The sequence below is a fragment of the Magnolia sinica genome, chromosome 3, assembly GCF_029962835.1.
Source record: "Magnolia sinica isolate HGM2019 chromosome 3, MsV1, whole genome shotgun sequence".
Taxonomy (NCBI): Eukaryota; Viridiplantae; Streptophyta; class Magnoliopsida; order Magnoliales; family Magnoliaceae; genus Magnolia; species Magnolia sinica.
In genome coordinates, this window is record NC_080575.1 from 23,922,534 (window position 1) to 24,056,235 (window position 133,702).

The 133,702-nt window shown below is 40.6% G+C and overlaps 1 protein-coding gene across 2 annotated transcripts; it reads right to left on the reverse strand.

Moving 5' to 3' along the window:
* Positions 1-32,021: 32,021 nt before the first annotated feature.
* Positions 32,022-76,538, reverse strand: LOC131239711 (uncharacterized). 2 transcript variants are annotated; one of them, XR_009168338.1, is made up of 6 exons: positions 76,133-76,538; positions 71,986-72,146; positions 50,281-50,308; positions 34,221-34,323; positions 32,913-33,038; positions 32,022-32,604 (listed from the first exon to the last, which is right to left on the reverse strand). XR_009168338.1 is itself a non-coding variant. In XM_058237548.1 (5 exons), exons 1-5 carry the CDS (start codon positions 76,433-76,435, stop codon positions 32,501-32,503), a joined length of 699 nt encoding a protein of 232 aa, XP_058093531.1. In that variant the 5' UTR covers positions 76,436-76,536; the 3' UTR covers positions 32,022-32,500. The 2 variants fall into 2 exon arrangements, 1 of the variants encoding a protein (XP_058093531.1); XM_058237548.1 differs by lacking the exon at positions 32,913-33,038 and having other exon boundaries at positions 76,133-76,536.
* Positions 76,539-133,702: the final 57,164 nt, after the last annotated feature.

A 133,702-nucleotide genomic window follows, 5' to 3' on the forward strand; every position in this document is an offset into this window, starting at 1 on the left:
AAAGTTCTTTTTCTCTCATAGAAATGAAAAGTGTGTGAACTCGCCTCGTGGAAACGAGGTGCACGTGTGAGATACAAGAGCCACTAATCTGGCGATCTCCCCTAGTGCAGATTCCATGACTCCAAAGTCAAGCCCATGAGATCATCAGCTGTGGGCAAACTGTAAAAGACGAATGAACGGCTAATATAAATTGATCAATGACCCACTGATATTTTCATAGGATCGGCCTTAATTTTGACACGTGGCATCTGGAAAGTGAGGATTCCTTAATGAGATGATTAGATATTAAGTACGTATGTCACATTTCCACGTGTGAGGCGAGGGCACTTACAAGTGCACTCGAGCGATTGCACTTTTGCGTTTCCAAAAGGCGTAGAAGCTAACTTGCGCGGTTTTGTGGACTCAGGTCCAAAACCGGAGCTAGACTTTTTCTGTGGGCCTGAAGTCAATAGTTTCCTGATCCGTCACGTCCCTGTTAAAGGGGCTCATATTTTGGTGATCTAGACCTTCTGATACGATATGCCCACCGTGGATTGTGGGATTTGGAAAACGCTATCTCATTGGAATATTCTAAGTGCCAAACTACTGAAAGAAGAATGAACGGCCAGAAAGTATGAAACAAAAGTCCATGAAAGACTTTAATAATCCCATGGTCAGGTTATAGTCTTTGAAGATTCTTCGTATTCCTAATCGATAATGGGGCCCATCATTTGAACAGTCAGGATAACTCATCTATGAGCTTGATTTGTAGAGACTGGGCACGTTCAGGACACCCTTCACGTCCAGATACGGAACCCTGTAAAATCGTTGTTGACTCAGGTCGAGAACCGTTGCATGTTTTCTACATCCCGCGGATTTAACGGCCCAGATCGTTCGTCTCTGGCAAAGAATCGCTGGGAATTTTGAAATGGGATTGCGTACTGAGTTACTCAGTAGGCTTTTATCGTACTGAGTAAACTCAGTTGGACCTACCATGAATGAGTGTGGGTTATCCACGCCGTGCATCCGTTTTCTAGCTCTTTTTAGTGGTTGGGCTGAAAATTGAAGCATGCACAAAGCTCAAGTGGACCACACCACAGTGGGAATAATGACTTCCACCGTTGAAATCTTAGTAGGGCTCACAGTGATGTTTTTTTGTCATCAAACCTGTTCATAAGATCACACGATGTGGATGAAGGGAAAACACAAATAACAGATTGATTCAGAACTTCTGTGGTCCCCAAGAAAATTTCAACAGTAGAATTTCAATTCACATTGTTTCCGCGGCAAGGTCCATTTGAGATTTGAGATTTGGATATACTTTGATTTTGGAATAGAGCTCTCAAATTATAGGTTAAAACGGATGGACAGAGTGGATAAAATATGTAAAGCATGCTGAGTTACTGAGTACGCAATCTGCGTCCAATAATTTTGAGCTGTCTTAATGCGGATTTCCTACTAAAGCCCCTCCAAAGTTCCTGGACTGAAGACCTATGTGGGCCACCCTAATATTAGTAAGAAATCCACCCTGTTCATCGGTTTTTTGAGCTCATTTTAGCCCATGGCACAAAAATTATCAGGATCCAATACTTAAGTGGGCTGAAAAGGTGAAGATTAAACTTCCACAATTGAAATATTCATGCCATAGAAGTTTTAAATCAGAATAATATTTGTGTTCTCAGTTCATCCCAGTAGGAATGACTTTACGAACAGGGTGGATGGTATGTAAACATCACTGTCGGGCCAGGGAGGTTTCAACGGTAGAAATTTCCCTACCCACCTTTTCCTTTAGTGCGGCCCACTTGAGTATTGGATCCTGCTCCATTTTGATCTCAAGTCATAAAATGATATCAAAAAACGTATGAACGGATAGATTTCTCACAAACATCACGGTGGTCCCACTGCCAAAGGCTTTCACAGAAATCCGGTCCGCTGAAGAAGACTCAACGCGCGCGCGTGTACGGCACGATGAGAGACCCAGGCCATTCATCCGGCAAGGCCCGCTCTCAACTTGAGCCGAACCAAAAAGGATGCAAGTCCGTTGAATGTGCCATCTTATCCACGTGGCACCGCTTTACGAGGGTCCTGCTCTTTGGCCTGCAGTACGTTACCAGAGTTTGATGGTTGATACGCAGGCATCATAAATTGTAGAAATGTCTATAAACTCAATTTAAACCGTTAAAATTGTGGACCACCATTTAGATGGATCATAGGCCAAAACTGTATATTTATTTTATTACTCGATTACGTGATTGATTGACATAAAATATCCACCGGTCCAAATTTAGAAACAAGTGTCTAAGAATCAGAGGCTAGAACTGTTCAACCAATATGATTTTGGTAGCATTGATTAGTTCCACTGTGTCCTGTAATTGGGACGGTGTAATTGGAGCCGATGTATGCCACGTGTATAATTTATCAATGCAAGAGTATCAACCATCATGGTTTACTAGAGCATCAAGTAACTGAGCACGCGTTCAGCCAAGCACGATTAGCTAAACTTGCGCGAGTCATGAGATAGGCAGTGTAATCGCGCGGTGGAAATAGGGTCCGCATCCTTCCTCAAGTGGAAAACGTAGCGGATTAGGTGCGGCTAGGGCCGTACAACGAGCCCAGCCGAGTCGAGTCAAGGTGGGTCAACCTTGAAATGGCTTTTCTGTGCTCTCCTCAAGTTTAAGCTTAAGCTTAGCTTTGAGCTTACCATTAGAACTTGGCTTATTTGTCAAACCTTTCGAGTCAAGCTCAAGGTGAGCTAGTGAATTGAGTCGAAGCGAGCTTACCTTAATTTGAGTCGTGTCTGCTCCCAACCTGATTCAAGCCAGCACCCAAACCACACCTGACTCGACCTAGCAACACGATCCAACTGACTCAACCCCTAAATCAAATATTCAATTAATAATATATATGTTATTAATTGTTGAGACAAGTAATATAAAAGATGCAGGTTGTATGTTGAGACAAGTCAGGCGAGTGGCACAGGGGGGGTGGCGCAACTCGAGCGCGGCGAATTAGGTAAGGAAAAAGGTAAGAATGGGACGGACGGGATGAGTATGATTTAAGTTTTTATTATTATTATTATTATTATTATTATTATTATTTTATATATATATAATATTTGAGTTGAGTTGGGTTCGAGTCGAGTCAAGTAAAGCTCTACTATATTCGAACTTATTTTGTTTTCAAAACGAGTTGGTCATATGAAGTTTGGCTTACCTTGAATCGTTATTCGACTCAAGTTAAGTCGAGCTAGAGCTGAGCGAGCTTTTCGATGTATTGTATATCCACGCTGTCCATCCATTTTTTTGAGATCATTTAGGTCATTATTCTTAATATGAATGGGATCCAAATCTTAGATGTACTACACCATAGGAAAAAGTGATAATTGAATGCTCACCATTAAAAACTTCCTAAGGCTCTTCTTAATGCCCACCGTAATATTTATTTACCATCCAACCTGTTGATAAGGTCACATAGACCTTCACAAAAGAAAAAAAAAAAAAAAGCAAATATGATCCTGATCCAAAACTTTTTTGACACATAATAAGTGTTTAATGGTCAACTATCACTCTTTCCTGTGCTGTTGTCAACCTGATGTTTGTATATGATTAATTTTTCGGCTCCTGTCCTAAAATGATTTTTAAAATAGTATGGACAGCGTGGATATTCAATAAATGCATCAAGCTGGGCCCCATGGTCAGGGCCGCATTGTGTTGGGTGAGGCCCGGGACGCACCGGATCAGCTCCCATGGACAACCATGTCGCACGTGTGAAATCTCAGGCTAGTCCTAAGGAGATCCCGACCCTATAAACGCGTATTGACCAAAATCAGGCCGGTGCACTCATCACATGCATGTGGGCCACACAAATTTTCCAAAATACACGTGGAGACACAACTCATGATTGAGCAGCCCGATCTTTGGGACAAAGCAGCCTAGTCTGTTCAATGGCCCCGCTCATCCAGCATGAGAACATTCCGAGGAAATCTTAGCCAAAATAAAAAATAAAAATGATACAAATATTACATGTGTGAAAAAAGTAATACTATTTGAAGATGTTGGTGGAACTGCCATTGAGATGTGAAAGAACGTGTTGTAGGGTTACATGTACAGTGGATAGTCACCTCTATTTAACGGTCATTTCTTCTTGAGGCAAAAAACAAAAAAACCAAAAAAAAAAAAAAAACAAGGTTATTTCATTGGAAGTGAGGTTATTTCTGCTGTTATTTAACCCAAACACACATACACATGGATAATGAATAGACAGATTTCGATTAAACGTATGAATAAATTAAATGTTGGGCATGCCAAATTTATGTTAGATTTGAATTAAGTAGAATGTTCATGAACTCGTGCATTGAATTAACAGGATTTGGACTAGATTTATGAAGATTGACCTAACTATTTAACCACAAATTGTTAAAAGCAATTTATGAAAAGGAAAGGGATCATGATCTTGACAGTACTTTGGATTTAGAAAATCATGAAACGGTTGTCGTATATGGCCAGTAGGTTGTAATTATAGGATATCGAGTAAGACATAAGTAATATGGGAATCCAACGATGAATGCATAGATATTTATACTAACCCAACGACATATTACAAAGGTGTGCTAGATGGTAGTAGAATTAAGCTAAGAAGCTAAATTAAATGCTTCGATTGGACTTACTGCAGCATTGTGTTAGATAAAAGTGGAGGAAAGTTAGAATTAAACAAATAAGCATCAGTGAAGGATGAAAGAGAAGCAGTGTAAAATTGAAACATATGTGATTGTATCGGTGTGAGGCCTTGAGCTCTTCTCCATATGTTGCTTTTATGGTATTTTAGAGAGACCATGGTCGTGAGTAAGCTTCTGTAGCTTCTACGATTAGGTAGCAGCCTTCCCAGTAATGTGTTCTATTTGGTTCTAAAGTCCTTCAAGCATCATCCTACTGTGAACGATGATCTCTCTATCTTTGAACGGCTTCTTGTTATTTACTCCAATTTTCGTGACTTATAAATGGTTCTCGAATGTTCTTTGGAAGTATCATTCTTCAAATTTGAGTCCTAGAATGGCCATGCCGCGTGCGCGGTAACTAGTTATGCAAGAGTCCAATGACAAACATGTCTTTCGCAAAACTTCCTTTATAGGTCAAGGGTTGCGTGTGCCTTGTATCATGTGTCATGGGATAGACGACTGCCTTTTGAGTTATGGTCGTGCATACGTTTCTAAGTTCCTAGGCTTTGATCAGGCTAGTATTTGTGTTTTCCTTTCGTATTAGTGGAAATCACTTTATTAACAGGTTGGATTGCATATAAATATTATGGTGAGCCCCAATATTATAAGTTGATTCTTAAGATAGAGGGAAAGAGAAATATTAACTTGATCCAAAACCCTCCATGATTTAAAATCTATAATGTCCATCCAGGACCATCCATACATGGCAGAATCAAATTTCAAAATGAATCTAAATAGAGAACGATTTAGATCATATTTGTTTGTGAACAATCGTTATGTAAAGATTTCTAATCCAATGTCAATCCTCCAACTTAATAGGTCTCTCCTCAATCTATCCTGGTGCAAAGAGTTAAAAAAACCCTCGTCAGATTTTCTGCAGGAGTCGAGGTCAATGCCTACCATCCGTAGAAGTGGACTGAAATAATGGAGATGCAATGATCTCTACATTTTTCCCTTTTACAATCTCCTCTCTTTAAAAAAGTCTAAGGCTCTCTCTTTCCTAATGCTCTCCTTTAGGATAGGATCATATATATAAAGAAAGGATTGTTGTCGGTTTTAGGGATACATCTAGCATGATGCTCTGCCACCCTACAATTTTAGTGTAATCTACTCTGAAAGAAGGTTGTCGATATGCTTTATCCATTGATGTTCTTATGATCTAATCCTTTCTTTGCAAAGGCATGTCAAGTGCTAGTCGACCATCAAATCTAGATTATCAAATCATTATCAAGTGTGATTAAAATAGTTTTAATAGTTAAAACAAAACTTCAACAGTTAAAAACCCTTAAAAAGACAAATAAAATATCTTTAAATGTTGGACCCAATGGAAAAATTACTTTGATGAGTCTCTGATGTAATCATAGACAACTTATAAGAACCCATATTAGTGTGAACACCCAAACCTATATCACGTGGAACGTGGTGGACAATTAGATACATCATAGACTATAGAGAAGTGGTAGAATGTAATGACTAAGGATTTTTGTAGCCTATAAATACACACACACACACACATATCACATTCAAGCACATACGCATACATGAATCTATGCAAGATGTGACCATTGATATGTGTGATTGATCTGTTTAGTGTTAACTATTGATTTATGTAATTAGTCATTTATGATTTTGTACATATATATATATATATATATATATATATATATATATATATATATATATGTATGTATGTATGTATGTATGTATGTATGTATGTATGTATGTATGTATGTATGTAATTTATGATTTTGTACATAAATACATACACAATATATGCACACATTCACTCTAAAGACTCATGCATAAAAATTTGATTGTTCACTCATAAATTCAGCTAATCTTAATGGTTGAGCGTTTATTAAACCTACCTAATCTGTACGCATAACCTATGTACCAAAACCACCAAATTATGACATTTTATTTATATTAAAAATATGGCCAAATATGATCACTCACTCGTACACCAAAATCAGCCTATTCTAAATCATCCAATCTCAAACCATACAAACTCATGGTAAACCCGTGAATTTTGATATTAAACCACCTTGATTTGAGTATCATTGATTCCCAACATGTTTTTGCTTTATTTATGGCTATTAAATATATATTTTATATCAACACTTTAGTCTTGTGATAACATGTCCAAATCAGTCTTACCATCTCCATGAACCATTCCCTCGAATTCCACCTCCAATCGACAAGTGCAAACCTTTTAACTTTAACATAAACTCTAGGTCACCCATTCCTTAACCTCAACATCTCAACCACACATTTATATTAGTAAATCGAGCCTTCAATTTGATTAAATAAAATGTCCACATGTTATCCTTGAATCCGAATATATTATGTATGTGTTAGAATGATCGCCGCATATGCCAAAGAGAAAGGAAGAGGCTGAAGTGGGCAACGCCTGGTCATGCTCCAAAATCTAGGGTCAGGTACGACCACAAACCTTCAATTCCCACGTATCACTTATAAATGTGGAAGCATAGTTCGGTAGTTAAATTTCACTTTTCAAGGCATATGTAGAAAGTAAACCAAAGCAGTGTATCTACATGTCTATGGTAAACTGTAGCATACATACAATCATAGGTCGAATCAACACAAAGTCAACACAGAAGGGGACTCAAATATATACATATCCAAAAATATAAGTGTAACCGACTATCCTCTCATCCTTTCAAAAAGAAACACACAAGTACAGGCTTAACGGCCTACAACTGCTCGTCAGTAAACTGGAAGTACGACCCAGTCAAGTGGGTTCACATACACCTCTTCACCATCCATCGCATCTACGGTACCTACAGCACAAGCATATGGTTGGTGTTTTAAAACACCGTCCTAGGAGGGAGTGAGTCATCAACTAAATTTTACCAATTCCTAAGTTATTATCAACACAGTCAAGTATGGGTAATGAAATTATAACACTCAGGATTTTCAGGGGCCGTGTAGAAACTCGGCTTCCAAATTCTCAGGTGCCACGGGTGCCCTATTGAGCCTCAGATTTTAATTACATTTGGATGATCTTATAAACAATAGAAAGTTTAGAAAGGCATGAAGCATAAGTAAGTCATAAAGCAATATCAAGTGCCACTAAATATAAAAATATCCAAACTACAAATCAAAAATCATCTAAATAGGGAACTAGTTTTCAGCGATTCACAATTGGTCGTTAATCAAATAATCAAGGAATACCATACCAAGAAGGAACGCATGAAAGCATATCTACGGAAAGCTAAAGAACTAATCACAGATTCCAAAATTGCAACGTTGGCCTGATCCCTTGAGCAGAGAACTCCAATGTTAATATGTTAGCAAAATTGGCCACCGCAGATGAAGATGATATCCCAAGATCAATTTCGAACGAATTCCTCACCAAACCAAGCATTAGCGAATCTGACCTTCCCATGGCTCTTTCGGTAAGGTCGGAACCAACATGGATGGATCCAATTATCGATTTACTCAAGGAAGATAAGTTACCTAAAGATCGAACGGAAGCGTGTAAGCCGCGGACTAGGGCAGCTCGCTACACCATGGTCAATGACATCTTATAGAAGAAAAAGTTCTATCTCCCTTATCTCAAATACCTCCGACTAGATGAAGCAGAGTACATCCTAAGGGAAACCTATGAAAGTATTTGCGGAAACCACTCCGGAAGCCGAGCCTTATCCCATAAGGTCATTCGACATGGGTACTATTGGGCGATCATCCAGGCTGATGCTCGACAGTATACCTGAAAATGCGATAGATGTCAGTGCTTCGCAAACATACATCGGCAACCTCCCAAAGAACTAACCCTTATGGTCGGGCCATGGCCATTTGTCCAATGGGGCATTGACATCATCGGTCCTCTCCCAACTGACAAAGGTTAGGCCAAGTTCGCAGTAGTTACAGTTGACTACTTTACGAAGTGAGCCGAAGCCGAACCTCTAGCAAAGATTGTCGAGCAAAAGATAACAGATTTCTTCTGGAAAAGGATTATGTGCAGGTTTGGAATTCCCAACGCGATTGTTTCTTATAACGGGAAGCAATTTGACAATAGGCAATTCTGAGGAATGTACAAGAACCTCGAGATCCAAAATGTTTACTCATCACCACGACATTCACAAGCTAATGGGCAGGTCAAAGTAGTCAACAAGATCATTAAACACCATCTCTAGACCAAGCTTGAAAAGGCCAAGGGAGCTTGGGCAGAAGAACTCCCTAATGTTCTTTAGGCATACCGAACTACAATCCGAACAGCCACTAGGGAAACTCCCTTTTCTTTAAGCCTTCGGAGTCGAAGAAGTTACTCCAGTAGAAATCGGGCTACCAACTGCTCAGACTGAATCCTTCGACAAACAACAAAACTCTGAGCTAATGGCTCTGGATCTCGACCTTCTCGAGGAAAGAAGGGAAGAAGATCGGATCCAGACTGCAATCCGACAACAAGTAGCTTGTTTCTACAACACCAAGGGAAAAGTTAGGAGGTTCCGAGCTGGAGAAGGACCTTACGTGGTGACAAGTACTATCCGACCTGGATCGTACCGTCTTGAAGATCTGGAAGGTCAACTCTTACTTCATCCATGGAATGTTGAACACCTTAAGATCTACCATTCCTAAGGAACCGATTCATATCAATTACATAGTTTACTGTGTACCAGTCGCGTCCAAGTTAGTGCAATGAAATCCTACAGTCCGCTTCTTACTTTTGTGCCTGAAAATGACTGTTCGTTGAAACAATCTACAAAGGGCTTCTCAAGATAACTGGGAAGAATAGCCCTTATCAATGTGCCGACCCCCCAAGTGGAAGTCGAGTTCTACACTACTAGCACTTACAAAGTAAGTAGAATACTATTAAGGGTTCTTCCTAGCATAAAGGGGAAAATACCAAGTCAATTGATCGTATCTTGAAACGAGGAGCAAACTTCTAATGGCTACCATAACTAATGTATTCGACGGATCTACCCTCTTCCTAGAATCCAACTTATCTACTTGATCCGATCTATCTATTTGATCCGATCTATCTACTTAGAGAAATTTGTATACGAGCACTATGCCAAAAAGTGAATTGTATTGATAAAGCTCCAAGGAGCGCTTTACATTAAAGTCTGCAAAATTAAAGATACAAAGGGGGCTTGTCTTTAAGCCTTAGGGGGCTGCCCAGTAGGCGCGTCTTCAGCAGGAGCCTCAGATTCAGAGCTAGCATCCTTAAATCCAAAGAGGTCTAATTCCGGATAGGCCTCCTTAACCTCTTCAATGCACTTCATGAATGTCATCCGGTATAAGGCATCCCTGTCTTCCAAATATTCTTCGGAGGACTTGAATTCCTTAACGGCGGCCGCTCGAGCCAAGGAGATAGTTGCTCGTGCCTCTACCTCAGCCTTCTCGAGCTTTGCCTTCAGCTCCGCATTGTCAACCTCCCATCAAGCCGACCTATCAGAAGCCTCGGCGAGAAGCTTCTTTATTGTCTCTAACTCCATCGTTAGATCTAAAGCTCGGGCCTCCGAAGCAAAGCGGGCCTGCTTAGCCACAACGGCCGCAACCTAACATTCAATGTGGAATTGTTCGACTTCAACTCCCTTTTGCAAGAGTTTATTCTCGCTCTCCCACGCTTCCTTTCACAAGCGTACAATATTGCTTTTTACCTTCAGAAAGCAAGGGGCAAACTGCTAAGGGAACAAGAGAAGATGTCAGAACTCGAACAGAGAAATGGAAAACAAGGAGTACTTAAGAGGATCGACTCACCCCAAGAAAACTCTTCATCACGAACGTAAGGATCGTATTTGGTGAAGAGTCCAGCGTGCCAAGGAATTCAGCATTGGGTATATGCCGTTCTGCCCAAGGCATGAGCTCCTCTATGACTCCACGTATCGTCCTAGAAGGATGTTGTCTCTCCTCCCAAGCCTCAAAAGGCCCAGCAGGAGGCCCGCTGGTCTCACCAGCGTTTATGGGCCAAGCCTCGGCAGAAGGGTCAGTAGCTCCCCGGACCTCTGCGGGATGAGCCTCCTCGCGAGCGGTCGCCTAAACTGTCGCATCAACAGCAATAAGGGTAGGCTCAGTGACCGCTACCTCATCTTCGACCTCCACGACAGTGAGAGATGAAGGACCGACTCTCCCTTTACTTTTGAAGGTTGTCTTTGGCTCTTCGCCTTCTTCACCGGCACAGTCTCCTTGGGGAGAGGTGCCTTACACTTCAAGATGGGCTTCAAAAAGGGACGAGCTTCAGGCATTTCTACATCAGTTAGAGAAGAAAGGGATTTAATTATGAATCCATAAATTTTTTAAGTCCTAAAGGTCGACCAAAGCTAAGCTCTTACCTATAAGCTCGGTATCAAGACCCGACTCGACCAGGAGCTCCGGTTGAAGAAGTCTTCTTCAAGATCAGTTTTCCTCTCTTAATGACCTTGCTCCTTAGATCCGAGCAAAAGAGTCGTCTCTTAGGAGGGAAGGGTGTTTGGGAATATCTACATTAAAGAAGGCATGCACAAACTGTTAAGAACACCAGAGATCAACCAATTGAGAAACAACTAAAAAAGAGCTTAGGAAGGTCGACTTAGAGTAGTGAATGCTGTGAGAACCAAGCCACAACTTCAAGTCAAGATTAGTACTTCCCAACTGCCAGAAGCCCAAAACCACTTGTCTTTCCAATTTTTATTGGAGGTCAGGACATCAGTGACCATACCCCCTCCAGTCCCCCTCCAAGTAGAGAGATAGTACTGGCCCTTATGAAAACGGTTGGGCTTCACCTGGTACATGTGGAGGAATTTGTCGATAGTAAGGTCGGGTTGCTTAAGGTCAAACTAAAGGATGGAACAGTCGATCAACGCCCTCCAAGCATTGGGGATCAGCTGTCCCAGAGCCAACTCCAGACAAGCAAGCACCCATCATATTATGTTTTGCAGAGGAAGCCTCAGGCTGCACTAAAGGGCAACATGAAAGATGGCAACTGCTCCCTGTTGAGGATGAGTAGGGAGCTCGTCCGGTGAAGGGACTCAGGTATATGGTACCCTAATCTAATCCGAGCTAAGTTAGCCTCCTTGAGGGACGACCTCACAGGATCTCTCACCTCTTCCTCATCCTTCCCAGGGGATTCGTTTAACTCCCCCTCAACAGGCAGATCGTTCCATGCCCTAACTGGCCGCTTTGCTGGGGATGTCTCCAGCACTCGAGACAATTCAATGTCGCTCATTATCACCAACGGCGACAGTGGGTTCGACATCGGGAAAAGACTACTTGCCCTACTGTTGCTGCCGAAGGCCTCCTCCCACGAGCATAATGAATCCAACATGGTAGTTAGCTCAACAAATGTTGGAAGTCGGTAATGAAGAAGAAAAGAAGAAAGGGAGGGGGTAAGTTGAAGAGCAGGGCTCACCTGAAGGAGGATGTCGCCCTGTCATTGGTAACTTCACAAAACTAAGTCGCTGAAAATCACCTCTGTACGCAGCGGCTAAGGATTCGAATACAAAAGGGGAAGAAGCAAAGGGGAAATGTAAACGGACTCGACCAAGGGTTAGGGTTTTGCTTATATAGGGGAGCCACGTGGCAGCATTTAAACACCCTTATTACTGTGAATCCCGTACGGCGCCCCCTCGACTACCCTGTCTCGACACGTGACACAACCCTACTCATCGCTTAACCCTGTTACTGAAAAATAGCCACGCATTGCTCTCTCATTGATCAGATACCGAAAAGATGGCCTAACAGATCACGTGGCCTCGAGCCACGATACACCACCTCGACTACGCGTACATGATTACTGACATGCCTCGACTCCCGTGCTGGCCGCCATACTCAGCATTTATGGTGGAACAATCCGACCTAGGAGCTTCCGACCTACTTTCCAAGTCTGTGCAACCAACTCGAAAGTAGGGGGGATTACTCTTATGAAAAAAATGGGGTGACCCATGAAAGGAGGTCGAACCAACAAGAAGCACAAACCAATGGGCTAAGCTACTCGAAAGATAACTACTGTTAGAGAAGTGCCGACCATAAGAAAAGACGGTACGACCATGGGTCGGCACAACTACATAGGTCGGCACAACCTCCGACGAGCTTCCTTGAAGAACAGCGTACTAGGGTTGTCAGACCCAGCAAAGGAAGCTAAGAACTAATGGAGTCAATGATCACAAGAACATCACAAGCTTGCTTGGTCGGTATTATCATTGGAATGATACCGACCTACTGATAGCTCGGTATTGTCCATCTCCAAGGCACCGTCTGCCTCTAGCATCTGATCTTATCTATGAGTCGGACGAGTCTATCAACTTTCGATTGACATTTGATCTTATCCAAAGCAAACAACCCGAAGGTCTCTCTTGAGATCTTGGGGGATAGGATTGGAATCCCAAAGATCTCGAACATCGAAGATCTTGGGATGATCTCCGATATATTAAGAGTCCTAAACAGAAAAGATCTCCAACGGTGTGATCTTCCCTCCAACAGAAAAGATCTCCGACGGTGTGATCTTCCCTCTAACGGAAAAGATCTTCTGACTGTGTGATATTCCCTTTATTATAAGTAGGGAAGGCCCCTAAATGGTGAAAGGTACACACTAAAATACAACTCAAAAACTTTTACACACTGATGACTTTTTTTCCTTTAAGATCATTTCTACAAAGACCCAGATCCTCAACTTTGGCATCGGAGGGTCCCCTGCATGAGCCAGGGTCTTCCTTGTTTGTTTTATGTGCAGGTACCCAAGGGTCTAAGAAGCGTCTACCGAAAAACTACATCAACATGCATTTTTCTAAATTTTCAATTATAGGTATTTGTGTTCCCACATACATATACACTAAATTTAATTTTTATGGTAACACTCGGGGACTTTCAATACTCGAGTATTGAAAAGTTCGTGGTGTTATAGTTAAAATCAAGTTACAAACTGTACAAATTGAAACATTGAAATTTTGATTGTTAATTGAAATGTATATTTTCAATCAAGCTTCATCTAGCCATAGCATTTACATAACGCAACACTCATCTCATCATTTAACACACTTTACACTAAATTGACTCGGAAGTATGCCCTGAGGCTTGCTGATTTAATCAGGCCCTGCCCCAACACAAAAGCTACAAATTTCTTCACACTTTGTCACAAGCATTGCACACATTCATACACGAGAAATGAATCATAACACTTAAGAATAATCAGATCCTGTAAAGTAGAGATAATACATCTGTATGGTCAGAGTGGGTGCCTAACACCTTCCCTCTTTGTAATTGCGGTCCCTCGCTCAGAATTTTTTATCGCAAAACTAAATAGTAATCTTAGGGCAAGAAATCTTTAGATCTCTACCCTAACATTTTTATGGGGTCTAGCTGACTATAGAAACGAAGAAATTGGCTAGTAGCGACTCTGGTCAAATATAATCAATCAATCACAATGCAAAGCCTTCGAAAGAGGCAACTCGTAAAGAAAGCGGCCTCCAATCGATTATGGCTCAGGATCCCAGTGTCCACAACAAAACACAAAACTTAAACACCCTAAAAGTAGTCGTAGTTTACCTATAAGTAATACTTATATGTTTGATGAATCCTTTTTGACCTTAGAGCAAGAAGAATTAAATGAGCATACAACAGAGTCAGAATTAGACATATATCTGAAGGATCCAATCTTGAAGGCCTCAAGCATAGATTTAGAAGTTTTAGAATGGTGGAAGATAAGAGCTTATGAAGTAAAATACCGTACACTGTCATTATTGGCATGTGACATTTTATCAATTCTGATTACAACGATGGTATCAAAATCTGCATTTAGTAAGGGGAGTAGGGTCATGAGTAAGTATCAAAGCTCTCTTGTACAAAAAACAATTGAAATGCTCGTTTTTACATAAGATTGGTTGCAAGCGATTTGGGGTAATAGCACTTTTGATGTTGAAGAAGAGGAAAATGACGAGATCGAGAGTCTAGGCAAGACTGCATCTTAAATAGGAGGTTAATTATTCATATTTTGTTGTTATAGGTTATGTTGAATAGATTACACTTTTAAATTACTGGTTTAACATTTGTTATATTTTGTTAAACATATATTTATAAAATATTAATGGTGTTGAATGGATTATACTTTTGGAATTATTGTTCTTTAAATTACATGTATCATTTATATCTTGTTTTTAGGCTTTTAATTGTAACTAAAGACAGCTCAGCTTGACTCACCTTGATTCAACGCTCTCTCACCTCGACTCGATCTAAGCTCGACTCAGCTCGAACCATCGGGTCAAGGCGAGCTAGCATGTCAAGATTGATGGCCGAGTCGAACTGAGCTTAGGCTAGGGTTAGAGTGGGGCCGAGTTTAGCTAAGTTTTGCACAGGTAGGCTCAACTAATCTCGATGTACAACTCTAGTCCTTGTAGTGGATAAAGTAGATGGCTCACTAGAATACGGTTCATGTAATAGACCAATGACTAAAACATAGAGTTCATTTGAGTGTAACCCATACAGGAGTCTGCCCATGAGTGAAACATAAAGTAGAGTTCATTAGGGTACTACCCATATAGTGAACAAACCATATGGCCCAATAGACTGGGGGCCTACTAATGGAGACCATCTCCAAATACCAAGTTGCCACTATATATATATATATATATATATATATATATATATATATATATATATATATATATATATATATATATATATATATCAGCAATACATCATCAAAGGGGAGCCCGACCCCTTTTAAGATTTCTCTTTCTTTTTATACCCATAAGGGACCCAACTAGAACGTGACACCCACCCATCTATCCACATTGGAAAACGTGCAGCATCCGCGCAACTGCTCCTTACGGGCTGCATGTAGAGCCCACTGTTGAGAATCAAATATTGCATATTTAACCCATAAATTACATTAGCTATCCCGGCATTTGAGTGTTAATTCGATTTAATTATATACGTTTTTGTCATGCAAGGTGATTTGGAAGACTATGATGAATATGTGTTTAAAAGAATGTATTTACAGCTTAAAAAAAGATAATGAAGAATTGGAGATTTAGAAGTCATTAATGAATAATTCACACACCAAAGATCCAAGGAAACCAAGTGAGGAATGAAGAAAATCGAAAATTTGAAGTGAAGAAAATGAATCATGAAAATTCGGGGCCAGAAAAATGATATTTTGAAATTTCAGGGCCAAAAAAACATAGTTATAAAAAATTACAGAAATAAACTTCGATACCATCGAAGTAAGTTTCGATAACATCAAAGCCACTTTGATGTCATCGAGAAAATCATGAATTTTCTCAGTTGGTTGCTGGACATATTCATGCACTCTACGATGTCATCGAAGGAACTTCGATGCCATCAAATGTCTCATCGAAGCCGTAGTAACTGCGTAAATTGAAAGTTGGTTTACAAACTTTTCCGAGGCGATACGAAAGATTGAGTTTCAAAACTATTTAATGAAGTTCCTAGGCTATTCAAAATCATCTTCTAGAGTTTGAAAAGGGAGAGAAGGCCTAGGTAGAGCGCCGACAATGTTCTTCTACTTCAATTTCTTCACGAGTTCTAGTAGATCTTTATAATTTTTCTTTTATTTTTCTTCTAAGATATTAGTTATGATTAGCTAATCTCTTAGCTAAGGCTAAGTGATGAAGCTTGTAATTATTCTTAATGTTTATTTGACTTTGATTCAAGTTTATGTTGAACTTCCATTAATTATTAGTTTGAATGAAAAAATATTTTTAGTTTTCTATTATTTATTGTTACTGCAATTATATTAGATGCTCGGGAAACTTTTAATATCTTCTTATCTATTTTGCAATTGTGTGATCTGTAAACTTCGTGATCCACCATCGTCTATGGGCATGATAGATGCATGAATTCCCTACGATTTTTATATTGATATTTCATGATGGAACTACTCTAATGAAAGTTCAGAATCCCATTATGTTTTAACTATTCCATCATCCGATTAGATTGAATAGGACTTCAATTCCAATCGAATTATCGTTGAATCAAGTATATTAATATTGAGATTGCTATAAGTGGATTCTTGGATCCTTAGTCTTTTATCTTTATTAATTAAAATATTTTTTTCAACACTAAATTAAAAACCTGGACAAACCTTTAGACTTAAATTAATTATAGATTATGTTCCCTATTTCTTATGGATTCGTCCTTAGTCTCACTGAGTACGACAACGTGTGGGGCCCACACAGCTATCACAAGTGGGCGGCATGTGGGATCCACACCGTTGTCCATAAGGCTAGTGTTTGGTGCCACATAGGTTGCTTACGTGGCAGCAAAAATTTTGTAAATGAAAAAAAAAAAAAAAAACTTATTAATATCCATGTATGGTCTACTAAATCAACGATGGAGAACAGTCACTCTCTACGAGCGTATAGGGCTCTCTCTCTCTCTCTCTCTCTCTCTCTCTCTCTCTCTCTAAGTGTATGAGGCTTAAAAAGGGTGTGGCCCTCTTTATACAGAGAGGGGCAACCTACTCCCCTCAAAAATGGCTCACCACCCTTGATCATCTCCCATTTCAATTTCAAATGGGATTTTGGGATTGGTTGGTTAGTGGAGTGAATGATGGTACATATGCCATTAATACGTGACCCATTTAGGGATGGTTCACAAGATCTAATAATATATACCAAAATGTCAGGTTTGTCAAGTTATGTAAAAGGGTCTCATCAATTTGGAACACCTGCGCATTTCCTTCATCGATTTTACAAAAATAAATTGGGTTGGGGTGTACTCATGATCATACACTCTCAAGACAAATCGTGGCCACCTAAGTGACCCTATGGTCATCTCAACCATCCATATCAAAGTTTCTAGCATCTACAACATGCTAGAAGGCCTGGATCATGCATCAGGAGTATATCAAAACCAATAACAAGTAATTAATACTTCCAACCATTATATACTAATTGCATGATAACTTATCAAAATAAACAAGGATCAACGGTCGGATCAAAGGATCCAAGACTCATCTTCCATGATATGGAACATTCGTCCACCAGATTTTGATTCTAACAGCTCATTTGATGATGTGATAGTAATTATTGAATTTAAACGGCTTATATTGAAATCCAACAGTCAGATCGTTCTAGATGTAGGATGGATGGTCCCTGATCGAATATCCAATGGTCAGATCATCTCATATTTAGGACGGATGGTCCCGATCATCCATCCGATTGTCGGTCCCACTACATATCTCTAAACAAATGCATGTATTACACTCAAGTGAACCACAGAGCTGGAAACAGTTGGCCCAAGTTGTCCACTGTCCAACCCTTCTCTATCTCTCTTAGCATGTATACGCATCTGAGCATAACCTACCCCTTTCATGCCATTTCTCCTCTCTTCTCTCCCCCTTGAGTGTCCTCTCTTTTTCTCACTCCACATGCATTGCATGTGCCACTCCAAGTTTCAATTAGTGTATGCACTTGTACAATATTTTTAAGTAGTTGCATGTGAAGTGTCACATGTGGCTAGCGGGACCCATAAATTGGACGGTTGAAAGTGCCTACACATAGTCACAATATCAAACTGTTTCTCCACTTGTATTTTCCACTACAAAATAAAATCTGGCGTGCAAGCATTTGCAGCAGGAATTGGTTATGATTGAAGGTAAGGAAAGCGACTTGTGCCGGAAAAGATTCAACAATCGACACTTATTCCCCTTTGAATGATGGTGTATTTTATTGAAGAAAACTACGAGCTGTCCATTAGATAAGGGCCACCATGGCTAAAAATCAGTCACCAATTTACTTTTCAGGTAAGACAGAAAAATGATATATGTTCGGCCATTAAATGGGACCCACTTGATGAGTGGAACGCTATCATACATGAGATAGGACATGTCATGGTGAGGTCTAGCTTATGAGTGGCTTAGATCATGTGCATGTGTTGTGTTGGCACATGACAAAACTATCAAACAGTGCATTTCAAAGGTTCCTTAGGTCCTGCCTCATGCACCCAATGTACACGCAACAACATGTGCCAATTGTTCCACATGGCTGTGAGATCTAAGCCGTCCATTATGTACACTCAATATATATAATACACTATTTAGATTTTATGCCTATGTCATAGGAGATGAGGGAAGTTAGCCACCCCGACTAGAGAATCGATACCAAGACCTAAGTGTTGAAACCAGGTGTCGTCACTAGGTCTACTACTTATCTATGGATCAGGTGTAATCTCCAAGCTAGTTAATTGATGCTAATTGATTCTCTTTTATCTACATATATTATAACATCCATGTATATATAGGACAGTGGGCCTTAGGAGGATTTTAATGGTGTGTATTCAATCACTACTGTTTTCTTGTGGTGTGGTCCACTTAAGATTTATATTCCCCTCATTTTTGGGATCAAGGACTAAAATGATCTGTAAAAATGGATGGATGGCATGGATAAAACACACACTGCATAGTGGGGCCCAGATAGCACCGACCACTAGCCATAAGGGACTCTAGCCAAACTGCATCAGTAAAGATGGTGGGGCTTATCGTTTTGTTTGTGACAAATCCAATCCGTCCATCCTTTTTCCCAGCACATGTTATGACATCAGCCCAAAAATGATTCAATACCCAAGTGGACCTTACTAGAGGAAACAGTGGGGATTATACAACCACCATACCAAGTAGGTTTTGTGATAGGCTAAGATTTTATTTATTTATCTGTTTGTTTGTTTGTTTTCAGTTTATCATAATGGGAAGGACTTTGTAAGTGGTATGGATGACATATGAGCATTAAATTGAACCCAGAAAGGTTTCAACGTTAGCAATTTCTTTGGTGAGTTTTTCCATTATAAGTTGTTTCTAAATAAAGTGGGATGATTAAATAAGTTGTACACGTGTAATACATTGGAGCGATGCGCCACATGTCTGAAAAATATAGTTTGTTAATTAGATTAGGTCCCATGTAAGCATATTAAGGATTTTTATTTTATTTTATTTCGTAATCAATAATATAATATTCATTTACAAGAAAAGTGAGTTGCTAAAAATCCATTCCAACAATATAAATTCCACTTACATGTGTGGTTCCAACGATGAGGATCATTTATTAATTTTTTAGTATATAAAATTTTATTGGTGGGCCATATTTGATGAACGGGCTGAATCTATAACATCTAACTGATATTATACTTATGTAAGACTCGATGTCAAGTATCTTCATATGTAATGCATTACATGTGCAGATAATTATATATATATATATATATATATATATATATATATATATATAGAGAGAGAGAGAGAGAGAGAGAGAGAGAGAGAGAGCAGTGGTCTCCTACAAACAGTACTACACAAGATTTCATGCGCACTAAGGCATTCACATAAGCCGTAGGAGACTTCATGCACATCGAGGAACAACAAGTGAATTAATTTGGATGGTAAGCATCCTTGCACACTATTTCCATTAATGTGCCCTACCTAAATTACGGATCATGCTGATGTTTGATCCCTACTGATAATTTTTTATCACCCACCTCATGGCTGAAGTGGATTTCACATACATATTGAGGTGGGCATCCCCAACACATCCTATTGGCATAGGATGGCAGGACTAACAGGATGTGGATTCCATTATGCATGTGAACGTCTACCATTAAAAATTGTAAAGGGCCATGTAAGTTTTGGATCAAGCTTATAGTTGTTTTTTTCCTTCATCCATGTCTTTAAGATCTTACCATCAGGTTGGATGACAAATAAACATCACTGTGGGATCTAGAAAGGTTTCAACAGTGAAAATCATTATCCCCACCGTTTCCTATGATATGATCCACCTGATCTTTGGATATGCTTCAATTTTGGGCACAACCCCTTATATTAGATGAAAAAATGGATGGACGGCATGGATAGACCACATACATTCAAGGTGGTCCCAAATGAGTTTACTCAGTAAAATAAGAGTGTACTGAGTAATTCAGTACGCAATCCAATTTCACCAATACAAACCTTGTTATTGGTTGTGCTAGCTCGTGGCCTGCACAATGATTCATGTGTTTTATCTAAGTCTATCCACTTTGCTAGCTCATTTTATGACATGGTTCAAAAAATGAGTTAGATCCAATCTAAGGTGGACCACACCACAGAAAACAATGGTGATTAAACGCCGACCATTAAAAACTTCCTAGCGTCCGCTATAACGTTTATTTGATATCCAACTTGTTGATTATGTCATACAGACTTGGATGAAGGGAAACACAAATATCAGCTTATTCTAAAACTCTTGTAGCCCTTAAAATTCTTTTAATGGCGGGCGTTCAATAACTACATTTTCATGTGGTGTGGTCACATCAATAGTACATATGTATAAATTTTTCATTACGATGCATGAATTTTAACAAGCCAGATAATGGTTGGAGTGGATGTCACACAGGAATCACAGTGGGGTCCACCCTCAACCTACTGTCTAAGTAAGCCGGCCTCACTTCTCTGTCTCAAATGATTAGAATGAAGATTTAAGATATATATATATATATATATATATATATATATATATGTGGGAAAAGGTACTATGCGCTCGAGCTGACAAGACCGTCCCATGAGGTCGAGTTATGTGGGCCCCACCGTGATTCTTTTCGAACATCTACCCCATCAGTCAGATGCACTATTCCATCGTGGGCCTAGGTCACAAACATCAAGTCAATCTGTGACTTGTGTGGGCCACACCACATACAGAAGTGGAGAGGGGTCGTGCACCATTAAAACATTCATAACCATTTTTTGGGCCCACCAAGATGTGGTTTGCAAATCCAGCCCATCCATTATGTGTGTCCCACTTGGATGAGGGTTCAGACCAAGTTTCAGACGCATGCAAATTTCAGGTGGGCCCCACCTAGTGCTTTTATATGTTTTAACGGTGTCTTCACATGATTTTAGATGGTATGGCCCACCTGAGTTCCGTATACGGCTGATTTTTAGGATATCTCATAATTTAAAGGGGACCCATCAAATGCACGGTGTTGATGGTCGACACGCATCACGGTGGAGCCCACACAGCTCGACCTCACGGGAGCTTATCGTGAGGTCAAGCGCATAGTACCTTTTCCCATATATATATATATATATATATATATATATATATATATATATATATATATATATATATATATATGGGAAAAGGTACTATGCGCTCAACCTCACGAGTCCGTCCCATGAGGTCGAGCTGTGTGGGCCCCACCGTGATGCGTTTCGAACATCTACCCCATCAATCAGATGCACCATTCCATCATGGGCCTAGGTCTCAAAAATCAAGTCAATCCGTGATTTGTGTGGGCCACACCACATACAGAAGTGGGGAGGGGCCGTGCACCATTAAAACATTCATAATCATTTTTTGGGCCCACCGAGATGTGGTTTGCAAATCCAGCCCATCCATTATGTGTGTCCCACTTGGATGAGGGTTCAGACCAAGTTTCAACAGCATTCAAAACTCAGGTGGGCCCCACCAAGTGCTTTTATATGTTTTAACGGTGTCTTCACAAGATTTTAGATGGTATGGCCCATCTGAGTTCCGTATACGGCTGATTTTTGGGATATCCCATAATTTAGAGGGGACCCATCAAATGCACGGTGTTGATGGTCGACACGCATCACGGTGGGGCCCACATAGCTCAACCTCACGGGAGCTTATCGTGAGGTCAAGCGCATAGTACCTTTTCCCATATATATATATATATATATATATATATAGTCCGCACTTGAAAATTTAAAGAGCCTTATGATGTGCATGTTGGGTGGTTGAAGATGTATGATTGCACATGTGGAAAATGCGGGGTGCTTGATGATGTATGGTAGCACATACAACAAATATGTCACATATACATTTAGCATATGGAGCAAATGCGGGGTGTTTGATGATGTACGGTACCATATACAATACATACTTCACATATACATTTAGCACGTTGGGCTTCTAGAGATGAGGCCTTTTGGTGAAGCTAAGTCAATTTCGGGCCACCAAACGCTGCAACTGATGAGAAGGACCGGGTGGGGGCAAATGTGACACATGAAGATAACTTAAACTAACTTCAACATTGCACGTGATACATTTCTAACACTTTGAGTATAGACGGTGATCCTGTAGCATGTGTTTACCACGAAGGAATAATAGTCCAATATGTATCATAACATAGATAAGTAGGCCTCAAACTTTAAATGTTTTTTTTACCAACCTAAAAGGAGAGTGAACTCTTAATGCTACAAAACATTTAATGTTGCTAAACAATCCCTTAGTTTATACAACTGACTAGTGGGCCTACGATCTTGAAGAAATGTACATCTGAAAATATATATATATATATATATATATATATATATATATATATATATATGATCAAGCTTCCATGAACCATTAATTGGCTTGTTTTATTCTGTGATCCAAATGATAAATAAACAAGCATGATTTAACACAGAATCAGACAATGGGACCACTTAACTCGTATATAACACCTAGAGGCCATGGTTAAGAGACTTGGCTACTTGACCTTATTTATTCTGCCCTCAGTCGCATCATGACTAGATCAAGATGGGGGGTGAGTTGTGTATAAAATTGGACCAGTTCTAACCAAGTCCCGTGGTCTTGTAAGAGTCACATCAGACTCGCCATACATACAGGCCAGGCTGATACATTAAGAGTAATGACTTAGAAAATATTGGTTAAGGACAATGAGATCAGTGAAAGGATAATGTCTCATCTAAGCTGGCATGTAATTTAAGTTATTCGTATAAGTGGTATTGCATGCATTGCAAATAGAGAGAGGAGTAGAAAGAAAGAGATGGTTTTAAGTTGTCACACATTCTCTTTAATGATGCATAGAGGTTTTCTTTGGGGAAATTTGGATGTGCTGATAGATTCATGCGAGAGGAAGTCCAAATCATGGATCATTAAATCTTAGATATGGACTGTCATGTATGTTGAGATTTTATGTTTGGACGTCTATTTAGAAAGTCCATGGTTGTTGAGATTTTGTATGCGGATGATACATATTGCAAGTCCCTTCCTGGAGAGAGCACTCTTACATAGATTGACAAGCCGAGCTAACTAGCACGACACACATGCATAAGATTTGAGACCCTGTAATAAGTGGGTACCAGAATGTGGACAGGGATTTTAGAGTGCCAAGTTTAGCTCAGCTCGGCTCAGTTCAGCCCCACTCTCACGCAGGGAAGGACGTGAGGTTGAGCACCATCTTCCTCAAGAGGATAACTATTCCGAATCCACGGAACCTCTCTGGACTCCTCACAGAGACTTCTCGAATCCACCAGGAAAGAAAGCAGAAAATAGAAATAAATTCTAATAAATTCGAAATTGATTAATGAATGAATAAAAACAAGTTCACAACCCTTTAAATAGAGGTACCAAGCAATGGGAAAGAAATCAGAATCAAACTACAACTAAAACTCCTAGAATTCACGACTTACTATAAATAGTAAACTTACTATTTATAGACGGTTGTGATATCTACTAGTGCGCAAGGTTTTCGGCCAAAAATAGTAAGTGTCCTATTTGGCTTCACCAAACCGTATTATGAGATTGCCCCTTAACGCAGGGAAGGACGTGAGGTCGAGCATCGTCTTCCTCAAGAGCTCGCGTCTTATCCCGCCCAAGGTGTCCACTAAGGTCACATTCATGTAGCTCTTGGATTATCTGTTCCCTTAACGAACTGTTGGAGATGCACAGTCGATTTCCCTTAAAAAGGAACCCGTCTTGCATATGTAAGTTGCCAGGGTGACCTTCTTAGCATCTAACCCATGCGTCCTTGAAGTCATCGTTGTCGGCATATATGTCTTTGAGACACTCAAACTCGACGACCTCATTGCTCATAGTGACTAACAAAGTTGCACGGCGACTCACCGCATCAGCTACTTTGTTCTGTTTCCCTGACTTATGTTTTAGCACGAACATGAATTCTTACAAAAAACAAGATCTATCTAGCATGCACACGGTTAATGTTAGCTTGGCTATTAATGAATTTGAGAGTTTGATGGTCCGTGTAAAGTATGAATTCACTTTGAATCAAATAATGTCGCCAATGTTGCAATACCTGTACCACCGCATACAACTCGATCTCATATATAGACCACTTCTTGCGTGCATCGCTAAGTTTTTCACTGTAGAACGCTACCGGCCTACCTTCTTGAGACAAAACTCCCCCAACCCTAATATATGAGGCATCACATTCGACTTTAAACAATTTGTCGAAGTTGGGAAGTACAAGAACCGGGGTCGTGGATAATCTGCGCTTGATTTCAGCAAAGCTCCTGTCGGCTTCGTCAGTCCACTAAAGCTACCCTTTTTTCATGCAATCTGTGATTGGTGACCCAATGGTACTGAAATTTTTCACGAATCGACGATAGAATATTGTCAGTCTATGAAAACTTCGCACTTCGTGAATATTTGTGGGAACCAGCCATTCTCTGATTGCCTTCACCTTTTTCTCATCCACCCGAATACCCGTGGATGTTATGACAAAACCCAGAAACAATAGGCTATCAGTCATGAAGCTGCACTTTTTTAAATTGAGATACAGTTTATTTTCAGTGAGCACTTGAAGGACCTTCTTAAGGTATTCCATATGGGTGGTTTTGTTTTGACTGTATATCAAAATATCATCAAAATAAACCACAACGAACCGTCCAATGAAAGGTTTCAGAACTTGGTTCATTAATCTCATGAATGTGCTAAGCGCATTCGAAAGACCGAAGGGCATGACCATCCATTTGTACAATCTTTTGATGGTCTTAAAGGCCGTTTTCCACACATTACCCGGCCATATTCGAATCTAATGGTAGCCACTCCTTTGGTCCAATTTAGAGAATATTTTTGCACCTTCTATCTTGTCTAGCATATTGTCCAACCGTGGTATAGGAAACCTGTATTTTATAGTGATTTTATTGATGGCTCGATTGTCGACACACATGCGCCAACTCCCATCTTTCTTTGGAGTTAATAGAGCTGGTACGACACATAGGCTCATGCTTTCTCGAATAAGACCCTTATGGATCAGCTCCTCCACTTGCCCCTGCAGAATCTCGGACTCATTCAAACTCATTCGATAATGAGGACGATTGGGTAAACTGGACCCGGGGATAAAGTCGATATGGTGTTGGATATCCCGCATGGGGGGTAACCCATCGGGAAGGTCATCGGGCTAGATTTCTTTGAATTCATGTAACAAGGGCCTTAGTCTTTTAGAGATGATGGTAGGCTTGACTTCTTCTCCTTTTACAATTAATGTATAAGCCTGTCTAGTTTCTTTGGATTCTTTCACAATGTCTCGTATGGTTAAGAGAAAACGGCCCTCCACTTTAGAAGTTTCAGGTGGTCCCTCTGGATCCATAGGGGCCAATATAGTCTTTCAGACGTCCTCGACGAAGATATATATGTTATCTTGCCCTTTATGAGTGGCGTCACGGTCAGATTGTCAAGGTCAACCGAGTAGTATGTAATATGCTTCCATGTCAACCACATCGCATATTACTTCATCATTATAATGTTTGTCAATTAAAAAGGATATGGTGCACCGTTCAGGTACCTTTGTTTTGCTGACCTTCTTGATTCAACCGATTGTATATGGGGAGGGATGACGCTCCGTTTTCAATTGTAATTTTTCCACCATGACCTTGGAGATGATGTTCTCATTACTTCCACCGTCAATGATCATACCACAAACCTTTTGATTCACCGTATACCTAGTGCAGAAGATGTTATGCCGCTGTGGATGCGCTTCTTTTTTTGGCACATATAATAACCGCCTCACGACAAGCGACTCGCCGCGATCTTGTTAAACCCAACTTGAATCATCTGCCTCATCCTCAGTGGTATGCTCCTGTTCTTCAACATCTGGATTTTCATAGGCGTTATCAGCACTACCATCATTGATGGCGAGGTTCGCCACTTTTCGTTGGGGACAAGTATTTGATAGGTGGCCCGGTTGGCCACAACGATAACAGTTGTCGGGCCTTGGTCGAGCATAAGGGTTCAGGGTTCTACTTGGACCAGCAGCAGTTGATACACCCCTTTGGGGTCTAGCTTGCCCACTTCCCTGATCTGGGCTCTCAGACGTAGGAGGTTGAATGCGTGCTCCTACGAGCTCCTTCTCCTTGGGCTGTAAAGCTCCCTGGGGTGGACCTGCCGCAATTATCCTTGCGGTAGGATAGGTCCGTGTGTTAGGACGTTCAAGTTGTGTTTCTGCCCGAGTAGCCAACTTGATCGCATCATTCATCATTCAGACGGACTGAATCTGGACCCAATCCTGGATCGCCATACGTAATCCACCATTGAATCGGACGACTTACTGCAATTCAGTCTCGACCAAATCGTTACGCGCCGCCAGGCGGTAAAATTCTTCTGCGTATTCTCTCACCAACCGACTACCCTGTCGACAATTTTGGTATTGTTAGAATAACACCTAGTCGTAATCGCTAGGGAGGAATCGGGCACGTAGTAGCTGCTTCATCTATTGCCATATGCGGATTGGTGCTTTCATCTACCTGGTTCATGCGAGTTGCAGTTGTTCCCACCAAGCTGAAGCTCCTCCTTTCAACTTGTAAGTCACAAGCTTGACCTTCTTTGCTTTAGGAATATTTATATAGTCGAAAAATCGCTCAACTTCATAAAGCCAATCGAGGAAATCCTCAATGTGTAGTTGGCAATTGAAGTTAGGAATATCAACCCGCATCTTGAATTCTCGATCTATTCGATCTACTCGATCGCCGCCTTATCCGGGGTGTTGGAAGATTATGTCATCGATCTCCTCCTCACTAGATTCCCCTTCCTCAGGAATGACTCTTGGATGCACTGCCGGTACTATCATGCGATCAGAGCGATTACGAGTTTCAACAATTGGAGGTGGAGGATTACCACCAGGAACACGGAGTTGCCCTAAGGTTTCCACCAAGAGATCCACTATGCGGTCGATAAAAGCCTGCAGCCCTTGCATGGCTAGCCGATTCTTTTACTGCGCTGCTTCAAAATCTGCCGCCATTAAAGGTAAATTCTCTGGAGCACCGCCCATGGGATTGTTGCCCGACCCGTCGTTAGAAGCCATCTATCCGAGGAAAAACCTCGCTTTGGTACCAAATTGACACAGGGAAGGACGTGAGGTCGAGCACCGTCTTCCTCAGGAGGATAAATATTCCAAATCCACGGAACCTCTCTGGACTCCTCACAGAGACTTTTCGAATCCACGAGGAAAGAAAGCAGAAAATAGAAATAAATTCTAATAAATTCGAAATTGATTAATGAATGAATAAAAATGAGTTCACAACCCTTTAAATAGGGATACCAAGCAATGGGGGAAATAAATCATAATCAAACTACAACTAAAACTCCTAGAATTCGCGACTTACTATAAATAGTAAACTTACTATTTATAGACGGTCGTGATGTCTACTAGTGCGCAAGGTTTTCGGCCAAAAATAGTGTCTTATTTGGCTTCACCAAACCGTTCTCCTAATTTTTCTAAGCTCTTTTCACTTTGGATGCAACTTCCAAAGCCCAACAGATGAAGAGTTATACTCAAACTAAAACTTACTATTTATAATAAAAATGAAATTAAAATAGGGAAACGACCGTCGATCTGACGGTATTTCGCAAATCCGGCTTGGGTAACCCGACGTAGCAGGGTTGGTTGGCTAAAGTAGCTCGTTCTACCCCAAAATCATCTATTTTATGTCAGATAACTCATTCCGGATTGTGAGATAAGCCTGATTTAAGGTCTGATGGTCTGGATCACTTCTGTCGTCGACCGGGCCTTTTCTGATCCATCTTGGCCATGTAACTGTCCGCAACCCACTCTACATCACACTCTAACCCCAACTCAAGATCAGCTTGGTCGTTAAGTTCAACACGCTAGCTCATCTCGGCCTGATGGTTCAAGCCGAGCTAAGTCGAGGCGAGTCAAGCTGAGCTATCTTTAGTAACAACTAAAAGCCTAAAAACAGGATATGAATGATACATGTAATTTAAAAAATAATAAATCCAAAAGTGTCATTCATTCAACACCCTTAATATTTTAGAAACACATATTTAACAAAATATAACCAATGTTAAACCAATAATTTAAAAGTGTAATCCATTCAACAATATCAATAAAAACAAAATATGAATATTTAACCTCCAAATAGATGGAGGTGCAATCTCCCCTAAACTCTTGATCTTATCATCTTTTGTATCCTCAACATCAAAAGTGATACCACCTCAAATCAACCGCAACCAATATTGTGTACAAACAAGCACTTAAATTATTTTTGGTGCAAGAGAGCTTCAATACTTGCTCACGACCCTACTTTTCATGCCTACTCGCGGTGAATGCAGATTCTGATGCTATCAGAATTGATAAAATGTCGTGTACCAACAACAAGAGTGTAAGGTATTTTACTTCACGCGCTCCTATTTTACCCCATTCCAAAACTTCAAAATCTGTGCTCGAGGCCTACACGATTGGCTCGTAGAGATATATGTGTAATTCTAACTCGGTTGTATGCTCGTTTAATTTACCCCATGCCATAGACCTCTTCTTCCATTTACCCAAAGCTGAAGCGTTTATATTTTCCATCATATCTCCCTCCACAAGAAGAAGAAATGTGGTTTACATGTTGTTACCGGGGGTAGTTGAGACTTCTTCACAAGTCATCATCTATAAATATACATATAAGAAACACGTGAGATTTTTTTAAATCCATTTCACAATCTAAATGCACAAATCCAATTATCATGGATTTCATCAAATGCCTAATTCAATTCAAATCCCTAATTAGGGATTTGATAAAATCTCTTCACAAAATCAAATCCTTGATTTGGAATTTTTTATTAAAAGATATTAGAAAGAAGGAAGAAGAAGAAGAAGAAGAAGAAAGTGCGGAAGAAGAATCCGTGCGAAGAGGAAGAAGAAGAAGAATTGAGAGAGAGAAAGAGAGAGAGAGAGATAGAGAGAGAGAGAGAGAGGGAGGGAGGGAGAGGGAGGGAGAAAGGGACAACAAGTGTGAGAGAGAAAGAGAGAGCATACCTTGAGAGGGATGGGGATTGAGGTGGCCGCTTGTGTGTGCGGGTCAAGATAGACAAGAGAGGGACGAGGTCACAAGGGAAAGGAAATGGAGGTGGCCGTTTTTTCAGGCGAGTTTCGAGAGTGAGATGAAGAAGAATTTTTTGTACGCAGAGAGAGAGAGAGGGTTTCAAACTTTCAAGAGAGTGGGAGGCGAGCTTTACTCGCGTCTCAAGCGAAAGTGGGAGGTGATCCGAGCCGTCGTTAATCCTTTTAATCTAATGGTTCTTTGCAAACGAGCGCAAATGACACACACGACATACGCAGGTGAAAATTTTACATATTACGTATATATTGAGAGCGAGCTGAGTCGATGTCAAGCCGGGCCACCCACTACTCGACCTCGGCTTGTTTTTTAACGTGCTGAGTCAAACAGACCTCAGCCCTGAATCCGCCTTTCCAGCCGAAGCCATCCAAGCTAAACCAAGACCAGCTGAGAGAGCTTATCGAAGTAGCTCTACTCGTGTACAACTATAGATGTTTTGAAGTTAATCATGGCAAATGGATCTCTATGTACAGCCATTTCTTTCCCTGCAAATGTGTCCCATGTACAGATATCATGTCCCTTCAAAAGGTGGGCCGCACCATGATAATCATCACCTGGTATGACAAATAGGCTAATCCACTCATCGAGCAGATCTCGATATCAAAATTGACGGACAGCCAATGGTATGTTTGTGCAGTGGTGTGGCCCGCCCAATTAGTGGACCGGATCAGCAATCATCATGGTAGAGCCCACCTTCCGCAGCGGTTTGGGTGGACCCCTATCGGGCCTACTGTGATGTATGTTCCTTACATTCACACTATCCCTCCATTTCGACAGCTCATTTTAGGGAATAATCCCAAAAATGAAGCAGATCCAAATCTTAGGTGGACCATACCACAGGAAATAGTCGTGATTGAATCCCCGCCATTAAAAACTTCATGGCGCCTTCAGAGCGTTTATTTGCCATCCAACCTGTTGATAAGGTCACAAAGACCTGGATGAAGAGACTACACAAATATCAGCTTGATCCAAAACTTTAGTGGCCCATGAAAAGTTTTTAATGGTCGATTATCCCTGTTTCCTGTATGGTGGTCCTGCTGCATTTACGGATGGAATGAGTACATATAAAGCACATACATCACGGTTGGCCCCACGGACTGGGATCCGACCCGGTATTCTGCACATGCGACATGTTGGCTGGAAAGAAATGGTTGTGTGCGCCGTTGTTGATTGTTTGGCGTCTCCCACATATTAGCTCCAAGTATAGTAAAGATCAGGAAGTGCCATGATAAGAACCACAAGATCTTCAAGGCCAGGACACATATAGCATCCTCCATATACATAGTTGACGCCTAAGGCTTGATGATCCAAACCGTTGATCTAGTGGACCCAATGCGGAGGGACCATGCCACCAAAACACCCATATTTTAAGACCCAAATAATCCGATTTTCGTCTCTGTTGAATTGAACAAAGGCCACTGCTGTGTGTTAAAAAATAATAATCTTTGCTGAACCTTCTTTGGGTCAGTGGATGACAGGTGAGGATTTCTCACATCAGTAAAATTCCAGGACATTGTTCATTTCAGATAAACAGTCTGGATCAATGAACATCGAGACCACTTGTACAGAAACTGAGGATACAAAATTAGAGCTGTACATAAGTCGAGCTTGGCACAGATAGGCTCGGCCAGAAGCCAACCTCAGCTAGAACTCAGCTTGGTCCTCTAGCCTGACTGTCCAGCTCGGGCAAGTTGAGCGAGTTCAAATTTGTGCTTTCGAGCCAGTTTGAGTCAATCTGGGCAAGGGGAGGAGGCAAATAAAGAGACGAGGAGAGTAAGTGAAAGAGTACCGGGGGGATTGGGCTTGGTGCTCGGATCAGAGGGATAGGCCAGAACTTCAGACAAAGAGAATGAGAGAGAAATGGGTGAGGCAGTGGGTTAGGGTCGGGCCGCCTGCTGGGCACTAGAGAGAGGAGAAATGGGGGGTGGGTTCTGGACGGGCATTGGACAAGAGGAGAAAGGGCCAAGGGAGGGGTTTTGTTTTTTAAAATTAGGGTTCTAGATGGCCGACCGAGTATTTATACCTGGTCAAACCTGATCCGAGTCAGGCTCAAGCCAAGGACCGATCCAAGTCGAGCTTGGTCCAGCTCGGACTCGGCTCGAATTTTTTGAAGCTCCCAAAAATTAGTTCTACTCAGCCCGAACCCAGTTTCGAGCGAGTCGAGTCGAGCTTTATCGAACCGAGCCAAGCGAAATTAATCGAGCTGACTCAGTTCGTGTACAGCCCTAGATACAATACATCCATGGGTGTTACCACGAAAGATCAACAACTCCAATAACAATGAACGGCGACTGAAAATGGAGAAAAAATATACATCGAACATTAGGCCCCACTTCATGACATTAGGGACCACACATCAGGGCCCACCATCATGACATTAGCTATTTCATTTGCATGTAGATGGGGCCTACTGCATGAATGTCAGGTCCTCTACATTGGCTTTTGGTTATATGATTCTAATTATATCTCTACCTTATGACTAAAGATGAGTTTCTTTACATTTACAAATATCCCAAACCAAACATCAATAACAACGGCAACATTCATGTATCAAATACAGCACCTGATATGATCTGAACTCAGTTTGTCCAGAATGGAACCCGTTCATTTGCCTGCTGGAATCTGGATGTCAATGCTACTGCTCACGAGCTTTTTCACGATTTTCCTGGGAAGGTTTATAAATTCTCTCAACATGACGAGAACCCGCCTATCCATAACATTGCAGAATATCACCTTATCTCTTTTCATGTATACTGATGGCAGCCTGCCATTCAGTCCCTTGAAGGATTGGGAAAGAATTTCTGGGTATCGAAGGGCTGAATCCTGGACACTGATTCACGGTCAAAACCAGTCCCCCTGTTCATTGGTGCAAATGCTGCAGCATGGTGTTTGGGAAAGGCATCAGAATGTAACAATGTTGAATTATGGATTATGGAACTTAACGACTGAAGAAACTGAAGAATGCAAGCTCTGAATGTTTAATGACTTAGGCTTTGCAAATGAATAAATAAAGATCTGTGATATAAATGCTCAGGAGGCTTGAACATGCTGTTTGTGCCTTTTGCCCCACCATGTGATTGATCTAGACTGTTCGCCTAGATGTTTGTATGCGGGCCACATGGCAAGAACTCACTGATCAGAGATCCTCACCATCCAAAGGTGATTCAGAAACTGATTACTCACATGAGATCCCATATGATGCCACGTGGCTCATCTACAGTGGGACCCTCTAAATGAACAGACTGGATAATCACGTTGTGGGGATGAAGGGGTGAACAGCTTCGTTGAGCCTCCATAGCATTTCTCCATCTGTAGTACTACAAATGAATTAAAACCATTCACCAGGCAATAAAAAGAAAAGCCGTAACAGGAAATGTTTAAATTCTATTAGTAAATGCAACAGTGCAGAGCAAACCATCTCTATCAGCCTCATTAGTGGTCAACTACAGTTCTGATATGATTAATAGAACAGTAGTGAAGACAGAAGGACTTTGTTCAAGGGAATAGATGCTGTCAGAGAACATGCCACTGGTTTTATATTTTGGTTGTATCAGATTGTTTGAGATGGCAATATGCTCCTAACATATGTACAGATAGAGCATGTAACTTGCTGATGAAAAAAGAAAAGACAGTAGGGCATATAACGTCAGGTAATCCACAGTGGCGGGGGAAGTGAAGGGACATCAATCATAACGGCAATCCCATCCAATTCACCTCCCAATCCATTAACTCCTTCAGCAGCCGCTCTAATTGGGATTAAGACTTCGAAGATGACAATGATGATTCGTGACCAGAAATATTACTAGAAGGGGAAAAAAATTACAGGGCTAGGCATGCTGCCGGATGATGGAACAACACAAAAACAGCGAGAGCGGCAGAGAAATGGTGAAATAGGAATCGAAATGCTAGAAAGAGGGGAAACTAAAAAAACAGAAAAGCAAAGAAAAGTCAGTATCCCGACAGAAACCACTTATCTATTATCTTGTCTACAACAAGAAGGTCAGCGCTAACTGCTCCTCGAGTAGCCAAACCATCCATCACATTGTTGCCAACTTGCCATCCCTGGGAACGACTGAAACAGATACCAGCTTACGAGAAAACAGATACATATCAGCCACCCTTGTGGACAGGGTAGGCGGATTTTCAATTCCTCACGGTATTGTAAAACCAAAATCTAGGAACGAAATAGCCATCTGTGGGGATTTTGGAAGGGGAGGGAATATACCAAGGTCTTATTGAAATCACTACTATTTTTACTATTTTATAGAAGTGAATTCTATCCTGAATAGCATTTGAGGGAAATGTTAATGATGAACCCAGAAATGAACCTCATGGATATATGAACATGAAACATATTGTCTAACACAATAGAAACTCTGAAGCCATCATGAAAGCTAATGAGATACAGTAACAGAAGAAATGATGATAGTATATTCAATTAAATGCTATAAGTATGAACAAAGGAAAGATATCAAATCACATTGAACTCACCCTTCTCCCTCATTCTTTTCTCTCTATCATATTCAAACTTATCCCGGATTTGGCCAATCTTTTCCCAACTGTCACCTTGTCTGTTCCGCACAAAACCTTGGTCCTGAATTCATGATCAAAACTCAGATACGAAACGATACAGCTTCCATAAATCCTTTAACACAATATCCAATCTGCAAGTCTTATTGTGATGTAGGAGGAAATGCAACCCTCTTAATGTTTGGACAGTGCAATGCAAGTGGCTTGTTTTCAATCATGTAGTGTCACTTTGACATTGAAGGCCTTAGGCATGGCTGTTCCTCTTCTACCTCAGGAATGATAGATTCAAATGCATTATATTGTGTGTATGCACATTCCAAAACAGGTTAAACATATATTATTTTAGCATTGATCCCTTATAAAAGTTCCAATATTCGGCACCAGTTTGGCAAGCCCCTTCACGCTTATTCCTTTACCCTTTTTGGCAAAAAGCTTGCAGAACATGGTATCTTTTTTTTAACTTTTCACTTTTTTATTTGTAAGAAACACAATGAAAAATACTCCAGATCTACTCCTGTAAGGCACTAAACATAAAAATATTTTTATGTCAAGGTCAGTTCCCAAATTAGCTGTTGCATGAAATGCTCCAAATAGAGAGATCATGCGCAAGGTTGTCAAAATCTTTATCGTACAGTAAATCGTAATAAGGGTTGGATTGTATTGAATCACAAATCATAATATTTTTTATGTTCTTTAAAAATTGAAGAAAATCTGCAAAATATAAATAAATGAGAAAGAAAAGCACTCATCCATTTCCCATCCATACGCACCATTATACTTTCATATCCATGATAGTGTCAGATGATTCTTGTCTTTTGTTTATTTTTGTCATTCAAGAAATTTACCTTAAAAAACATATAAGAATCCTTTAATAATTTTCCTTTTACCTTTCTTGAGCATAGAATCACAATAGGGAATTGGTATCCAGTTATATAGACCAACGAAAACCATCATTACCACGATATATATTGGTCAACATGATCACGACCATCATAAAAAACACTCTGGATAAGTCATACATCAATTTGGTGTTTCGACACATTCAGAAGCAAGAAATCATAAGAAAATGCACAATAATTTAACGTCGAAGAGAATATCCATCATGTAATCTCTTATAAAATGATTGACCTCTTCTAAACGATTCTTAAAGCCCCCATCAATTTAAAAACATAAAATGAAAGCCAAGTAAAGCTCAAAACAGAATAGAACAAGTAAAATTTGAATCATAAATCAGGATTTGAATTGTAAGTCATAAGATTCAAACCATAGAATCGTAGGATTCATCTAAAAAGGGATTCAGGGTGATTCAAATCATTTTGCTTAAGATTCGACTCAAATCATAAATCATAAATCGTAGGATATGCATCTCCCTCCCTCTCTCCAAGCAACTAGTTGTACGGCCAACTAGTTGGCGTGCGGGGGCCACCATGGAGTTTGTATGGCATCTTGTCCATCCAATAAGGTTGTCCCACCATAAAAGTAGGATGCCCAAAAAATCAGGACGATCCAACCATGAAAATAAGATGCACCACGTGAATGTGAGTTTTTAGGTGTTGTTTCATGGTTTTCTATGGGCTATCCCACCTAATAGTTGGATCAACCTGATTTTTGGGGCATCTTATATTCATGATGGTAAAATCTTAATGGACAAGCAAGATGTTGCACAAACACCATGGTGGGCCTCACATGTGAACTAGTTGGACGTACAATTAATTATGTCAACTAATTATGTGTGAGCATTGCTCATATATATATATATATATATATATATATATATATATATATATATATATGAGAAATGCTCACACACAACTAGATGATCCAACTAGTTCCTTAATTTAGGAAGAAATTAATGGTAATAAATGCTAGTAAGTGATGGAGAGAGAATTCAAGATACTTCGCAAAAAAGGGGTGGCTAGCTTGGGTGGGCCCCACATTAGTATTAATATAAAATCTACCCCGACTATCAGGTGTGTCATCCTATGATAAACCCAGGACCGGAAAATCAGCCCCACGCCTAGTTCAAGTGGACCACATGATTGGAAACGGTGTACATGAAAAGCTTGGCCTCTAAACTGCTTCCCTCAGTGTGACCCCACATAATCCTATATGGACCTGATTTTTAGGCCCCACGCCTAGCTTTTGGTTTGACATCTAATGGTTGGAGTAGATTTTACATACTCATCACGGTAGGCGTTGTAAAAATCAAGGGTGGACATTTCTCTCTCAACTATTCCATTGGTGTGGCCAACCTAAATCACAGGTCACCCTGATTTTTTATTTTTTATTTTTATTTTTGGCTCTGGTCCTAAAATGAAATTACAAATCTAATAGTTGGAGTGGATCTCACATACACATCACGGTGGGCCCATAAAAAATCAAGGTAATGGTGTATTGTAAATTTCTTTTAATGAAAAAGTTTCAAGTCCAACTAGCAAGACTATGCAAGACTATGGGTTTAAGGCCCAACCAACATATAATTTCTAACCTTTCATGTTTATATGACATCCAACCCATCTAATACATCGTCCATCATGAGAATTACATTTTGGAAACACCACAACAACCATCGAGTGGAGAAGACTGTTTCTCTAATCAACAACATATGAATATTGTTTTATATGGTGTGGAACACTTGATATGTGGATACTACTGAGCATTGCATTAGGCGATCCTCTTGGTGGGGCCAACCTATTGAAAGGGTTGGATTTTACATGAAATTAATATTTTCAAAGTTATCATATAGATGGATTGTAGCTAGAGGTGGGCACCAGACGACTCGATCCGGCTAACTTGACTCATCCGACTCGTTTCGATCCGACTCGACCCAAACCGAATGGGTGAGTCGGTCCGAACCGAGTACGCTTCACCCAATCCAAACTCAAACCGAGTCGAGTTCGAGTTACCTAGTAACTCGACTCGATTAGACCCGACTTGATAACCCTTCCCGCCACACCCTACCCCGACCCGATCCCAAAATCTCTCTCTCCCTCCCTCATCCTCCTCATCTTCCAAGCTCGACCTCTCTCTCTCTCCCTCCCTCATCCTCCTCATCTTCCAAGCTCGGCAACCACCCACCACCATCACTCTCCTCCTCCTCCTCCTCCTCCTCCTCTCTCCTCTCCACTCTCTCGGTCTCTTCCTCCCTCATCTCTCAATCCGACTCGATGCCAACTCGACCCAACTCGGTACTTCTGACCGGATTGGACTCGGTTCAGATCTGTCCAGACTCGGGATCGAGTTCAGGTCAGGCCTATTTCAAAACCGGATCGAGTCGAGTCAGCCCTAACTCGGTCTGACTCGACTCAATGCCCCACTCTAATTGTAGCTTGCAGTCCAACCGGTTGGACTAAAGAACTCTTTTTGAGGGAGGGGGGACTAAGGGCGTGTTTGGTAACGCTGAAAATTTTGACTTAATGCGGAATCGAAAAGCACTCAGCATTTAGTTTTGTTTGTTAACAGGGAACGTGGAAAGCGCTCCGTGTATTTTGGCTAAAGTTTTTCAGCAATGAAGGTCTAGCTTAATGGTGAATGGAGAATGCGTGAAATTCCACTAGCGTGAGTGTGTGGGGTGTGTGTGCGTGTAAAAAAAAAAAAATGGAGAATGCGCTCCTTGTGTTCTTTTTAAAATTTTCAAAATTACCTTGCACTTTCTCCTTTGCATAAAACATAACCCAACTTTTAACGTGTGGCATGTCTCTGGGCCCAATATGATTTACATGTTAGATCCACACCACCTATCAACTTTTCTATATCCTCTACGATCATGATCCCAAAGAATGAGGCACATCCAAACCTCAAGTCGACCACACCATAGAAAGCAGTGGGAATGGAATGACTACTGTTAAAACCTTCTTAGGGAACACTGTGAAGTTTATTTGCCATCTAACCTCTTCATAAGGTCACACAAATTTCGATGAAGGGAAAACACAAAACTCGGCTTGATTAGAGGCTTATGTGGCCCCAAGAATTTTTTTTATGATAGGCACCCAACTCCTACTATTTCTTGTAGTGTGGCCCACTTAAGCCTTAGATCTTGCTTGTTTTTTGTCCTTTTCCCTAAAATGATATGGAAAAAATGAATGGACGGTGTGGATAAAGCATATACATCACGGTACGCCCCATAGAGCCCTTTGATAGGACCATCCATCTCTAGCTAGACCAAGTGGGGGTAGTTCGCAATCCCACCCGGATTTGGAGGGAGCGGATCAGGTGAGACCCCGATCCACTAAGGTGGTGGGACCCCTAACTATGGGCCCACTGTGATGTATTTGACTACATCCACACTGTCTATCCATATTGGAAGCTCATTTTAGGACATGATCCAAAAAAATGAAGCAACTCCAAATCCCATATGGACCATGGTACAGGAAACCGTGATGATTGACCATTAAAAACTTCTCGTGGGCCACAAAAGTCATGGATCAAGATGATATTTGTGTGGTCTCTTCATCTATGTGTTTGTGTCTTTATCAACAGGTTGGATGACAAATAAACATTTTGGTGGAATCCATGAAGTTTTTAATGGTGAGGATTAAATCACGATTGTTTCCTATGGTGTGGTCCGCATAAAATTTGTGTCAGCTTCATTTTTGGGATGATGTCCTAATATGAACTTTCAACAAGGAACCTCATTTGAATCTCCTTGGGACGGGTTAAGGTCAATGATATCGGTGTTCTCCATCAGCTTCACGGTCGCAAGTGGAAGAATCTCCAAGCCGTTGAAGTTGTTGCGGAGCCTTGGTTGCTAACCCTTCAAGGAATGGTGGATCCCCTGATCTTCAACCGAATGGATCAACTCTAGGGATTTGGGGACCTAGAGATTGGGAAACCGCATGAGAAGAGAGAGGGGCCCTTCTACGATTATAAGACGGAGGGGAGGAAGAGGAAGATCTCGAATCAGGGCTGGAGATTATCAAAGTAGGGCAAAGTACAGTTATGGAGTAAGTTGGGGCTTGAGGTTATTCGTTGGAAACCTTCCATATTCCTGCAATCATGGAGACCTCCTCCTCATCTTCCAAAGTTATGGGAAGGTGTTAGATATCTACATACCTTGTTTTCCAAAATCCTCAAAGCCAAGAGGATATGCTTTCGTCCAGCTCCAATACGAGAGCGAAGGTAGGGCGGCAATGGGAGTTCTCAACGGGCAGAGAATTGATGGGAGGATCGTGCAAGTTTCAGAAGCCAGACCCAGGTCCATGCATAGCAAAACCAATAAGGAAAGAAAGAGGAGCTCCAGTCCGAGAAGAGGTCACCAATCGCCCCTAATGCCAAATCCCCCACAGTCCTAAAACTATGCAGAGGTTCGCAAGCACAGGGGACCAGCCCACTCCTACGAGCAAATAACTCCTCTGGGAGGGGAGGACAGCGACATCACCACGGTGGCAGATCACGAAGCAATAGCTTACAAACTCAAACAGCTACAGCTCGCATTGGTAGTTAAATCCTCCGGAGCCTCGGTCTCGATTCTGCAACTAATCAACGCCATTAGAAAATCACAATTCGCAACATCTACAATAGATGTAGTGAGATTATCCCCAACACGATTCCTATTAACTCTAAAGACCGAGGAGGAACTCCAGAAAATCAAGGTTGATCTCTCATTCCACAGAGATATGGGAATTCATGAAGTGAACCACTGGACCCCGTGGGAATCCTTCGGAGAGGACGGACTGTGGATTAGGCTATTCGGGATCCCAGCCCACGCTTAGATGGATCTTCTTGATCTCAAAAGCTATTTCGGTAGAGTTATTATAGTGGATACAACCAACAATTTCAGCATTTTTCAAGCATTCGCCCGAATTAAGGTGCATCTGAGGCCAGGAGCTGATATGGGAAAGGTCCTCAAACTGAAGGTCGAAGATAGAGTCTACCCGGTTTTCGCTGAAATGGAAGGCATCTTGCAGGCCAGCACTGGAGATCAAAACCTCGTTAGAGACTCCCAAGGAGTGCAGGAATCAACCAGAAAATGGGTTGAAAGTAGCTTCAGGCCAGGGCAAACAGATATCCATAAAGACATTCCTAGTGTTCGATGAAATGTCTAAGAGGAAGGCCAAGAGAATCACCCTCACTTGTTCGAGGAATTGTCACAATAGGAACATCCCAAGGAGCAACTGATAGAAATCTATCTGAATGACAGGGGAAGGAACAATTCAAACTCCGAGTAGGGAGCAATACCAGGAGAATCGAGAGAAAAGAAGGACAGACACTCCTCCAGCGAAGTCCCCAAATATCTGCAAGGGAGGGCCTATTGAGAATGAAGAAATCTACCCAGGGTTAGTACCACATTAGAGATACACTCCAGAGGAAGATCCAAGGGATCTCCCACAGGCTAACATTTCAGAATTGCATAGCTAGGTAGAACAGATAAAGCAAGAGGACAATGACAGCCACACTCGGATAGCCAAGGAAAACTGGAGGGTGGCAACTTGTCTTGTGAATTTCCAGAGGCGTTCTCTTTCTGCTGGTAACTCCCCAACTTCATCTTCAGATTTGGAAGTAGGTGGTCTCTCCCAAGAATGGGGCATCTCTGTTGTCCCAACCTCTGTGGGGAACAAGACCCCTCCAGATAATATTCCAGGTGTGACGGGAGATGGGCACAGCAGAAGGGGAATTGAAATTGATCTATCCCCGTACTTTGCCACCGAGTCGGCCCGGAATCTCCAAAATCAGGTTCCTGAATCAGTTCATGACCCGGTGGATAGGATAGAGGAACCTGTAGGAGATGAATGCCTGGAAAACATTCCAATCAGTCAGGCCTTCAACATAGCAGATCAGAGGCCTTTCGACAGAAACTTTCAGAAGGAAGATCGGAGGAATCAATTGGAGGCTCTTCCAACCAAGAACAAGAGAAGGAACCGAATCATCCTTAAGGCGAAAGGAAATTCAGAGACGGGGGACTGGTATGGAAGACTAAGAAGGCTTAAGAGGAGGGCTGTGAATACGAGTTGCATCACAGATGGATAGCATTCTTATTTGGAATGCCCGAGGAGTGGGAAATGCCCCCACTTTGAGGACAGCCTCTAGAATCATCAGAAGGCATAACCCCTGGATCGTAGCCATTCTCGAGCCCATGCTCAAAGAGGAGAGGAGAGTGCAGATTGGTCTCAAAGTGGGTTTCCAATCCTCTTTATCCAATGCAGAATCTGGTGGCAAGATTTGGGTATTTTTCAAAAACGCTATTTCCATTTCAGCTATTTCTATTTCAAATCAGATGTTATCAATGTCTATTAGCTTGCAGAACTCTCAATTGCCCATCAGGCTGTCTATGGTCTATGCTCGCTACGACGGGTTCCAAAGGAGATCCCTTTGGCAGGATATAACAACGACCACCAGCTAGTCACAAGGGTCGTGGGCAGTTTGTGGCGACTTCAATGCGGTCACTGAAGTATCTGAGAGGAGGGGTAGCAGAAACTCAGATGCGGCTAGCTCGAGAGAGTTCGTGGAAGCCATAAACTTTGCGGCTCTCCTGGACATAGGTTTTTCAGGGAGTACGTTCACATGGAGCAACAATCAGTAAGGAAATGCTAGAGTTTGGGCGAGGCTAGACAGAGTTCTGATCAGTGTCGATTGGGCCTCCTTTTTCCCCAGGTTCAGGGTGGAGCACCTCCCTAGAGTCAATTCAGACCATGCGCCTCTACTCCTTTCGTTTCCTCATGTGATTCCCACTTCGGCCAGGCCCTTCAAGTTCCAAAGGATGTGGACTCCCCATGATTCCTTTCTCCAGGTGGTAAAGAGTGCCTGCATAGGGGAGGAAGCCAATCAGCCTATGATCAATGTTCTTCTAAAGCTTAAAAAAGTCAAGCGTCTCCTCAAGATATGGAACAAAGAAAGCTTTGGGAACATTCATCTCCAAATCAAAGAAGCTGAAGATTCGCTGGTTAGCATAGAGCAGAGGATGCAGTCTTCCTCAGACAGGGACCTTCAGGACCAATTGTCTCAAGCCAAGCAGCATTTGCAGAATATGGAGCTGAGGGAAGAAATATTCTGGAAACAGAAGTCGAGAAACTCTTGGCTGGAGGAGCGCGACAGGAACACTCGATTTTTCCACGCCTCAGTTTCAGACAAGATTAAGAGAGCAGAAATCAAGTCAGTCCTTACTCAGGGTGGGGAGCTAATTCAGGACCCCACCTTAATCAAAACGAAAGCGGTTAAATATTTCGAGGTAGCATTCAAGGCTGAAGGCTCACCCTCTTCCACTCCCCTCCTGCAGGCCATCCCGTCAATTGTTTCGGAAACCAATAACGAATTCCTTCTTGCCAGCCCCTCCCTTCAAGAGGTGCACCAAGCTGTCAACGCCCTTCCAAAAGACGGGGCTCCAGGCCCTAACAGCTTTTCTAGGTCCTCCCTCTGCTAGAATATTGTGGGAAGCGACATCCATAAAGCAGTGCAATTCCTTTTCCAAGGGGTTGATATGCCCAGGGCATTCTCTGCCTCTAATCTGCCTCATTCCTAAAGTGGCAGCCCTTTCCTCATTCTCAGACTTCCACCCCATCAACCTTTGCAACTGCATCTACAAGATCTTCTCCAAGATTATTGCCTCCAGGTTAAACAATCTGCTCCCCTTGCTAATTTCTCCAGAACAAGGAGCATTTGTTAAAGGTAGATCCATCGCAGAGAACATCGCCCAGGCGCAGGAGATGTTCAGAGATATCAAGAGGAAGGTGAGAGGAGGGAACATGGTGCTGAAGCTAGACTTGGAAAAGGCCTACGATAGAGTCGATTGGAGCTTCCTCAAGTAAGTCCTCAGAAAGTTTGGTTTTAGAGAAAATTGGATAGTTCTGATGGAAAAATGTTGGGCGAATAGCTGGTTTTCCGTCCTGGTGAATGGGGAATCAGCGGGGTTCTTCAAATCCATCAAAGGGCTTCGCCATGGAGATCCGCTCTCTCCTAGTCATTTTATCCTTGTTGCCGAGGTATTAAGCAGGGGCTTCAAATATTTAATGGAGCGTGGCGAATGCCACCCGTTCAAGCTCAAACAAGGCTGCCCAATTATTTCTCATCTTCTTTTTGCAGATGACACCCTGCTTTTCCTTAACGGCAGTATCTCGTCACTCAGAGCGGTGAAGAATTTCCTGGAGGAGTTCCAAACCGCTTTGGGCCAGCTAGTTAACTGCGGCAAAAGCTCTTTCTTTTGCTCTAATAAAATGTCAAATGCCAGGGTTCATTTGGTTGAGCGCTGACTGGGGATCCTCAAATCTGCGACAGGTTCCTCTTATCTTGGTGTTCCAATAGCCAGGGGTAGGGTGAAGAGAGCAGAATTTCAGCCCCTTCTTAGCAAGATTGAGTCCCGAATCAACGGTTGGAAGCCAAAATGCCTCTCTCAGGCAGGTAAAGCCACTCTTATTCGTCATGTGTTGGCGAGCATTCTGGTTCATTCCATGGCAACCTTGCAGTTGTCGTTCCAAGTTGTTGATGAGATGGAAAGCAGTTTTGCCAAGTTTTTCTGGGGTTGGTCAGGCGGCATAAGAAAGATGCATTGGATCAGCTGGAAGCGGATTTCCAAGCCCAAGAGTGAGGGAGCTTTGGGTATTCAATCCTTCAAAGAGATCCTGCTTGGGCGATCAAGTTTAGGCAGGGGAACAGCCCTTGGGCGGCTCTAATGAGATCTAAATATATGTTCGCAACCTCCAAGCTTCAGGCGGAGGCCCAGCGGTCTCGGCTGCCACGTCGCCTATTTAGAAGAGCATCCGTTCGTCCTTTCAATTCCTAGACAGCCAGGTGTAATGCCAGGTGGGGCAGGGAGAGTGTAGCTTGTGGAGAGATAACTAGTCGAGCCTAGGCCAGCTCGTCCAGCACTCTATCAGGCCCATTCCAGAGGAATTGCAGCAGCTGAGAGTTAAAGATTTCCTAGGCCCAAGTGGCCCTCTTCCCCCTTCCTCTGTTTTCTCCTTTCTTCCCCGGGATGTTGTGGACCACATTTTTCAGGGGGGTTTCTGCACATCCGAATCCCAGGATTCCTATTTCTAGCCGTTGGAACCTTCAGGGTTTTTCTCCTTGAAATCAGCGTGGAATGGTGGGCTGAGGAGAAGTTAGATAGATTGGGTCTAGCACTCGAAGCTGCCACCTAAGATTTCCTGCTTTGCTTGGCGAGTCCTGCAAGGTGCGATCCCAACTGAAAGCAGACTACAGTCCAGGGGAATTGGGCTGGCTCCCAAATGCATTTGCTGTAGGCCAGGAGATGATCAGCGTCAGGTAGAGGAGTCCCTGCCGCACCTATTCCTCGATGGTTCCCTCGCTAAAAAGATATGGAATCACTTTGGATCCATCTTTGGGATTGCATTGTTAGAAAATTCAACAGTGGAAGACAGGTTAAGATGTTGGTGGCAAGCCTCCTCTCCTTCAGGTGGTATCGGCTTCCTACGTGGCCTGGCCCCAATCCTCATTCTGTGGGAGATTTGGAAATCTAGGAACGAGATTAGATTTGAAGAAGCCGAGACAAACGAGATACCTAGTGGCTCAAATTTCTAAACCCAGGAGATCCTCATTGGCCTCTGATCTTACATTCCAGGCTCTTGGGATTGAAGCTCATTCTCCTCCTAAGATGGCAACAACTATAGCCAAGTGGCTCCCACAAACTTTTGGTTGTTGCAAGCTGAATGTATATGGTCCGTCCAAAAGTAATCCAGGACTGGCAAGGGGAGGTCGCATCTGTAAAGGTGCGAAGGACCTTTTCTTGTTCGCTTTCACGATTGGATATGGGCTGGGCTCAAACAATATTATTGAAATTAGGGCAATCTGGGATGGTTTAGTCATTTGCTTGGAAAAGGGGCTGAACAGAGTTATAGTCGAATCTGACTCCAAGATGGTAGTGGACCTAATTAATGGGACGATTCAAGGGGATCGCCGCTGGGGATACTGGTAGTCCCGGATCCATAAGATTAAGAGCAGAGGGCATTTTTCCTTCCATCATATTCTCAAGAAAGGCAACGCCCCTGCGGACAGTCTGGCTAAGATTGGGAGTGACCGACAATCGTTTTCCACATTTTCGCATGCAGCAGATCTTCCCCCTCATATTAGGGGCTTAGCCCTGCCAGACAAAGTGGGGTTGGGGTCTATTAGGCAGCACCAGGTGGGCCAATAGGGGTCTCCTGGGCGTTGCGTTGCAGGCTTGGAGTTCGGGTTCCTGTAGTATTTTTTTGTGTTTTTCTTTTTCTCTTTCCTTATGATAGGCCGCCTCTTGGTCCTTTTTTCTGAGAGGAGGCCCGAAGTCAGTTTTGGTGTAAAGTCCGTATCATATATGAAAATCTCATGGGTTTAAAAAATTTATTTAAAAAGAAAAAAAAGAAAAAAAGGTACACACATCATTGTGAGCCACACAGTCGGGGGTCGCACCCACGGTGGTGGATTCGGGATCTCACCTAATCCGCTCCCGGATTATGAGGGTTTAGCGGATTGTGTGGTGTGCCACATGCCACCGACCTTGGCCCTAACCGTGGGGCCCACCTTGATGTAAGTATCCTATATCCACTCTGTCCATCCGTTTTATCAAATCATTCTAGGGCATTATACAAGAAATGAAGCAAATCCAATTATCGAGTGGGCCATACTGTAGGAAATAGTGGTGAATGACCATTAATGGGCCAAGAAAGTTCTAGGCCACATGAGATTTGGATCATCCTCATTTTTGGGATCAATCCCTAAAATGATTTGGAAGAATGGATGGACGGCATGAATAAAACACATACATTATGATGGGGGCCACACAATACCGTCCAATAGCTAGGCCTACTAACGTCGTTAGTATGCAATCTGGATCCACCGAGGTGGGTGGAACCCTGACTGTGAGGCCCACCGTGATGTATGTGACTACATTCATGCTATCCGTTCATATTGAAAGCTCATTTTTAAGCATGATCCGAAAAATGAAGCAGATCCAAATCTCATATGGGCCATAGTACAAGAAAAAATGGTAAATGACCATTAAAAATTTCTTGCAAGCTACAAAAGCTTTGGATTAAGATGATATTTGCGTGGTCTCTTCATCTAGGTGTTTTTTACCTTATGAACATGTTGGAAAATAAACATTTTGATTGAATCCATGAAGATTTTAATGGTAGGGATTCAATCATGATTGTTTCATAATGGCAAATGTGTCAAATTAATATATTCTAAACATTTCAAACGTCAGTTAACAAATGGGTTGTTCTAGATTCAATACTAGGTTTTCAACTTCAGATTTAGATTTTAGATTCAGAATTCGAACTTCAAATTTAACAAACAGGCCCTAAGTGCGGCCTAGCATCACCCAACACAATGCAGCACTGTCCGTGGGACCCACCTTGATGTATGTATTGTATATCCATGCTATCCATCTGTTGTTTCAGCTCATTTTAGGACATGATTCCAAAAATGAAGTAGATAAAAATCTCCAGTGGACCACATCACAGGAAACAGTGGTGATTGACAATTTAAAAAAATAAATAAATAAATAAAAATTGGCTACAAAAGTTTTGGATCAAGCTGATGACCTTATCAACAGGTTGGATGGAAAATAAACATTATGGTGGGCCCAAGGAAATTTTTAATGGTAAGCATTCAATCATCACTGTTTCCAATGTTGTGACCACCTGAGATTTGGATTTGCTTCATTTTTGGGCTCATGCCCTCAAATGAGGTAGAAAACCAGATGGACAGTGTGGATATACAATACATGCATGAAGGTGGCCCCACAGTCAAGGCCATATCGTGTTGGATGAGGCACTCTCGCTAGCGCTAGGCACAGGACGACTCGACTCGGCAAACTTGACTCTTCCGACTCGTTCAGACCCAACTAGATCCGAACCGATTGGGTGAGTCGATCCGAACCGAGTAGACTTCGTCCAATCCGAACTCAAACCGAGTCGAGTTCGGGTCACCCAGTAACTCGACTAGACTTGATCCGAAACTCGACTCACACACACACACACATAACTTAGATTTGACGTTTTAGATTTGAGATGCCGTGTAGTTGATGAAGAGGTTACAATTCTAGCAGGTGCACCTAGGTTTTGAGTTGTGATTTCAGCCCGTGGATACTCGTTGCACCCGACTACTCGGTGCCGACTCGACCCAACTCGGTACTTGTGACGGGCCGGACTCGGTCCGGATTAGTCCAGGCCAAACCCAAACTTGAATCAGGTCAGGCATGCCGGACTCGGTACCGAGTCGGGTTAAGTTTGGGTCAGGTCTATTTTAAAACTGGATTGAGTCAGGTCGGCCCTAACTCGGTCCGACTCGACTCAATGCCCAACTCAAACTGTCACACCAAATCCGCTCCCTTTTTTTCTTAGAAATATGCTCTTTTCTGGGAATAAAATAGTTGGGGAGACGGACCTCTACCTTGATTTTTGAAAGGGCCCACCGTGATGTATGTGTGAGATCCACTCCAACCATCAAATGAATAATCTCATTTTAGAAGCAGAGCAAAAACGATCAGCCCGACTTGTGATTCAGGTGGGCCACACCAATGGAATTGTTAAGAAAGAGACGTCTACCCTTGATTTGTATACGGCTCACTTTGATGAATATGTAAAATCCACTCCAACCATTAGATGTCACACTAAAAGCTAGATGTGGACCTAAAAATAAGGCCCATAAAAGATTCAAGTGGGCCATGCCAAGGGAAACAATGTGGAAGGTGAGCTTTTCTATACATTATTTACAATCCCATAGTCCCTCTTAGCCACGAATCAGGCTAATTTTTGGTCCATGGGTCTAACATGGGGTGATGCACCTGATGGTCGGGGCAAATTTCACATTAACACCACGGTGGGTTCCACCCAAGATGCCGACTCTTTTCAAATACTTTTTCAAATCCTTCAGTAGACACTAATTAGCATTAATTATTCGTAACTAGTTGTACGTACAACTAGTATGTGAGCATCTCTCTCTCTCTCTCTCTCTCTCTCTCTCTCTCTCTCTCTCTCTCTCTCTATATATATATATATATATATATATATATATATGTCGAGTTGTGTGGGGCCCATCGTGATGTGTGCTGGACATCCACACGGTGCATTTGGTGGGTCCCCTCTATTTTATGGGATATTCCAAAAATCAGTTGTATACGAAACTCAAGTGGATCACACCATCTAAAACTATGTGAAAACATGCCTAAAATATCTAAAAGCACTTGGTGGGGCCCACCTGAGTTTTGGATATGGTTGAAACTTGGTCTGAGTCTGACCCTTCAATCCAAGTGGGACACACACAATGGATGAGCTAGATGTCTGAGCCACATCTCAATGGGCCCCATAAATGATTATGATGGTTTCAATGGGCATGTAACTACTCTCAACTGTTGTCTATGGTGTGGCTCACCTAACTTGTGGATTGACCTAACTTTTAGGCCCATGGCCCACCATGGAATGGTGCATCTGATTGATGGGGTGGATGTCCGACACACATCACGGTGGGACCCACACAGGTCGACCTCATGGGAAGCTCAGATAGATATATATATATATATATATATATAGATATATATATATATATAGAGAGAGAGAGAGAGAGGGAGAGATGCACACACCAAGTCTATCACGCCGCAAAAACCGTGCCCGGGCCCCTGACTCCACTCTTGGGGTGCAACAAGAGGAGGATTTCTTTTTCTTCTTTTTTTTAATGTGCTTAAACAATAGTATCCCATTTTCATTTCACGTACAAAACAATGTCCTACAAGATATCATAGCAAGACCCAAAATATGACAATATGCATGTAACATCCAAATTACATCTTATTCTCAAAATACATCCAAGATTGACATCTTTTCATTTCCCAAAAGGAGAGACCCTAAGCTATGCAATGAGGATCTCTCTCACCCACTCGCCTACGCAGTTTACTAGGGTTTCCTGAAATGCATAAACAACTAGCATGAGCTCAAAAAAAAAAAACAGTAGGTCCATCGGTCGGTCCATGTATGATGCCCTACTATCGGGGACGGGTGGAGGTAGATTTAAGGGGCCCACCGAACGGTCCAAGTAGGAGGAATAGGTATTCGACTGATCGCTACCATTGACCCTACCACCGAGGACGGGTGGATCACGCATAGGCCCACCAGCCAATCTAGGTAGGATGCCCTACTGTCAAGGATGGGTGGTGCTATCGGGATTGTTTCATTGCAATATATGTGGACTGTGGAGTATGGGGATTATGTGGAGAGTAGTTCCTTGTATTCGTTTCTGCATTGCATTCATGCCCATCTTATTCCACCATCTTATTTAATAGCTGCATTTAGCTGATGTATATGATGTTATCCTTAGAATCATTGTGGTATAGAGAGGTGTACCTACTGGGCTCTTTTGAGCTCATACCAGTTGTTTATGCATTTCACGAAACCCTAGCAAACTACATAGGTGAGCAGGTGACGAGAGCTCCTCCTTACATAGCTTAGGGTCTCTCTTTTTGGAAATGAAAAGATGTCAATCTAGGATGTATTTTGAGAACAAGATGTAATTTGGATGTTATATGCATATTGTCATATCTTGGGTCTAGCTATGATACCTTGGATGACCTTGTGTTGTACTTGAAATGAAAAGGGGACACTACTGTTTAACCACGTACAAAATAAATAAAATATCCCCTCTTGTCGCACCCCAAGAGAGTCAAGGGCCCGGGCACCATTTTTGAGGCGTGACAGGCCTAGTAGAATGGAATGGCGAAAAAAATTCATGTAGCCAACCCCAATTAGTGAATAAAGCTTAGATGATGATGATGAACTTATGTTGTGAGTCTTGCAACTGCCACATGACATCTATAATGATGTCGAAAAGGAAAACCATCCAAATTTATTCAGTTACCAATAAGATCTTCTAGAAACTATAAAACAGTAACTCCACCTATGAAGTGCTACCTAATCAGTTTAAAGACATTTTCCACCTAAATAAAAATAAAAATTTAGTATATGAGTCAAGGAAATAGAGAGAGAGAGAGAGGGAGGGAAGGGGGGAGAGAGAGAGAGAGAGAGAGAGAGAGAGAGAGAGAGAGAGAGACAGAGAGACAGAGAGAGAGAGGCCTACAGATGTTAATTGATGGTATGGGTACCTTATTTTGTTCAGCATGGGATCTCCTTCTGCAGCAGAAAGATTAGTGACATCAGAAGAATGGTATCTAAAACACTAACTAGCTAGCATCTCTATCAAGACACACACACACACACACACAAAAAAAAAAAAAAAAAAAACCAACAACACCAGTTAACAGAATAATAAGGGGCCAAAAGTGTCATCCAAAAACATCAAACAGATAAAGCTCTGATAAATAACAATTGCTGGTATGAGTATAGGAATAAAAGTCATATTTGGAATGCAAATGGTCTAGATTCCACAGTTTAAGAAGACCAATCGGCAAACTGATCGTGCAATCAGAAGACCAATCGTCAAACTGATCTCGCAATCGCCATATGAAATAATTCATTACAGCAAAACAAAACAACTAATACAGAAGATGCATAGCATCAAGTTATATGATACTCGCCCCGAGTACCATATGCACAATATACTTGGGTTTCCAGTTCCTAGAACTGAGGCACATGGTTCAGTGATCCAGACCCAATGGTCTGACGCAATCAATCACAGGACCTTGGTCCAAAGCCTCTCAAATCAGATGATGCCAGCCACCTATTTGGGCCTTCTTCAGTTTGTTGAGGCTAATAAAAATGGCACCTCATCCACTCGATGTTAAAAAAGCCTTCCTACATGGTGATCTTTAGGAGGAACTGTATATTGCATTACCTCCAGGCATTATCTTGGGGAGAGAGGAAAAGTTTGCTTGTTAAAGAAGGCAATTTACAGTTTAAAGCAATCTCCTCAAGCATGGTTCATGAAGTTCAATATTGTTGTTCTTGAGTTGGGTTCAGGAGGAGAATTTTTTATCATTCGGTATTATTATAAAAAAATGAAAAAAAGTTCTCCACAACCATTGTGCTAGTTTACGTGGATGATATTGTCCTTACTGGTGACAATGAAGAGGATATTTGGGAAGCTAAATCCTATCTGTTAAGCCTACTTGATATTAAAGATATTGGGATCTTCATATCTCAGAGGAGGTACGTGCTCGATCTCCTCACAGATACGGGTAGTATGTTAGAAGCAAGTCATGCAAAATCTCCAATTGAAGTTAATCATCACCTTCATGATCAGCAGTCTAAAGCTCCAGGTGATGCAGGCACTTATCAGCATCTTGTAGGTCAGTTAATTTACTTCACAATTACCCTTGAAATATTGCATTAGTAAGCCAATTCACTAATGCTCCCTGCTCTCATAATCTAGAAGCTATTTAACGTAACAACCACTAATGAATCATTTTACGGCCTACACTCTTTATCTCAAGTTTGGATCGAACTAATCCATTGACACATAATTATTCTCCAATACCTGAAATTTGCTCCAAGATAAGGACTGGTATATTCTTGTTATGGTCGCCTAAACTTGAGTGGGTACAATGATGATGATTGGGCCGGTTGATCCAACGATAGATCTACCCAAAGTGACAAATCTCATTCTCGATAATTTCTTGGCCTAGAATTTTCTCGAGCGATTTTGAGATTTTGAGATTTTTCTTGGGATATTATCGAGAAAACCTCACTAATTTTTTTAAATAAAATATTTATTAAATATTAGTAAATAATCTTAAGATATTAAATATATATTTATATAACGACTTCTTTCAACTTACAGATCTACAATAACTATTGTGGGATTAAACTCATGAAAGAGGGATTAAGCAAGGACTAAGACATGAGACAAATGTATCAGAAAATCAGTTTGGTTTTATGCCAAGTCTACCATCGAAGTTATTTTCCTACTTAAGACAATTGATGGAAAAATATAGAGAGATGAGGAAGGATCTCCATGATGGGGACATCACGTGCACACGCGCACTCACGCCGCCCCCCTACGCACGTACGTACGTAGAAGGAGGACCCCACCATTGATCTGGCTCGATGACGACGTTCAGGGAAGGCCTCCTAGCTAGAAGTCAAGTTTTGGTTCAGAAAAGTGACCCGATAGTCAAGAAAAGCCCACCATGAGATCTCATGATCGTGGCCCACTCGTCGGATTGGTTTTATATCTTAGGTTTTGCTTATTGTTATTATTTATAACATCTTGAACGCTTTAGATTTTCTTATTTAGTTTTTATTTTAGTTTACTTCATCGCCAAGTAATAGGTGTCGCACATGGTGCGAGTTTTGGGGTATAGGGTTCTCCCTATAAATAAGCACCCCTTGTAGTTCTTTTCATTCATCGAAGTTAATAAAAAATTCCTGCTTTATTTTTCTGCTCTCTTCGTGAGTTGTGGAAGAATTCAAAAGTCGGTGCGAAGCCCTCCCTTTTCGAATGGCTAACTACCGTGGTGCGAAGCCACATCGATCCCAATTCATCCCCATCTTCCATCATCTTTTTTCCCATCTTCCCCCACCATCCGTACTTCGAATTTGTCCTTTTGTTGCATCAGATTTCTTCATTACAGCAGGTTTCCAGATTTCGGCCCCCAGGCGAGCTGAAACTTCAGCGGAGCACCACGCACAAACCGTACATCGGATCGAGCTGAGATTTGGGGGTTTTGGAGTCCATCCCTGGCCGACCAGGGCCAAGGTGGCCTTTTTCTGAATAGTGGGCCCCACACACGTGCGGCCGGGATCACACGCACGTCCGTCTAGGCCATTGTTGCTGTCCACACGCGGGATCATCTTTTGGCTCAGGTTTTTATCCTCTCATAGTCGTTTTTCATGAATCCTAACCCTAGATTACATGATCCCTAATTGATTTGCCCATTTTTATCACCTTAGGGTTCCTTGAATTGAAATTAGGGAATCCCTTGGATTAGGGACTGATTTTTATGCATGAGTAGTTGATTTTAATTCCCTTTGACATCGTTTGGTTTATAATTTTTATTGGTCCAGTCCCAGCCTGTGTCAGCTTAGACCCGCAAAGATTCCCCTTTTTAATTGAATGTTTGGATTTTCATGTGGGACGTGGAATTTGTGTGATTGTTTCTGAATTGGTAGGATATAAGCCTGAAATCTTGCATATCATATTTAATTTTCCATGTCCTGCATCAAATTTGGTATCAGAGCCTAGGGTTCTTATAGGGGAATTCATTACATGTTTAGGGTTTGGTTGTTTATGTCCATTACGCATCAATTCTCACCATATATGGTTGTTTAGAGGTCCATAAACCCTGCTGAAATTTTCTGTTATCCCCTTATTTGAATTATTTTAGAAATTAACTTAGTTTTCTATTTCTAAGTTTAGAAACTTTCCTTTTCTGTTTTTTTATAAACTAATTTTTTAGAAACTTTCCTAATCTGGATTGAGTCAGGTCGGCCCTAACTCGGTCCGACTCGACTCAATGCCCAACTCAAACTGTCACACCAAATCCGCTCCCTTTTTTTCTTAGAAATATGCTCTTTTCTGGGAATAAAATAGTTGGGGAGACGGACCTCTACCTTGATTTTTGAAAGGGCCCATCATGATGTATGTGTGAGATCCACTCCAACCATTAAATGAATAATCTCATTTTAGACGCAGAGCAAAAACGATCAACCCGACTTGTGATTCAGGTGGGCCACACCAATGGAATTGTTAAGAAAGAGACGTCTACCCTTGATGTGTATACGGCTCACCTTGATGAATATGTAAAATCCACTCCAACCATTAGATGTCACACTAAAAGCTAGACGTGGACCTAAAAATAAGGCCCATAAAAGATTCAAGTGGGCCATGCCAAGGGAAACAATGTGAAAGGTGAGCTTTTCTATACATTATTTACAATCCTATAGTCCCTCTTAGCCACGAATCAGGCTAATTTTTGGTCCATGGGTCTAACATGGGGTGATGCACCTGATGGTCAGGGCAAATTTCACATTAACACCACGGTGGGTTCCACCCAAGATGCCAACTCTTTTCAAATACTTTTTCAAATCCTTCAGCAGACACTAATTAGCATTAATTATTCGTAACTAGTACGTACAACTAGTATGTGAGCATCTCTCTCTCTCTCTCTCTCTCTCTCTCTCTCTCTCTCTCTCTCTCTCTCTCTCTCTCTCTCTATATATATATATATATATATATATATATATGTCGAGTTGTGTGGGGCCCATCGTGATGTGTGCTAGACATCCACACGGTGCATTTGGTGGGTCCCCTCTATTTTATGGGATATTCCAAAAATCAATTGTATAGGAAACTCGAGTGGATCACACCATCTAAAACTACGTGAAAACATGCCTAAAAATCTAAAAGCACTTGGTGGGGCCCACCTGAGTTTTGGATATGGTTGAAACTCGGTTTGAGTCTGACCCTTCAATCCAAGTGGGACACACACAATGGATGAGCTAGATGTCTGAGCCACATCTCAATGGGCCCCATAAATGATTATGATGGTTTCAATGGGCGTGTAACTACTCTCAATTGTTGTCTATGGTGTGGCTCACCTAACTCGTGGATTGACCTAACTTTTAGGCCCATGGCCCACCATGGAATGGTGCATCTAATTGATGTGGTGGATGTCCGACACACATCACGGTGGGACCCACACAGGTCGACCTCATGGGAAGCTCAGATATATATATATATATATATATATATATAGAGAGAGAGAGAGAGAGAGAGAGAGAGAGAGAGAGAGAGAGATGCACACACACCAAGTCTATCACGCCGCAAAAACCATGCTCGGGCCTTAGACTCCACTCTTGGGGTGCAACAAGAGGAGGATTTATTTTTCTTCTTTTTTTTTAATGTGCTTAAACAATAGTATCCCATTTTCATTTCACGTACAAAACAATGTCCTACAAGGTATCATAGCAAGACCCAAAATATGACAATATGCATTTAACAGCCAAATTACATCTTATTCTCAAAATACATCCTAGATTGACATCTTTTCATTTCCCAAAAGGAGAGACCCTAAGCTATGCAATGAGGATCTCTTGTCACCCACTCGCCTACGCAGTTTACTAGGGTTTCCTGAAATGCATAAACAACTAGCATGAGCTCAAAAAAAAACCAGTAGGTCCATCGGTCGGTCCATGTATGATGCCCTACTATCGGGGACGGGTGGAGGTAGATTTAAGGGGCCCACCGAACGGTCCAAGTAGGAGGAATAGGTATTCGACTGATCGCTACCATTGACCCTACCACTGAGGATGGGTGGATCATGCATAGGCCCACCAGCCGATCTAGGTAGGATGCCCTACTGTCAAGGATGGGTGGTGCTATCGGGATTGTTTCATTGCAATATATGTGGACTGTGGAGTATGGGGATTATGTGGAGAGTAGTTCCTTGTATTCGTTTCTGCATTGCATTCATGCCCATCTTATTTAATAGCTGCATTTACCTGATGTATATGATGTTATCCTTAGAATCATTGTGGTATAGAGAGGTGTACCTACTGGGCTCTTTTGAGCTCATACCAGTTGTTTATGCATTTCACGAAACCCTAGCAAACTGTATAGGCGAGCAGGTGACGAGAGCTCTTCATTGCATAGCTTAGGGTCTCTCTTTTTGGAAATGAAAAGATGTCAATCTAGGATGTATTTTGAGAACAAGATGTAATTTGGATGTCATATGCATATTGCCATATCTTGGGTCTAGCTATGATACCTTGGATGACCTTGTGTTGTACTTGAAATGAAAAGGGGACACTACTGTTTAACCACGTACAAAATAAATAAAATATCCCCTCTTGTCGCACCCCAAGAGAGTCAAGGGCCCGGGCACCATTTTTGAGGTGTGACAGGCCTAGTAGAATGGAATGGCGAAAAAATTTCATGTAGCCAACCCCAATCAGTGAATAAAGCTTAGATGATGAACTTATGTTGTGAGTCTTGCAACTGCCACATGACATCTATAATGATGTCGAAAAGGAAAACCATCCAAATTTATTCAGTTACCAATAAGATCTTCTAGAAACTATAAAACAGTAACTCCACCTATGAAGTGCTACCTAATCAGTTTAAAGACATTTTCCACCTAAATAAAAATAAAAATTTAGTATACGAGTCAAGGAAATAGAGAGAGAGAGGGAGGGAGGGAGGGAGGGAGGAAAGAAGGAGAGAGAGAGAGAGAGAGAGAGAGAGGCCTACAGATGTTAATTGATGGCATGGGTACCTTATTTTGTTCAGCATGGGATCTCCTTCTGCAGCAGAAAGATTCGTGACATCAGAAGAATGGTATCTAAAACACTAACTAGCTAGCATCTCTATCAAGACACACACACACACACACACACACACACACACACACACACACACACACAAAAAAACCCAACAATACCAGTTAACAGAATAATAAGGGGCCAAAAGTGTCATCCAAAAACATCAAACAGATAAAGCTCTGATAAATAACAATTGCTGGTATGAGTATAGGCGTAAAAGTCATATTTGGAATGCAAACGGTCTAGATTCCACAGTTTAAGAAGACCAATCAGCAAACTGATCGTGCAATCAGAAGACCAATCGTCAAACTGATCTCGCAATCGCCATATGAAATAATTCATTACAGCAAAACAAAACAACTAATACAGAAGATGCATAGCATCAAGTTATATGATACTCGCCCCGAGTACCATATGCACAATATACTTGGGTTTCCAATTCCCAGAACTGAGGCACATGGTTCAGTGATCCAGACCCAATGGTCTGACGCAATCAATCACAGGACCTTGGTCCAAAGCCTCTCAAATCAGATGATGCCAGCCACCTATTTGGGCCTTCTTCAGTTTGTTGAGGCTAATAAAAATGGCACCTCATCCACTCGATGTTAAAAAAGCCTTCCTACATGGTGATCTTTAGGAGGAAGTGTATATTGCATTACCTCCAGGCATTATCTTGGGGAGAGAGGAAAAGTTTGCTTGTTAAAGGAGGCAATTTACAGTTTAAAGCAATCTCCTCAAGCATGGTTCATGAAGTTCAATATTGTTGTTCTTGAGTTGGGTTCAGGAGGAGAACTTTTGATCATTCGGTATTATTATAAAAAAATGAAAAAAACGAAAAACAAAAGTCAGGGCACCACAACCATTGTGCTAGTTTACGTGGATGATATTGTCCTTACTGGTGACAATGAAGAGGATATTTGGGAAGCTAATCCTATCTGTTAAGCCTACTTGATATTAAAGATAATGGGATCTTCATATCTCAGAGGAGGTACGTGCTCAATCTCCTCACAGACACGGGTAGTATGTTAGAAGCAAGTCATGCAAAATCTCCAATTGAAGTTAATCATCACCTTCATGATCAGCAGTCTAAAGCTCCAGGTGATGCGGGCATTTATCAGCATCTTGTAGGTCAGTTAATTTACTTCACAATTACCCTTGAAATATTGCATATGCAATTAGTGTGGTAAGCCAATTCACTAATGCTCCCTGCTCTCATAATCTAGAAGCTATTTAACGTAACAACCACTTATGAATCATTTTATGGCCTACACTCTTTATCTCAAGTTTGGATCGAACTAATCCATTGACACATAATTATTCTCCAATACCTGAAATTTGCTCCAAGATAAGGACTGGTATATTCTTGTTATGGTCGCCTAAACTTGAGTAGGTACAATGATGATGATTGGGCCGGTTGATCCAACGATAGATCTACCCAAAGTGACAAATCTCATTCTCAATAATTTCTTGGCCTAGAATTTTCTAGAGTGATTTTCAGATTTTGAGATTTTTCTTGGGATATTATTGAGAAAACCTCACCAATTTTTTTAAATAAAATATTTATTAAATATTAGTAAATAATCTTAAGATATTAAATATATATTTATATAATGACTTCTTTCAACTTACAGATCTACAATAACTATTGTGGGATTAAACTTATGAAAGAGGGATTGAGCAAAGACTAAGGCATGAGACAAATGTATCAGAAAATCAGTTTGGTTTTATGCCAAGTCTACCATCGAAGTTATTTTCCTACTTAAGACAATTGATGGAAAAATATAGAGAGATGAGGAAGGATCTCCGCATGGTCTTTATTGACTTCGAGAAAGCTTATGATAGGGTCCCTAGAGAGTCAATCTCGTGGGTGTTGGGAAAGCAAGGGGTTTCAAGAGAATATATTGGCATGATTAAGGACATGTACGAGGGAGCAGTAACAAATGTGAGGACCTCTAGTGGAGAGAAAAGTTTGTTCCCAATTACTATAGGCTTGCACCATGGATCAGCATCGAGCCCGTACCTTTTTGCATTGGTTATGAATAAGTTAACAAGGCATTTGCAAGAAGAGATCCCATGGTGTATGTAATTTGCAGATGACATAGTTTTGATTGACAAGACAAGGGGAGACGTAAACACAAGCTAGGTTTATGGAGGGGTGGTTTAGAATCTAAACGATTTAAAATTAGTCAAACTAAAACAGAGTATATGAAATGAAATTTCAGTAACAATAGGAGTGGGAGCAAGGAATTAGTTGAGATTGTTGACCAAGAAGTTTCCCAAAATAACCACTTTTGATATCTTGGGCCGATAATTCAACAGAATGGAGAGTTTGAGAAGGATGTTGCCCATTGAATTCAAGCAGGGGTGGTACATATTGATTACACATCAAATAATGTCATCATTGATTTAAACCCTTTATTATGTGGTCCGACCTTGCCCCCCTGTTTGCCTATCTTTTAAAGCAGCTCCAAAGCAGTCAACGGAAGACCAAGCCAACAACTAGCAGCAGTGACTTCCACCATTTTGACAATGTTTGGCTCAAATTTGGTTGTGTGTGTATGTGTTATGCCGAGGATGCTAGAGTTGGATGCGACTCGTGTCAATCGTCAAATGGATTTATAAGGATACGATCGTCGATCTTTTCATATCTACATTAATGCAGATAATGATGCCAGCTAAATTCCCTAGACAAAAGCTGTAGAAAATTATCGTCAATCGATAGGGCATTGCCACCTGGAAGTCGTTGGTACAATTTTCCAAAAAAGTGGCTACATCTCTTCCCATTTAGGTTAAATGTGAAGAGAATGTTTGGGGCATTGTTTACACTTGATCTAACATTGTCAGATCGAAGGATACAGATGATGCCACATGACAGTAATATCTTAGAATAAGACAAATACAAGATCTTCTTGGCTACTTTGACGGTTGAATTCAATCGAAACTAAAGAGTCATAATTAGTTAGAAAAGGCCAAGTCCAGCTAGTTACTGTCACAGGACACATGTCACACGAACGAGATTCACGGTAAAATCTGAAAAGATCACAATAAGCTATATGCCATAACGGTCACAACCGATAAGAGTAAGGTGAGGACAAACCCAAGTTGGCCGATTTAGCTGCCACACGATGCACGTTCGAGCGAGAGAAAAGATAGCTACCATCTACACGTGGCAAAACATGGAAGGCTCCAACCCATGTAGTAGCCTAAAGACATGCGCATGACAGATGGCCAATCAGTAGTCACCGTTTGCTACGCTTGGAGGAATGTGATAGGCCACGACTACCTAATGACCTAGACGGTTATTTACACTTCGGCAAACATGGGAAAGTGGTTACAAAGATGATTCTCCAGCAATCGCCCGAGAAATTCTATAAATAGGAGAAAGATTAAAGAGCTCTGAGCCCTCACCAACACAACTCTACAGCACAACACTGCTTATCTTTGTCCTCAAGGACCCTTTAGTTTAGTTTAGCTCTCCCTCGCTCACCAATGCCACACTACTCTCCCCATGGATCTTAGCTCTTAACTTAGTGTAATTCCCTTCATCCACACCATGCTATCGGATTGCAAGGAAGAGTAGTGATAGTTGTTTGTTTAGTTCTCCACTGCTCATCAATATCGCTGCTCTCAGCGTGGATTAGTTTAGATTCCTTCACCTACGCCGCAGTCGTTGGACCACGCGGAGAATTATGCGTAATTAATTTCTTCATTGACTTCATTGTCGGGGCAATCTTTTGTTCGTAAGTGTTTACTTGTGAACATTTTAATGCAATTCCAATTCTCTTATCTCTTAAATCTTTTATCTCTATTGCATTATTGTTGAATGACCATCGCTATCACGGTTGTAGAAAGTCTTTTTTACCAAAAGGCAAAAAGAACTCAAAGAAGGATGAACCCTCTCTGTCGCAGATCGTCTAGCCTCAATAGACAGCTGAGAAGATATTATATTTGTCTTACTCTAAGATATTGCTATCACGTGGCATCATATGTATCATTTGATTTGACACCATCAAATCAAGTAGAAACAATGTCATCCATGTGTTTTCGCATTCAACTGAAATGAAAAGAAACATAGCCGCTTTTTTAGGAAACCGCACCAACGGCTTCCATGTGGTTGCGCCCTATCGTTTGATGACCCCTCTCTACAACTTGTCTCGAGAATTTGGCTGGCATTATTATTTGCATTAAATGAAAATATGAAAAGACTGATAATCGTATCCTTATAAATCCATTTGATGATCGGTTCTAGCCACATCCGCTCTGGCACGCTCAGCACAACACATGCGCCAAACATTGTCAAAATGGTGGAAGTCACAATTGTCGGCTTGGTCATTGGAGAACTGCTTTGGAGCTATTTTAAAACATGGGCAAAAAGACAAGCAAATGAAGATCCTTCAACCACTCTTGAAAGGTCACATATTTGTACCATCGAAGGGTCACATCCTTCCATTGTCAACATAATCTCAGTACAGCTCCTGCTACATGGCGACACTTGACCAGTGGACTGTAAGAGCTAACATTTGATTTTTCAAAGTTCAACTTCATGTCGGTGAGTAGATTGGTGAATTCGGTTTGTGATGGCTTTGGGTGTGTGTAAGAGCTAACATTTGATTTTCCGAATGCTATGTGGCGACTGGTGGATGGATGGATTTTGTGTGGCGGGGGGATGTTTGTTGGTTTTGTTATGTTTGGCTATTAGTTGTTTTTACAGGGCTGGTGGATGAGATGATTTGTGGCTATCTGCTTATCGGTGGCCTGATGGGTTTATTGTCAGTTTTTTGGTGGGTTTTGGGCTCATCGCCATTTTACAATGTGTGGTTTGGATTGGTTGTTGCTTGGGACCCAATGTGTGGGTCCTTGTTCAGCATTATGCATATTTTTTCTTAGGCATGGCCCCCACATTCTTTTTGGGCCTACTCTCGTTTATAGGACCCTCTAATCCAATCTCACAATGATCAGAGCCGTCCATCCAACTCTTGGTCAGCATCTACACTACCGATGATCCAATGCCCGTACAATAACCATATCGGCCGTTCATGTTATGAGAAGAACCTAAACAACAATTGAGATCGTCCATTCAAACAACAATTGGAGTCATCTTCTCGGTAAATTTGAACGGCTCATCGACAAGCCCACACAAGGTACAAAGCACTATACAATGCATCACGACCGTTCCACACTATACACATGTGTACGCGGCCCTCATGTGACCCCAACAACAAGACGTTATGCGTCTTTGGAACAAGTTACACTCCTCCCCATTCACGCCTTCTACTCAGACGCCGTTACATAGCTATGACAGGAATCAAAGACAAACTCCATCCTTATAAGTTGAAGCCCACCCATCAGGGTCGTTCAAACCATGGAACCCTCCAACGTCCATCAGCCCTTGCTTTCTAGATAAACGGATCAAGCCACACCACCAACCATTGAATCTATCCCTATTCTAATTGTGAACCTTAGAAATAACTGTGTATGACGTCTATCCCGATGGATGGTATTCAAAAGCAAATCATTCACATGCGCAAACTCAACAAAGATGCAGACGGTTGCAATGCCTTGCCCATCTCTAGCAGCAAATCCAAGCCGTATTAGCCATTGATCTAAGACAATCATCAAGAATCCAAACCATCAGCCGATCATTATTCTCAAACTACATGAATATGCATCTATTTGGACCGTTCTTCGCATGGACTTTCAATTATATCACCTAAGAAAGATGTTTTAACATGTTGTCTGTTGCACGTGTGCAAAGCGTAAACGAGAGAAGGGCCCAACCGACATTGTTCCGTTGGAACTCTCTAGCGTGGACAACGGGTATTCCAATACAAGAAGAAATCTTGAATTTGGTTTCTCCACACGTGGTAGCACACACATGAGTAAGCGGTGGGAGGATACAGTTTCCCATGGGCACGTGCGTGCATATATTGGAAGAGAGAAGTGCTGAGGAGTCGGTGGGTCTTGTATATAAAAAAGGGAGGGTGTTAGCCATGGGCTGATGTGGAGAGAGAGAGAGAGAGAGAGAGAGAGAGAGAGAGAGGAAAGGAGGGTCGTCCAGCCTAGCTTGGGGCGCGGAGCACTCAAGCAAAAACACCGGGTTCGAATTCATTCGGGTGATATTCGAACTGATTCTGCAATGTGAGTGAACGTTCTCACTTGATTCCTTCATTGCGATCCTCCTCACTTGATTCATTTGTTGTTAAATTCTATTTCTTTCAATTCCAATTCCAATTCCTTCTTATTTGTCTAATTTCACGTTCTTCTATCATTGCCTCTAGATTTTGAAGTTCTTGATCCTAGGTAAGAGATAGTTCCTTGTTTCCCTCCTTAATTGGATTTTTTATGCACATTACTGCGTCTTTTGATTCATGTCTAGCCTTTATGCTTCGGGTGCAGCCATTTTACCTCGGGTTTTGCCCTTTCGGTTGTAGGATAGCCCTTTTCTTTTTGCTTTGAGGGCTTCCCTTTACTGTCATTACTTGATTCTCCATAGTTCTAATCCATTCCCTGAATTATTTGATTCCTTGGAATGGCCTCTTGTTGAATAACTTGAATGTCAACATCCCGAATCCTTACTCTTGTGTACTCTCTTTATCTATGTTGAAATCTCGTACTGTTATAATTCATTGCATTGTTAATGTATTACATTATTGATTTGGAATGGATTTTCAGTTAAGTTGTTCATTCATGTATATCACATGCATCATGATCATGGTATGCTTGAACTTGAATTGTTGATTTGCATTACAAGTGCTTGAGGATTGATTTGCATTGCATCATCATGGAATATATGTTATTCGGACTGGATATTTGGAATTTGGATTTTAGTTGGAAGATAAATCAGTGATGTGTGGTTGATTGGCCGCCTCGTTAGACCAGTTGGGTGAGCATCTAAGGACTACAAAGGGTACCTAATGTTAGAGTCGTACGAGATCTGGTCATTCCGTTGGTTAATTTTCTTGGTTGGATTGGTGGTGCATGGTTGATTTGCTCACCGGTGCACATGGTTGATTTGCCGCCTCGTCGAACCGGTTAGGTGAGCATCTAAGGATTGCAAAAGGTACCTAATGCCAAAGTCGTACAAGATCCTGGTTATCTTACACGTCTTGTCAGACCAGTTAGGCGAGCATAGTTGATTTGTGAAATGCACCTAAAGTCTAGAGCCCCTGCATGATCATAGACAAGTGAATTTAAGTACACACCTCACTGTACCGGTTAGGTGAGCATGGTTGATTTGCGAAAGGTACCTAACGTCTAGAGGCATGCGAGTTCGTGGAAAACTATTAATTAGATTTGGTTATGCTTTACATTGCCTACACTATTTCATTCATATCATTATGGCATCATGATTCATTAATTACATCTTGGTGTAAGTGACATCCATGTCGTTATTCCGTTAAAATCATGTTTACTCGTCTGTTATTTATTAATTCCGTATGATTTACCTCTTGGAATTCAACTGTGGGGGATATGATCTCACTAGGCTTCTAGCTCACCAAATTAACAACACTTGCAAGTTTACAGGATGAGAGAGAAGTTGGAGATGAAGAATACCTAGACGACTGCTTCTAGTAGAAATAGATTCTAGTTTATTTTTATATTTTGAAGGATTGTAATAAACTTAAAGTAGTAAGAGTAAGGTGAGGATTTAATACGAGCGATGGATTTCAAAGTAAGATTTATAAAGTTAAATTTTAAGGTTCAAGTTATTTTTATTGTGGTTTGGATGATTTAATTATAGTTTGGTTTCGATGAATGATAATTTGAATGAGAATATGATGAATGAATACATAAAACATTAGTTCACACCCTAGAACTCGAGATCAGGGTCACCATATTTAGGTTTCGAATTTCAGGGCGTGACAGCGTAGCCTTATCCACAAGTTGGATGGAAAAAATAAAAACATTACAATGGGCCCTAGGAAGTTTTTAATGGTGGGCATTCAATCCTTAATATGTAGTCCACCTGGATTTGGATCTACAACAATTTAGGTACATGCCCTAAAATGATCTAGAAAAATTAATGGACGGCGTGGATACACAACACATATCAAGGTGGGCCCCACGATGTTGTGCACTCAATGTCATACACCAAAGGTGTAAAAAAGAATTTATTTTTATTTAAAAAAAAAAAAAGTGGCTACGGAATAACAGGGACATCAGAGGACCTACTCGAGTGTACCAGAAACGGAGACAATCGCCCACATCAACACAACTTTCTTTGTGGATGGGAGATGAGTTCCAGATGGGGCCCACCGGGCCATTTTGAAGACCCCATATGCATTGGACGTGCATCAAGAAGACCCCAATTTTGGGATGATGCATGTGAGCTGCTTATGAGACTATTTTAGACTTTTAGTCATAGGATTTCTATTTCATGTCAATCCGACCATTGGATCTTGTCGATCAGGCCATCGAGCCACCAAATCTTCTTGATCTAGGCCCCTATACTCTAATCCTCTTTTCTTTATGTTTTTTGTTATTTTTTAGGATTTATTTGATGGTTGGTATTGATAATAAATGTTTTAGTTTTCTTATTTTGGATGATGGGCCACTTTACTTAAGTGAGTGGCATGGTTGTAATTATGTTGAATTTTAATTTCGAATTTTTTAATTATAAAACCACAAGGGGAGTGGAGTTCCAACCCAAGTGGTGTTATTGAGAAGAAAGAAAAAAGAGAGAAGCTCTCTTGTGTGAAGGAATTTTCCTCCTTATTTTCTAGGGTTTTTTTTTTAAAACCCTCCCTTCCAATTAAATTTTAGAAGAGTAGAAGCTTGTTTGGTGGTGGATTATAAGGTACATCCTTCCTCTTCCTCTTCTTCGAAAAGTATTTTTCTTCTTCTCTTGTCTTCCTCTTTTTCCTTCCATTACAAACTTCTAAACCATAGATCTTCAATTTCCTATTGTCCCCAATTTTTAAAAACCCTAAATTCAAAATCCCCAATTCCCGTGAACCCTAATTCTCCATATTTCAGATTTTCCCCTTCCTAACCCTAATCATAAAACCTATTAGTCATTCCCTTGAGTGTGAAACGTGCCTACACTAGATTGGAAGTCCCTACTTCCAAGTGGGCCACTCTTGAACTATTTTATATTTTCGTGCACCGTGTATGTGAAAACCTAGGATCTTCATGTTATAAATCTGAATTTTTGAATCTATTATGAGGATATGCTTGATTTTACAAGTTGATTGTTGAAATAAATGTGTAATTGATCTCTCATCTTACATCCTAGGATAGTTTCTTTCCATCATCCTGCATCACGGAATGACCACATTGTCATTCTCGTTTAAAGAGGAGAGAGAGAGAGAGAGAGATTAAGGAAATGAAAAGAGATGGAGAGTGGGAAAGGGTAGGGGAAAAGGAGATCAAGAGATCGAGAGACTGAGAGAGGGAGTTGGTAGCCGCGGCAACTACAATACCTGCCATAGCAGCGGAAGCAATGGCAGAAGAAGAAGAAGAAGAAGAAGAAGAAAAAGGGTGAAAGAGGTGAGGTTTTTTTTTTTTCTATTTTTTTCATTTTCTTCTCCATCACGGGGCCGTAACCGCTGTTATACCTTGTAATGGCATATACAGGGGCCATAACGGCCATTACGGCTCCATTTTCTCCCCCACCCTACTTCGAACTCGTTTCGCATAATGGCCTTGGCCATTATCGGTACAACTCGGCCATTACAGCCGAAACACAGCCATTTTTGCACATCTTGACTACTTTGCATTCCTAAATTTTCTGAAGTTTATTATGTGTGAATAAGTTAATTGGAGTTGTACACGAGCCAAGCTCGCTCGGTTTAGCTCGATCTAGTTCGATTTGACTCGGCTTAGACAGGGACTCAAGGCGAGCCAAGCTTCATATGACCCAGCTCGTTTGAAAACGAGAAGAGGTCGAGCAGAGTAGAGCTTGAATCGGCTTAGCTCGAAGCTCGATTCCAAGCTTGGTTAGCTCGAGCTCGGCTCAGCTTATATATATATATATATATATATATATATATATATATATAACCAAAAAGAAAAACTAAAGGCCCTACCCCCTTTACAAACCCAACCCGCCGCACCCACCCGAGCTCCTCTCTCTCTCTCTCTCTCTCTCTCTCTCTCTCTCTCTCTCTCCCCACTCAACCACTTGGCCGAGCTCGACTCAACGTCTTGGCCGCATGACCCGCACCCACCAAATCCCCCCCCCCCCCCTCTCTCTCTCTCTCTCTAGCAAGTTTAAGGGTTAGGTTGGGTCGAGTTTGGGGTCGGGAGCTCGAATTGTAAGCTCGAGGGAGAGCTCGAGCTCAAGGGGAGCACGAACGAGTCAAGCCAAGCTCAAATGGTAAGCTCAAGGTCGAGGAGAGCACAAACGAGTCAAGCCAAGCTGGCCCACCTCAACTCGACTCGGCTCAATGTACAACCTTAAAGCTAACCAAATCTAAATTATTCTGTCACATTTTATCCTTCGTATTGTAAATTTTAGGATCTAAAGACGAGAATGATGATTGGTGGAAGGTATGACATGAATGGACTATATTATCTCGATAGTGGAATAACTAGATTTGCACCACGAACAGTTCTCTCCACATCAGTGGCATTTCAAGCTTGGTTATCCTTCCTTAGGTAATTTGAAGAGTCTAGTTCTATTATTGTTTCATGTATCTAGATTAGTGTGTAAGACTTATGAGTTGAGGAAGCATTATAAAGTGTTGTTTCTTCCTCATATAGACAAGTGATGAACCTTTTTACTTAGTACATTCTGATATTTGGAATCCAATTCATCTTACTGGTTTATCTACTTTCAAGTACTTTGTTTTTCTTTATGATTATTCTCGTATAACATGGCTATAGTTGATGAAAGATCAATCAAAAGTATTTTCTTGTTTTAAAGAATTTCTTGTGGAAGCACAAACTCAATTCAATTCTAAAGTTTATGTCCTATGTAATGCAATCTTAATTGCATGCTCCCTAATCAATCAGATGCCTTCATCGATCCTAAATGGAAAGTCACATTTCTCTATCTTTTGTCCTCAAATTATTTCCTACTCTATCCCTCCAAATGTGTTCGGTTATGTGTGTTTGTGCATCAACTTGATCATGTTCATGACAAGTTTGAACCAAGGGATATTAAGCGTATTTTTCTTGATTACTCCTGTACCCAATAGGGATATAAATGTTATAATCCCATCTCTTGGAGACGTTGTGTTAACTGTTAGCTGATGTCACATTCTTTTTTAAAAAATGAATATTTCTCTGAGGAAACCAATACTACTAGTGGAGTTAGGGAGAAGCCTATGCAACATGCAGATCGGCCTTTGCAAATGTGGAGGTAGAGTACACATGCAAGCATGACTTCTATCAATCCTCTTGATCAGTTAAAAGATCACCATTCTTTTGAGTCCTTGCCTACACCATCAAATGAAGGTAATTTACCTATCACTCGTCGTAGGGGTATCCATTCATGAAGTCAACATCATATTTCCAACTTTATTTGCGTCGGCGGTTTATCTCCTTCATTTTGACAATTTGTTGTCTCTATCATATGTGTATATTCCTCATTCTTTCCAAGAGTCTCTGAGTTGTGATGGGCGAAAACAAGTTATGGAAGAAGAGATGACTGCACTCTATCATAATCAAACTTGGACATTAGTTGAATTGCCTATTGGAAAGTGTGCAATTGGGTACAGATGGGTGTATATAGTAAAATACAATTATGATGGCTCAACGGATCATTTAAAGGCCCGATTAGTTGCCAAAGGGTACTATCATAATCTTGCAGTCGACTATCCAAAGACCTCATTTGTGACAAAGTTTTACCGCAAATTTGGATTGGCCACTACATCAGCTTGATGTGAAGAACGCTTTTCTCCACGGATTGCTTGAAGAAGTTTACATGGAGCAACCACATGGGTTTGTTACTCAGGAGGAGTCGGATAAGGTATGTCGTCTCAAGGAATCAATTTATGGCTTAAAACAATCTCCAAGAGCTTAATTCGAAAAGTTTAGTAAGGCGGTATTCAAATTCGAGATGAAACGTACTAGGCCAACCGCTCTGTTTTTGTAAGGCGAAGTGAGATATGCATTGTTGTGTTGGTTATATATATAAACAACATTATCGTGACAAGCAGTTACAATACACGTATTGAAGAAATCTCTGCAACAACATTTTTAAGTGAAGAACTTGGGTCGTCTATAGTATTTCTTGGGCATTGAGGTGGCCAAGTCCAAAGTGGGCATCGATTTGTTAATAAAAATATAAGATGGATTTACTAGATGAGATAAGTCTTTCAGGAGCCAACCCCGTCAAATTCCCATGGATACAAATCAAAAACTTAGTGTGGACCAGGTTGAGTTATTTGATGAGTCAAGGACATATCATCGACCTATTGGAAAATTGATTCATCTAACAATTACCAGACATGTTATTGTATACCCTCCCAGCGTGGTTAGCCAATTTATGTAGGCTCCCCGGGTCCCTCATATAGAGGTCATGTTTCGTATCCTCGCGTATTTAAAGGGAGCCTGGTCGTTGTATCTTCTATAAGCGAAATGGCCATCTTCAAGTGGAATGATATTCTAATGTAGATTGGGTTGGTGTTCCATCTGGTAGGTAATCTACATTTGGCTATTGTAGTTTTGTGGGTTGGTGTTTCTCTCTTATCAATCACGCCGCACACTACATGAAGCTTTCCCTACCGAAGACCTCTGCCGCAAGCTATTCATACCCAAAAGCATCTTTCATTCATTCCCCCCCAAAGCACCCATAGGGTTGCCATCAAAGCCAAACACCTAAGTAACCTTTCCTTCATACCCAAGCTCAACACCATGCATGTGTAATCACCAATTGATCCCTTTCCTTCTACTACTTTTGAAGTCAATATCGCAACAATTTCGTAATAAAAACTCCATATTTACCTTCCAATATTTTGAAAATCTTGTGGTAGAGATGATATTGTTTAGTGTATTTTTCATGAAATTGTCGGGCATTTTCAAAATCCCAGCGATATTTGTCACACTGGGTCTACTAGTGGTTGTTATGCTTTCGTGGGAGGAACCTGGTCATGAAAGAGTGAAAAGCAATGTGGTTGCTTGTTCCTCCATGGAAGCTGAATATTTAGCAATCGTAAATGTGATGTGTGAACTTTTGTGGTTTCAAATAACAAGTTGGTTGGTATCTTTAGCAAAGGTTCCATTCACAATCCTATTCAAGATTTATTGCGCAAGCCGGGCACGTGTGACATTTATTCTCCATCCTGACAGGGAGTGTAAGCAAAGGGTTGCGTGTGCGAGTATTTATTTCAGTACACCTATGATGCAACTTGCCTTTATGGTTTCTTCGGGGTTGAGTGTGGCTATAAATAAAGCATGAGGAGAAGAGTACCGTAAGACTCTTCCTCTTTTTTGTCTCTTGCTTTTCCCTTTCTCCTTTTCTACTTACTGTGTACCATGAAAAGCAACACAGTTGAACATGCATAGCTTTGACTCCTTATTAACCATCTATTCAAAAGCTGCCAAATGAAAGCTTACTAAATTTGAAATTTTGAGGAAACTTTGGGGCAAGGTCGATCAATGGTTGGACCTAACAGTCCAATGGTCTGTAGCACTGAAGGCCATAAGGACCACTTGGTTGCATAGAGGAAGTGTGCAGGCCTAAGAGGAAGGGTGGTCAGCAATTTTGATCTATCAAGCAAATGAACAATTGCCCTGTTGGGCAAGTGGAGGTGGCGCATCAGCAATTCAGAGTCAGTTCCATGGAAGAGCATGCTGGCTGCAAAATATGGCACCACACAAAATGGATGGGGGATAATAAGAGTGAACCAAAGAATGGCCACATTTATTTGGAGCTGTTATTTCTGATGTAGAGATGGATTAAGTGTACTTGAAACAGAATTGGAACGGGGCACAGAATTCGATTCTGGGAAGATTGGTGGTGTGGGGAGATGCCTGTTTGCAAGAAATTCCAGCAGATGTATTCGATTGTGATGCACAAGGAATCAGTCGCTCGGATTTACTACCATCGAAATGGGGATCACTGGATCCTAGCTTCAGAAGAAACCACCATGAAGAGGAGACTAATTCTCCTTCCCATATGCTAAAATTGCTTGAGGAAGTAAACATTCCAATATCAAGAAACAGTTGTAGATGGTGGGTGGCTCTGTGGATGAACCTAAATGGGAGTTTTTTGGTCAAATCGTTTTACAATAGACTCAACATCACTCTAGATCATAGTCCTTCTGAGATGTTTTTTCCATCTCTGGGTTTGGACTGGGTCAATTTCTGTTGGAGGCATCTGCACTCTGCTGGACATGATGTTAGATAAAATCCTCAAATTGGACCATTTGAAGAACAGAGGTCATTCTTTCCGAATAGATGCTCATTGTGTTATGCTTGTGGAGAATGTCCCCCATCTCTTGCTACACTACAGCTTCTCTTGGAAGATATGATCTGTTAAATTTGACTGAATTCGGTAGTTTATAGGTTATCCCATGCTCAGTGAAGAACATGTTCTTCATCCAGTCATCATGCTCCTAGTCACCCATTGGGCTGTTATTTAGAAAGCAGCGATGCACATGGTCTGCTGGTGCATCTAGTTGGAAAGAAATGGAAATTTTTCCAGGGGAAAAAACTCTAGTGTAGAGAAAATCATTGGCAAATCAATCAATCTCATATCTTTCCCAAAAAAAAAAAACTATCAATCTTATCCTTGATTGGACCAAGGATAGAGGATGTCAAGGGTTCTCGAATCAAATTATTAGAGCAAGCTGGAATGGAGTTGTTCAGTTGGGGAGAGATTGGTGAAGCTTCTGGTCAGGGGGATGGTTTCCCCCAGTGGTCAATTTAAATTAAACTTTGATGGTAGTTCGATGTAGCCTGTGTCCAGCCGAAACAGGTGGCATTATCGGAAATCATCTTGGGGCTCGTCTTTTCTGAGTTTCTCTCTCTCAGGCACGACTGGGATTCATGATTCCATTTTTGTAAACTGCCATTCTTCAAGGTCTAAAATTTACTATTAGTCGCCAAATGGAGCAGCCCAACATGGAAGGGGATTCGGGGAAGGGGATTCAGCAACAAGCAATCAGATGGGCTGATTCAGGGCTTTTTCCGTGGGCAGTTGTAAACATTATGGAAGAGATTTATAATTTATGCACAGGCAGATCCATTTCTTTCGTCCATGTCCCTGGAGAAGTTAATGGGGAAGCTCTTTTGCTGGCCAAAGGAGTTTCAAGGGAGAGTTGATTTACTGCTAGTAGAGATTGAGATGGATCAGGGTCAAGTATTTTGAGGCTGTTTGTTAGCTCCTGAGTTTGCAATCATTTGTATGTCCGGTTGTGTACTTGTGGTGCCGCTGCTTTGTTCCTTTTTCCCTTTTCCTTACTAAATAAATAGTATTCACAAGGGAAAAAAATGGTCCATATCGCTGAAACATGGATCCCACTTGAACAAACTGAAAACACTAGTTATCTTCAGGCCGGATCATATAATTCCTCAACGAAGAAGCAGATAATGACCTAGCTACAACTAGAAATTTGACAAAAAGGGCATAGCAAAACAACAAGTTAGAAGTTAAAAAAAAAAATTGTGCAACAAAGGAACTTTCAGAAGTGGAGACTGACCTGTATGGTGAAAAATCTAGATCATCATCTTCAGCAGATTCATAGTTGGCATGATCTTGAGCAATTTTCTTAGAATAGCCTTCATCCCAGTATAACCTTTCCCAATTCTCCCTGAGTTCTTGATATAGTTCCATATATCTTTTGCACCAAGGTTCATGCTCCTTTAAGTTCAGTAAGTCAGATATTGTCAGGCATCAAGAAATATTAGATGTTGCATACTCCATTCCAACACCACACAACAGTTTCATGATTTTTTTTATCTGAAGGTTAACAGTTTCATGATATTTATGCTCTCATGCCAACCAAGCAATGCATGCAACAAAAAAGCTGCAAGAATCTGACTGCATAACAGAAGGGCTCTGTCTCAAACAACAGCTAAAGGTTGGGCAGCTAAATGATGAGACAGCAAATGGCAAGCAAAAACAATTCTTAGCGAATACTATAAGCTGCACAACAACAGCAGACAATCTAGAATTGGTGGAATAAACATTCAAAGAATATATTTTAAATGTATGGGCAGGCAGACTCTAGTGGCACCCTGATTTCACATAAATAGTGTCTGCTAGTTCTGCTTAGAGTAAGGTTTCAACTGTCTTGCCCATTCCAAAGTTTAGAATATGAAACATTCCTGAAGTGCATTTTTAGTATGGTTGCCGTAGCATGGCTTTAGATTATTTTACCATGTTAATTCTGAGAAATCCACCACCGCCAACACTTATGTAGTAATGCAAGGTGAACAAGAATTCTACGTTGACCTAATCTAAAGAATGCTACTCTCAATTCTGTAGTCCATTGGTTTCCAAGCTTTTTTCCTTTTTGGAAAATCTGAACTTAATGAAATGAAAGTCAATTGAAAGCACACTTATTCATACCCCATGGATGTGGCTAGCATATTGTTCCATTGTCATCCTTCAAGGAAAGCTCCTGTCAACAGCAATTCCCTAGTTATGATCTACGTGCATGCCACCAGTGTTCAATGTAGACATTATCAATATTGCACTTATGCAATACGTGTCCAGGGGGCTTCGCAAAACTCCCTACTATCGTGCAATGTACGTAAATATTTTGTAATATATCTTGCATGGTATCAATCAATACATGCAGTATTCAACGCCAGGTCCCGTAGTTCAGTGAAATAAAAATAAAAAATAAATCTGAAATTTTGAAAAATGAAATTACTTTAGATTATTTGGGGGAAGATCGTGTTTGAGTGTGTTTAAAAACCCCACTCGAGTTGTTTCGCATCAAAACACGATTTTGGTGGAGAATCGTGATCTAGAGTGGAAATGGGCAGGAACCCACTCAGAGAGAAATCTTTAAAAATGTACATGTAAAAAACAAATTATATAGATTAGTATCAAAACAGTTCCAAATCCATATCTATGCATGATTTTCAAGCACTGACATGGATTTCCGTTGTAGTCTAGTTGGTTAGGATACAGGAAAAAAAAAAGAAGCACTGACATGGATTTGTTTCTAGATTTTTACAAATTTGAAGGTGGAAATTAAAAGCAAAAGAAATTGAAGAAATCCAAATTTTTTCCATTTTCACCCTTTTGAAATGCAAATCAAGTGTGGAAAATAATACCTTGATGAATCTAGGCCAGTCTATAGGTTGACCACACTCTCTTTTTCAAAAAAATAAAAAATAAATTAAATTAAATATCATGAAAATTGATATAAATAGAATTTGTCAGAAAATGTGTTAATCAACCACCGTTGACCATCAACAAATACATTGACGAGTGCAGGTCAGTATACAGATTGGCCAGACTCTTTTGTATTTTTTGAAAATATATTTAATAATAAATAAACTATATTTAAAAAATAAATGAAATATAAATATGAAGTGTATAAAATAGTGAATTATTTATACTAAATTACTGCATTGCTTCTAAAGATTAGTGCTTTGAAAACATATTTATTAATTAGATATTGTTTGAAAATTATGAAAAATGTAGAACATTCTTATCAATATGTATATAATAAATATGTTGGGAACACTATTACATATTTTCTATTTAAAATATTAATTATTTAAATTTTAAAAATATTTAATCAATTAAAATAATTTTAAAATACAAAAAAAAAAAAAAAGAATAAGAAATGGTATTATTAATTGTTTCCAGCATAATCATTATTGTCCATCTCTTGATCTGCTTCACGCATCCGCTCCTACTTCCAAGCCGTCTATACTTGCTAACGTTTTAAAACAAACACTTCCCTGCTCGCACATGAAAATATGTTGCCACTTCACACTTCGTGCAACCATTGTTCAAAGTAGGTGGAAGGATCCCAAGATCCCTAGCAAGAGTGATCTACAATAGCAACAGGGTAGGAAGCCCCCAATCCATTCTAACCGCGAGGAAGATAGGCAATTACCATTGACAAACAAGTCAGCTCACTGGTGGGCCCCATTTTAGATTGGCCATTTCCCAAAACTTGCTCCAATACAATGATCCCAACCATCTTATTGGAGGACTTTTCTTCATTGAATGTGGGTCATGGCCTATTATGTTTTGACTGCCCATTTTAGTTATGTTGATTGTACACCCCAAACAAGTGTGAGTTTTGGACCATGGTGCATTCCACTAGATGAGCAGAGCCAAAGGAAATTGCCCAAACATGAACACGGGTAAAAATTTTCTTTTTTTTACCTATTTGGAAGCCTGTAAGTTCTTTTAGTTGTAAGTGACTAGTTAGAGTTAAGTTACTTACAGGTGAAAGTCACTTACAAATTATCCTGTTTGGATGCAAGCTGCAAGTTATTTATAGGTAAGTTGGTTTTTGTGTTTGAGTAACCTGTAAGTAAGCTACAGGTAAGAAGCCGTAGATTCACACCAAGTAGAGCTTGGAGTAAGGAATCCTTCCGAAATGTTATAATCACATAACAAATCTTAGCACCAAATATGTCATTTTGTTAAGCCCATCTAGATGAACATTTAAGCCAATATTAGGCTAAACCAATCATCAAGTGGGTCATAAAAATGGGCCTACGAATTCAAAATACCTACAATGTAAAAATCCTGGAAATGCTAAGATGCACCAAACAAAAAACAATTACAAGTCAATGGCCTAGTACAGCTCATCTTCAACTCCCGAGAAGATTAGAAGCATTGTACAATAGCATTGGATTACATAATCAGATGCCCGGTTAGATCTTCATGTAATAAACACACTATTTGACCCCACAATATTACAGGTGGGACTCAAATTTCAGTAAGATAAGTTGTTCATCTAATTAAACATCATAACTAACATCAGTAATATAGATAATCCCAGCCATCCAATTGGTGGGATGTAAATAGAGAAATGCAACACATCAGATAGGGCATGTATACTAGAGTTCAGATGGATAATGCCCTAATGCTACAACTAGAATTCATGGATCCCTGATCCGGACTATTGACCTGATGGGCCCCACTCACATGGAGCCATATAAAAGGAGAATCAATTGCTTCAAGAACAAAAGGTTCCATAGTGACACATGGCCAGTCCAATCAATTGATCCGGATGTTTCGATCAAGTTCAGCCCACAATTAATGAACCACCAAGCAAAAATCACAAAATCAAACCAATCAGGTTGAGTGACCTTATCAACAGGTTGGATGGCAAATAAACGGAAGCGTATATGTGTACGAGATATTATTTTTGAAAGAAAAAAAAAAAAAAAATTTGCTTTCCTTCCAAAATTGCAGAGTTTTTAGTTTACTTTATTTTTCAATCTTTGTACAAGGTGGCATTTTCAACGTCCAATTCATATGACAACCAATGACTAGAACTTTCAATGTCCAAGAATTCAATATGCAAGAATTTCAATAATGGAAGAAGAACAGGAGCTAGACAATGAAGCAACTTTAGTTCAGGCAATTGCAGCTCCATGCAGGAGAGGCCCGCCTTGTACTGATCCAGACTGTTCATCTGGTGGGCCCAGCCATGGATGGGAGACGCTGGAAAAGAAACTGCCTAAGACAATCCGAACCATTTGATATCTAGTGCATTGGTAAGCATCCACCGAGCAGAGGAATGTGATTAATCGATGGAGGAGATTTCCAATCCATGGCCCATACCCAGTGCGAACCACCAGATGAACAGTCTGGAAAATCAAGTGAACAAAATAAAAGGAGAAACGAAAAGAGAGAAGTACCGATTCTTTGAGGACGAGGCGGGTGCGGCGCATGAACTGCTCGCGCATCTGCTTGCGGCGCTTGTTGGGGATATTGTCGCGAGGGATAATGAAACGCTCCCAGGGCGGGACGTTGTCGCCAATCTCGTGCATCTCTCCGTCCATAATCCACCACTCGGATTTCTCGTCGCCCTTCTTTGCTGCGAGGGGAGAATGATGCCTGCCCCTCCCTGCTGCTGCTGCTGCCCATCGAAGCTGCTGACAGAGAATGGAATGCTGCTGCTGCTGCATCAGCAGCAGACCACGCTTTGCATGCGACAGCATCGTCAATGGATGAAACGACGCCGCTTGGCAGCGTAAACCACCTGTCTCCCCGCTCTGGTTTTCAGTGCACAGGTCTAAACTCCTGCGCTGGTTGCAACTTGCGACCAGGTTGGAATTTTACGAAAAACGACTTTATTAATATTGAATTTTACGAAAAACTACTTTATTAATATAGAATTTACATTCCGTTGCCTTTGTCAAAAGTACTTTGAGTAAGGACGCTGATGACCGTTTGGCATCTCTATTAATGAAAAAGCTTGCTGACTTATTTTTAAAATAAACTATTGTGTAAAGTTCTAATTTTATCACCTAGTTGTTTACAAGTAACAAAAAAAAAAAAAAATTTATTTAAATCAAAATTTTTTAAACGAGAAATTAACCGAGGATCAAGGAGTACTTTTATACCGCGTTCACTCCTGTGCCCGGGGCATGCCACAAATGTACTGACGTGAACTCCACTACAGATGACGCAACTCCACCTGATATTGTATTCTTGATCAACCTATGAAGATTTTTGTTCACCTGTGCCTTCATGACAATGAGTACTCCTTTAGAAACCTTCTGGACACTTTCATAGCTCATAATTTTGCACCGGAATGCATTAAGAGCTCTACGAGATATCAGATTCTTCTTCAATTTCAGAATGTGCTTCATATCGGTCAAAGTACGCTCCATTCCATCAAACATTCTAATGTGAACTGAACCAATTCCAATCATCTTGTAAACATGATCATTGCGCATAAGAACAAAGCCAAAATCATACTCGCTATATGTGATGAACCAACTCCGATGAAGACACGTATGGTACAATGCCCCAATATATAAAATCCACTCATAATATAAGTAATCGAACTTAGACATTGACAACACATCACAACCAATTGTCCTTTCACCAGATATCGTTGAATTAGCTTCATTTGACGAATCATCTGATTTATCCTCCTTTTTTATTTTGGGATCTTAACAGTCTTTCATTATGTGTCTCATCCTGCCACAATTCCAACAATTCAACTTGCCTCAGCCCTCCAACTTGGATATCAATTGTGACTCCTCATTCTCTCACTCAGACCATCTTTCTCGAGCAAACAATGTATCCATATAAGTACCTTTACCTCTACTCTTCCCTCTCAACAGAATTAGGATTGTTATCTTTATTGGTCTTCACTTCCACGCTTGTCAACTTGCAAACTAGCTTGTTGAATACGTTGATATGCTCAGATAGGTCCAACCCCTCCACCATCCTCAAAGTATAGAACCATCTCTTCATATACAAATGATCGGGGAGCGATTTCGTCATGTGGATGATCTTTAACTTCGCCCACAATCCTGCGGTAGTCGTCTTATCAATGACATTGTACAATACCTCATAAGCCAAGCATAATTGAATTGTACCCGTAAGCCTATGATAAAGTTAATTCCAATACTCTTCCTTCGTAGATTTCGAACATTTCGCTTTCCCTAGGGGCGTATGTTGCAGCTCTTACTAAACTATGATGGCTTTCATCTTCAACTTTCATAGTTCAAATTTGTTTTTACCTGTAAACTTTTTTGTCTCGAACTAAACCCCTGGGCGCAAAACCAACCTTAGATAAAAATTAACCCTGCAATAAATAACGAAAAAGAACAAACAACCACAAAGACACATATATTTTATGTGAAAAACCCATTGTGAGAAGAAAAAAAAAAAACCATGGCACAAAGCGACGATCAATCCACTGTATTAGAAGAATTACAAGAGATTGAACAACCTACAGATGGAAAACCCTAGATTCATTCAAAATTATTTTCTACGTGCTAAGCTCTCGCAATATAACCCTGATCGTGTATTACAAGCGTACTTATATACTTTCATATGTAATTAGAAATAAAACCCGCACTGATGCAAAACTTGTGCGCATTGTCAAATGAATAAACAGGACTTGACGTACCATCAATCGAAATCAACACACATGTCGATCGAATCGACAGTGTATAAAAATGTCCAACAAGTAAACATGAATTTCTAGAAATATTTTGATCGAATCGACACCTTATTGGTTAAATCGAAAACTCCACTATTTTTGCACTAGGTTGAAGTCAGTCGATCAACGCCCGACTCAAGACAATCCAACAATCTAAGCTAGATCAACTCCTACCGCTCACCTCCTCTCTCTCTCTCTCTCTCTCTCTCTCTCTCTCTCTCTCTCTCTCTCTCTCTCACATGCTTCTTACTCTAGTGATCAGGCGGCCCCATAAGAAGTAGTGAAAGCATCCTAGGAGGAGGAACCGGCTTACCAATTACTAGAGAGCAATCCGAATGACCTCTGAAGGCTAAATCCCTGAGTACTTCTCCCCATCTCTATTGCACCTACGTATACGACCGGGTAGCTTCCCTGAACTTAGTTTCGAGTTACGAGCACTCGAACCTCCGTTGAGAAACCATAGCCCGGGCTAACTTCCTTGTTGTATCTATAGTTGCACCGTCTGCTTCCTCGCTGAGTATTTGAATTTTGTATTCAGTAGAAATGCCTTCATGAGCTTATATGTGAAGGGACATCGAGTGCAATGTGTTCGTCGCCCTCATCCACTAGACATACTACCTCAATTTTAGCAGCCCATGTTATATATAAGTAGGTCCCATGTCGTGCCACCTAGCTCCGCATAGATTGGTAAACCAATTGAGAAGTAGGAGGGGTCTAGAGGATATATTCGCTTTTTGATTGAGTTAGAGGATGGAGTCTTGACGGAACGATGAGGAGTAGCCAATCTGTGAGGTTATGCAGGCCTGAGATTGGTTAACTGCTGCGAATTATAAGCCCCATCAATTTATAATTGATGCACTTTGTGTCTTATAGAAGAGCATATAGGGAAAGAAGTGTTGTTAGGGTATCCAGGGATTCAGGAGTGTCACCCAGTTTTTCTTGTGTTACAAAGATGTCGGAAAATTATAAGACGCTGGTTTTGATAGGTGGGCCTTCAATGAGGTTCTTCGAGGGCATTCTTGTTCAAGGGGCCCATATACTTTTTAGTCATTAGGGCGAATAAAGGAAAGACTGCAAGCAAAAAGAAGAATAACATCGAATCTCGGAAGAAGAGGAAGAAGATCGATCGATTGAACGATAGACCATGATCACGAGTCAATTAACGTATGCTCCTCCCATTTGTAAACCTTTGTGGGTTAAGATAGGGAAAGATGATTATGTTTGAAATGAAGGAAATCCTTTAGATAGTCGGAACTCTTTGAGACTGATTCCATGGTTCAAATGAAGGCACGTGCTAGCGTGCTCAATAATTTTTCAGCATGGCTTCAAAGCTTACTACATAAAACGCACTAGCACCTTGACAATATTTATAATCATTTTTCAACAACAAGCAATGACTGAAAAGCCATTGTGCGCTAGCACGCTCGGTAGTTTTTCAATAAGCTTTCAAACATAATATTTTGTTGATGAATAAATCTGGTTAGCCCCTTTCGGACCGTCGTGTACCTGCACAAGGAACGGACACGGAAGACCCCGACTCGTGCAGGGGACCCTCCGATGCCAAAGTCGGGAGAGGAATCCAGGTCTAGTCGAGTATTGAAGGTTTAGGGCTAAAGATAGTGTATCTTTCACCATTAGAGGTATCTCTATTTATAGTTTTAGGAGAGACGGTGGCATAGAGGAGATTTCCCTACTTGGTAGGCACGTATTGTAGAGGGATTCGAATCCCGAACTAGTAGGAGGATCTTTCGAGATCCTCGGCGAAGATCTCGGGGTTCCGAGCATATCACAGATATCCTCTGAGATATTTGGAGAAGACCTTGGTCGGATCTCTCTTGGATAAGATCTGATTACATGAGGCCAGTGGAGATGTGTGATGGGAGACCGAGGTGGATTTGGTGGACCTGACCTGGGAGTTGTATGCCACTTTGAACCATGCTGACCTGGGTCACGCCGACCTGGGCTGTGCCGACCTGGGCCATGAGGACTTGGGTCACACCGACCTGGACTATGCCGACCTATCTCTTTACTTGAGCAGAGGGACGGGATATTCCTGACGAACTCCAAAGATCTTGGAATCATCGGAGGTGGTGCTCTTGTGGGCATGTTCCTTGGTCACGGACTCTGAGTATGAAGCGGGTTCTTGACAGAGCTCCTCGTCGTCGCTTGTTTGGTCCATCGTATAAGGTTCCAACCTGACCTTCTTCTATGGGTCAATCCCTTTTTCCCCATAACAGTAAGCCCCTCTACTTCCAAGTATGCGAAATAGGCTTGAGAAGTAGGTCGGATTGCTGTTACTCGGGGTGTTGAGTCGTCGTTTCATCAATGTTAAGTAAGGCAGCAGATGCGAATATCGGGGCATATCAGTGATCATAGTACGGTAACCTCAAGGTCACGTGGGCTGTCAGGGCGCCTTTTCGGCGTTAGGCGAGTGAGGCAGTGATGCGTAGCCTATCCTCGATCGTGGGGTCATGCGGCGAGTGGGAGTGTACCACGCATCGAGACGAGAGAGCCGGTGAGCTGTTTCAACTACGAGGTTATTTACCCTAATGTCAGGCGGGGTTATTTGTGGCTTTTTCTCTCGTGTGCTTTCTTCCTTGGCGTCAAGCGATTCCCGGCGAGTGACATTTCGGCGTTTTCTCAGGCGAGTCATTTTCTTTGGTGAGCCTTGCTTCCGCTCCCTTACTCCCCTCTCTTTTCTTTCTTTTTTCTTCTAGTTTTCCGACGTGATTCGGGCCCACGGCCATGCCAGAAACTTCGTATCCATGGGAGGGGACCCTTGGTCGTTATGGTGGGGTGGACAACCTTCGCCCAATGTCAAACCCACTGTCATTGTTGATGACGATAGGTGATAGGGACTTTCACACGTCCCATACATTGTGGGTGATTGAGAGGTCCCCGGCAGAGTGGCTGGAGGAGGCTTTCCCTGTGGAGGAGGGGCTCGTTGGATCCTCGTCGAAAGAGGAAGAAAATGGGTCAGTCGAATCTGTGCTGAAGAAGGCTAACCTGGTGCAGATAAGGTTAGGGTATCACATTTTAGACTCCGTGGTACTCTGAGTTCCCTTACCAGGAGAGCTTCCTCATACGCCCCCTGAGGGTGATGTGGCCATATTTCAGATCGCCCTTCAGTGCGGCCTTAGGCTTCCTCTTCAGCGGATAGCGAGGCAGGTGCTTGCGCACTTGGGGTTAGCTCTTAGGTAATTGATCCTAAACTCTTGGAGGGCATTGGTGGGGTCATTCGTACTCTAGTCCGAGCTTAACCAGCATGAGCTTACCGTGGATGAATTTCTCCACCTATACCAAGTGAAATTTAACCCTCTTCATGAGGGTTAGTATTATTTCTCCTCCTGGCGAGGTCCGGCAAGGCCATAATTACAGACGTCCTAACCTCGAATAAGAATTGGAAGAATATGTGATTATGGGTGTTGGGGGAGTGGGAGATGCCAGGGATAGCTGATTTATGTTCGTGGGTCCCGACCTCTTTCGTTGTGCTAGGTCGGTACATCTGGGCTTAGATCTTCCCTTCCATTTTTTATTTGTTTTGCTTGGTCATTGTTTTCCCTATGATGTATGTTCTTCCCTAGCAGTTCTACCCAAGTATCCCACTGTGTTAAGTCTGGACGCTCTTGCTAGGATTGTTGGAGTGAGGTTGGTGAACGCCGAGCTGAGATCTTGGAGGGAGCCTCTTACGCCCGAGCTTCTGTTCAAATCAGGTCTTGACTCATTCTTGACAGATATAACTTCTTCTTGTTAGGAATTTAGTGTACTTTGTGGATTTATTATTGATCCTTCTAGTTGTGCAGATATGCTAGAGGCAGGGCCTTCGAAGTGTAAGGCGCCTCCTCTCGCCGAGGTCGCCTAGAGGAAGAAGAAGCCGACCTCGAAGAGCAAGGGGAAGGTTGGTCCTCCTTCCACCGTGAATCGAGAGGTCGTGGATAGCGCACCAGCCATGACCCCCACTATATAGTTGACTCCAAGGTGGCTTAGATGGTCGTGGGGTCAACCCCTACTGTCGAGACCTGCGCTCGAGTGGTCATGGAGATTGGGGCCGATGTTTCCGCGTCTCACGCGAAGGGCTCACCTAATGGTCGTGGCAAATGGGGTCTTAGCTCTTCTAAGTCGGTCCGCAAAGTTATGGAGGATCTGCCGCCCTGGTTTGATCGGCATATCCCTAATGCTAAGTTTACCAGGGCGATGGAGATGCCCCCTGACGAGGTGGTGGGGCAGCCAGTGAGGGTCCTTGCTAGGGTAAGGTTTTCTTTCAAGCTCTTGTCTGATTATTTAGTTGTTTTCGCATTCTCTCACCTTTTTTAACATAAGCCCTTACTTCAGTTCACTCCTCTCCTTCTGAATGCTCGCTACGGGATATTACGCGATAAGGTGAAGTATAAGGAGGCCGAGGTTGCGCTGCTACAAAGGGGGGTGAAGTTGAGCAAATCCACTTAGAGAATGCAGCTTTGAAGGCACGGGTGGAAGGGGTGGCCGCGACTGTGAGGGCTCAGGTCGAGGCAGCGAGCGCGTCTCTAAAGGCTCAGGTGGAAGCGACACTTATTAAGCTGGAGGTGTCCAATAGACTTCTCGCAGAGGCCTTCGAGAGGGCGGCCAAGTGGAAGTCTAACCTGACTGAGCTGTAGTGCAAATACAGCGTGAAGATGAGAGAAGTTCGGGCGGCTATTCTTGTGGCTCAAGCGGCAGCCATGGAAAAGTACAAGGCCTCCAAGGAATTTACAGATGATAGGGATGCCCTCTATAACCTTGGGTACAAGAAGTGCCTTGAGGATGTTAAGGGGGTGCATACCGAGCTTGACCTCTTAGCCTTTAAGGAGGCGGGCTCTGATTCCGAGGTACCTCCAGAGGACTCACCCTCCGAGCAGCCCCTTGCAATGCCGTAAACCCTTTCTCTTTTTGTTGTATTTTACAATGTACTCCCCTAACTTGTTTTTAATGAAAAGAAACTTTCGGTTCATTGCACTGATTACTTTGAGTAGATCACTAGGTTTTGCGATGGCACGTTGGCATTTCGTACCGAGGTTGAACCCTTAGTCATTTTTAACCTTATGAATCTATGATTCTTGGTCGAGCCTTTCTGTAGGTCGGATACTTCTATATTTTCAGAGTTTCATCTTTGTTGCAAATTGTGCGGCTCGAGTGGCAGCGATAGTTCACAGTCAGACCTCTTCTTGAAGGGTCGGCCCATTAGTGAGGGTTGTTCTTCCCCTATATTGTGGAAAGCCCTTAATAGATTTTTGGTAGATGGATCGTTAGTAGACGTGAAAGCATAAAGCAAAACTCATCCTAACCTTGAGATTTTTATTGAAATAGTTCCAATGTTGTAGATTAAAAACAACAGAAAGGTAAACTTGGGGGGCTCAGACCAGGTCAGCCCTTATGCATTGTAGATCTTGAGATGCTCAACATTCCATGGATGTGGTAAGAGTCATCCTTCAAAGTCTTCAAGTCGATATGATCCTAGTCGGCTTGTGCTTGTTACCATGTAGGGTCCTTCCCAGTTTGGTCCCAAGGTTCTCGAGTTGGGTTCCTCAGTTTTTTGAAGGTTCTGCGGAGAACCGGGTCTCCATCTCGGAACCTTCTTGCTTTCACCCTAGATTTATAGAAACGGACGACCTGTTGTTGTGGATCGTGACCTTGATCCGAGATCGTTCCCTTCTTTCTTTGATGAGGTTGAGGTCCAGTGTCATTTGTTCAACATTCTATCGTTCGTCGTAAGAGCGAATCCGAGTAGTTGGTAGCTCGATCTTGGCTGGGATAACGACCTCTGCGCCAAAGGTCAGGGAGAAAGGGGTTTCTTGTATAGCCATTTGAGTAGTAGTTCGGTATGCCCAGAGGACATTGGGAAGCTATTCTGCCCAGGATCCTTTGGCTTTCTCGAATTTCAATTGGAGGCGGTTTTTGATGATCTTGTTGACTGCTTTGACTTCTCGGCTGTCTTGAGGGTAACAGGGTGATAAGTAGACATTCCAGATCCTGAGATTTTCACACATACCTCGGAACTGCTTGTTATCGAACTATTTTCCATTATCCAAAATGATAGTGCGGGGGATTTCGTACCGGCATATGATATTCTTCTGGACGAAGTTTGTAAATTTCTGCTCGGTGATCTTGGCCAAGGGCTCGGCCTTGGGCCATTTGGTGAAATAGTCGATTGCGGTGACTGCAAATTTAGTCGGCCATTTGTCAGTTGGTAAGGGACCGATGATGTCGATTCTCCATTGGGCAAACGACCATGGTCCGGTCATGGGAGTTAGCTACTCGGAGGGTTGTCGAGGTATCGATGCTAACCACTAACATTTATTGCATTTCTGAGTGTGTTGTTGCACATCCGTTTGGATGGTCGAACAAAAGAATCCTTGTCGAATGACCTTATGGGTGAGGGCTCGACCGCCGAAGTGGTTACTGCAAATGTTTTCATGGACTTCTTTTAGAACATATACTGCTTCATCAAATCGGAGGCATCCGAGATATGAGAGAGAGAATCCTTTTTTTGTATATAGTGTCTCCGATCATGGCATAGCGGGCCACTTTTGCTCGAAGCCTACGCGCCTGTGGATGACTTTTGGTTAGTTTTCTCTCTTTGAGGTAATTGATTATCGGGTACATTCAGTTTGGCTTCAAGTCTATCGGGAGAACAACTCTTGGGTCAGGTTCGCTGATGCTCAGTTCAGTTAAAAATTCGATCGTGATCAGTTTCAAGATGTCATCCTCGACTGCCAAGGCTAGTTTTGCCAACATACCCGCTTTAAAGTTGTTTACCCCAGGGATCAGGTTGATGATGCACTTCAGGAATTTACCAATCAGCTCTCGGGCTCTCTCCAGATAGGCTTTCACTCATTCTTTTTTAGCTTGGTGTTGTAACGCCCCAAATTTCCACGGACAGAGTTTATACTCGTGCCCAAGAAAATCGGGTGTTAATAATGTATAAATTGGATGCTTTAAAAATCGCACCATATAAATATTTTTTCCATTTAGATCACGATAAGTTACATTTATGAAGGTAGCCATTCACGAGAATAAAATCGACTGAATTTATTATTTCATTTAAGTAAAAGAATTTAACAATTTATCAAATGCCCTCTCAATGGGAGCTTATTATATTATCGAGTTTGCAGCAGAAATATAAAACTAAATCATAAAACTATATTCTTATGCATTTAGTATAATCTTCCATAGAGAGATGGTCCTCTAGGTCATTAACATGTACATCACCTACACCATCTATACGGTTAGAGAGGGTCAATGCCCTACTTATAGTGATGATTATCCTTTAAAATTAACAATAATTCAAGAGATTCATAAGAATAATGTAAAGGTTCTGATACGTCTCGTACTCCATCACTATGAGAGGTATCAGCATGCACAACCAATATATATGAATGCATGCCTAGCAAAGTGTGTGCAGCTCATCATACATATTGATCATTATCACAATGCGAAAAGTAGTTCAAAATATCCGACTCGCCCCGCATTCTCATACTACGGAGATTCGCCGACGTGTCCAATGTTAATGTGAATTTATGCGAATATCTCAAAGCGACATAACAACACGATTAAGGGATTTACGTAACACGATGTGTTCATGGAGCGACTATTTACGTCATCCAATCCCGATAAGTGATGTAACATGCATGATAATCTACTTAAATTGACTGTGCACCACGTTAACCAACTCATGAAATTACGTGCCGACCAAGAGGACCAGCACCTGTAACGCATTACGTCTATGATAAATATTCGAATTACTAGTTGTGATACCTTTAACACATCACTTGCATCAATAGATAAATAATTTGAATCATGAAGTTTTAAAATTTCAAGACACATGCCCAAGCCATAAAGGTAGATAGCATAAGGCTAACAAAATAATGAGGAAAGTATCAATGGCTAACGCAACAAAGAGGAGAGTAGCAATGGCTAACTCAACAAAAGAAGAGAGCAACAAGGGCTAACTAATCAAAGAGTAGCAAAGGCTAATTTAACAAAGAGAAGAGTAACAATGACTAACTTAACAAAGAGGAGAGTAGCAAAAGCTAACTCAACAAAATTGATAAAGGGTAAGGGCAAGGCTTATATCCATCACCCGACATAAATTAATAAATATCACACATAATTAAAATCATACCAGGATCCTTATTCTTGCTCAGGTGGTAGACTCTCAGGAGTTTCAACACTAGGTCAAGGGTTTGAGTATCCATAGGTGGTGAAATCCCACTGCAGAGTGAGTGTGCGGGAGTATGTGTGCATGTGTAAAAAAAAATAATAAATAAAATCATACCATAACCATAATTTTCAAAGGATAAATAATTATTGGTGATAAATTAAACAATTACAAAGAGAATTCACAGTAACACAGAAGCATGTAAAAGGCAAGATAAATCATATTAACTCAAATTAATGAAAGCTTAAATGAATCCCTCAACTTAGCCTTAAATCTAAACCCTAGGTAGATATCCATGTAGGAAAGTTTATACATGAAAAGCTTCCACATGAATCAAGACATCGCTTATGCAAGAGGGAGACACCATGCATATGGAGAACGAAGAAGGCGTCCAGGCTTCTCCTTCTCATTCTCATTCTCTTTCTTTTTCTTTTTCTCTCTCTCTCTCTCTCTCTCTCTCTCTCTCTCTCTCTCTCTCTCCTTAGGCATTGGGAGATTAGACGTGTAAGAGGAAAGGGGAATGCGCACTCCTTTTAAAAGGAGTGGGTGTGTGAGAGGGGTGTGTTTCACATCCCACTTGGATTGGGTTTATCCAATTTTTCCTTTTCTAATGATATTTCTTTGAATCTAATTCATCCATTGTGCCAAGGTTGTCAAATAGAACCCGGGGTATATGATTTTCTTGGTGATCCGAAATTTAGATTAGCTATCTTGAAAATTCTTCTAACAGGTGTCAAAATGAACTTGATCTCAATTAACGGTCCACACTTAATGCTCATGGCCCAATTTTATCAGAAATGTGTAGTCATGATAGGTAAACGATTGGATAAAATTTGGTGGTTGATCGATAGTGGAAAAAGCTTAAATATAAAATTTTATCTTTCGTACCGAATGGAAGGAACTAACTTCAACCTTCAACGGAGTAGGATCATAGATCGGAGCTTAAATTTTGTATAACCTCATAGTCATATGAGACTAGAATAAGGTATAAATTTGAGTTGCGATGGACGGAAGGAAGTGCTTAAATTGGTTGGATAAAATTTGGTGGTTGATCGATAGTGGAAAAAGCTTAAATATAAAATTTTATCTTTCGTACCGAATGGAAGGAACTAACTTCAACCTTCAACGGTGTAGGATCATAGATCGAAGCCTAAATTTTGTATAACCTCGTAGTCACATAAGACCAGAGTATAGTATAAATTTAAGTTGCGATGGACGGAAGGAGGTGCTTAAATCGGACGATCCAGATTTATAAGGAGTTGGTGGGCCTTAAAAGGAAAACTTTGCGCATAAGGAAAAGCCTACCAAAGTGGGGTCTTCATATTTCATACTTGGTCTATATTATGGGCAATCTTAGTCATTCATATGAAGGAAAATATCCTACTAAGACTACTCATGAGGCTTCTTCACTCGATGGACACTAAAATCAACGGCTAATGGGCTGATTTGTCAATTGGGTCACTTTTACAATGATCTAAGGGCTGAAATTTCACATGTATGGTTAATTTATGATACGTATGCATGGTATAAAATTTCACATCGAATGGATCATGGGAATCATGTGATCTAAAATTCAGGGGTCTAAGTTAATGGCATTTTCGTAATTGTTGCTAATGAGGTCGGAGCAGCAACGCAGTAGGCCTATCGCATGTCGCTGATCTGACCCTGTAGATAGTTGAGCTCGGCTCCCAAGGATCACTGCTGTCAACCATAACCCCGGCAGCTACTTCGGGCGCTTTGTCGCACTTCTTTCTATCTAACTCAGGGCGTAGGTCAGAAGCTGCCAATGCGACGGTTTCAGAGAAGTGAGAAGGTGTCGGCTTTAATATTATGAGTTGCCTGCTTCTGCGAGAGACAACATGCACATCGAATGGCTCGGGGAGCTCACGAACCGTTGGTTCTGCCACTGACCCATCCCTTTGTGTGGGGCAGAGTTGCAGTTATTCCAACAGCTGCTTCATGGAATTCATGTTAGGGATGAAAGTCAGGCCGGTTCAACTTGAACAACCTGTGACCGACCCGATATTGGGTTGGGCTCAGGCAGGATTTATTGGGTTTGGTCTCGGGCTTGGGTTATATAAACACCAACCCGATAAAACTTGGGTTGGGCTTGGGTTGAGGTCTTGAGTTGCCCGACCCAACCTGAACTCGATCGATATATAATTGAGTGTGGATTGTCTATGTTGAAGGCATGGGAAAATCCAATGCTGTCGAGTCTCATTAGTCCACATTATTTTCGATGACCCAAGCTAACAAGATACGCCGAATTTCTCTCTCCCAAATAGATTGCGTGCTACACAACATGACTTTTAAAGGAGTGGTTGTCCTATATTTTATCTTGTTTATTTAGAAAAAATGAAGTTCTTTATGATAAATAATTACATATATAATTGATAAAATCAAAGGTACGAAAAACAAGACTGGTATAGAAATATAATAGACTAATGTAATAACAAAAATATTAACATGTATCTGCTTGACCAACCCAACCAACGCAACCAACTTGACCGAGATCGCTTGGGTTGGGCATGGGTTGAGAATTCCGAACTCAAAGTTGGGTTGGGTTAGGTTAGGGTTGAGGTATAAGAACCTTGGGTTGGGCTAGGGTTGAGCACCAACTTGCCTCAACCCGCCTGACTTTTAGTTATAGTTCATGTTGTTGTTAATCATCTCAACTTGTTCCTTGAGGGAGACAAATTGTCCTCCCCGACTGCGAGATCGTTACGTCAGCCCCACAGGCGCAGAATCAACGTGCAACTGGGAAGAGAAGTCTTATTGGCTGGCGGACTACTTTGTCAATGCGAGGTCGGGGCAACAAAGGAGGTTGGAGCTCTCTTCTTCCCTTTTACCATTCTCAAGATGTGGTGGGATGAAACGACTTTCAATGTCGTTCCCACAGATGGCGCTAAACCGTTGATGCAAAAATCTGGTTAGCCCCTTTCGGACCGTCGTGCAGGGGACCCTCTAATGCCAATGTCAGGAAAGAGATTATGTCTAGTTGAGTATTGAAGGTTTAGGGCCAAAGATAGTATGTACCTTTCACCATTAAAGGTATCTCTATTTATAGTTTTAGAAGAGGTGGTAGAGGTGGGTAAGATCTGACACGACTCATCAAATCTGACTTGACCGAACTGGTCGAATCTAATTCGACCCGAATCGAATGTCAAGGTCGAGTCAGATCGAGTAGACCCACTTGGATCCGACACCAAACTGAGTCGAGTTCGGGTCATGTAGCAACTTGATTCGATCCAATCCGGTCCGATTCAATCCGATCTAGACCGAAATCGAGTAGTATAGAATCAGATTTTACTTATTAAAAAAATACTTTTACCCTTCTTTTCCCCAAACCCTAATCCTACCCGCAACTCGAGTCGACTTCCACTCCTTCCCTCCTTTCTCTCCCTCTCTCTCTCAATTTCCCTCCTCTCCCTCTTTCTCTCCTCTCCTTCTTTCTCTACCCACAACTGGACAGACTCCACTCGATCCGACTCGGTTTCCCTGACCGAGTCAAACTCGGTTCAAGTCAGGCCCAACAAGAAATCGATTCAGAATAAGTTAGCGCTGCTGGACTGAAAGTGTTATGTTGATAAACCCTAAGTATTGTCAAATTTTGGTGTGACAAACCAATTCAAGTTTATATCTTAATTTATATCAAGCTTGTGCATCTATTCACATTGAATCTTCAACGTTTGTTCTATTCGTGCTGAATCTATCTTGCTGATATCTGCGACGAACTTATCAAGATCTTCAAATTAGAAAAAAATGAAGACTTTCATATATTAAGTGAAGACAGAGTTTTTCGAGAACATTGCGATTCAAGATCTGGAACCAGAAAAGTCCAGGAACTCAAGACCTAGTTGAATATTATGTTTGGTATGTCGAGTTCAAGCTTTGAAGATTACAAGAATTAAAACTACTGAAGTGATTAATAGATTAAGTGTTTATATGTTCTATCTCACAAGTAAGGTATGATTGACCTAGATTGACCTTAGATCATGATTAGATCATTTCATACTTTCGGTCAATCATTTTGGTCATTTTATAAGTGTAAAATTCTGTCCTTTTGACTAGCCCTAGCACTGGCTCGACCAGTCCTAGTATTTCCTCGACCAGTCTAGGATTTGTTATAAATTTTCAAAAAATTTCTGTTGCTCTACGAACAGTCCTGGAAACTACTCGACTAGTCGTGTGAATAGTGCTCGACCAGTCGTGCAGTGCTCGATTCATTTTCCAGCGAGTAATCTGGACTCACACGACCAGTCGTGTGGTATCTACGACCAGTCGAGCAGGCCACTCAACCAGTCGTGGGACCCACAAGGCCAGTCATGCGACTAAAAAATCTTATCGCGCCAGAATTTTTAAAAATTTGTTTGGATAAGGCCAGTCGTAGCTAACCAAAGGTCAGTCGTGCGAACCGATTTTTCACCTATAAATAGTGCTCGAATTTCAGAGTTTTCTATTCAATTCTTATCATTCTTAAGCAATCACTCTGAGATAATTTTGAGTATATTCTAAGCTATTTTATGCATATTTAAGATTTTTTTAAGTAGCTCTTGTTTTTTATTTTGATTCTCCATTCCATTCTTATATTGAAAATGGATATTCGATTTACCCTTCTTTGAGATCAAAATCAATATAAAGCCCCTGTTGATTTAATTAAAAATCATCTAGACTTAGAACCCTATACACTTGTGAGATTGAACGTTGAACATTTATGTCGTCATCAAGTTGGTTCTACCGGGCTGCTTCAGAATCGTCATACAGATAAGTTTTTACTTTTTCTATAATTCAATTCATTTCTGGTTTATGAGATTGTTCTAGAAAATCTCTATTTTGGTTTTGTCTGAGGTGATCTAGAAAATCTCAGAGCGAGGGGTTTTTGAATTGTGCGAGACAATCTAAAGACAATTGTGAAGGCTTTAGGTGAACCTTGAAAAACCTATTGTGATTAATGAACGCTAATATCCCGAGGGAGTGGATATTAGGAGTGGAGTAGTTATGTGGCTATTTATTAACAATTGGTGTACACACAAGCGAACCATTATAATTCTCTATATTTGGTGGATGTGTGATTTATTTCTTTATCTTTTATGGTTTAAGATTGTGGGATGTATTTGTGGATGTGAATGTTGTAATCTTTATATTTCAGCATTGTGTGGTGAATGTTGTAATAAATTAGTTTCTATTTCTTTCATATCCTCTTGAGTTTGAGTTTTTTATACTCACCCACGTTCTAGTAAAGTTGTCTTGCCACAAACCATTGGTTTTTGGTGTTAGGTTGTCCTCAGAACCAAGTTTGTATCAACCTCTCAATACTTGATTTTTGAGGTTGTTATTTCCTTTTGCTATTTACATTCTTTTTGGATATCTGTTGTTTATATTTGGCTTATTAATTTTTATTTGGCATAGTCCTATTCACCCCCTCCCCCCCTCTAGGACATATAGCATGGCATTTTCAAGTGGTATCGAAGCCTAAAAGCTTGTTTATTTGGATTTAATTCCTAAGCTAACTGATTTGAACTTTTAAGATGTCAAATATTAACAGCCTTTTTATAACTAGGCCTCCACCTTTTGATGGCTCTAATTATGCTTATTGGAAAGCCAGAATGAGAATATTTTTTATGTCTCTTAATGAGAATGTGTGACAAACCACAGTAATTAAATGGACTCCACCTGCGGTTGAAGTTCTAGGCCTTGATGGAACTAAATCTCCAAAAGTTGCTCCTTATGGCACTTGGACCACTCTTCAGAGAACTGAGAGTAGTGCCACTGCCAAGGTTTTAAATGCAATTACTTACGCACTATCACCAGATGAATTCAAAAGAATTATATTTTGTGATACTGCGAAACAAGCCTGGCATATCTTAGAAATGACACACGAGGGTACGACTACTGTTAAGAAATCTAAACAACAAATCCTCACCACTAGGTTTGAGGAAATACGTATGGAAGAAAGTGAAACATTCATGGACTTCTATACTAAGTTGAATGACATAGTTAACTCTATGTGGGGTCTTAGAAATAGCATCCTAGAAAACAAAGTTTGAGTAAAGATACTATGCTCATTACCTGAAAGGTTCAATTCAAAAGTCACGGCCATTCAGGAACTTCGTGATATAGACCATATGCAGGTTAAAGAACTGGTTGGTTCTTTACAAACCTACGAGTTAAATTTTAAAGCTCCAAAATGTAAATCTATCGCCCTTAAGTCTTCTAAAAGTATTTCTCATGAAAATAACAATTCTGATTTAGAAAATTCTGAAGATGATATGGCCCTTTTAGCTAAAAAGTTTTACAAGATTTTCAAAAGTAAAAGGAGGGTTGATGTTCAAAAACCTACTGAAATTAAAAATCTTTAAAAGATAGCCAATGCTACAACTGCCATGAATATGGGCATCTAGCGAACAAATGTCTTAAAAAGGACAAACCTAAAAAGAAAGGTATGTTGGCTACATGGGATGAATCTTCCTGCTGTGAAGCCTCTTCTGAGTTAGAAGATTTTGAAACTGAGTCGGGTAATGATGTTAAAGCCCTAATGACTCTAGTCAAGTTCACTTTCTCAGATAATGATACAACTAGTGAAGAAAATCTGGGAAGTGATCATGGGAGTGAAGAAGATCTTCAGGATGCTTATGATGCCCTATACAGGGAAATTTGTAAAATAGTTGTTAAATTAAACAACAGAAAGAAAAGTTTTTAAAATTGAAAGAGAATTTTGATAATCTGGTTTTGGAAAAATCACACCTTTCAGATTGCTTTGAAAAAACTAAGTGTGACTCAGATTTCAAAACGTCCCAAGTTGAAAACTTAAAATCTGAAAATAAAAACTTAAAACTAGAAGTCTCTTCACTTTCGAGTTTGAAGGACACATGGAGGTATGCCCAAGGTGACCCTAAATTAGAAAAACTCCTATCCGGATCCAGAAAATGTGGTGATCAATCTGGATTGGGCTACGATAAAAACATTCCTCCCATATAAGAATACTCCACCTAAATTTGTTAAAGGAGAGTCTTCTAACTCAAAAGGAAAAAGTCTAAATCAAAATATTTCTAAAATGACTAAAACTTTTCAGTCCTTAAATTTAAAAAAGAACCATATCAATTATAAAAATCAGAACTGTAATCCTTTAGCTGAGAAAATTATAGACTTGCTTAAGGAGCACTTAAAATCTAACTCTGTGGGCAAGAATATAACAATTATAATCAGAAGAAGACCAACTATGCTTCTAAATCCAAAACTGTAATGAAATGGGTCCCTAAAGTTGCTTGTTTGGTTACTCGCACAACATTCAAAGCCATGAGTCATTCAAAGTGGTACCTGGATAGTGGTTGCTCCAGACATATGACAAGTGATAAAAGTCTATTCACCAGTCTTAAAGACATGACTGATGGTTCGGTCACATTCGGTGATGGTAGCAACTGCAAAATTGTTGGCTAAGGTATGGTTCAACTCCCTAACCTCCCTCTATTTAACAATGTTTTATATGTAGAAGGTTTAAAACATAATTTATTAAGCATTTATCAAAGTTGCGATAATAATTACAGTGTAAAATTTTCAAACCAAAAGTGTGAAATCTTAAATAAGAATGGTTCTATAATATTAATTGGTCACAGAAGTTCTGAGAACTGCTATATAAGTAGTGACTCAAGCTCATCTAAGTTATCGTATTACATGGTCCATACCTATGAGACCGAACTATGGCATTAGTGCCTAGGACATGTACACTATCACAACTTGTATAGATTAAGAAAAAGTGATTTGGTAAGAGGTCTACCCAAAATAAAGAAAGTGGATAAGATATGTGGCGAGTCTAGATTGGTAAATAAACCAGGAGTGTTAACAAAAAGATATACTCTAATTCCACATTTAAACCACTCGAACTTCTCCACATGGATCTCATTCGACCAATTAAAATGGAGAGTCGAGGTGGTAAGAAGTATATTCTGGTCATTATAGATGACTTTACCAGGTATACTTGGGTAGTCTTCTTAAGAGAGAAATCTGAAACTCTTGACGAAGTAAAAAAAGGATACTTAAACGTATCCAAAATGAAAAAGAGTTACAAGTCACTAAGATCCGTAGTGATCATGGTTCTGAGTTTGAAAATAGTAGTTTTAAGAAATTTTGTAGTGACCAAGAAATATCATATGAATATTCTGCTCCCAAAACACTACAACAAAATGGGGTAGTGGAAAGGAAAAATAGGGTACTTCAATAAATGGCAAATGTAATGTTAAATAGTATGAAGCTTCCTAAAAATCTCTGGGCTGAAGCCGTAGATACTGCTTATTATATAATTAACCGTGTTTATATTAGAAAATCAAATAATAAAATAGCTTATGAGATGTGATTTGATAAGAAGTCTTCTGTCAAATACTTTCGAGTTTTCAGTAGTAAATGTTATATCTTGCGTGACCGAGAACATCTGGGTAAATTTAACACCAAAAGCGATGAAGGGATATTTTTAAGGTATGCTCTGAATAGTCGAGCATATCGGGTACTTAACAAGAGAACCGGTATAATACAATAATCTATTATTGTGGTCATTGATAATCATTTGAATACACCTGTCTCAAGTTCAGAAGATTATGAGGTTCTTCTAATTGATAAACCAGACTCTTCATCTAATCAAAATAACACTGAACTACGAACAAATAAAGATCATCCTACTGATCAAATCCTTGAAAATCCCCTCACTGATGTACACACTCATAAATAATTAGAAGACATGTGTAACTACGTGTGCTTTACATCTCAGATAAGATCGGCTAACGTAAAAGAAACCCTTACTGATGAAAATTGAATTGTAGCTATGCTAGAAGAGCTCAATCAGTTTGTGAGAAATGATGTTTGGTATTCAATTCTAAGACCAACTGATAAACATATTATCAGAATAAAATAGATTTTTAAGAATAAGTCTGATGAATTCGGTAACATAATTAGAAACAAGGCTAAGCTGGTTTTACAAGGATACACTCAAATTGAAGGTATTGATTATGATGAAACTTTTGCCCCATTAGCTCGTCTTGAATCAATCAGACTGTTTATATCCATTGTATGTTTTAAAAAATTCAAAATATATCAAATGGATGTTAAGAGTGCATTTTTAAACAGTGATCTGCATGAAGAAGTATACGTTGAACAACCAAATGGTTTTGAAGACCCTAAGCTTGCTAATCATGTTTATCGCCTAAAAAAGGCACTCCATGGTTTGAAATAGGCTCCCAGGGCATGGTATAAGAAATTAACTAAATTCTTGTTAAGTTATGAGTTTGTTATGAGGAGTGTAGATAAAACATTATTTGTTAAGAAACATAATGATCATATTTTAATAGTGCAAATCTATGTTTATGACATTATCTATAAATCTACCTGTGTTAACATGACTGCTGAGTTTGCGGATCTTATGAAGTCCAAATTCGAAATGAGCATGGTTAGAGAACTCAATTATTTCCTAGGGTTGCAAGTCAAACAACTTCTTGATGGATTCTTTATCTCTCAAACTATTTTGAGTAAAAGGGTTGGTTGTATTACAACTCGCCAGTCGTATGGTTATTAGGTCCTCTTCTTAACTAATGAATGAGGTTGAAGGTTACCAAACGAGCTTATTTAAAACAAGACTTGGAATTTATATTTTTAAAAAAAAAAGCTTATTAAAGTAATTCTGATTGGAAATGCCCTCATTAAATTATAGTAGAGATGCCAAACAAGCCTTACAATTCATACTTGTCTTATTATTTTCAGCACTTATACAATTTATATTGGCAGCAAGTTCAAATTACCAAGTGCTTAAATTATTTTTTCCTTAAAATATGGTTGTTTTTCGGCTCCCTTCACATCATAATATTGGAGGCTTAATGTTGAAAGCGATGGGAGGTTAATATTTCTTTTCACTCTTGATTAAAGTATTCCCATTTTTATTTTTTTTGAAAACTATGTTAGGGATTTGTGCTGATTAATCATACAAATCTAGATCTAGGATAGCAATCTAATGGCACCAAGCAATCACAAGAGAACACAGTGATTTACGTGGAAAACCCTTGCGGGAAAAAACCACGGCACAAAGCGACAAAATTCCACTATTAAAATATAAATTACAAAGAGAAAGGACTTACCTGATTCGAACAACCTCGAATCTCACCCTTGCTACACCCTTTAGAAACCCTAAAACCCTTTTAGGAACCCTTGGAACCCCTTTAGAATGCTTTAGAATGCTTAACATACCATAGAATAGCCCTAAGGACCCCTATTTATAGTCTAGGAAACTCCTCTTCTGCACCTCTGTGAAACTGTATCAAATTTATGCAGTCTACACAAAATCCGCGCAGAATCTGCGTAACCCTCGACTAGTTGAGCCACATCCTCAACTGATCGAATGGCACCCTCGACCGGTCGAGCTTGACCCTCGACTGGTCAAGCGGCCCAGACACCTAAAAGGAAAAACACGCTGGACTTCGAGTCGAGCTGTCCTCAACTGGTCGAGCAGCCCCCTCGACCGGTCGAGCGACGTGGGGATTACAAATTTAAGACATCCAATTACAACAATCTCCACCATGTTTTCAATCTTCAACTGTGTAGCTTTTTGACCTCTTCTCTTATCTCTGCATCACATCATAGTTTCTCGTGCATACGCCGTCCTTCTTTTACGCCATCGCCAAGCCTAAAGAAGTTGTACATAACTTGAACTTCTCTGCAGGAACGACCTTGGAGATCATGTCTTCCAAATTCACACAGGTGTGAATCTCTTCCAGAGATATGTCTCCTTCCTCAAGCACCTGTAGAGCTGGGCATCGAACCGAGTCAAATCGGATTCGGCCCAACTCGACCAAGTCCGAGTTCTGCATGGCCTGACCCGAACTCGGTCAGAACTGGGACGAGTCTGGGTCCTTTGACCCAATTCGATCCTAAACCCTGCTGACCTGGACCAATCCGAGTCCGACTCGGTCAGGAAAACCGAGTCGGATCGGATTGGCCTAGGTTCAGATCGATAACAAGGAAAAAAAAAGAGGAGAGAGAGGGAGAGAGATTTTGTACCTTGATATGGCATCGCTTCTTCTTGTTGAATCTGAGGAAGAGAGAGTGCTAGCCACCATTAGTGATAGAACTTGAAAAGCTGAGTCCTTTAAAGTATGGTTTCTCACTCCTGTCTTCGCCACGCTAGAAGGTATGGTTTCTCACGCCTGTTTTAGTTTGGAGTAGGAAACAACCACTGAGAAGATTAGGCTGTAACTGGTTATAACTGTCACTTCCTTCAAATGACTGAGCATGGAAAGCTTTTGTGCGGAAATTCTTCGGCTGTCAGCTTTGTTCCTTCATTCTCATGAGCCTTGCTAAATCCACACCTGCACAAGGGAGGCCGTGTACACATCACCCCATGTGCCAATTTGGCACAAGCATGTGAGGGTCAAGGTGTCCCATCATACAAATGCTCTTGACCAAAATTCAGGTCCATCTCCAGATCACTTGAGCTACATGGTTCTAGACCATCCATTTGTTTCTAATATCGTGGTATGTTTGTTGAGTGGACTTCCCTGATTTTATGACACGGGCATGTGCACCTTCAGACAATGTGATGGACTTCTTGGATCTCAAATTCATGGGCCATGTTGGCGCATGGGGTTGTCTTTCTTTTACATGAATGTGGGCTTAGTGAAATGAACCTGCATTCTCATTCAAGTCTCTGTTTGTTAGGTTTGTGTTGACGGTCAAATATTACATATCAGACCCCAGTTATTGCCTGATTTTATGTACATGATAATGCTTAACGTCATATTTTAATTGTGTTTTTATTGCAGGATGTAATCAGGAGCGTGGACTGAAAAATAGCACTAAAAGCATGAATTTGACACTCCGAAGTCACCAGAGCAAGGGACGCACTCTATAGAATCAAGACTAAAGAATTTACATGCCAGGGATCCAAGGAAATTAAGCCATTCACGTTAAAGAGGCCCGAAATTGGTGAAGAATGCAAGATCACATAGTTCCCGCCATCTGATTGGCTCAAAACTTAATACATGGCCTAAGGGCCATAAATTAACCGTACATATCATATTTCAGCCATCGGATCAGTATAGAAGTGCCCCAACTGACAGATCAGCCCATAAACCGTTGATTCTGGGCCCACCTGATACCTGAAGCTGCCTCATCTCAACGCCTCAAATAGGGAGGTTAATCGAATGAATGGATTGGATTTTGCAAGATCATCACAATGGGCCCCGTATGTACAGCATGTGTACATAATGTACACACGTACCGCCGCGCACCGAACCAAGTAAGGCGGGTCAGCAGCGCTGACCCACGTCTTCTTCTCAAAACGGCAACTGTCGTTTAGCGCTGTTGTAATGGACGGACGGCGTCCATTTTGCGGATGCTAGTGGGCCCCACAGAATGACCGTATGGATGATCCAAGCCGTCCATCGTGTAGAGGGCCACGAATTCATCGAACCTATGCTGACTGTTTGTACCCATGCAAGCACACATGCGCGATACAGAAGCCATAAGTGGACTGCCCTGCAACGTTCAAATTAATTTTTTGCATGATTCCTTCTCTGGTCCGAGTCAATGGGCATTCAAAACCATCCGTTTCTGACCGAAATTTTGAGGGCAATTTAATGGACGGGGTGGATTTTCATGAAAGCACCTCTGTGTGGCCCACCGATCACGACAGCGCTGGACGTGCGAAAGGCTACGCACGTCCACAAAATTCGATTTTCCAGGCAGTTGTGGCCCACCATCTTTGATCATATGGCAGATCTGAACCGTCCATCGTGTAGGCCAACCAAAATACTTCCAAGAGACGTTGATTTTACAGGAATAATGCAAGAAACGCGAGAGTTATGAAGCCCCGAACTTAGCTGCGAAAAGGCTTTCGCTGTGCGTGCGATAGCTTTCCAAATCCAATTTTCACCACTCCAGCAGCTATAAAAAGAGTTCCAAAATGTGGAGAAGGGGGTGTGCTTGAACAGGGGACATCAGATAGAGAAAGAGAGGCGGAGAGAGAAGTGTTGGGAATTTTTATATATATTTTCTTTATTTTTCTTCTTTTTCATATGAATTATGTTAAGATTTAGTCTAATTATGTTAGGCTAAACCTCTTAGCTAAGGCTAAGAGGTGAAGCTTGTGGTGTGATGGGACTGACTCTATGCCTTTGATTTATGCTAGACTAACCGATGTTGATTTTAGTTCAATTAAAAGGAATACTTTCAGTTTTTTTAATGATTTGTTGTGACTGAAATTACAGTAGATCTGCGATGGCTTTGAGTATTTCTTCCTCCTTCTGATGTTTATGACGTCAGGAAGCCCTGTTGTTCACCATCGTCTCATGGGCATGGTTGGATGACGGTATCCTTCCTAACTTTCATGCATTGTTGATTGGTTGGTAATTAGTTTAATTCTGTTGTTTGCTTTGTCTCCTGGGCATGGTTTGATGATGGAATCCATTCTAATTCATATACCTTTCATCTCGTGAAGACTAGATCAAGTAAGTTCAGTTTGATTTCCATGATTCTTGATGCAGGCATAAGATCTCCCTGATCTCTACAAGTGGATCCTCTGAATCCCTAGTTTCCTTCCTCTGAATTCCTTAAGTTTTATATTAGTATTTCACCATTATTCATCAATTTATATTTGATTTCGATTTCATCTTAAGCTAGTTCTATTTCTACCTAGTTTCAAATAACGTACAGGTTTCAGTCCCTTGGGATTCGACCTCGGTCTCATCGAGTTTATTACTACATCACAACCCTATACTTGGGGAGTGAACAGTTTGCTAATTCCACAAGGCTTGTAGATCCTTGCTTCTCCACATGCTGCCATATATATGGATGTCTACATATATATACATGTATGCGTGATATTCGGTCACACATCTAAAAGGGTGCATGAATAGAGAGATATATAATATTTGTGAGTGTTCCAGTTCAATGTGACTGTTTTGGTGCCCTGAGAGTGAGAATATCTATCCATGGTCGAAAGATTTCATTGCATTAGAGGAGGAGAAAATCCATTAAACAACACAACATAGATTTCTTTACTTCGTATTTGTTTGGTTTGCTAATCTTTTATACAAGAGCGAATAGGCTGTATGTGTGAATAGAGCACAATTGCATGAGATCCATGACATTCATCATGTTGGACCCACCATAGATCATACTATATCCAATAGTCTGGCCAATAGGCAATGATAGATTGTTAAAGGCGTGATTTATTTCAATTACCCATACCTTTCCTGAAAGTTGAGTGATAGACATAGTTGGGCCCTCCTGATAAGTGGCTTGAATCTTTCAAACATGCACCCTACTTTCTCTTGTGCATGAGTAGCAATGGTCAGCTATAACTGTCATAATTATCAGCAGTTTCATTTGTCAAACAATTCCACACCGTTGGGGCTATCTTGTAATGATCCCAAATATTTTAATTAATGTGCACAGAACCAAGCAACCAAAATGATGAGTAACTGGTCAATATTACTTGAACAATTTTAAGATTAATATCATGACAGGACAGCAAACCAAGATTTAACCACAAATCCAATGAATTAGTGTTACAATATTGAGAAATCATCAGAGCTCTCAGAGCACAAGTGCTCTTAGTTAGATCAAGACTCTGGGTGGTTCAATTGATTGATCTTACGCTGACCTGATGATTCCATTCCATACATAAGTGGCCCTTCTTGCCATTTTCCAGGCCATGGATGGGATTATTGAGACTCTCTGATAAAAATGATTCTTTAGAACCATAAGCAATCCATGATAGGCCCAACAATCAAATGTCTGATTTACTTTTCCATAAAAATGATCTTGACAGTCTATTTTATAGGCAACTGATCGAAATGTTAAAAATTATCCGAACAGTATGATATTTTACATGGTAGCCCACTAAATGTGTGCTGGACCTATCAGACAACCTGGATCTGTCGATTGAACTAAGAAAGTGGTAAGGTGAATATGGACTATTGGCAAGTTTTTCTAAAAGGTCCATTGTCTTCTCACATTCATGGCTCTCCTGATGAGTTGGGCAAATTTGATTCTCAAGAAACATCATCTATCAGGTGAGTCCTGTTAGGATAGGATTTGTACCTATGTGTTGTACATAGGTATATTATCTGTTAAGATACAAGTAATCTACATGCATTCCCTTCTAGTGAAAAGCTGCAGAATCGTCCCCTCGGAGTGCTATCTTAAAACAATCAGCATGTTTCATGTGCAACATCAGCAAGAAATGCTGCTGATGTGGGAGTATCACTGATTCACAAGTTCATCCCAGAGCCGAAGTGTCTCCAGCCGCTTGATGTATTGCACAGAGATGTTGGATCCACTACAAAGCTCTATGGGTTAATCTTAATAGACAAGGTGACGTGCCCGACTACTGATATTTTTTCATGGCATGCAATCTGTCCATCCGTGTAAGTCCCATCGTGCTCTTAATGGCGGTGGAAAATCAGGCATATCCGAAACTCAGGTGTGCCATTCCTAAAGCCTCTAAAATCATGCGTGGCCCACCCGAGTTCTTGGGTGTCCATTTATTTTAGTGGGGATCATCTTTTGAATGGGCGGATAACATATTCGAACACTGTGAGCCCCACACAATCCTGAAGGTATTCAACGGTGTGATTTCTCATCCAACTGTTCCTTATAGTGTGGCCCACCCAAGCTTTTGATCCATAGAAAACATGAGAAGAAGCACACAACCAACGGATGTTATGCACGCATCATAGCCGGCCCTAGACATCGCTTTGAAGGTCAAAATCAACCTATAAAGCTTTGTAATGAATCTGTCTTTCATTGCACGATGCTTCGACCATGAGCTCTGCACTCCTGTTCGGATTTAACAACCATTGAAGACATTGGTAGGAATCAAGTGAGCATTTACAAAAAAAGTACTTACCCGATCGATGCAGACAGGGAAGGCACTGTAAAATCCACGGCGGGACAGTGACGGACGGCGGGACAGTGACGGACGTAGGTGCTGAAGAAGAAGAGGAAGAAGATCATCCGACGGGTAGCGATCGACGATCATCCGTCGTTCGGGTTGGGTTAGGCCGTTAGGGTAAGAAAGAGGGTAAAGGGAGAGTCGTTGTAAAAACGGGTAGGGTAAGAAAAGAGGGGAAAGAGAAAGTTAGGGTAAAATAAAAATAAAATTTTAATTTATACTGCCCGCTCACCTGGGTCGGGTCTGTTCTATTCGGGTCAGGTCTCTTTGGTTCGGGTATATGGGTCGGGTCGGTCCGGACAGAGGTCATCCTGACTCGACCCGAAAATCAAACGGATCTGAACACTCAAACCCGATCAGGCCTGATCTTGGCCATCGGTTCTGTTCGGAATGGGCCAGATCGGGTCTGATTGGGTCGGATCTGGCGAATCGGGTAACAAACGCCCACCTCTAAGCACCTGTCGAATAACATAAACATCCAACTAATTACTCCACCTGTTAGTACAAATGAGTAACTTGAAGTCGACTTTCTAAAATCCACGCTGCCTGCGTAATCTGAATCCACATACCCTTCCAACTTTATTCCTGTCTTCCTAAAAGTAAAGACGTAGTCTTCTTACCATCTCACTACTACCCAATATTGCTTGCCGAGCTATTTGCTTACAATACTGATAGCCTGTGAAATAACCGGACTAATCCAGACCATGGCATGCACTGCCAATTACATTTGAATGAGGCTTATGAGATATATCCTGCATTTCCTCATTTGTTTTGGGACATGTCCTGAGAAAAACTTTGAGGAGAGACGCATAGGGAACGCTCTCCGGTTTTGCCTGGTCCATCACATACTTGATCAATACCTACCTAAGGTATTCTGCCCGTGATTACCAAAACCTACTCTTTCAATCTTAATGCTGAGAACCATCTTTACAGCCCCCGATCCTTCATCCTGAATGTCTCTCTTAACCGAGTCTTCATTACATTGATTTCAGACATGTCATAATTGGCGATCTACATGTTATCGACATACAATTCCTGACTCACCATGAAGGAATCAAACCACTGCCTAGGCGACAAGTCATACCACGACCTCCTGTAAACTTTTTCTTAGCCCCTTTAACTTCAAATTGCTCTTGTTGCTTCATGTAGATCTACTATTTTAATTTCTCGTACAGAAGTACAGACTCCACACCATCCTTTTGGCTCAAGATTGCATTGGCCAACCAGCGCCAATCACGGATCTAATAGACACCTGCTATACCGTTGGCACGAATATCTTTGAGAAGTTGATCCCTTCTCTCTGAGCATAACCCTTCTCTACCAACCTCACTCTGTATCTATGTTGTATCCTCCTGAAGATCCACCTGCATCCAACCGCTTTCCGGCCCACTGGAAGCTCCACCAGCCCCTATGTGTCGATCTGATATAACGAGTCTATCACATCGCCCAAAGTCACCTTTCACTTCTCAGCACCAGGCTCACCTAGAGCCATCTGAATAGAAGACAAATCCCCTTTGATATTGGAGTCGTTCATGTACCTCGCCAATATCCAGCGATTATGCTGTGTGATTCTTCTCACAGGTGGCTGCTCCACCTACTCTGTATCTTTATCTGCGCGTCTCAGCCTTCATGCCATGCCTGCTCATGTGACCATGCCCATCATGCCACACATGTGCAGAGGTGGAATCCACTACAGTCATTGCAACTCCACCTTTTGAAGTGCTCCCGATCAACCTGTACATGTTACTGAATCGTTGTGCTTCCATGATTACCCGTGCTCCCTTAGATACCTTAAGAGCACCATCAATACCTATGAACTTGCAGCCCATTACCTCAAGTACACTAAGGGAAATCAGATTCTTCTTCAAATCAGGAATGTGCCTGACATCAGTCAAGGTACGCTCCACCCCATTAACCATCTTGATGCGTACCGAACCAACAGCCACAACATTATAGGCAAAGCCATTGCCCATAAATACATGTCCACCATCACACTGCCTGTAACTGGTGAACCAACTCCGATGAGGAGTTATGTGAAAAGATGCCCCGATCATCGTATGGGCGTCTGATCGTAAACACAGACAAAACATCACTATCACATCCACTCGATCAATTTGACGTGGCAGCATTGGCTTCTCTGTTTGAAGCCTTAGAATCTTCTCTCTTAGATTTAAGATTTGCACAATCCTTCTTCACATGCCCTTCCTTCCCACAGTTCCAGCACTTTACCTTTCATTTGTCCTTGCGCTTGGATTTGGATCTAGAACCTGTACATTCTTCAGAATTCCTACCCCTTGTAAGCAGCGCATCAGAAGATATCCTCATGTCGCCGTTAAGCTTTCTCATAGCCTTCCCTTGAAGGGCTGAGATAACAGTGTCGACGCTGAGGGTTTTATTTGTGGTGCACATTGTGTCTTTGAATGACTCATAAGACGCCAAAAGAGAATTTAGCAACATACATGCTTGTTCTTCATCTTTCATCACTTCCTCCATATCCAGCAATTTGCAAACTAATTTATTAAAGTTGCTAGTGTGAGCCTCCAGATTACCACCCTTTGCCATCTTGAAGTTATACCACTGCTACTTCAAATGTAGGTGATTTTCAGAGGATTTTTTTGCATAGACATCCTCTAACTTCACCCATAACTTAGCTGCAGTTTTCTCCCTCATGACATTGTAGAGAACCTCATCCATGAGACATAAACGGATCGATGATAAAGCTTTCTTATTAAGAGTATTCCAATCATCATCAGTCATAGTAGACTTTCGCTCCTCAAGAGCACCATCTTCGCCTTGCTTGATTAAGAAACTAATCATCATGATCTTCCATAACTCAAAGTTATTTTTCCCTAAGTACTTGTCAATCTCATACATAGTGCTTCCCATTATTACTAATCCCTCATATTCAGATCCGTGCCCCAACGATTGCTCTGACACCACTTGTTGGGGATTTGTGCTGTGGAATCACACAGATTTAGATCTGGGATAGCAATCCAATGACACCAAGCAATCATAAGAGAACACAGCGATTTACGTGGAAAACCCTTGCAGGGAAAAACCATGGCACAAAGCAATAGAATTCCACTATGAAAATAGAAATTACAAATAGAAAGGACTTACCTGATTCGAACAACCTCAAATCTCACCCTTGCTACACCCTTTAGAAACTCTAAAACCCTTTTAGGAACCCTTGTAACCCCTTTAAAAAGCCTTAACATACCCTATAATAGCCCTAGGGACCCCTATTTATAGTTTAGGAAACTCCCCTTCCGCACCTTTGCGAAACCACCTTAAATTTACGCAATCCACACAAAATTCCCGCAGAATCTACGTAACCCTCGACTAGTTGAGCCAAGTCCTCGACTGGTCGAAGGGCACCCTCAACCGATCGAGCCTGACCCTCAACTGGTCGAGCGGCCCGGACACCTAAAAGAAAAAACACACTGGACTTCGAGTCGAGCTGTCCTCGACTGGTCGAGCAGCCCCCCGATCAGTTGAGTAACACGGGGATTACAAATTTAAGACATCCGATTACAACAAACTATAATCCAATACTTACTTTTAGGACTTGTTTTTCAGTTTATCCAACAACATAGTGCCTTCCACGTGATTTTTTCATGGCAGGTCGAGACGGCCCTGCAAGGAAAGAGGTCACAACAAGATTGGCCCCATTATGATGTTTATGTGAAATCAACCTAACCATAGGGCTAAAAAATTATCGTCGTTTGTGATTCAGGTAGATCATAGGATTGAAAACAATATACGGGGCAACACTCACCCTCTAAATTATTTTCCTTGATATGGTCTACCTAAATCATTGATGGGCTTGCGTTTTGCGGCATCATACATATATTTTAACATGGCATATAATGGTTGGAGTGGATTTCATATTTTCATACGGTGGGCTCAATAAAAATCAACGGTGGGCATTTATTTCCAAACTTGTATTCTTTTGGTGAGCCCCTTTTAAGTTATACGGTCTCTTGATTTTGTTTTATCTCTAGGCCTAATGTGGAATTGCAAATCTAATGGTCAAATTTGATCTCACATATACATCACAACAGACCCCATAAAACATTAAGGGTGAGCATCCCTCTCTTAACTGGACACGGATTGCTTAGTTAGATTTTCATACTTTTTTCTTCTTTTTTCACATTGTCCATCCATCTTGCCCGGTCATTTTTTTGCCATGACACCAAAAATAAAGTATATTCCAAGTGCAAGAAATAATGGGTTAATGATATCCAACTTTCCTAAGCCTACAGTGATGCTTATATGATATCCAACTAGTAGATAAGGTATGTAAATTAGGATGAAGGGAAAACACAAATATCAACTTAATCAAAAACTCATGAAAGTTGTGAGAAATTTTCAATTGTAAAATTAAAACCTACTGCTACTTATGGTATGGCCCACTTGAGCTTTGTACGTACATTCTTAAGTTATGATCTCATGGATTAAAATGAGCTAGCAAAACAAATGGATAGTATGTATAAATACACATATCATGGTGAGTCCTACCACCACTGAGGTTAGTGGTGGCAAGGTAATGCAGGGGCATTTCACACTGGGCTCAAGTGGGGTAGACCGTGGGATGTGGGGACACACTCGGGGTGGGGCGGCCCATGTGATTTGGGGCCACGAGCCCACGAGGGGGTTCAACCGATGTCCTAATGGGGTCTAGGCTCATAAAGAGATTAATTTGTCATGCTCTAACAATTCAAACTTTTAGTGCAAGTGGTTAATTGTCCTACATCAAATTGGTATTAGAGCACCGTAATTCAATTTAAAGATGAGATTTTTCCTACTGTACGACCCATTTATGGCCCACTAACCTTTTTAAGCCCACTTATTTTTAGCTCCCCAAATAAGCCCCAGCTATACAAACAACTTTTCACAGGTCGAAAATGCCCCTGCTTTATACCAGACGCACCTTCAAACACTGCTAGCTGCATCTCCTTCGAAAAATAGGTTTTTTCTTCTTTCCTCTCCTTGATCCTTCATCCTAGCTGAAGAATCTCATTTTTTGATTACCTCTCCCCCTCTGTGACTGTCCACCCTAGCAGTAAAACCCTTCCTTTATTGCTTTCTTCTTTCCCCTTTATCTGGTCGAGAATACACACCGCATACATGTCATTTTCGACTTTTGTGAACCTAAGATAGGACGAAAATGGCCCCCCCATCTAAGAAGCTTCGAACGGCAGGTATATTCAAATCCCTGCTTTCTTTTTGTAGACCCCACTGTATATTATACTGTATATGTGCACAATCCACAATCCATTTTCATTTTTTTAAACACTGAATGATATGACATGTCCTGATAAATGAGCAAATTCAATGCTCAAATGGCCCACATTGAGGGTTTTTGAAACAAAGAACGAAATGAGATGTGAAACTAAACGAAGACCGAGTGAAAGAGACCGAGCACCAACTGAGTTAATAGACCGAGGACCCAGTGAGTTATTGATGAGGACCATGAACTGAGTTAAAATGACCATGAACTAAGCTAAAATGACCATGAACTGAGCTAAAATGACCGCGAATTGAGCTAAAATGACTATGATCTGAGTTAAAATGACCGTGAACTGAGTTAAATTGACCGTGAACGGACTTAAAATGACTGTGAACAGACTTAAAATGACTGCAAAGTAAATGGAATTGACTGAGGACTAAGTGAAATTTGACTCACAACTGCAAGAAACATATAACTCACTTCATGGTCAATTTCGGTCAATTCCCTTCACTTCATGGTCATTTCCATTCATTTCACGATCAATTCGCTTCATTTCACGGTCAATTCCCTTCACTTCACAGTCATTTCCATTCATTTCATGGTCAATTCCCTTCATTTCACGGTTAATTCCATGCATTTCATGGTCAATTCTAGCGATTCCCCTTCACTTCACGGTCAATTCCATGCATTTCATGGTCAATCCCCTTCACTTCACAGTCATTTCCATTCATTTCACGGTCAATTCTGTTCACTTCACAGTTAATTCCATGCATTTCATGGTTAAGTCCCGCCATTCCCCTTACTTCACGGTCAATTTCATGCATTTCACGGTCAATCCCCTTCACTTCATGGTCATTTCCATTCATTTCACAGTCAATTCCCTTCACTTCAAGTTAATTCCATGCATTTCACGGTCAATTCTGGCAATTCCCCTCCACTTCACGGTCAATTGCATGCATTTCACAGTAATCCCCCTCACTTCACGGTCATTTCCACGCATTTCACGGTTAATTCGCTTCACTTCACGGTCATTTTCATTCCTTTCACGATCAATTCCCTTCACTTCATGGTCAATTCCATGCATTTCACGGTCATTTCCAGTGATTCCCCTTCACTTCACGGTCAATTCCATGCATTTCACAGACAATACCCTTCCCGTCATGGTGAATTCTACTCATTTCACGGACAATTTCCTTCACTTCACGGGTAATTCTATGCATTTCAAGGTCAATTCCCTTCACATAACTGTTATTTTCAATCCTCAGTCAAATTCACTCATGGTCAATTTCACGACGTTCTCAGGCCAAAATGCAACATATAACTCGGAAAATTGATCGATAACTTAGTGAAATTGGCCGCAGACTTGTTTAATGCCAGTTATGAGTCAACCACTTTGACATGGAATTCTTCAAAATAACTAATAACTGCTTGATATTGACATCTTTTTGACCGATGACTTCATGAAATTGACTGATAAATGAGTGAAACAGGTCCAAAACTTGTGAAAATTCACTTATAAGTCTTGTACTTTCATTTGGAATTCGCCAAAAACTGACCGCCGATTTGGCAAACTCACACCATACTTTATGATTTTTTCACCACAACAAGTCAACTTTCACATTATGCTTCATTAAATATTAAATGTTATCGTTGATATAATTTTCAATTCATCCTTGCTGATGACAACCCTTGCATAAGGGATTTAGCGAGTCAGCCCCCACCCTGTCATACAGATGTTCTTTGACATGGTGGTTTGATAGCGTGAAGGGTGGTTTGGAGAAGAATAACAGGAGATTAAGTATTTTTAGATAGACCACATTCTCATTTTTATTACACGTTCCATCATTTAGGTTTATATGAGCATTGTTTCACACTTATTGAGAGAGATATAGGCAATCTTGTATTTAAGATACAAGGAAACCGTGTAAAATTTTTCGAGATGGACTTCATCCTAATAACAGGGCTGAAGACTAGTGACCTATCCATACCCAATATTCATCGTTTAAAGAAGTCAATAAGAGAGAAATACTTCAATGAATATCCTATCCTAAAGAAATATGTACAAGAGGTGTTCAATAGGACAATTGATAGCAATAAACACGAAGATGTCGTGAAGGTAGCCCTAATATTATGCGTAGAGTGGTTTGTTGGGGAACCGACACGAATATTATGTGTTGTATAGACTTTATTGACCTTATGGACTCGTTGGAAGACTTTAATATCTACCCTTGGGGTAGTTTGGCCTTTTAGACGATGACTGAAGGGATTGAGAGTACCTTGATGGCATCGCATGGGCTTCATTACAATGTCACCAGTTGCATAATTCCCGTACAAGCAAGGATTCTTTCCTTGCCTATTTTAATTTATAGTTTATATAAAACTATATTTATTCAAGATCATCCTGCCATTTTATTGTAATAAATATGAGCCCTTAAGAGAGTACCGGCTCTCCGAGAATGTATCATTTCATATGTTCCCTCCCAAATTCCAAGATTCATACAATATCAAGGATAGAATGGTTAGAGGTATAGGAAGATTCATTAAATACTAGAGAGTGAAGATGTAAGTCAATTTCTATGAAGCTAAGTGGTCACTCATTGAACTATATATATGTTTCATTACATGAAAACGAATATGTTCTCTTGCAGATTGAGATAATTCTTATCTTAGAGCCTATAATTGAGGAGTTGTTCACTCCCCAAGTATAGGGTTGTGATGTAGTAATAAACTCGATGAGACCGAGGTCGAATCCCAAGGGACTGATACATGTACGTTATTTGAAATTAAGTAGAACTAGAACTAGACTAAGATAACATCTAAATCAATTGTAATTTGAGTAATAATTGTGAAATATTAATCTAAAACTTAAAGAATTCATAGGAAGGAAACTAGGGATTCAGATGATCCACGTGTAGATATCAAAGAAGTCTACGCTTGATTCACGAACTCAACTGGACTTCGAGTCCCATCTTCATCCAGTTGGAAGATATATCACTAAAATCAAATCTGAACTGTTGTTGATCTAGTTTTCAAGAAATAAGACGGATGTAAATTAGAATGGATTCCATCACAAAACCATGCCCATGAGACAAAACAAACAACAGAATTAAACCAATCCACAGCCAATCTGAGTGATGTATGAATGTTAGGAAGGGTTCCGTCATCCAACCATGTCCAAGGGGTGACGGTGAACAACAAGGTTTCCTAACTGCATAATCACAATAATGAAAAGGAAATACTTAAAGCCATCGCAGATCTATTGTAATTTCAGTCACAATAAACCATTAAAAACTAAAGGTATTCCTTAAGATCAAACCAAGATCAACATCAGTTTAGTAATGAATCAAAGCCATAGAGTCTTCCCATCATGCCACAAGCTTCACCTCTTAGTCCTGGCTAAGAGGTTTAGCGAGCCATGAATGGGCTAGAACTTGAACAAAAACAAAACAATAAAATAAGAAACAAACTCTAAGCCCTCTACTCTCTCTCCTCCTTTTGATGCACGTCCAACCGAGAGATGATCCCTCTTCCCGTTGCTGATCTCTCTCTTTATAGCATGTATGGGATGGTGATTGCGTCGGTGGAAGGTGGAAGAACCGACCCTATTTGCTGGATTGCGAAAGCAAAGGCGGTGGAGAAGGCAAGGCTTGCGCAGCACCCTCCTTTCGCAGCCAAATTAGATCCTCTAAACTCCCATGTTCATGTGATTCTTTCCAAATAATACTGTCCCTTGGGACATTTTTGAGTGGCCTACATGATGGACGGTCTGGATTACCCATCCGATCATCACCACACTCACGCAATCATCCGCAAAACTCGGACAGCGTCTGGGCGCGAACAGAGCATGCGTAATGGTTACGCTGTGATGGTGGTGGGGTCTATGTTCGGTGATGCCAAAGAAATCCACTCCGTCTATTCGTTGCAGCTCGAAAAATCAGGTGGGAATCACTGTTTTTGGATCAAATTCGGTGTGGTCCGTGGATGTTTTCATTCAGCCGTCCGTCTTATGTTTAGGCGGTTAAAAATCAATATCCGTTGTACCTTGAAATTTCGTCACCTAGGACTTGGTGAGCAGGCCTTTATGGATCTGAAGAATGGTTTAGATTTTTCATATGGACAATGGGTGGGGCCCACAACATCAATCGACGATTACAGCGAAAGTTCGTTGTAACGACAGTTGCCGTTTTTGTGTAAGAAGTCGGTCAACACCGACTTTGACCGGATTTCTCCATCCGGTGCACGTTGAGTGCACATACACTCTCTATACATGCGATGCTCATGGGCCATCATCATGATGGTCGTGAGAAATCCATTCCGTTCATATCTTTTCTCATATCATCTAATGGATAAAGCCTGAGTTTGAAGCATATTTGAGTATCAGGTGGGCCTCAGATCAGTAATTCATGGGCTGATCTAACCGTTGGACCACTCCCACAGGTATCCAACTACTGAAATTTTACGTGTACGGTTTATTTAGGGTCTTCAGGCCATATATGAAGTTTGGAGCTGAACAGATGGTGGGAACCCTGTGATCTTGCATTCTGTACCAATTTCAGGCCACTTGAGCTTCAATTTCTCTATTTTCTCGGGTTTCAGGCGTATTATTTTGTCGATCTTGGTCCCCTGGGGTCCTTCCCTTGCCTTGGTGAATTCTGATCGTTAATTCCATGCTTTTAGCACCCTGTTTCCGTCCGAGCTCCTAAACTCACCTTGCAGCATAAACACGATTAAAATAGTCCGTTAAACAGTATCGTGTCCGTAAATTTAGGTAATAACTGGGGTCTAATATGTAATATTTTACCCTCAACACAACCCCCAACCCGCATCTTGCTAGTCCCGAGCAAAGTATGCGAAAAATAAGTTGAGACTTACAGGAGAATTTCTCGAGTGATTTTTGAAAAACTATCCAGATCCCAGAATTATAAGGTTCATGAATGTTGGGCATTACTTTCTCTAGGACTCAAGCATATGGTAAACTTGATAATTACATTCAATGTACTTACCCATCAATTAGAGAAAATTCTAAGCATTGAGTTCCATGGGTGTATAGTGTAATCTCGGTTTACCATCATTAACATTCACTTCTCTATTTCAGGATATCATCGGTAACCAACAAGAGAATTCATGATAACCAAGACTTAAACCAGAACTTGTCTCACAGATCATCTTTTCATTCTTCCAACTTTTGATTTTTCCATTAAAAGTAACGCCAAGAAGGGGAATCAAATCTTCACCTATAGGGAGCAAACCTATGGTGAAGACTATACACACAACCCTTTTCACATATCATCCATGGGGAATTAAATTTACACCTATAGGGAGCAAACCTGTGGTGAAGATTATTCGCCCAACCCTTTCCAAGGGTATATCTGTTTTTTTTATGTATATATATATAGTTGGGTATGTTCTTTTTATTCAATTGATCATGACGATAAATTTTCCAAGCTGGTTCCTTACATGCTTAGTGATTACCAAGTTAACCCTTCAATATCAAACTAAAACCTTAATGTAAAAGTGAGATATGGCATGTGAAATCATAACTCAATCAATGTTTAAAACTTCTAATCATGGATTAACAATTCAAACTTAACTGGAAAATTTAACAAATAACTGAATCCAATAGTCATAAATTACCAACATCACTTATCTTGAAATTTTAAATGCCCTAGATGACCGTCAAAATCACTTCGAATTCATACAAAATTCCAGAAAATTTTAAAAATTTTCATAATTTTCGCGCTTAAGACCAAGAAAACACCGATTAGGAGACCTAATCTCCCACCCCCAACCTAAAATCTACATTGTCCTCAATGTAAAAGATATGCTCGCAATGTACATGAGAAATGAAAGTAAATGAGAAGTGATGGGAAGATTGTACCTAGACGAGGGATTCAAGAAGTTTTTACACAAGGATCTCAGCATGAAAACAAGTCAGCACAAGAGAGAAACCAACAAAAAAAAACTATCCTAAAACAATGTAAAAAGTGAATTAACCTAGAACATCATAAAGCAAACTACCCTAGTTCTATGAACCATGAAATGACACTTCTCCCAATTAAGTACCAAGTTCTTTTCTTCACATCTTTTCAGCACACATTTAAGACTCTCTAAGCACTTGCTGAAAGATGAACCGAAAACAGAGAAATTGTCTATGAAGACCTCTAGATATTTCCCCACCATGTCAGAAAAGATACTCATCATACATCGCTGAAAGGTGGCTGGGGCATTACATAATCCGAATGGCATCCTTCTGTAGGCAAAGGTGCCGCAAGGACATATAAATGTGGTCTTTTCTTGGTCCTCAGGGGTGATTTCAATCTGATTGTAGCCCGAATACCCGTCAAGGAAACAGTAATAGGACTGACCAGCTAGCCTTTCCAAGATTTGATCAATGAAGGGCAAAGGAAAGTGGTCCTTCCTCGTGACGTTATTCAGCTTCCTGTAGTCAATGCACATTCTCCAACCAGTAGTAACTCTTGTTGGTACGAGTTCATTATTGGCATTGGTTACGATGGTGATCCTGGACTTCTTAGGAACCACCTGAGTTGGACTCACCCATTGACTATCAGATATGGGGTATATGATACCCACATCCAATAGTTTAAGAACCTCGGCCTTAACCACTTCCCTCATATTTGGATTTAGTCTACGTTGTGATTGCCGAGCGGTCTTCGCATTATCCTCAAGATACATGCGGTAAGTACAAATCGGGGGTCGATTCCCTTGAGGTCCGCTATCGTTGAAAGAGAGGGTAATTTTGAAGATGGGGAGGGAAATGTTAATGATGGAGAAGGAAGAACTAAGGACAAGAAATGAGGTATTAAAGAATGAGAGGGAAGAGTTGGATGAGGGTAAGGTGGAGTTGAAGAAGCAGATGGAGGCATTTCGTATAGAGAAGATGTAGTTTTGGAAGGAGAATGAATTAGAGAAGGAGAAGGAAGAGTTTGAGAAGGAGGATGAGGAATTAGAAGGTAGAGACCGGAGGAATAGAGAGGTGGATGTTCAACACTTAGATGCGTTAGGTGTTGATATATGCGAGAAATCACTGCATTCCATTCCAGTATATAAGAGGAGATCTGAGAGGCTGGTGAAGCCGTCTATCTACAAGCATTTTCCATTCACTTCCATCTCTGCCATTTAAACCACTCCGAGCAACGCCACCGACACTGAAAAACTGAGAGAATTTCCTACTTCTCCGATACCCTTCCCGGCCAAGATTGATCCATTTAGGGTAATATCGGAGGACGAACTCCATGAAATGGAAAGTTGGGCCAACGCAAACAAAGATTCGGCAGAATTTGTTTCGTTCAGGACCATATGGAAGAAGAATGCATGGGTTGATAGCGTTGTAAGTAATTCATACACATACATATATGGTTATTCAACACTTATATTAGACTAGAGCTTAATTCACCATCTTTATTGATTAGGCTATTGATAAGTACGTTTATTTCTTGGAGAGAAGGCACCATTCATTTCCTATTTTATATACAAATGACTGCAAGTTTTATCCCACATTTTTTCTGGTAATTGTATGAATTGGATCATGGTTATTATATTATTTCATTATATGATATATGTTCTAATTTAATATGTTGTCTGTAATAGTCATGTATCGGCATGCAAATGTCAACATTGAGAATGTATCAGGATATTGGCAGCGACCAAGCGCGTTCATTATTAGAAGTAAAGAAACTGATTGTTCACAACATTATTAAACCTCGTGAAGGGTAGAAGCCCATGTGGCAGTATGAACAAGTAACCGTGTCGTTACAAGTTATCAACACTAGGTGTACCCATTTCTATAATTTTTGGATATTGATATCTTGTCAAACATGGATAAGCATAAGTACCAGTCAACCACGCTAACATTCATTGGTACCTGATGGTCATCTACTCTCGAGACTGAAAAATCGTTATACTCGACAGTTTATATTCAAGGGCACTCAGTCGATACAGGGAACATATCGAGCTGATGAAGGAGGGCTTACCTATATTATTTCATGCCGCAAGAGATATGTCTGCGTTAGATGGGAATGCTTGGACGGTCAGAGAAGAGACTTCTATACCAAAGCAGATGAACAGATATGATTGTGGCATTTTTATCATGAAATATATTAGGGGTGCACATCAAACCGATAGAACTGTGGAACCGAACCGGAACCGACCAAATGGTCCAGTTTGGTATGGTTTTAGAGTGCACCAGTTCTAATTCTGGTTCCAAGAATCAAAGAACCAATTACAACGGTTCGGTTCTTGGTTTGGGGGTATGTAGAACTGAATTAAACCGTGAACTGATCCGTAGAACCGAATCGTGGATCCAAACCGCAGAACTGAACTGTGGAACCAAACTAAGAACCCTTTGATTGTTTCCATATTTGACTCATGATTTATGGTTTACAATGCACTATTTAATTGTTTCTATAAATGTATTTTTGTACACCTTATACAATATTTAAACCATTCATCAAATGGATCACAACATGAATGGACATCGGATAGATTATAAAATAAAACATACAATTGGGCTGGATTATAAAAAGCCCAGAACCGTGGAACCGATCCAGAACTGAACCGGTTTTAACGGTCCAGTTCTGGTTCAGTTCTAGGGTGCTAATGGTCCGGTTCCAGTTTCGAATATCCTAGAACCATTAGGAACGGTTCGGTTCCGGTTTCACCCCATAACAGGACTGAACCGACTCGTGTGCACCCCTAAAATATATTGACATTTTGTACAGCGATCAAATTTTGTCAAAGAGAGACTTACAGTAATTCACTCCCAGCTTTAGGAAGTTAATAGCTTATGATTGCCTGAGTGACCTTGAAATATGATATATTTGTCTTAGGCATGAGAGGAATTGAGAAATTTTGTGAAATGTTGTAAATTGTTGTAAATGATGTCTTGTAAAACATTCAGGTGAAATGATGTAAATGATGTGTCGTATATTTTGTCATAATTTTTTAGTAAATGATGTCTTCTTAATAGTGATTTCATTATGAATGGTGATTTGATTGTGTATTAGATTATTTCATTTACCCCGCTGTTAATTTAATTTACTTCGCAGCCAATTCCATGCACTTCACGGACAATTTCCTTCACTTCACGATCAATTCGGTGCATTTCACGGTCAATTCCCTTCACTTCATGGTCATTTCGTGCATTTCACGGTCAATTTCCTTCACTTCAAGGTCAATTCAATGCATTTCACGGATAATTCTCTTCACTCACAGTCATTTTCATGCATTTCATGGTCAATTCCCTTCACTTCACGATCAATTTCCTTCACTTCACGGTCACTTCCATTCATTTCACGGTCATTTCAGGCGATTACCCTTTACTTCACGGTCAATTTCCTTCACTTGATGGTCATTTCCATTCATTTCACGGTCAATTCCGGTGATTCCTCTTCACTTCATGGTCAATTTCCTTCACTTCACGGTCAATTCCGGCCATTTCCCTTCACTTCACGATCAATTCCATGCATTTCACAGTCAATTCCCTTCACTTCACGGTCATTTCCATTCATTTCGCGGTCAATTTCCTTCATTTCACGGTCATTTCCATGCATTTCACGGTCAATTCCCTTCACTTCACGGTCATTTCCATTCATTTCATGGTCATTTCCGGTGATTCCCCTTCACTTCACGGTCAATTCAATGCATATCACGGTCAATTTACTTCACTTCACAGTCACTTCCATTCATTTCACAGTCAATTCCAGCGATTCCCCTTCACTTCATGGTCAATTCAATGCATATCGCGGTCAATTTCCTTCACTTCACGGTCATTTCCATTCATTTCACGGTCAATTCCAGCGATTCCCCTTCACTTCACTGTCAATTCCATCCATTTCTGGTGATTCCCCTTCACTTCATGGTCATTTCCATTCATTTCACGATCATTTCTGGTGATTCCCCTTTACTTCACGGTCATTTCCATTCATTTCACGCTCATTTCTCTTCACTTCACGGTCAATTCCATGCATTTCATGGTCAATTTCCTTCACTTCACGGTCAATTCCATTCATTTCACGGTCATTTTCGGCGATTCTTACTTCACGGTCATTTCTATTCATTTCATAGTCAATCCCCTTCACTTCATGATCATTTCCATGCATTTCACGGTTAATCTCGTTCACTTCATGACCATTTCCATGCATTTCACGGTCAATTCCCTTCACTTCATGGTCAATTCCATGCATTTCACGGCCAATTCCCTTCACTTCACTGTTAATTCCATGCATTTCATGGTCAATTTCCTTTGCTTCATGGTCAATTCCGTGCAATTCACGGTCATTTCCATGCATTTCACGTTCAATCACCTTCACTTCACGGTCATTTCCATTCATTACTAAGACCTTGCTACCAATAATATTGGGGTGCTACTCTCTTTGCCTCCAAGGAAAGCAAGCACACCTCTTTGGCACTCGCCTCTTGCACATGGCAACATCGCGCACACGCAAGATCCAATCTGTTCGTTGGATGGGCCAACAATGTAGCCCTACCTGATAATCAAGTGGACTACAGACCATTGCTCAGTTTCTTCAAACCACCCATTTACCTCAAGTTACCAATTCAAATCCACAAAAAGTGTATCAATAATATTCAAAACAAACTAAAACTCCATAACTGACATGAAAAAAGAGGCGAAAAACCACACCATTAAGTTAATGGAAATCCAAATATCAATTCAAATTCACACAAACTAGCAAAAGTAATTACCGTAATGAATCAAAACTACTCAATACCTAAAAAACCATGAATACTTTGCTAAAATCAAATTGAGAGGCCGAAGCCTCAATGGTCAATGGAAATCCAACTATTGATTCAAATTCACACAAAATTACATTAATAATAGTGGAAACAAATCAAAACTACCCAATCGCAAAACCCACACAAAAGGTCGATAATTCTTAGATCAAAAACATCTAATTGAGAAGAGAACAACCTTACCCACCAATCAGTGGAAATCGAATCATCAATTCAAAATCAACAAGCTTCCACCAATACCAATCATAACAAATCAAAATTACCCAGTTGAGCAGCAAGCCATTTGTACATGAGAATCCATTGCAATGGGTTTGAATGAATTCAATATTCTTCATTGGGAAGAGGAATGATAGAATCAGCTCTAATTGTAAAGGCCCCATAATGAATCTAAGATGCATGATGAAGGGAATGAGAGTGAAATAATAAATAACCCTCGGTAAAATGTGAACGTCCATACGCTACTGAACATGGTAAATCAAAGTGGGAATAATTTCATTTATAATCTGAGATTGTATATTGTTCCCATACATACACAATCACTTCACGGTCAATTCAATGAATTTCACTATATATCGAAGAAGCTTCTATTAATGGTATAGCGTGGATTTGAACTCCTATGGAATCATGTGGATTTTAATCCATACAGAATCAAGTGGTTTTGGAATCAGAGCTTTGAGGTGAGAATTCAAAATGTAATGCCCAGAAAATCGAGGGTTGAGCCAAAGGCTCAACTCCCGAGATTCGTCGCATCACTTATGCAATATAGATAATGATGATTAAATGTTGTCTGTATTAGTGTGTTAAACATTAATGGGATTACACTAAAACAACATATCATGCTCCAGAGATAATTAAGTTAAGCAAGCGGAAGACTGAGATAGAAATATAATATATAGAAATGTTTCTCAATCCCCCAGACTATGAGTATGTTACCAGGCTGAATATATATATGTGTTGATCCAAAATTTACAAAAATGATAAAATGTGAAAGTCCGACTAAATCATATAATCCCTGTAATCCCATCGATCGGTACATGGTCTACAGACCTGCCTGATAGTTGAACATTGGAGAATTCTTCCTCCTCGTCTATGAAATCCCAATCAATAGCGTAGACATCGTCACCACCTACATCTACAACAGAGTCTGGTTAGTGTTTTAAAACACTGTCCCAGGGTGGGAGTGAGTGATCAACTCAGTGGTACTATAAGGCAAAGGTTAACATGTTATCAATTAAGTCCAGTAATGATAAAGCAATATAACAAATATTCCCTAAGTACTTTGGTTAATGCAAGGATGATATGTGGTAATGATGTAGGCCCTCGCCTACACTCCCTCAGCGACACCATCTCACGGTCGCACATGCTACTCCCGCTGTGCCTTCATCACCAAAGCACATGTAATGCGGTGCATGCACGTGTTAGCCGAGTTCTTGACTAGACTTGTTCATATAGTAGATTCGGGAAGCTAAGGTACCTCCCTATATATCATTTACCCAAATAATAATCCATCTAGGGTCATCAATCCTAGTTAATCACATACGGTAGGCAAGTTATAGGGCAACATCACCCCTGATTTGAAAAGCAATGGATAGGTAAGTTCGTGAGTTTTCACTCGAGGTCACTACGGAAGGCTCGTCACCATTTGCGTAGGCCTATTTTATACTCGAGGTCACTACGAGAGGTCATTGCCTGATCGTAGGCCAACATCTTGAATATAGTGTCCCATACCACCGTATTCGGCTCATGAGTTTGAGTTGCTCACTGGTCACTACGGGGAGACTCGTCACCCCAGCGTAGACCGACAGCTCAACTATGGTGTCCCATACCACCATACCCGACTCATGAGTCTTAGCGGATCATGGTACCAAGGTTAAACGGGCTTTACATTGGTAAGTTGTACCTTAGATTCATGCAGTAGCGTCTATATATGGTAAGCACACATTAAGTCAATCAGGTTACTTGACAAGTTCGATTGGTATGAGCGCACGCTAAATTAATCGACATGGAACATATACCCACTCCTCGTGGCCTAACCACTGCCGATAATCACTGTACGACCCGGATTCATCGAGCATATCCATTGTGGTGAGACTAGTTCGACCACTTGATCGGAAACGGTTACCGATTGCCTAGACTACGTATTAGTCCCAATCATACTCAAATACAATAGGCATTCATATGTGATAGCCAAAACAGCATTTAACAACCGATTCACATATAAATTTTATTTGAGCATTTTAACAAACACATAGTGAACATATTATCATACATATGTATTTCATCCATAAATCACGTATTAGCAAGATAGGTTACATGAAGGAAATTGTAACTACAGATAAGGTAAATCCTATCTCAACACCCTCATTAAATATATTTCAACAAGCAATTTCTCATTTAGACATTTTAGCAAACACTTAGACTACATATTTCAACATACATATAATAAATTAGTTATAACGTATGTTATGGCAAATCTTTTCACAAAGGAGTTGTCATTTGCACAACAAACATGAATTCTAGATTAATAGTCATGGCAAGTATAAATCATAATTTCCTATTTATTCAAACATTTCAACAAACACATGGAATGCATTTAGTATACAACCTAGTTTACACATACATGATATATCGAAAACGTCGTAGCTAAGATCATATGGCAGTAATCAAGTCAAACATAAATCATTGCTGACATTGAAAGCCTTGAAAATCATAAACTAAACGTTTGTAGTCCACACCTTTCGTCGGTATGCTCGTTACGAACTCGGTTCGTACACCACATCTTCGGCACAACAACTACTTAATCATTGAAATAGGTTAGCGATTTCACCAGTTTCTTTATTTGAATTTTTAAAATAGATTAGGGTTAAGATTTCTTACCTAAAAACGAAGTTGATACGAGTTGAGTAGCTAGACGTAAAAGTGATTCGATGCGTGGAGTAGCAAAACAGAAGTACTGCAACAACTCCAAGGATCTCCCTTCAATCTCCACTTTTTTTTCCTCTTTTCTATCTTCTCTCTCCTAGGGTTAGAGAAAATTCATATAGAATGAGAGAGAGGTAGGTTTATGGCATTATATAGGTCCAGAAGTGATGTCAATGGCCCAAGGCCGCGGTATACTTAGGGTACAGCCAAAGGGTGACTATTTCGGGCCAACTAAGCTCCTCTGGAGGTCCATTGCTCACATATAGTCTGGAGAAAGTTCCCTGACAATGGATATACACCAAGTTAAGATTTCGGTCCGATCGGATTAGTGAATCAATCGTGGAGGACCCGTTTCAGTTCAACGGTCATCGTTACTCGATCAGGGCAACAAGTATACTGACATGTGTAGGGAAATTTCCTTGATCCAAGGGTATAGTTGGGTCAGAATCTGACGGTCTGAAACCTTAAATTTGGCCTGCAAGCGAACGGACCAATTCACTTAAGTTTAGGTTCATTTTCTAAAGATATTCGTGTTTCTCACACACTGCTCTCCAGGCTCAAGTTGTGCGTTTCTGGATACTATTTGGACTTGATTCACGCCATGCTTGTCAAACCCAATAAAGTGGTCTTAACCTTATAGTTTCGCAGTCATTGGACTTTCGATGCGTGGTTTAGGCCCGATACGGAGTTTCAATGTGCTCCCGAGAGCAACTAGGTTTTGAGATTGATCATCGGTTTTTAGGTAATGTTGGGTTAGTGATTCTAATGGTTTTGGGTCTTTCAATTAGTATAGAAAGTGGCTTGAGCTTATTCTTCGATTTATTTAGTTTAGTACTTAATTAATTTTTGCCTAATTTCTATAGAATTCGATCTTTAATGATTTCTGCCTGAGGTGATACTCGAGTCTTTGTACGAATTTTTCTGAGACGTTACACAAAAGGAGCTCTTTTGAAGGATTTGGATTTCTCTCGAATGCAAATCCCTCCAATTCCTAAGCTTTTTTTTTCAAAGCCCTCCAATTCCTAGCTACCAAACATGTAAAAAACAAACCCTAAATCAGTTTCAGCCAGCAATTGGCTCGTGGAAAATTCTATGAATTTAACGATATATCGAATATGCTTCAATATGACATTCTTCGATATATCAAATTCCAATCGATATATCGAAAAGGGCCAAAACTGTCCAGAGACCTTATGTTCATTTACAACGAATTTTCGATGATATCAATTGAATTTCGATATATCGAAATGTACTCGATTACAAATACATACATTAAGTTTCTTACTGATGTCAAAGGTCAAATTAACAAGTGTTATTTGATCTTATCGAATGTTACTCGATGATATCGATCTTAAGTTGTCGATAACATCGAAGTCTATTCAATGTTATTATATTAAAACATTCACTGAATTTTACGATATATTGAAGTCGGTTCGATATGCCTTTTTTGATATATCAAATGCAGTTCAATATATCGAAAAAGACCCAAAACTGTCCAGAGACTTCGTGTTCTTTTAAAAAGATTTTTTGATTATATCGATTGACCTTCGATATATCGAAGGACAGTTCGATATCAATCGAATGTTACTCGAGTACAAAGACCTTGAATTTCTTGTTATCTCAAAGCTAAAATTGTTAAATGTCATTCGATATATTGGCATCAATTCGATTTGATATTCTTCGATATATCGAAAAAGACCCAAAACTGCCCAGAGACTTCATGTTCATTTAAAACGAATTTTCGATGATATCGATTGAAGTTCGATATATCGAAGAACAGTTCGATATCACTTGAAGTGTACTTGATTATTAAAAAACCCTGAAAAACCCTAAACCCCTTGTCTCGTTCGTTGGACTCCCTTCGATATATCGAGTTACCTTCGATATATTGAAGAAACGCTTGTATGTATAGCAGAGCGCATCCACTTCACTTCATTCACTCCATTTCCTTCTTCCTTTGCGACGCATCCACTCCCAAAAGCTGGTGGAGGTGCATTCGAGCCATTTTCCTAAGGTTTTAAGGTTAGTAAATTGTTTTTGTTGTTTAATCAATCAAAACCCTAGATTTCCCTAGATTTTCCTTTTGCTGCTAAATTGTATTTGCTGTCCTTTTCTCAAATCTCCTAGATTTCCCTTTAGTTTCTTTAAGAATATCCTCTGAGTTTTTCTCTAAATGGGAAAAGACAAGAGTAAATCTGTTCATCACGGAGAATCCTCCAATCCTAGGCCAAAACGTTCTAAAAGAGTTGCTAGGTGAAAGTCGGCTCAACCACCGACCCAAAATGTCTCTCCATCACGTGCAAACGAACCCACCCCCGTTCTTGAAATCCTTACTGTGCCACCACCTCCTAAGGATCTATATGAAAAGTTTAAAGCAAGGAAGATGGTGTATGAAAGATAAGTTGACAGGTCTTGTATAGCTCCATATGGGATTGGACCAATGCTCGAGGCCATTGGCTGGTCTCATATGCTTGACTTTGGTGGAGTGACATGAAATGAACAAATATTCAGGTTTTTAGCGTACTGTCATTCACCAGTATCTGACTCCCTAGCCATAGATGTCACCATTAACCAAATCACAACTCACATCACTCTTACCATTATCGGTTAATTAATTGGAATTTCCTGTAAATCCCAAGGCTTTGTAGAGTACGACTTCAACTCGCTTAAAGTTCGTAGTCTAATTACTAAAGATCTCTGCAATGGATAAGACATTCCTTGTCATGAGGGTAATTCCCTACGTGGCACCCACATGTCTTCACAATTCCGCATTCTTCACGCAATTTTTTCTACAAACTTCTATCCCGGGGGCACCAACAAGTCTGATCTTACTCCATTCATGTTGGGGATTCTCCATGCCGTCAGTCAAAGAGTTGAACTGTGTCTGCCTACTCTCATGCTGCATCAGTTAGCCGTAGCAATCCAAGCCACTAGAGATGTGTATATTCCATTCCCTCATCTTATTTGTCTACTGTCCCGACATGTGGGATTGCTTCCCGCTAGTGACCTACCTGAGAGCCTCACAAATTTACCCAATTAAACATTAAAAAAATGGCAACGCTTAACACACCAGCTTCCTCTTCTGCATGTCAGCATGATGATACTATGGCTGAAACCGAAGCTGAAGGAGCTGACACTAAAGCGATGGACACCGAGGTAAGAGAGACTGGACATGAGAGGCAACAACACAGTGACACTCCGTTCTCGCCAGTCCCACATACCCGTCTTCATGCGGGCCACCGACAGCGTTGAACCTCGATTATATATCATCTTCGCCAGCAAGATGAACGATTGTCGAAGATCGAGGAGATCGTAGGTGCGACGCAAAGCGCTGTCAAGTGAGTGGAAAAAAAGCTGTAGAACCTAATATCGATGATCACATGCAAACGAGATGACACCGTGCCACACGATGCCGGTCCTTCAGCCCAGCCTGATGCCTAGTTGAAAAAAGTTGTTAAAGAAGATTTCTGATTTTTTGGATATTGTATGTTAGCAAGTTTTCTGTCATTTTTGGATATTGTTTGCCAGACTCAAACTTGGGGTAGTCATTTTGGATATTCTCACGTGAAAGAATAATGATATTTGATGGTACCTTGTCTGTCCTATATGTTGATAACTCTAAACATTCATATGATGTGGCCAATTTTCAATTCATCCAATCAATTCATGTGATTGGCTGGTAATGAAGGGAATTCACCGTGAAGTTTCTTTCACCACGAAGTGTTTTCAAACTTACTCATCAGTTTCAAGCGGGCTGCCTGCAAAAAAGCCCAAACTTGCTCTTTTGATTCTATATTCAATATGGGTCTGATTGGATTCCACCATTTTTTTAGTTTTGCAGCCTGCCTTAAGTGGGTTATTGACCGCTATTACACGTTAGATTTGGACAATGCTACTTTCAAGAATCACTCAATGATTTTCTTCAAAGTGCTTCACGTTCTTTTGATCTATTTCATTTTGTTGCTGATTGGTTTAATTCTGGAGATTCTGTTCATTGGCACGGATTTAGGATTTAGAAAAAGTGATACCTCAATTTCACTCACTTATGTGCATATATTGAAGGAAAGAGAAGTATGGAGGATGTCAGCTAAGGGGTTGTTTGGAAGTGTCAATTTCACCGAACTTAGATTCAAACATGCCACTTATGAGTATTTTACAACAGGTGTAATTTGCCCCCATCAAATTACAGCATATCTTCCATGCCCCTTATGGAAGTTATGCTGTAATTTCCCCCCATCAAATTGTTATGGTAATTGAAGACTATGACACACCCCTTATAATGGAACTCTAAATTTACAACTGGTGCATGTTTCTTTATTGTCGCTTCAACTCATGTTTATCGACGATATCGATATTTTCGGTTATCAGCGATATTATCGACGATATCGATATTGTTTCCGTATCCCTGGCCAGCGAAACTTATAGCGATACCGATACTTCGAACACTGGTCCCAAGACTTTCTCTAGCTGGAAAACCTTGCTCAAATAGTTGATGTGCTTTTATAGTTGAATGTGAACCATGTGCAACTTCGGTGAATTCCCAAGACAATTCCCTTCAAGTCGGTGAATTGACCGTTAAATGCATGGAATTGACTGTGAAATGCATGGAATTGACCGTGAAGTGAATGGGGAATGGCCGAAATTAACCATGAAATGCATGGAATTGACTGTGAAGTGAAGAGAATTGACCGTGAAATGCATGCAATTGACCGTGAAGTAAATGTCTTATTAGAAAATTGAATCGTAGTGGTAAGAAATTCATAATTTCAAAGAAAGCAACATATATATTAGAAGAAATGTATAACATTCACAGTCATATTACAAAAAATGTATTATATTCACAGTCGTATTATAAAAAATGCACTACAAATTACATTATTCCGGAGGTATTGGAAATTTACAACTCCGACGATTATACCCTGTTTGTTTGCAACATCCGCATTTTTTTGTTATTCGTTCCTCTCTATGGGAAAGGATCCGTGCCTTTTTCGATCTTCTAGCTGACCTCGTCTGTAGCAGGGGCTTGATACTCGAACAATACTCCTTGAATCCACAAGAAATTTCCCATTGAGTCTTGTCCCGTATTGGGTACACGGAATCTTCATACATGATCTGGTAATTCCTCGCCGTGTATAACGAGAAGCAATACAGATGATGAGGAAGATTATAGTTTATACATACTGAAAGAACATGAAAACAAGGGAATTCCTTTATTTCAAACTCACGACGTATACATAAAAGCTCATTGAGCTTGATAGTATCGTTAGAGTCTCCTACATTATAGTATTCATCCCCATAAATTGCGTGGCAACAAACATCTCGTGCCTTCGGTATGAGATTCTTTAATTGTTTCTCGACCAACGGTGTCAACGGTCCAACGAATAATGATGTTGATTCTCTTCTCTCATAGAACATCTCTTGAATTTTCGTTTTGATCGTCTCTATCAACATAGTCACGAGATATTCTCGTGCTTCTTTGAATAGAGCATTAATACACTCAGCTATGTTTGTAGTGACCAAATTGAATCTTTTTCTTGAGAAGTGAGAAGATGCCCACTTTTCATACCCTATTTTCTTTAGCCATGCATGTACCGAGGGGGTGACAAGTTGATATCATGCACTAACTTTTCGAACTCAGCCCTCCTACAAGTCTTTACAGCCTGCCAGTAGTAGATTTCTAACAACTTGTCTTTAAACGTGTCAACTAAGTTTTAGTATATATGGTACACGCAGTAGCCATGGATTGCTGCTTGGAAGACCTGGGGAACTTCTTTCATTAGACCTTTATGCTGGTCTGATATGATCACAAGACCAGGTAGATCCCCTAACGAATCGTTGAGGTAGGTAAGGAACTAGTTCCAACTGCTGTTGTTATCTGATTCTCCGATACTAAAAGTGACTACAAAGATATGGTTGTTGCCATCCAAAGCCATAGCAACGAACAGAACACCCTTGTACTTACCTTTTAGATGCGTCCCGTCAACGGCCAAGACTATTCGGAGAGATGTTTGAAAACTTCTGACGCACTGTCTGATAGCAACAAAACATCTCTCGAACCTCATCATCTGTTGATTCACAAGCGGGGCAGTCACTGTCCTCAGGTTCGCCATCCTCAACTCATGTAAGTACATCGAGAGTTCTTTATAAGAGTCTTCATAAGACCCCATTACGCGATCGATTGCAATCTCTTTAGCGCGTCATGCCTTCTTATAGCTAATAATAATATTATACTTCTCTTACATTGTGAATATAATGTCCTTCGGCCTTAATCCCAGGCGTTGCTCAATATGATTGACAACCAGTTCACTGGTCAGCTTACTGCTTGCTTGCCGATGATCGCTCTTCATCCATGACATTTCACATATATGTATGGACCTGTAAGTCTTAATCTTGAATATTCTTGCATCATTCACCCTAGATGCGTGTACCCTTCATTCACACATATCTTCTATACACGCCACAATGAATTTCTTGGATGTGGAATACAAGACCTTGTATTGAAAGTTGTTACGAATTGCAAATTGGTTTAAAATATACTTACACCGGCTCTTCTCCTTAAATGTTTGGCCAACGGCTATATCAATCAGGTCATCAAGTGGATATGAATACAGTGATGGGTCTGCATTGGTGAAACCAGCATCCTCGAAAGGCATAATGGGATGGCCGGTGGTGGAGTCCGATATTCGGGTATGCTCGGGCAATGGAATGTCGCTTCCACTTACGTTTATGGCATTGGATGTTGAGGGCAAATCTACTCTTGTAAATGAAGGTGATGCCGTATATTCACTTCTGAGCTTGAAGTCAGCCAACGCGCTCACTTGACCTGTTATGAAGTTTGATGGCTGAGTTGGCTCGGGTACTGGAGTGTTGCTTAGAGGAACCTGTGAAAGTGATGTCATATATTCATATTTCAAGCCATGTTCCTCACCCAAACTTCCAACAGTTGGGGCGTCATGTTCGAAACCACTGTAAGCCACCGGGTCTTCGAGTGCTGCCTCATTAATGCACTACATTGTCTCGATGAATAAAAGGGATGTAGTGATCTGGATGCTTCAACTGTGCTGCCAAGAACATTCTCACTTCTTCATCGTCTTCAATTACATTTGGAGGGACTAATTTGTTTGTGCAAGGATACAATGCTTTCAACCTAATATCTTAATCCTCAGGTCTACTATTCGCAATTTTGTACATTTTCAATAGAAGCTGTTTATATGTAGTGTTAACTCCCACAATGATAGGTTTCGAGTCGCCACCCTTGTACGTGTATCGATTGTTTTCGCTTACTAATTTCCTACCATATGAGCATAAGATGATTACCAAAGCCATTTTTTGAAAACAAACACAATAATATAACTCGTTTAGTATTCACATGTAAAAGGTGGATTTGACCGAGTAGTAGAAAATTCACCATGTACTGGCTCAAATATGACTGACTTATCGGTCAGATATTCAAAGTTCTAAATTGTAGGGATGTATGCCACTCAATTCGTGATGATTTTCACTCACTTCGTAGTCAATTTCACTCACTTCTAGGGCAGGTTCACTCACTTCGCGATGAATTTCAGTCACTTCTCGATCCTGAAGTGATTGAAAATGACTGCAAAGTGAGCGAACTTAAGGGCCTGTTTGAATTTTGGCTCAACTGTAATTACCATGTAAATGAGTAATAATTATTTACCTAGGTAATTACCACATCTTTCCCAATGGAGATGTGACAACTTACTTTTTTAACACTTAAATTGAGAAATTTACAAAATCAATGTGGGGCCATCGTGATGTATGTGACGTATCCACACTGCTCATTTGTTATGCTAGTTAAATTTAGGGCATGAGCAAAAAAATGGGGCAGATCCAAAGCTCAAGTGGACCACACCATAGGAAACAACGGGAATCAAACACCTACCATTAAAAACTTTTGGGGCCTTTAAAAGTTTTGAATAAAGCTGATATTTGTGTTTTCCTCTATCCATGTCTATGTGACCCCATGAACGGGTTAAATGATGAAAAAACCTTAATGTGGGCCCAGTTAAGGAAATAACTTTCAACGGTATAAGAATTAAGGTCATTCTCTCCTTTCGTGTGAGCCATTTGAGTGTTGGGTCAGCCTCATTTTTGGTGTGATGTCCTAAAATGTTATAATAAAATAGATGGCGGTGTGGATATATCATATGCATTACAGTGGGGTCCACATATTAAAGTCAACATTTTTGTATCACTTTTTGAGGTGGAATTACTCTCACCTTTCCAAACTAGGTGAAAAAGTAATAATTACTTATTTACCATGATTTACATGTATCATGGAAAATCAAACAGGCCCTAAGGGAATTGAATTGACCATGAAGTGAAGGGGAAATGGCGAAATTGACCGTAAGAAGTGAAGGGAATTGACCGTGAAGTGAAGGGAATTCACCGTGAAATGCATGGAATTGATCATGAAGTGAAGGGGGAATTGACCTTGAAATGCATGGAATTGACCGTGAAGTGAAGGGGATTGACCGTGAAATGAAGGGAATTGATCGTAAGGTGAAGGGAATTGACTGTGAAATGCATGGAATTGACCGCGAAGTGAAGGGGATTGACCGTGAAATGAATTGAAATGACCATGAAATGAATGGAAATGACCGTGAAGTGAAGCGAATTGACCGTCAAATGCATGGAATTGACCATGAAATGCATGGAATTGTCTGTGAAATGCATGAAATTGACTGTGAAGTGAAGGGGATTGAAAAGGCCAAGCTAAGTGTCCTAGAGGGAGAGGGGGGGGGGGGGTAATAGGACAATACCAAATTTAAAATTAAAGCGCGGAAATAAAGACTTAATAAGTTGGTGATAGCACAATAGAAAACAACCTCTAAAATCAAGTATTGAGAGGCTGATACAAACTTGGTTCTAAGGACAACCTAACACCAAAAACCTACGGTTTATGGTAGGACGACCTTACTAGAACGTGGGTGAGTATCAAAAACTCAAACTCAAATAGAGGTGAAAGAAATAGGAACTAATCTATTACAACATTCACTACACAATGCTTGAAAAACAAAGATTACAACATTCACATCCATAAATACATCCCATGATCTTAAACCACAAAATGATAGAGAAATAAATCAAACATCCACCAAACACCAGAGATTTATAGTGGTTCGTGTGTGTACACCAATTGTCTGAAAACAGCTACACAACTACTCCACTCTTAATATCCACTCCCTCGGGATATTAACGTTCACTGATTAAATAGGTTTTTCAAGGTTCACCTAAAACCTTCACAATTGTATTTTAAGTGGGTTCACACAATCACAACCCCACACTCTGAAATTTTCTGGCTGATCTTAGGAAAAACCAAATGAGATTTTCTGGCTTATCTTATAAACCAAATAAAATGGAATTACAGAAAAGGAAACACTTATCTGCACGAAGATTCTAAAGTAGCCCGGTAGAACCAACATGATGACAACGTAAATGTTCAACGTTCAATCCCACAAGTGTATATGGTTCTAAGTTTAGATAATTTTTAATTCAAATCAACATGGGCTAGCTTGATTTGATTTTGATCTCAAGAAAGGGTAAATCAAATATCCCTTTTTCAAAATCAGATTGGAATAGAGATCTAAAATCAAATAACAAGACCTACTTATAAAGAATTTAAAATATGCACAAAATAGCTTAGAATGAACACAAAATTATCTCAGAGTGATTGCTTAAAAATAATTAGAATTGAATGGAAAACTTTGAAATTCGAGTGCAATTTATAACTGAAAAATCTATTCACTCGACTGGCCTTAGGTTCGCTTCGACTAGTTTTCGGTCAAACAGATTTTCAAAAATTCTGGCGCGATAAGATTTGGCAAGTGCTTGACTGGCCTTGTGGGTCACATGACTGGTCATGTAACCTGCTCGACTGATTGTGGACTACACACAACTAGTCAAGTGGGGCCAGAATGCTTGTTGTAATTTGAGTCAAGCCCTTCACGAACGGTCGAGCACTGTTCACTCGACTGGTCGAGCAGTTTTTAGGACGGGTCGAGGACTAACAAAAAAATTTTGAAAATTTGTAACAAATCCTGGATTAGTCGAGAAAATTCTAGGATTGGTCGAGCCAGTGCTAGGGCTAGTCGAATAAACAACTTATTAACCTATAAAATGACCGATACAAAGTGCAAAATGAACGTAACATACCCTAAGGTCAATCTAGGTCATTCATACCTTACTTGTGAGATAGAACGTGTGAACCATCAAACCATCGAACACATCGGCAACTTTAATTCTCGCGATAATTGAAACTTGAACTCAACGCATCTAACTTAGTCTTCGATTAGGACTTGAGTTCTTAGATATTTCCGGTTACAAAACTTGAACCATAATATTGTGATTGAGTTCTTGAAAGTTGAGTCTTCAACCAACACTTGAAACTTACACACTTTCTTTAGCTCGAAGATCTGGGCAAGTTCGTCGTAGATATCAGCAAGATTGATTCATCATGATCATCGAAGATTCAAAGCAAATCAAAGCACAAGCTTGATACATAAAACACATAAGCATGACATAACTCGAATTTGTTTGGTACACCGAAATTTGACTCAACTTAGGGTTTCCAACATAGCAATTTTAAGGATTGACCATGAAATGAATTGAATTGACTGTGAAGTGAAGGGGATTGACCGTGAAATGAATTAAATTAAACTTGAAGTGAAGGGGAATCGCTGGAATCGACTGTGAAATGCATGGAATTGACTGTCAAGCGATGATAAATGATAGTGAAATGCATGGAATTGACCGCGAAGTAAAGGGAATTGACCACAAAATGAATTGAATTGACTGTGAAGTAAGGGGGAATCACATGGAATTAACCATAAAATGCATGGAATTGACCGTGAAGTGAAGGGAATTGACCGTAAAATGGATGGAAATGACCGTGAAATGAATGTCTTATTAGAAATTTGAATCGTAGTAGTAAGAAATTCGCAATTTCAAAGAAAGCAATAAATATATTCAATATACAACATTCACAGTCGTATTACAAAAAATGCATTACAAATTCACAATCATATTACAAAAATGCACTACAATTTGACGGTAAAATGCGTGAAATTGACCAAGTAGTGCATGAAGTTGATCAATCAATTCAGTAAATTGACCGGGAACTAAGTGAAATTGACCGCAAACTTCTTAAGTTTATTGGATAACCACGTAAAATTGACTTAGCAATATATGAAATCGACTACGTGAAATTGACCACAAACTTCTAGGTAATTTCTTAAGAATTTACCAAGAATTTAAACTTATGGGTAATTGACCGCGAACTCCATTCACTCCCTTACACTCAGTGAAATCCGTGTTCAAGAAAAAGAATAAGAGTGCGTTGATGTGAAACACGTTCTTCGGAAAAAAGTCTTCAAGATCTCACTTTTATCAATGTATTCACGTGCTCTCAAAAAAAGAATGCACTTAGCCTTGAGTAGAATACAACATGGAAGATGTAATGTGATGGTAGGATGGAGATTCTAAAGAGATTTAACAAAGAAAATGGGTGAAAAGAAGGAATAGGGATGACAGAGATGAGTAGAATGCAATATGGAAGATGTAATGTGATAGTAGGATGGAGATTCTAAAGAGATTTAACAAAGAAAATGGGTGAAAAGAAGGAATAAGAATGATAGAGATGAGTTTGGATGTGTATTGACTGTAAAAGAGTGAATAGAGTGAAATTGATAAAGTAAGGGCATTTTGAACCCGTGAAAAGTCACGTAAAGTATGGGCTTATTCCTGGGATGTAAAATAAGTGGGCTTAAAAAGGTTATTGGGCCATAAATGGGTCGTACATAGGAAATTTCTCCTTAATAATCAGATATTCTAAAAGCTAAGTTAAATGAAAAATAAGTTTTTATGTAATTTTGGCTGAATTACATAATGAAGAAATTATTTATCTAAGTTTTTCTTTATGATATTAATAATACAAATCCGTGGGATCTGACGCTAACCGCGGGATCAGACGAGTAAACAACGTTTGAATTGACTTTAGTCGTCCAAAGGCTACGGATTGTAATAAGATCACGGATTACTCTTTCTACCTTTCCGCCGTGTCATTTTTAAAAATCAATGTGTGAAATTTCAGTTTTGATTCAAATGTTTAAAACAGTGACGGTAAAGTGGGATACGTGGGTGCATCGAAACCCAATTATTTTTGGTCCAGTGTGATACTTGTGGCACCATGTGAAAATGAATTGCGTGTAAGTTTGATCAAAAGCATCTGTGGCCCCCAATAAGATTTTAATGGTGG

Excerpts from the sequence above, each read along its gene's own strand:
- LOC131239711 (XM_058237548.1), bottom strand. The coding sequence starts at position 76,435 with ATGCTGTCGCATGCAAAGCGTGGTCTGCTGCTGATGCAGCAGCAGCAG. Across the intron at positions 50,309-71,985 it reads CTAGATTTTTCACCATACAG|AAGGAGATCCCATGCTGAAC; the intron begins GTCAGTCTCCAC and ends TTTCTGCTGCAG. Across the intron at positions 32,605-34,220 it reads GAAAAGAATGAGGGAGAAGG|CATTTGCACCAATGAACAGG; the intron begins GTGAGTTCAATG and ends ACCATGCTGCAG.